Source organism: Acomys minous (genome assembly GCF_964271855.1).
Source record: "Acomys minous genome assembly, chromosome: 19".
Taxonomy (NCBI): Eukaryota; Metazoa; Chordata; class Mammalia; order Rodentia; family Muridae; genus Acomys; species Acomys minous.
In genome coordinates this window covers 66,493,005-66,600,015 of record NC_140499.1, presented here as the reverse complement: position 1 = coordinate 66,600,015, position 107,011 = coordinate 66,493,005, and the positions used below count along the sequence as shown (strand labels likewise).

The 107,011-nt window shown below is 49.8% G+C and overlaps 3 protein-coding genes and 1 pseudogene across 12 annotated transcripts; 1 reads left to right on the top strand and 3 right to left on the bottom strand.

Annotated features, from left to right (window-relative positions):
- Nucleotides 1-3,084: 3,084 nt before the first annotated feature.
- Nucleotides 3,085-7,843, bottom strand: SF3B4 (splicing factor 3b subunit 4). Its single transcript, XM_084769602.1, has 6 exons — nucleotides 7,693-7,843; nucleotides 7,226-7,354; nucleotides 6,310-6,852; nucleotides 5,970-6,176; nucleotides 3,998-4,171; nucleotides 3,085-3,500 (listed from the first exon to the last, which is right to left on the bottom strand). The coding sequence occupies exons 1-6, from the start codon at nucleotides 7,724-7,726 to the stop codon at nucleotides 3,313-3,315; spliced, it is 1,275 nt and encodes a 424-aa protein (XP_084625728.1). The 5' UTR covers nucleotides 7,727-7,843; the 3' UTR covers nucleotides 3,085-3,312.
- Nucleotides 7,844-9,104: 1,261 nt separating this feature from the next.
- MTMR11 (myotubularin related protein 11) lies at nucleotides 9,105-18,760 on the bottom strand. 3 transcript variants are annotated; one of them, XM_084769587.1, is made up of 17 exons: nucleotides 17,775-18,760; nucleotides 17,315-17,405; nucleotides 16,838-16,959; nucleotides 16,414-16,474; nucleotides 16,124-16,266; nucleotides 15,299-15,377; nucleotides 15,063-15,198; nucleotides 14,758-14,845; nucleotides 14,550-14,638; nucleotides 14,343-14,467; nucleotides 12,767-12,833; nucleotides 12,508-12,650; nucleotides 11,829-11,995; nucleotides 11,447-11,620; nucleotides 10,803-10,985; nucleotides 10,123-10,416; nucleotides 9,105-9,238 (listed from the first exon to the last, which is right to left on the bottom strand). In XM_084769587.1, exons 1-17 carry the CDS (start codon nucleotides 17,838-17,840, stop codon nucleotides 9,128-9,130), a joined length of 2,139 nt encoding a protein of 712 aa, XP_084625713.1. In that variant the 5' UTR covers nucleotides 17,841-18,760; the 3' UTR covers nucleotides 9,105-9,127. The 3 variants fall into 3 exon arrangements, with proteins under 3 accessions (XP_084625713.1, XP_084625712.1, XP_084625714.1); XM_084769586.1 differs by having other exon boundaries at nucleotides 9,127-9,274; nucleotides 17,775-18,678; XM_084769588.1 differs by having other exon boundaries at nucleotides 9,127-9,274; nucleotides 12,508-12,578; nucleotides 17,775-18,658.
- Nucleotides 18,761-18,908: 148 nt separating this feature from the next.
- On the bottom strand, nucleotides 18,909-82,729 carry OTUD7B (OTU deubiquitinase 7B). 7 transcript variants are annotated; one of them, XR_014776898.1, is made up of 14 exons: nucleotides 82,589-82,729; nucleotides 78,573-78,630; nucleotides 48,668-48,818; nucleotides 44,062-44,250; nucleotides 42,991-43,218; nucleotides 40,744-40,845; nucleotides 39,963-40,090; nucleotides 31,102-31,214; nucleotides 28,742-28,869; nucleotides 28,205-28,354; nucleotides 27,635-27,749; nucleotides 26,713-26,797; nucleotides 22,237-25,136; nucleotides 18,909-21,261 (listed from the first exon to the last, which is right to left on the bottom strand). XR_014776898.1 is itself a non-coding variant. In XM_084769582.1 (13 exons), the coding sequence occupies exons 3-13, from the start codon at nucleotides 48,750-48,752 to the stop codon at nucleotides 23,952-23,954; spliced, it is 2,508 nt and encodes an 835-aa protein (XP_084625708.1). In that variant the 5' UTR covers nucleotides 48,753-48,818; nucleotides 78,573-78,630; nucleotides 82,589-82,729; the 3' UTR covers nucleotides 18,909-23,951. The 7 variants fall into 7 exon arrangements, 4 of the variants coding, with proteins under 4 accessions (XP_084625708.1, XP_084625709.1, XP_084625710.1 ...); XR_014776899.1 differs by having other exon boundaries at nucleotides 18,909-19,052; XR_014776900.1 differs by having other exon boundaries at nucleotides 18,909-22,587; nucleotides 22,651-25,136.
- LOC311590283 (glutathione S-transferase P 2-like) lies at nucleotides 51,246-53,539 on the top strand (annotated as a pseudogene). Its single transcript has one exon. The product of its transcript is annotated as a glutathione S-transferase P 2-like (transcript).
- Nucleotides 82,730-107,011: the final 24,282 nt, after the last annotated feature.

The following is a 107,011-nucleotide window of genomic DNA, read 5'->3' as shown; positions in this document are numbered from 1 at the left end:
CCCACCTGGCTGTGTGAGAGGGTGCAGAGATAATCAGGTGTGGTTCCTGTACCCAACAGCCAGAGTCAGTGACTCCTGGGTGGCTGTCACCTGTCTCCAAACACAACCCAGGCTGGGTGTGTACAAGGCCGTCCTTCCTTCCCTCCCGCCGTTCAGCGGCTGGCAGCAGAGGCTAGCTGGCCAAGGGGGTTGTTTGTTTACAAGTCTGATTAGCTGGACATTTCCCTTTCCATCCACTAGCTCCAGTGACTCAAAAAACAAAGCCCCATCAATTAACGCCCCCCTCCCCCAGGGCAGGGAGTGAACTGGCTGGGCCCTTTTCTCACATCTTTCCCGTGTCTCTCTCAGATAACCTGGACTGACAGATGGAAGAGTGACGGTCTTTGAGGATGCACACCCTGAGCCCGTCCACTCCAGGGAAGACCTGGGGATTGTCTGGACAGAGCCCTGACCAAGGCTTATCCCCGATGTCCGCTTGGGATACACCGTCCTCTGCCTCTGTGGTGTGTTTGGAACTCGGAGTCTCTTTTAGACGCAATGCTGTGTAAGTCAGCTCGGTTAGGCGTGGGCCCAGGGTGCTGAGGGGTTTCCCAGGCGACATTTGACACGTTGAGTTTACTATGCTAGGGATCTGGGCCTAAGTTTTGTAGGACCCAAAGCTCAACTTTAGAAATGCTTGGGTCAATAATGATCACAGTTTCCTTAAAGACCTAACAGATAATAATTTACCTTAAAAACTAGCTGTCACCCAGACTGAAGACTTTTTGTGTCTAGGACATTCTCGACCATGTCAGTGTAGCTGCAGTGGTATGAGAGAGCGAGAGGATGTGTATCTTTAATGGCATCTGGCCATCCCCACTAGAGTGCCAATGAATCCAAAAACTCTCCTGGCAGGGATCTGGGCCCCACCTCTACAGTCTGGGAAGCCTTGCCAGTGCTCTTGAGGTACTCTAAGTCGGCTGGCTGAAGTGCTCTTTCCAGGATGGTGCAGGGAACAGCTCTGCCCACACGGGCCTCAGGGACTGGCCCTTTACCAGCCGTTCATTGATGAGCCTTCTTAAGGTTTTTACATCTTTTCATTTAAACACATTACTCCCCAGCAGGCTCCAGCCCTGCTGACAAGAAGCTGTTTCTTCTCTTCTGGGTGATTCTGTACTGACTGTCATACTTATTGCCCAGGGTGGCAGTGCCAAGCATGTCGTCCCAGCTAGTCAGGGAGCTGAGGCAGGAGGATCACAGGTTGTTCTATGGCTGCTTAGGGCCATCTAGTGAGAGACCCTATATTAGGAGGGCAGTGATGTAACTCGGCCCCCAGGACTGCGAGCACTCCAAAAATGGGGAAATATATAGTTTCTTTTTAAATTCCGAGTGAACTTTTGTTTTCTGAGACAGGGTTTCTCTGTGTAACTTTGGCTGTCCTGGAACTTTCTTTGTAGACCAGGCTGGCCTTGAACTCACAGAGATCCACCTGCCTCTGCCTCCCAAGTGCTGGGATTAAAGGCGTGCGCCACCACTGGCTCAAGTGAAGACTTAAATCACATGCTTCACCACCTACCCTCCCCAGTGCCCTGAACAGAGTTAGCACTTGGTTTCTTCAGCCCACGTTGGCTCTTCCAGTTCCTAGGTGCACATTTGCCTTGCTCACACCAGGCAGCCCCACAACTTTGCTGCTCTGTCTACATCTCCAGTCCAAGTCTGTCCCCACCTGCCTAGATGTCTGATGACCAACTAGGGCAGCTACAATTCCTGAGCTGACAGCCCACAGGTGAAGCAGATCCTCCCTTTTACCTTAGTGTTGTTCTGAATGGTTTCCATGGTCACCAGTGACCAAGCTGAAAAGCACTAAAGCCTCCAGTAGCCGCCCCCCACCTCAGCCGGCATTCACCACCACACAGCTTTCATGCAGTATCCACCCCTCTGACGGCAAACTCAACCTTTTAAGATAAGCTTCAGCCCGGAGCAGTGGCAACCCCTTAATTCCAGCGTTCTACTGGCTTGAGCCCAGCTTGTATTAGGGTTAGAGCTAGACCATCATCTTGAGACAGAATCTTTAAATAGCCCTGGTTGTCCCAGAAGTAGGCCAGAGCTGTCCTTGAACTCAGATCCTCCTGCCTCTGCCGGGATTAAAGGCGTGCGCCACCATGCCTGGCATTAAGACCATCTAAATGACCATAAGACTACATTCAGACATCATCCTTTTCCTAACAAAGTCTTCCTGAACTTTCTGACCAAGTTAGGTTATCTTTCATCCCAAAACATTGTTTCAGTAACTATCTTGTGTCAGTTCTGACAGTAACACTTGCTGTGCTCATCCTGACCACTAGCAGAGCCTTTGCAGGAACTAAAAAAGGTTCGAGTGGAAACCTTTGGAAGAACCGAGACTGTGAGCAAAAACTCGCAGTAAGAAATAAACTTCACGTACTGAAAACGAACATTTATTGTCTGAGACATTTACATGACTCCAAGTGAAAGGCATGTCAGCCGCAGCAGGGAAATGAAGCCTCGGCTGAGCACGGTGGTGCTGCACACCTCTAACCCCAGCAGAGGCAGGAGCATCTGAGCTCCAGGAGAGCCAGGGCTACAAAGCCCAGCTCAGAAAAACCAAGTAAAGCTTCCGTCTGAACGTTAGGGATAAGTTCCGGTGGTTGCTCTACTTTTTAAATATAAGCAAACACACACACACATATATATGTGCTAACACTTAAATAAGAGCTGTACTGTACTCTCTGCTCCTCCTTGGTTGTTGTTTCAAGGCTGCGTGGAGGCCCCGTGTGTGGACTGAGCAGTTCATCCCAGCAGCCCCACGACACTCCAGCTGAACTCCAGACAGCAGCACAAGGGAGTCCTCCGTGCATGGCACTCTTTGCTGACAGAACACCAGACACTTTATTTCCGTTGTCAGTGTCCCCAGGTTATAACCAGAAGACAGGCTCCATTCCAAGAAACCACCGCTCTAGTGCAGACACTGGGGGTAACCCACTGCAGCGCAGCGACTTTCAAAGCAAACCTTGACAATGTAAACACCCTCCCTCTTTTCTACCACCCTCCCAGAATACCTGGCTTCTCTTAAGTTAGTTCACAAAGTTTAATAAGCAGGTATACCTTTATTTTTTCTATACATGTGTAAAACAATTAGGACCAACATTTTAAAACAGATATGAAAAAAAATCCCCTGTGGAAAAAATGGCATTAAAATGGGGAAAGAGTTGCTGAGAGGGTCAGTATGTTAGCCCTGACGAGCTACACCAACTCTGATTGGTCCAAGAAATGAAGATGCTGGGAGGAAATAAGAGGGAAACAGAGGACAGCAATTCACTGAGGAAGTGGACCCCGAAGTGGACCCCGAGGTGGGACTGGGGGCCGTGGAGTAGGTCTGGGTGGAGGGAGGGGCCCCCGCTGGTAGCCATAGGGAGGGGGTCTTGGAGGACCAGTGTATCCATGGGGGGGCATCAACGGGGGAGGCCCACGCATACCGTGTGGCGGCATGGGACCTGGGTGACCTGCAGGAAGAAAAAGAAAAGTAATAAAAGTGAAAATAGGAAGGAGTTGATGTTGAGAGATGAAACAGACCAGAAAAAACCTGAGAAGTCAAATAAAGGGCATAGGACGGGCAATGACAAAGAAAGCCATAAAAACACACGGAGAGAGCTAGACACAGTGGCACACGCCTTTAATCCCAGCACTGCGGAGGCAGAGGCAGGTGGATCGCTGTGAGTTCAAGACCAGCCTGGTCTACAAAGTGAGTCCAGGACAGCCAAGGCTACACAGAGAAACCATCTTATAGAAAAAAAAAAGAAAGAAGAGAAGAGAAGAGAAGAGAAGAGAAGAGAAAATGCAGACAGAACCACTAGCTGGATGGTGCATGCCCCTATAGCCCTAGCACCCGGAAGTCGAGGCAGGAGCCAAGGCTTTCCTGGGGTACAGAGGATCTGCATGCCTGTTCCTCTCACACACACAAACATATGTAAGGACAAGAAAGGGGCTAGCCCCCACTCACCCATGGGAGATCCAAAAGGAGGCCCTCGGGGGGGCATGCCCATCGGAGGAGGTCCAGGATGGGGCATTCCAGGAGGTGGCCGAGGTGGCGGCTGCCCCCCAGAGCCTGGAGGCCCAGCATGAGGGTGCCCTAGGCCATGGGGGCCATGGTGGGCCAGCTGCATCTGAGACATCCCTGTGAACATAAAACAAAGGCAAAGAGAAAAGAGACAAAGGGAACCAGGGTAACGAAAACCGAGAAGAGAACAAAATGACAGAAAGCGATTAAAACAAGGCTGACGCTGTCCTCGCCCTGTCGACAGTGAGCCGACTCTGTACAGCCACCTCACTTGCGGCTGTGACCTCTTTTTTAAGAGTCTGAAGGTGACTGACAGCAGCGGCTGAGCAGTAGGGCTGCTAATTCACCTCCAAGTTTGTGTAGCACATCAGGAACATCTTTTCTCTTGATGTGAAGAAGAGACAGTGAGATGTGCACTGCTTCTCTTTCTATGGTTTGAGCACTGCGGTGGCAACAGCACAGCACAGACCACGCACAACTTCTGCTCCACGCTGGCCTTGTGAAGGCGGCAGCTACACGCCAGGGCAGAGGCTTAACTCTGAAGGCCAGTAAGAACTCCATGGAGGACCAGGCCTGGTAGCTCACACCTGTCTTCCCCAGCACACTGAAGGTTGAGCCCAGCCTGAGGCACATGAGACTCTGGCTCAAAACAAAACAAACAACAAACAAAACAGGCCCACAAACTAAAGTATAAAAAAATAAATAACATAGAATGTGAGCCAGCCTGGTGGTGCACGCCTTTAATCTCAGCACTCGGGAAGCAGCAGCAGGCGGGTCCGCGTGAGTTTAAGCTAGCCTGGTCTACAGAGTGTTCCAGGTCAGCCAGGGCTATACCGTCAACTTTACCCACCCACCCACAAAAGGAGTCCTTAAGCGAACAAGAGTGGATGCCAACTGCTCCAGACATAAAGTCTGGCATGTGCCAACACCTAACACTCAACATGTAACACCAATAACTCAGCCCCCGGGGTGGGGGTGGGGGTGGGGCCTCAACCCTGAGCACTAGGACAGCAAGTGCAGGTTTTATTAAGTGAAGGAACGAAAGAATTTTGAGGAAATGTGTATGAATACCCTAGGAAAGGAGATCAAAGACAGCGCACATGAGCCATGGTGACGGGGGTGCGACAGGGGTAACGCGGGGCAGTCTAGTGTAGGGTGCTGGCTGGTGGTGATGGCCCTGCTCTGCAAAGTGGGTGCCAGGGCAAACTCCTGAGCTGTGAACTCGGCTCCTACCACAAGCACTGCAGAAGGAGATGATGGAAGGAGAGAAATGTCAACTGTGCGTTGGGCCTGGTCTAGCCTGCCACAAACCACAGACCAGGGGGACCCAGGAGGAACCAGACGCTGCACGTTTAACACTACAGATAAACACAGAAAGGGGAACCAAACACAACATTTACACAAAGGAGTCGGCCCAGGCGCTAAGGTTAGCAAGTCACAGGAGAATCCAGGAAAACAAGAGACAACAATTTCAAATAAGGCACCGCTAGACTCGGGCACAGCTGTGGCTAAGCAGCATGGCTCTGTGGCGTGGTGGCACAAACCCTTTATCCCAGCACTTAAGAGGCCAAGGCCAGCCTGGTCTACAGAGTGAGCTCTGGGACAGCCAAGGCTACACAGAGAAAGCCTGTCTTGAAAAAACCCCAAAATGAAAAAAAATAGCACAAACATGTCCAAGGTTTGGCAACTGAGTTACTACCTTAGGGTCAGTGGAGAGGATGAGAATTTGCCAAGTACAGGCTATTCCTCAGAAAATGCAAAGAGACAGATAAAATGGGAGCGCCGGCGTGTACAAAGTACTGTTGTTTTCTGAAGGAGAGGAGGACTAGGGGCCATTTGCACCCAAGATAGTGACAGAGCCCCCCCTACCCCCCACTCCCAAGCTCAGCCCCTATTCCCAGCAGGCGGCACTTACCTGGATGGGGCATCCCCCCTGGTGGGAACGGGTGGGGATGTGAGTGGCCGTGCCCAGGATGGCCAGCCCCCGGAGTTCCTGCTGCTGGGGGGCCATGTCCTCCAGCCCCAGGTGGCATAGGTGGCGGGGGCATGGCTGGAGGGATCCCAGGAGGGAGGGCGCCAGGAGGCGGCACCGGGGGTGGGAAGGAGCCAGGAGGCGGCATGCCTGTGTAAGAAACGATAGAGAGCAGTGAGGAAGGCCTCACTCCTTCCTCCCCACGCACTGACTTAAAGCTTACTCTGTCAGGGTTTCTCCCTGCCAGGGACCTACCTGGAGTACTCTGACCTGAAAGCCTTACCTGGTGGAGGAAGGCCGGAACCCAGGGATGAAACCACAGGGTTGGGGGCAGACGGTGGAGGGGGTGCATCTGCAAACAGCTGATGGGGGCGGTCAGCCTGGGACAGCGGGTTCTGGGCCGCCAGGAGCCGCTCAGCCGCCGAGCCGTGGCGCTCGCCTTTAGAGTCCTTCTTGAAGGCGTAAGACACAGTGATGGGGCGGTTACACAGGTACTGCCCGTTCATGGCCTCAATGGCTGCATCCGAGGCATCAAACGAAGCAAAATTAATGAAGGCGTAGCCCTTGGAGTTGCCCGTGTCGGGGTCCCGCATGATCTTGGGGGTCTGTAAGATGACTCCGAAGGCGCTGAAAGTATCATAGAGCAGCTTCTCGTCAATTTCTGGGTCCAGGTTCCCGATGAAAATGTTGGCTCCCACATCCAGGTTCTTGTTGTGTGCCGAGGCCTTGTTCACACGTATGGGTTTCCCGTAGAGCTTGATCATATTCATAATCTTAATAGCGTAGTCAGCATCTTCCTCACTCAGGAATTCAACAAAGCCATAACCTGAGAAATCAAAGGGAAAGGAAAAAAAAAAAAGGCCACTCTGGTGAAGAGACGGAAACACAATGCTCGGGAGGGGTGTGGGGTGGGCGGGCAGCCCGGCCTACAGAGCGCGTTCCAGGGCAGCAAAGGCTACACGGAGAGACCGTGGTCTGCAAAACGACAGGATCACCACACTTCAACTGAGAAACGGCTCCGGTGGCTGACGCTGGGAGAGGAATATTCCAGAAACAAACCGAACTGATGCTTAAAGGAAAGAAATGTTTAGGCTGCTCATCCCTGACTGGTTGTGACTAGCGGTGAGGCTCTTGGCTGGGGGCTGGGGGGGGGGGGGGGGGCGTTTGCTATACACGGTCACGTCCCGCCACGTACTCACCCTGGTGCTGGCCGGTGACTCTGTCCTTGGGCATGTGGGTGTTGACCACGGGCCCTGCCTGGAGGAAGAGCTCCCACAGCAGAGGCTCGCTCACTTTCTCGTCTAGGCCTCCCACGTACACCGTGGCATCTAAACGACGGAGGCAAGCGGAGGGAAGACCGAGGTCAGGAGGGAAGAAGAGAAAGAAGAAGGGAAAAACAAAAACCAGAAACGTCAACTCAAGCCCGCTGAGGCCTGACTCCTGCCGACCCCGTGTTTCCGGGAGGACCCTGCTTGTCCGGCGGCGGCGGGAGCGCATTCAGGGGCCTGGACCCAGCAGCATCAGCTCCCACAGGCCGCGGCCGGCGCCCGGCACCCAGAGGTCGGCTCACACCGGGGGAACCTAGCGTCCCCTCCTGGCGGCCACGGCACTAAACCTGCCCTCCGGCCTCCCCTGCGCCCATCCTGGGCCCTTCGCTCCCGGTTACCCTGATTCCGTTCCGAGATCGGCCCGGCAGCCATGGCGAAAGGGCTCCCGCCGTCTCTAAGCAGCAGCGCCGCCCTCTGACCCCGGTACTACTTCCACTTCCGGGCCAAGGCTCGCAGCGGGCGGGGCCTGCATCAGGGGAGGAGCCGGAAGCGACCGCGGCCATCTTAGGGTCGAGTTCGCGCCTGGTTGATGGAGTGGTGGGGGAGGGGCGCGGGCGGGAAAGGCGGTGTGGAGCTGCCGCGGCGCCCGGTGCGGATCGGGAGCGCCTCAGCACCCGCTTGGTGCTGGTGTGGACGGTTAGAGGGTCACACTGCTCCCCAAGTGCACATCCAAGTGCTGCGCCGAGCCTCGTGTGGGCTGTGACGCCGAGGCGCGCGCCAAGGGGAGTGACGTCAGCCCCAGGGCCCGGGCTGCCCTGGGAGAAGCAGCCCGTGGTTAACCTGGCCCCCAACCCACGTCACATTCGCCCTCGGCCCTGGCGTGAGCTCGAGGTATTTTGTTTTCCCCCTGAGGGAGGAGACTGAGGTGTCAGCTCCGCTAGTGTTTTTGGGAATCTGAGACGCAAAAGCCGGGTTGTTCCCGGGCCTCGGCCTCAACCTGCAGAAACACACACGCTGGCCCCGACGGCGTCCTACGTTCTTGTCCCCAGCAAGAGACAAAAAGAGAAACTTTCTCCGTGGCGTGCTGGCTGTGCGGCCTCTGTGAGAGCGAGGCCAGCCTGGTCTTAAGAGAGTGAGCTCCGGGGCAGCCAGGGCTACACAGAGAGACTCTGTCTCGGAAAAGACTTTCAGGTCACCCTGGTCTACACAGAGACCGTATTTCAATAAAACAAAAGCAAGGGAACTAAAACAGCAAAAAACCACTTCTTGTTAAATCTGCCGATCCTGCCTGACTTGAATCCTTTATTTTCCTTTTCGATAACATGGAGCTTTTCTCTGAGTTCCCTCCCTCCCTCCCTCCCTCCCACACCGCTGTGCTGCGAACTTCATTCAACACAAGAAACAGCCCTGGCAAACGTGTAGAAATACTGCGCTTTAATGAATGCCTTAAATAGAAACACTGCTACAAAAATACACAGTGGGAGGAGTGTCTCCCGTGTTCACCCCGTTCCCTCGGAAGAAATGGGACTTGAGAGCAGCTGAGGGGTGGGAGGGAGGCCTTGTTGGGACTGGTGAAGAGGGGTCTGACAGCCACCGGAAGCCTGCCATGGGATTGCCTGGGGTGGAGGAGAGGACAGTCTGGATCGCTGTTGCTTCTTATCCCTCAGGAGCCAGACAAGACAGGGGAGCTGAGGTTGGTAGCACCGCCGTCGGCCACGGAAAGTCGCCCAGTGGGCAGCGAGCTTCTCCGTGGGCTGGAATGGGGAAGCGGAAAGTGCCAAGGTCGGACATGGAGCGCAGCAGAGCTCCCGGCGCAAGCCCCTCGGCCCGGCTTCAACGGGCCTGAGAGAGGATGGTATTTGGGTCTCTTTCCCTGCAGTGGTCCCCAGGAGGTATTCTTGGCGTCCACTTTCTTAACAGTTCCTGAAGACGAGACAGCTCATCCTGAAGGCCAGAGATTGTAAGAGCTGAGGAGTCCGTCTGGAGAGCGGCAGAGGGGGGCGCGGAGGGATATTGTTACAAGTCTAGCTTGCTTGTTTTTTTTTTTTTTTTTTAATTTGAGACAGGGTCTCTCTGGCCTGCAATTCTTGGTTGTTATTGTTGTTGTCGTCGTCGCCGTTTTGAGATAGGGTTTCTCTGTGTAGCCCTGCCTGTCCTAGAACTCATCTGTAGTCTGGCCTCGAATTCAGAGATCTGCTTGCCTCTGCCTCCCCGGGGGCTGGGATTAAAGGCATGCGCCACCACTCCCCAGCTAGTGCTCCACCACTCCCCAGCTAGTGCTCCACCACTCCCCAGCTAGTGTTCCACCACTCCCCAGCTAGTGCTCCACCACTCCCCAGCTAGTGCTCCACCACTCCCCAGCTAGTGCTCCACCACTCCCCAGCTAGTGTTCCACCACTCCCCAGCTAGTGCTCCACCACTCCCCAGCTAGTGCTCCACCACTCCCCAGCTAGTGTTCCACCACTCCCCAGCTAGTGCTCCACCACTCCCCAGCTAGTGTTCCACAACTCCCCAGCTAGTGCTCCACCACTCCCCAGCTAGTGTTCCACAACTCCCCAGCTAGTGCTCCACCACTCCCCAGCTAGTGTTCCACCACTCCCCAGCTAGTGCTCCACCACTCCCCAGCTAGTGTTCCGTTCTTAAGATCCTTGCTACTTCTAGCATCGTAAATGCTCCTTTCCTCCTCTAACTGCCCTCGCTTCTGCGTGGTCCACACTACCTTCCCTAGTGGCCCGGGTTTGGTAAACGGAGCGCTGCCGCCCAGTTCCTCAAGCCCTCTGCCTCTCCAGCTTTCCTCCCCCACCCAGCTTGTCTCCCCGTCTCCTCACCTGGGCCTCAGGCCTTCCCCTCAGATAACAGCGTCTCCAGAGCCTGACCTGAGGTCCCAGGTAGCCAGGCAGCAGCAGCCCGGGAGGTAAAGGGCAAGCTCCCCAATGTGAGGGGAGCCCCCATTCCTGGTCAGCTAGGCTTTCCGAGGATCTAGCAGGCCGAGGGAGCCAATGAGAAGAGACTGCCAGCAAGGAGGGGCTGTCCTGCCAAGGACAGAGCTGGCTCATGGGGGTCAGGGCCCCTCTAGAAAACAGCCACACAGAACTGGGGGGTCCAGGAGCCGGGAAGCTCGGCTAAAAGACAAAGGAGAAGTCAGCAGGCAACTAAGAAAACCACCGCTTTCTGAAGTGGGAAGGGGGACCCAGCTGCCACCCACACACTGTGCCAGGGACTCCAACTCCGAGGCCCTCCCTCTGGCCTCCCTTCCTCATCAGGCTTTAGGGCTGTGAGCTTATTAGGTTGGTTTTAGAGAAACTTGTAATATATGGGCGTGAAACAAGAACATAAAGAGAATGCTGCCTGCTGTTCTAGGACGTCTGTCTTGCTGAAGGCAGGCCACCAGCAGCGGCTGTAAAAGATAGTGGTGGCTTTCCCCGAGGGGCTCTTGTCAGGCTACATCTCACCTAGTCAGCCGTGTGAGCCCGGCCACGTCAAGGGAACCGGAGTGGAGGTGTCTTACCTGCTGCCTGGGGAGCCAGGCGCCCGGCCCATGCTCTGGATGGTAGCCAGGGTTCAGGAACTGTGATCTCTGTGCCTTGCTGTAGCGTAAATCCCAGTCCCAGACAGACAGGTGTGGCTGATCAGAGCTCCCCACTGGCGGCTGCGAGTGCTCGGGCGTGTAAACTCGAGTGTAGGAGTTGAACTGGACAGAAGCAGCAAGGAGAGGGATGGTTAGAGCTCAGGACATGGCTTGGATAAAAGCGCCTGCCATGTGAGCCGAGGACCTGTGTGTGACTTCACAGACCCCACACAGAGCCAGACACACAGCTCGGGATCTGTGGTCTCGGGGCTGCTTCAGGAGGATGGGAGGCAGCAGGGAGAGCCGTGGGAGCAACAGAGGCTCTGTCTCAAGAGGGGGAAGGGGAGGGCTGCTGCCTGAGGTGGCCCTCTGACCTCCCATGACATGCACATGCTCATGTTAACACACATGGATGTACACAAAATAACCTCTTACCTATTTCAGATGCCTCATACAGAACAAATTCTGATCCCAAGAGTGAGTTCCCCCAACCCCTCCCACAGACCTCAATTTTCACAAGTCTAGACCAAATTCAAAGTTTGAATACTCAACAGAAAAAAAACTGGAAAACAGAGGTGGCTGACCTGTCCACTCTTCTTCCCTCGCTCCCAGGGAGTATTCCTCAGAAAGGTCAGGGTGTCGGGAACCCTGATGCTGTCATGCAGAGCAAGAAGGAAAAACTCGGAGAATTCAAATTCAGCTGGAAACTGCTGGAGGAGCTGCCAGGCACAGTCGAGGAAGAGAGGAAACAGTGGGGCCTGAGAGGAGAAAAGAGTTTTGGGGAGTCTGCACGGATCTGAAGAAGGGGCTAACAAGCTGCAAGAACTGGGGGCCAGGGAGCAGGGCACTAGGAGGTCAGGGGTTAACACAGGGACAGAGAGGAGGAGGCGCCCCCCAGGCTAGACCATTTTCTCACCCTCATTTCTTCAGTAATGACCACCCCCCTCAAAAAAACCGTGTCCTCACCTCCTCGCTGGCCCCAGTTTCCCCAAGCCTCGCCGGGAAGGGGTGTCCAGCTGCCACCCACTCTCGTTGCACTAGTGATTGGAAACCAAACAATGTCCGGGCTTCGGGGGCCAAAAGCAGCTGGACCAGTGAAGAGAGGAGGCTGTTGAGATCACGGTCCCCTCGCTCTGGGTGACGAAGAAGGGACAAAGAAGGGGGCCCGAGAAACTGGGGCAGGAGGTGAGGGGACACGGGATGGGGAGGGGATGAGGTGAGGGGACACAGGACGGGGAGGGCATCAGGTGAGGGGACACAGGACGGGGAGGGCATCAGGTGAGGGGACACGGGACAGGGTCATGGAGAGTGGAGGAAGGCAGGATTGAGAGGGTGCAGAAGAGCAGAGAGAGAACAAAGCTCATGATTCACTTGATAGACTGCACTTCCCAAACCAGCGTCCCCAGTGCCCGGCACCCCATCCACTGGTGAAGGGTAAGAGGGACCAAAAGCATCTTAGCATCAGGGACGACTGTTACAGTAGCGGGCTGCGTAGCTCTGAAGGGTGAGTTGCCATTCGTGAGTGCCCCTACTAACAGGAAACCGCTAGTATTAAAGGGGCACAAGGAAGACCCCCCCCCTTCCACACGTGAATCACACGGAGGAAAAAGGTGAGGAACTAGAGGAGCTGAGCCAAAGAACTCACCTTGAAGTACGACAGAACGGACGCGGGATGTCACTAATACGGAGACGTCGCTGGCCTTCCGAAGACAAGACCTGGAAGGGCACGTGAGGAGGAGGGTGATGGATTGGCAGAGAACGGCTTCCAAACACCTGCTGCTCCTCCTCCTAAAACACAGCATGTCCCCTTGGGAACCAGAGGATGGCTTTATGGGAAGCTACTGGAAAGCCAAGTCTAGAGAGGAAGCTGGAATGGCTGGTCATGATTAGAAGGCCAGATGTACCTGACGTAGTCCAACCATCGTGTCCCCTCCAAGGCTGACAGCCACTTATCTTCAGCTACGGATGAGTCTGGCAGAGAGAGACCAAGAAGGGCAAAGAGATCAGAAGCCAGGACTCAGGATGCAGGTCTGCACCCAGATGGGCTAAGAAGTCTGGTCGAGTATCATGTGTGAGATGCACGCCTTTAAACTTAGCACTCAAGGGCTGGAGAGATGGCTCAATGGGTCAGAGTGCCGCCTGCTCTTCCAAAGGTCCTGAGTTCAATCCCCAGCAACCATATGGTGGCTCACAACCATCTGTGATGTGATGCCCTCTTCTGGCCTGCAGGTGTACATGCAGGCAGAGCACTGTATATATAATAATAAGGAAATAAATCTTTTAAGCTTAGCACTCAGAGGCAGACGGATCTCTCTGAGTTTGAGGCTACCCTGGTCTAAGAGTGAGTTCTAGGAGCAGCCAGGGTTACACAAAGAAACCCTGTCCCCCCTTAAAAAACAAACAGCCAGCCCTTGGTAGCGAGGACAGAGATGGTTGGTGATTAAGAGTACATATCTCTCTTCAAGATAACCTGTTTGGTTCACCGAACCCATGTCAGGTGGTTCACAGCTCCCAGCTCCAGATGGCCCAACGCCATTGGCCCCCACAGTCACCCCCAAGTGCAAGGCATATAGGCACATACACACACGATTAAATATTAAATATAAAATAAATGGTGCATGCTTTTAATTTCAGCACTCAGGAGGCACAGGAAGGTGGATCTCTTTGAATTCCAGCCAGCCTGGTCTACATAGTGAGTTCCAGGAAAGCCAGGACTACACAGAGAAACCCCATCTCAACAACAACAACAAAAAGGACAAACAAAACAAAACCACAACAAAAAACACAAACAAAACCCCACCCTACCTAATAACTTTTTAAAAGTCTAGTAGCAGTTCCCTAAGACTAGGTACAAGTTACGAATGAAGGCCTTGGGCCCTATCTTGAGCATTTAAAAATATTTTATGGGCATACAGTATTGTAAATAAAACTCATTGTACACTTTGTAGAGTTAAGATGGGTAGAGTGAATTTCATAAAGCTGTTTTTTGTTGTTGTTGGGTTTTTTTCATTTTTGATTTGAGGCACCTCATAGCCTAGTCTGGCCCTAAATTCATTGCAGGGCTCCTCTTGATTTTATGACCAAAATGCTGTGATTACAGGTATGTGCTACCACATCCCTATTCAGCCAACAAGGTTTTATTTTTAAGGTTGGGAAGAAGGGTGTGGCCGTGCATACCTTTAATCCCAACAGACCAGAGGAGACAGGTGGATCTGAGAGTTTGAGGCCAGCCTGGTCTACACAGTGAGCCCCAGGTCAGCCAGTGACCTGGAGTCACAGCTCCAGTCACAACGTAGTGAGACTCCGTCTCAAAGGATAAATAAAAACAAAATTTATTTAGGGGAAAACAGGCTATTGATAGGTCTGTAGGCAATGAGAATAGAAAAAATGAAAAAAAGTCACTGGGCTAAAGGCTTATTCATCTATAATATACAAAATAGTAAACCACGTTAGGGTTGAGGGTTCAAAGGTCATTCTCACCAGGCAGGCAAAGGGCCCTCAGCTTCAGGTGGGCAAGCTGGATGTCGGCAAGACCGGGCATGTCATCCGTGGTGTCTACCAAGACAACGTCGGCGTGCCCAGCCTGCAGCATCGACTCCACGGCTCTGCAGAAGAGAAAGGAGCCATGAATCAAGGCAGAGGTCTTCCCAGAACGCCTGGCCCTTGAGTCTCATCAAGGCCCCTCACCTGACATCTTCTCTGTTAGGGTCACTGGCTACGTAGAAGCCTCCACATCGGAGAAGGTCACTGCCTCCAGGGTGGTGCCAGGACAGGCGCTTCAGAGGCAGGAGAAGAAACGGTGAAGCAGCTGCACTCGAGCTACCCTTGCGCCCACGGTGACGCCACAGGAAACCCTCCCGTCTCTTGTCCCCCGACCCTCTCATTTCAGACTGACCGGTCCACGGCCCTGATGGAAGTGGGCAAATGCTCTTCTGACCTCACTGTCCAGAATCCAGTTAGGGACCCAGAAGTAACCCGAGAGGCTGCAAACAAAGAGCGATGTCAGCTTTCCAGAGACCTGTGCTAGGGAAGTCATAACGACAGACAAGGACATTCCTTTGGAAAGACCATTCCAAGGGATCTCGGGTTTTGAGAACAGAGGTAACAGAGACTGGTGCTTATGTGGAGTACAGGCTCAGGGGACCTAGGAATTCTGGGAAGTCTGGGAGGCCGCGGAGGCAGGGTAGACAGGGACATCACCTGGTAGCTAAGTCGAACCTCTCATTGACCGTGCTAACCCTCCAGCCTTTGGCCCCCTGCTTCTTCAGCTCAGTTTCCCAGTCCTCTAAAGTCTCCATGAGAGGAACAGGTGGCTTTCTGGAGCCAGAAACCTGACCTGGAGCAAGAGTGAGAAACAGAGGAAGAGATAGTTTGTCCAACTAGCCCCTTCTGCTTGAGGCTCTTCCCGTCCCCTGCCCCAATGCGTGCTCACTCACCAGCTCGGCTCAGGGTTACTCCTCTGTGCTGCTGGATTTGGCCACCCCGAGCCCTGGCTTGAGCAATGGCCATGGCTACCTGGGGAGGAGAGCGCACCGCACCCATCCTTTAGTCCCGGACGGGAGACAGCAAAGGGATGCAACAGAGCATGCGTTTCTCTACCATCTTTACCACCAGTAGAAAAGAGCAGCTAAAACCGGCCCTGGAGAGCCGGGCGTGGTGACGCAGGCCTTTAAATCCCAGAACTCTGAGTTCGAGGCCAGCCTGACCTACAAAGAGAGTTCCAGGACAGCCAGGGCTACACAGGGAAACCCTGTCTCGAAAACAGCAACAACAACAAAAAACAGAGACAGGGACGACCTCCTATGGCCAGAGGAACAAATCTAGAACCACAGACTCATAAAATATTAATATAGGAATTAATTAGCAATATTACCCAGCTCCACATTTTTCAGAAGTAAAAACTTACCCATAGTTACTACTGCTCATAACTGACAGAACCAGACTAGGGTTCAGGCCCCATCCTTCAAGACATTATCACTTACTTCAGCCTGTTAGCTTCCCCTGAGTGTAGTGGAACGGTGAGAGACTCTGGAGCATGAAGGGCCCTGGGGTTTTTAGATGAGAAGGCTTCTTTTTTTGTTTGTTTTTTTGTTTTGTTTTGTTTCTCTGTGTAAGAGCCCTGGCTGTCCTGGACTTGCTTTGTAGACCAGGCTGGCCTCGAACTCACAGCGATCCGCCTGCCTCTGCCTCCCGAGGGCTAGGATTAAAGGTGTGCACCGCCCGGCCATGAGAAAGGAGTCTTCCAAGTAAAGGGTTCGTACCTGGAAGGCCTGAGGTGCCAGCCCTCCAGCCTCAAAACCAACTCTAAGCAGCCGGAAGTCTCGGCCATGAATCAGAATCTCCTCTGGGATGAACTTCAGCTGAGACCCTGGACGGAGGAGCTGCACCTTTGACAAGCCACTCACTGAAGCGGAGAGTTAAAAGGCAGAATAAGCACCACGGGGTCACTCTGGGAGCATTTCTTCCGGTCCATCCTGCCCACCCCTTGCAATCTTCTGAAAACAGACCATGGGGGCTCTAATGCCCCCTTTTACCAAACCCTCAGACTTACCAGCCTCTAATCGGCCAATGTTGATCAGGGCAAAATCATACTCAGTGCTCAAGGGTGTGTCCTAAAGGAGGCACAAGACTGACGCTAAGGACACTGACAACCATCACTGCCCTCCCTTGGTGCCTCCTCTCCCCAGCAGAAGGCAGCGTCCCTGGAAACAACCCCTGCCACCATCATCAATACACTTCAAAGGCAAGCCTTAATCAGTGTTTGTCCAAACCCAGGCTCCCTTTCCCAGTTCACCCTAGCTTTTGGTTCTTTTGTGTGTTTGTTTGTTTGTTTCTTTGTTTGTTTGTTTTTGTCTTTGAAACAGAGCATCGCTACGTAGACTAGGCTAGCCCAGAACTCCCATGGTCTTCCCATCTCGACCTCCCAAGTGCTGGGATCCGGCCCGGGGTCCTGTCTCTTCTACTAACTGCCTTACCTGATCCCGCTGCCATCCACAGGGCTGGAAGGTGACCCTAAAGTTAGTGCAGATCAGAGTTCCGGGCAGCTCCAAGCCCTGCCCTTTCCTCTGCCCTGGCGCCCATGCTAGGATCTGCTCCCCTAAAAAGGAAAGGGGGAAAGCAAAGTTCTAACCAGCGCTGTCAGCACTGCTGCATGCCTACCCGTCTGTCCTTCTAGAATGTAAAACTGAAGGAAAAGAACCGGCATTTTATAAAACCTCTCTGCACTGAGCATGGCACATAGTAGACACTCGGCGATCTTTGAATAGTTAATAAGGGCTAAGGAAAGCAAGAAAGCACAAGGCACATGAATGCCTAGGCTTCCCAGCTCAGAGGAGGCAGGGAAGCAAGCCTCGGGCACAAACACTTTGAAAAGGACCTATCTTTGGGAGAACATTTAAAAAATGTTAGGGTAGGAGGACTTTTAATGGAGTTTACGGAGGTCAGATTGTTACCTGGGAGGCAACCAGAGGCCAGGCAGCTGCCAAGCTGAGGACTGCCGGGCTCCGGCATCCTGATCTCTGGGTCAGACTTGGGTCCCGAGAGCTGAGAAGGGGAGAGAGTTAACCTGGAACCTCCCAACCTCAGGATCTGGGATTTCTTCAACAGCCGCCTTTGAGAGCCCGCACTGAGTCTCAGTCTCTCCCCTCCCCTCCCCTCCCCTCCCCTCCTGCTCTCTCTCAGGGAAACTGAGACTAGAGCCTGCCAGGAGCCCAGGCCCGGAGGCTGGCAGGCAGGACAGGGAGGGGCTAGTTAATGGATAATGAGATGACTCCAGGCTGACCAGGCTCCGAGACAGGTTGATAAAACAGATACATACACCCTCTCCTCCCCTGGACCCTTTCCTTCCCGCTTAATTTCCACAGCATCCTCACTCACCCTCCAGCCAGCCGCCCTCCCGTCTCTTCTCCTTACCCCCATCTCTGGCTGCTCCTTCTGGGGGGCAATGTTGAAGCTCTGGCCCCGGCCCCCCCACCACATTTCCCTGGCTCCATCCGGGAGTGGAGCAGCTGAGGGTGGGAGTCCTCAAAGATGGTCACTCTCTCTGGGGAGAGGTTAAATCCTGGAGGTGGGAAGAAGAGGCTGGGAGCACACAGGGGTTTGGGATACCCAGGAGCTCAATCCCGGGGGTCTTATTTGAAAGGTGTGTCCAGCCCAGACAGGGGAGGCTCTTTGGAAACTTCGGTGACTCTAAAGAGGGCAGGCAAGATGCCCGGCCCCTTAAAGGAGAATACGCACTTTTTTTTTTTTTGAAAGTAGAAAGGAAATGGAGGAGCTTAAGAAGGATGGGAGAAATGGGGGGAACCGGGGAATACACAGATTCCATTAACTCAATCCCACATTCTAGTCTCTTTGCGTTTGTGAATATTAGAGGGTTAGGGGGAGGGGAGAGCAGCAATGCAGTTACTAAACAGAAACATTCTGGGCTAGCTCTCTAGCTCTCTGTACTGTGTCTATGAGAAATGAAACACTAGGAAACTCAGTCATTTGTGTTTCTTTTATTTATGGATTTTTGTTGGGTTTTTTTTTTTCAACCTCCCCTGACAACAGGGGTTGGGAAGAGGACCTAAGTGGGAACTGGACCTTGTGTCCTTTCCCAGGGAGCATCACATGCCGAGGGGCAGAGTGACGCAGGAGGGAGTCGGTATGTCTGGGGTGCACAAATAGGACAGGTATGATGGCGTGCAAAACTCGGCAGTAGGGCGGGAGCTAGAAAAATCTAAACCAGCCTTCGTACCCAACAAACTTACCTCCCCACTCCCGCCCCTACCTAGTCCCCGGGAAAGCCCGGCCCCAGGTACATGACTCCGCCCCTCCAACCCAGTCACCAGATCTCCTAATGAATGATTCATGCTCTGGACTTTGAAAGCTGAGGGCTAGACGCCTCTTTTCGGCTCCAGGATCACATCTGTCCTCTCCTTCCCTGCTGAATTCAAGAAGCAAAGACTTGGGGGGAGGGGGGGTTGCTAGGAGGCTGGGAACGCTGGGGAGGGCCACTTGAAAGCAGCGTTATTTCGACATGGAGAAGACAGGAAATGAAATACAAAATGGGTGTTAATGAGCTGTTTTATTGTTTTTCGGTCTGTACAGAGGTAGCAATCCTTAGGTGGGGGCTGTGACATTCAATACTCCCTTCCCCACAGCACACATCCTTCCAGCCTCAGCTTCCAAAGTTCCCTTTGTTGGCTGCAACTGTGGAAATAGTGGAGCTAGCATGAGCAGAGGCAGTCTGGAACAAACAGGTATGTACTTGCTAGCAAGGGGGCCCAGAAGCCTGTGTCAGTGCTGAGGGCTGCTGGCCACCACCACTCCACCACACTACCGCATGTGCACTGTAACAAGGAAGCAGCTTAGGACGAGGTGTCCCTGCAACTGTTTAAAATCCCACGGTCTACTTTTCTTCTCCCCACCACTTGTCTTTGAAGAGCCTTGTCTCGTTTGTATCTCGAGGTCTGGGGGCAGCAGGGTATAGAGGGGAATGGTGGAAGTGGGGGCGGGGGGTAAGCTAGGCGGACCTAACCAGAAGTGCAAAGGGGCAGCAGTTGAGGGTGAGGTAACAGAAGACTCTCACTGCCTGCAGCATAAACTCAGATGCCCACGGATGGAGAGGGAGTAGAGAGGCATGGAGCTACAGCCAACGTTTCCATTTTCAGAGCCCTGCTCCGGTTACAGGTTTGTGCCAGGAGCAAGGGCTGCTGGGAGGGGTAGCTGGAGGAGGAAGGTGGAGCTCGGTGACTCACAGGATGAATCACAGATCCAGTTATAAACACAGAACGAGGCCAAGGTCCGAAGACAGCTTCCATCTTTTCTGCTGCCCCCAGCCCACCTAGCCAATGGAGGGAGAGGGCGTAGGAAATTCCACAATACCATTTTATTAAGCAGCTTACGCACAGGAGGCAACATACCCTGACTAATGACTGGGTATCTGCAAAATATTAAGAGGCGGAGCACTTGTATGACTCACTGATGCTGCAGCTGAGGTGCAGGGAGAGGAGGAAATTTTAAGGACGTGGGGAATATGTGTTTCCTGGCTAGAAAACAGCTCTAACTCTGTCCTCACCTATGGGTATGTGGCTAGGTACTGTCTCCTCGGGAAAAAGAGGACACAGTCCAGTCAGAGGTGTCTGAGCAACTCATAAACATTTCCCAAATATTCCTTTATGGAAAGAAAAATAAAATGCCTGGAACCTGGAAAGGAAGAATGGCAAGAGCCAGGCCGTGGAGAGCCGGCTGCATTCTCTGGGCTCCCAAGTGTACAATATAAAGTCACGGGAGCTTTGCTTACTGGTCTGTGGACTTTGGAAGCCTATGAGGGAGGGAACTTCTATTTAAGGCACAGCATGGAGCTTAACACCATCCCTCTCTTAGAAATTGCATCGTAAAAACGAAATTAAAAGATATAATTTGTATCATTTATAAAATGCAGTATGAAGAAAATCTTTTTTCAGTTTTCAGCTAAGGGATTTAGGGGCCGGCCCTCTGGTGCGCCTGCTCTGAGCTGGGGACGTGTGGAGCGAGCGTGTGGGGAGGAGAAAAGCAGACCTGAAGATCCCTCTCTCCATTAACCCTCAGTAGGGTCCCAGATGCCCTGGATTAACAAGAGTAATTGCACTTAAATGTAAGCCTGAGAGATGAGGCCATACCTCACCTAGGGATACGGGGTCCACCCCTCCCCCCACGGGCTCACCTGGACAAGGAGCTTTCACTCACTTGACTGCTCCCAACACAACGCTCCCCTCCTTTCCTTTCCCCACCACAGTCACTGCATGGGCTCGCCTAGCCCAAACAACAAGCCAATCTTTGTCCGTTTTGTTTCCCAGACATTATTCCTTAACTCTATCCTACTCAACCCCTCCTTTGCCCCCAAAAATATAATGAAAGATTTCACCATCCCTTCTTTAAACAAACAAATCTGCTGTCTCGGAGTCCCTCATCCTTAGAATGGAGATTTTGGGGAGGGGGATGGGTGCCTTAATAGTTACCCTCCCAATTAAACGAATTTAACAAAAAGTATGGCCTACGGCCCATTTTCCCATGATCTTTAAGACCCCCTTCCCTAACCCTGGAACTTTTTTCTTTGGAAGGACAAACAGAATTAGGATTGTGTAGATATAAATAAAAACAAACATGATACAAGGTTTCTGTTTCTCTTCATTTGTCCTCAGTTTTTAAAAACAAGAGTGTTAAATACAATCTACTAACAGATCAAGTCCAAACACAGCAGTCCAATGCAGAGCAGCGTGCCTGGCTGTATTCTACAGGAAGGCCCCTGAGGGGCTGTTCCACTGCTATCCTCCTGGGCAGGCATCCCGTGTGTGCACACCAGGCGTCTGCAGTGTCAGGAAGGGAGGGGGGCCCACTGGGTGAAGATTTCATTCAAACTGCAGAAACTGGGCCGCGTCTAAGGTGAAGAGAACACAGCACAAGGCACCCACTCACCACTCACTGGGAGAAACACTGAAGGACTGCTTAAAACCCACAATCAAGATAAATATTATCTTGATACAATATTTTTTTAACAATCAAAAAATGTAAAAAAAAAAAAACTTTATTAACATATCACAATTTAAATAGACAGGATTTGTCCTCGTGTTTGTTCAATTAAGGGCTCACTTTCACTTTAATGTCATCCCTATTACATCCTAAGATTTTGGTGTTTTGTTCAATCTAGGTTTTTTTATATTATGTTTATATGCTGAGTTTTAAAAAGTATGGTATGGTTGGTGTGATGCCAGCACTTAGGAAAGCTTGAAGTAAGAGGGTCACACATTTGAGGCCAGCCTGGGCTACAGAATAGGATCCTACCTAAAAACAAAACAAAACAAAACCACTCTCAATTTCTGAGTAGACCTTTAAATTATGCACCTGCCACAAATGCTTCTCTCATACTAGGTTCTAGCCTGAAGAACGCTGGGTGTGGTGGCTCACACCTCGATTCCAGCACTCAGAAGACTGAGGCAGGAGGGTTGCTATAAGTTGGAAGCTAGCCTGGGCTATATAGCAAGTACCAGGCTGGACAGCCAAGGCTACATAGCAAAAACAAAACTCTAAAATGATGACAGGAAAGTATTAAATCAACAGATTGGCAGATTTGGAAGTAAGTGACTTTCAAACTTTTTGAGGGGGCGTGGGGGGTGGGGGTGGAGGGGGCGCAGAACCTTACTAAACCAAATAATTCCATAAAGAAGCCTGACTAGCTTCATTACCAGGGAGAAGTGTGTAGTCATTTTCCTGACTAGGCAGAAGAAACATGCAGACAGGAGGTTCCAACACACACACACACACACACACACACACACACACACACTCACACACACAGCCATTTTTTACTTAAACCACATGTGGGGGTTACATTCCATCAGTGGCGATGACATACCTCAGCAGAGAAATCAAAGCACAGGAACAGCCCCAGCTACCACTCTGGACGTCTAAGCTCACTCACGTCCCTTCTTCATATGCATCCACAAGTGTACAGAATTGCATAGATGATTTTTTCCCCAGGAAAAAAAAATAAGGAAAAAAGGAGAATTGGTGCAGGATAGTCTTCTAGTTTAAAGCTCTTAGAAATGGCTCTGGTCAGAACGTAAGCTGTCCAGACTTGTGCTTTGTGCAAACGGCAAGGGAGATCTCACCGCTGGGCCCACTCCCACCCGCCTGGACAACAGGGCTGGCTCAGGAGAAGGGAGAAAGCCAAAGGCAGATTAGCTCCCTGGAACTACTCTGTGGCCTGTGGCCGCAGCTCTGTGGCCTGTGGCTATGGCTCTGTGGCCCGTGGCTATAGCTCTGTGGCCCGTGGCCGCAGCTCTGTGGCCCGTGGCTGTAGTCCACTAAAATATATTCTCTAGCTTTCTTTACAAATGGCCCATCCCCACCCCACACTTCAACACCAGTCCTAGTATCAAAAATAATTCTTCTTACAAAGTATTTTTATTATTTTAACAAACTAACCACAGATTAAGGTCAGCTATGGCTTAACAAAAGAAGCCAGGATGTTAATTAAGTTCATTCTCCAGATATAAACAGGAAGGAGAAAAAAATCACCTAGAGGGGGCTGGGAAGTAAGTAATTTTAAAGGTGTTTTTGGTCAGGGTCCTGTCAATAAAATAAGTTGCACTCTACAGAAATGCAGCAGCTAAGGACAGAGTGCTCTAGATAGGTTTTGGTTTTGTTTCAAACAGTATGGCCGAACATCTGGCCTTCCTGCACCCTTCTCGCCCTCATGTAGTTATTGCTAAGTAGTTAAAAAGCAGATCACTCTGCAACCATTGACCTGAAGGAACTCCACACAAGGCTGCTCTCATCACTCTTCTCTTTCCCAAAGGAAACTTGCTTTTAAAATAAAAAATATTTTAAAAAAAAAATCACAACTTCTTAACTTAGCTGAGTTTAGTCCTCAAAAAGGATGAGAAGATGGGGCAAAGGGCAGTGCTCCCCGAAACCAGAGTGGGTGACAGATGACCACCGAGAAGAACATAAACTCACCAGGAAAGAATCTCCCTTTAAGTTCCTCCCTTGTCCTATTCCGCGCACTGGAATTTAAACTACCCCTTCTGTCTAACCAGGCCAAGCACACACACTACTGCCTTGATCCTTCGGGAAGAAGAATTTATCCAACACTAAAATCTACCTAATTCAAACCAAAATCAGTTTTGTTCAGTGTCTCAGGATCACTCTGTACTCCCAACTACACCACCATGTGCTTTTTTCTAAAGTCAATGAACTTTGGTCTGTTTTTTCCTTAACTGGCCGAGACCTTTCTTGGCCAGCTTCCTCCCCCGAAGAAGACGTCCGTCCACCCACCTCCCACCCGCACACACCAACCATTTCCCTGCTTTCCCTTGGGCCCTGGGACTGGGATGCAGGCGGTTAGGAGACAGAGCCTTTCCCTTCAGCCTTGCAGTCCATAGTCAGCTCCCCAGGCAGCTGTCCTGCCCCGAGGCAGCGCTAGCCCGTCCTGCTCAGCTGGCCAGCACTCCAGCTCCCACAACCACGTCTGCACTTGCCCCATCCACACAGGGCCGGGTCTTGAAGAGCCGGAGCTGAGCTTCCTTCACTTTCTTTGTTTAGCCCTCTCCCCGCAGGTTCTGCCCATCAGAACCGGTGCGCCAGCACTTCCCCGCCAGGCTCCCGTTCCCGCCTCCTCAGTTCTTCCCTGTAACAGCAGGAGCAGAAGTTGCTTGTCTCGGGGTGTCCATAGAAGCTGCAGTTCGGCTGTTTGCATTTGGTCTGGGTTGGGGGAAGTCCCCGGGGAGCGCCAGCCCATCCATCTGGCTCAGGTGGCTCTCTGTAGCCATTGCTATAGGAATCAGCCACACGGAACTGGGGTGGTAACAGGGTACCCCTGTGCACCCCATCTTTGCCTGGCTCCAGAGATGGGGTGCTGTCCTGGTGGGGGTAGGGTCGCGCAGGAGGGTACTGTCTGGGAAAGGTGGCATAGGGGGGAAGGCCCCCTACACACGGGCCCCCTGCCAACTGCCGCCTGGGTTCCTGGCAGTGGACCCCACCCCCAGAAGGCCGAGGGATAGTGAAGCCCCCAGGGTAGGCAGCAGAGAAGGCCGCAGCCTTGGATTCTGCGGGGGAGTCACTGGCTTGGTCCTCCCCACCGTCGGGCTCCGGCTTTTTGGCTGGAGGCGGCCCACTGACTAACCCTCCATTCAGGGTCTTCCTCTCGGCCTCCTGCTTGTGCTCTGCCAGGAACCTCTCCTCAGCATCTGCAAGGTAGCGCTGGATCATCTCCTCCTGGTACTGGTGCCGGTGGCCCATCTTCAGGGTTCCAACAAAAATAAACTTGCCCTCCCCTTGCATTGCAATCCTCATGATGCTCAGGCTTTGCATCACCTCCTGGCTATACTTGCTCCCTCCATTGCCAAGGGACTCGGGCGAGGGCTTCTCGGACACAGGCCCATCCCCGGCCGCCGCCTCCTCCTTGCCGCCCTTCCAGCTCTTCAGCGAGCTGCTCTTCTTCTTTTTCTCCAGTGTCTCGGGGCCGCCCCCCAGCGCTGCGGCCTTGGGGCCCCTGCTGTGCATCAGGCCCCCCATGTTCTTCTTAAGCTTGCTGCCCAACGTTTTGCCAAAGCTGCCTAGTTTGTTAGCCACAGAGTCTGCTCTCTTCTTGTCCTTCTCCCGGTCGCGCTCTGACTTGTCCTTCCGCCTGCCGCCCTCATTGCCGGTACAACTGCTGCCAACCGACTCCTTGTCCGACTCCCCGGACTCGGGAGTGGACCTGGGCTCGTCTCCAGCTGAGGCTGTGGGGGACTCAGGCTGGGCCAGAGGCGCCTGCAGGAGAGAACAGCACTGATGGTCACCTCACCGGGCCAGTGTGGGGATGCTCCCAGACACAGGACCTATCTAACGCCTTCCAGGGCTCACTACAGCCCTGTCACAGGGTCAGATGCGCACACACAAAAGGGTGCTGCTATCTTGGTTAGTCTTTGTCACCTTGACATAAGGAAGGGTCATCTGGGAAGAAGTAATGTCAGCTAGGAGCTGCCTCCATCACACTGGCTAGTGGGCAAGTCTGTGAAACGTTTTCTTGGTTAGGGGTTGAGTGGGAGGGCCCAGCGCTACCTCTTTGTAGGTGGTCCTGAGGTGGGCCCTCCCTTCTACAATAAACCTCTCCAGAGAAGAAAAAAAGAAAGGCATGTGTGGTGGCACACGCCTTTTAATTGGGAGGCAGAGGCAGGTGGATTGCTGTGAGTTCGAGGCCAGCCTGGTCTCCAAAGTAAGTCTAGGACAGCCAAGGCTATACAGAGAAACTCAGTCTTGAAAAACCAAAAAGAAGGAGGAGGAGGAGGAGGAAGAAGAAAGTGGGGAGATGCAAATGAGGGCAGGAGGCATGTGCGCCATGAACTCTATCTGTGGAGTGACCCAAAAGGCCACTCTGTCCCTGTCTGGCTTCAGCCAGCTGTCATGGGCCAAGGAAAGATACTTACCTGATATCTGACTTTCCCTCACTCACTGCAGTCCAACCTCCTTCTGTGGAAAGGAATTCTATCTATCATCCATCTATCTATCTACTATTTATCCATCTATCTTCCTATCATCTATCTATCTATCATCTATCTATCTATCATCTATCTATCTATCTATCTTCCTATCATCTATCTATCTATCTATCTATCTATCGATCTATCTATCTTCCTATCATCTATCTATCTATCTATCATCTATCTATCTATCATCTATCTATCTATCTATCTATCTATCTTCCTATCATCTATCTATCTATCGATCTATCATCTATCTACCTGAGACAGGGTCTTGGTATACAATCCAGAATAGCTTAAAACTTAAAATCCCCCTGCCTCAGTTTCCCAAAATACTGGGACTACAGGGGCTTGCCACTTTGCCTAGCTGGAAATATACTTTTGCAGAAACCAAATTGTTCTTTATTACAAGTCTATGTCAATTTTTGCTTAGAATTCTTCTCACGGAAGCCTTAACTGAGCACAAGCGCCCACGCCTGAGCACTGCTCTTATGCACTCCACACCCCGGAGGCCATGGCTTGTCCTTTGCTCCTGAACTCATGACCAGACACTCTGGTATCCTAAACAGATCTATGCAGAGAGCAAGGGGTAGAGACACAGAAACGACAACCTCAAGTTTAAAAGTTTCTTAAGGAATGTGGTTTGGTGCTAGACAGCAGAGCCTGGCCGAGGGGTGCCGCTCAGCAGTGGGGCACTTGACTAACATGGAGGGCCTGGGTTCACTCTCCAGTAGAGCCAACTAATAACTAACTAAAGTCGGCAGCAGAGAGTGCGTGGAGACCGGTGGAGGGAGGGGTACGCTCTGCTCCCCTTGCTCTCCCTGTCTCTGAGGATATCCAGGGCTGTGGGCGGGAGCGGCCTTCACCTGTGCGTCAGAGGACAGTGGGATCCACCTCACGCTCATGTAGCTGTGCAGCAGATGGAGCTTCCCCTCCAGGGACAGGGTCACACTGTGAGAAGGAGAAGAGCTGTTAAACAACCGTCACTCCAAAGGCAGGCTGTCCTTCCGCAAGACCTCAACAGTGTCCAGACCAGAGGACCAGAGGGTGGGACAGCTGCTGTCATCACTGCTGTGACATCACTTAGCAGATGCTGACGTCACTATATCTTTTGGTTTTCTTTTTGTCTTAAACTTGGGGACTCTGGCATGACCCTGAGCTGCAGCGATTCCCCTGAGCGCTGGCTGAAGTGCGGGCCACCATGCCCAGCTGTTAAAACTTTTTAAAAAAATTAAATGCTAGATTTTAAAATCAAACCCTCTCAGCCAGCTACCAAAGTTGCAAAGGCCCCCAAAGGAGGCACCGGGTAAGAGGTAAGGGCCAGGTGTTTACATCCGCATCTCTGTAGGCACGGAGGGAAGAGGGAGAAGTTACTGAACAGACCACAGGGAGGAAAGTTTGAATGGTAGGCGAGAAAAATGCACTCCTATCTAAATGCCAGAAAAATGATATTTAAAGGCAGGCTGTTTCGGTCACCTGCTTAAAACTCCTTTGCCTTTGACTTAGAACCAAGCAGGATTTGTCTGTCTTGCTTTTCCCATCACTGTTTCGGGGATTCCGGGATGTAATGGGCGGGACACTTGCCCTGCTCTAAGAAAAGAAGGCAAAGCAGCTGCAAGGCCCCGGCACCAGACGCCCAGGCTGCCTTCCATCTCTCCACTTCCCAATGAGCCTAGACCAAGGATGTGATGGTGAGCCACTGAGGTAAGAAAAAAGTGTGGGTACATGGCACTGCATGTGGAGGAGAGCTCAGCTACGATACATATGGAAAGGCTAGGCTGGCCTCACCTGGCCAATCGGACATTGTCGTTGTCATCTTTGCCCCACTCCCAGCCCTTTCCTGGGTCCACAGCGAAGTGCAGGGGCAGCAGCTTGTGCTCTGAATCTGTGAGCGGGATCACAGCTGGGGAGGAAAAACAAGCTGTCAGGAAGTCTTCTGGAGGAAGGAAGAAGGCAAGAGGACACACGGTGGCGTCACTGAACTCATATACAGGGTATGACTGACTGGTCCACCCAGCCCCACGCTGAGGAAGACATTACATCAAACACCAATGGGCTACATCTCCTTCCCAGCCAGTACACAAGTTCGTGTATTAATCTCCCAGACTCCCTGCCAGTGAACTAACCTACTCCCCACACAGACCAGCGCATTAATACAGAATTTTACTCTAGAACAGCAAGACACCTTTTTCACCAAACCACCCCCTTTTTAAAGTTAAAAGCTCTTGGGAATGGTGCATAGCTTGGTGTAAAACAAACAAGCAACACCGGCACTGTCTGGACTTTCGTAGCTATCCTTTCCACTTCTGAATGAACATGATGCAGAGCAGACGCAGACACAGACGCTGGGCCCGGCACCTTGCTCCTTGGCGCTGTCCTTCTGCTCCATTGACACGAGTGCAGAGAAGTGGGCCTGATCGTAGGCGAGCACCAGAGGGGACCGGTGGCACTGGCTGGCCGGGACCTCCAATGGGAGGTAGATCCCTCCAAACGGAATAGGGGCAAACGCTGTAGAAACCACAAAGGCTGTTATTACTAAGGCCAGGCCCTTGCCTAGTTCAGTCTTCAAGATTTATTTTTATTATCTTAAATCATGGGTGTCTGTGTGGGGACATGCACATGTGTGTCCACTCCAGGTCCCCTGGAAATGGAGTTACAGGCAGCCATGAGCTGCACAGTGGGGTGTGGAGCTAGGAACTAACCCTGAATCCCTGCAAGGGCAGCTCAGGCTCTTAGCTGTTGAGTCACTCTCCAGCCCCTTCATCAACTGTTTGATGGAGCATCCCAACCCAATTCATCCCCACAGCTGGCATTTAAATCTCTTGAGAGTTTCCTACTGTTTTAATGTAGAGCTCCAACCCCAAGGCACCTGTCACCTGGTGACAGCTGACTCACCTTCCCCTCCAGAGTCCCTCAGCATGGTGTCTGCCACGACCACTATGGGCCTCTTGAGCACATGAGCGAGGACAAAGACATGGAACTCCTCCAGACTCTCATACACCGGCTCCTCGGACCCCTCCACTCTACAGTTGCGGGAGAGAAGGGAGGAGGGGGAACGAAACAGGGGTCCTGAGGCCAGCTGCCAAGCGAGGGAAGACAGCCCTGCGCTGCTTTCCCAACCCCAGCACACTGCTTTGTGCTACATGCTCGCTTCTACTTCCAATTTGATAATAGGGAAATCCAAGGAAAAGCTGAAATCTGGAAGTCAGGAGCTGGAGACATGGGGAAAGGTGCTTGCCCCCATGCCCAGTGACCTAGTTTCAATCTCTGGGACTCACATGGCAGACAAGAGGAAAATACTGACTGTTTGTGAGTGTGCTCTGATCTCCACACTGCAACGCACAGCACTTGCCACTTCCCCATGCCCATGCACACAGACATACACTAAATAAAGACAGACAGACTAAAGCCTCTGGAAGTGATCTCCATCTCTTAATATCAATCACCTGCCAGACAACCATCCAACAGCCAAAACACGAAGCCACAGCCCCATCCTGCTCCCCTGACCCAGCACAACCCACACAACACTCACAGCAGAGGAGAGAAAACCCCGACCCCTCTTCTTGGTCTCTTACTTGAAACAGCCTCACTGGCTACACAGCAGCTTGACCAAAGCTCATAAAATATTTGTTCTTCTTTATTAATTAAATTTTGTTTTGTTTTCTTTTATGAGACAAGGTTTCTCTGTGTAGCCTTGGCTGTCCTGGACTCATGCTGTAGACCAGGCTGGCCTCGAACTCACAGTGATCCACCTGCCTCTGCCTCCTGAGGGCTGGGATTACAGGCTATGCCACCGCACCCAGCCCCTTTATTACTGAGCCTCAAGTACTCAGTGGCTGGACTGAGCCATCTCCTGCATATCTGTCCATCACTCTGCTTCTACCACACTCCCAGCCTCTAATCTAACTTCCCCTTCATTTCTCCACCTGCTCGGCTGTCAGTGTACTCGGATGCACAGCTTCACTCACAGATCTCACAGTCACACTCCAACAGTCTTACCCATCTCTAAGCAACGCCAGTCAACACTGGGGCTTGTTAGGAACTTAGATTTCTGAGCCTTACCTCAGTCCCACTCAACCACAACTTCCTGTAATAGAAAAGTTCAAAACTCTGCATAAATGATCAACCTGGAATATTCCTAACTGCGGTTATGCTTTTTAAATCTCCTACCATGAAACTCTATGAACTTTAACATATTCAATACCAAGAGAACACCAGGGGCTGGCAGTGTGGCTCAGTGGTAAAGGACGAGCTTAGCACACCCAAGGCCCTGTATCCAGTCCACAACAGTAGAAAGGGAAAGGCTACACTCCTTAGCTTCAGTTACAAACACATGGCCAATTTCATTTTACCCACACCTCAATCTAACTCCTTATCTCTTTCCACTCCCACTATATTGCTGGGTTTGGGGGGGGGGGGGTTTCGAGACAGGGTTTCTCTGTGTAGCCTTGGCTGTCCTGACTTACTTTGTAGACCAGGCTGGCCTCGAACTCACAGCAATCCGCTTGCCTCTGCCTCCCGAGTGCTGGGATTAAAGGCGCGCACGCACACACACACACACACACACACACACACACACACACACACACACACACACACACACCAGGCTTTGACTCCCAGCGTCCACTCTTCCCCAGGACCAGGGTTGGACTCCCAGCGTCCATACAGCAAATTGCAACCATGTGTAACGCTAGTTCTAGGGAACGTGACATCCTCTTCTGGGCTTTGCTGACACTGCACACATGTATTACATAGACAAAGGTGCAAGCACACATGCACACACACGTACACACACACACACACACACACAGACACACCCCTAAACAAATTTTTAAGGACTCCTTTAAAAACAACCAACCAACCGCAATACCATTAAAATTGCACTTAAGACATTGTTGGTTTTGCCCAGGCCTCTGTCCAACGCCTGCACATTCCAACCAGGAGTTCACGAGTGTCCTTGTCAGCTAAGTCTTCTGTCCCTTTTCATTCTCTTTGTAATTTATTTGCTCACGATGCTGCCCCACTAGTCCTGATGTTTTCCAAAGTCTATACAGGACACAAGCTTGACCCAGGAGAAGCCTTAGCATGGCACACAGGAGCTCTGTGCTGCTCCACACGCCTATGCCTCCTCGCATGGCTTCTCTCTCTTCCCAACACCTGCTCAGAACAGAGCTCAAGATCTGGGACTGAGATCTGAGAGTGCCCTCAGTGAGGACTCCACAGAGATGCCCTCAGCCCCTCTGAGCCACACTTACCCAGTCGCGCTGCTTCCGTTGGTACCCAGATGCATTCTGGGCTCACTTGAGGCCAGCTTCATCAGCTCCTTCCACTCCCTCTGCCACTCATCTTCGCTGTACACCAGCCCTGACTGTGGAAGGTGCAGTAATGAAGGCAGGTCCTGGAGACTGCCCGCGCAGACCCTCCCTGTGAAGGCAGGTCCTGAGAGACAGTGCCCGCGCAGACCCTCCCTGTGAAGGCAGGTCCTGAGAGACAGTGCCCGCGTAGACCCTCCCTGTGAAGGCAGGTCCTGAGAGACAGTGCCCGCGCAGACCCTCCCTGTGAAGGCAGGTCCTGAGAGACAGTGCCCGCGTAGACCCTCCCTGTGAAGGCAGGTCCTGAAGACAGTGCCCACGCAGACCCTCCCTGTGAAGGCAGGTCCTGAAGACAGTGCCCACTCAGACCCTCCCTGTGAAGGCAGGTCCTGAGAGACAGTGCCCGCGCAGCCCCTCCCTGTGAAGGCAGGTCCTGAGAGACAGTGCCCACACAGACCCTCCCTGTGAAGGCAGGTGCTGAAGACAGTGCCCGCGCAGACCCTCCCTGTGAAGGCAGGTCCTGAAGACAGTGCCCACACAGACCCTCCCTGTGAAGGCAGGTCCTGAAGACAGTGCCCACACAGACCCTCCCTGTGAAGGCAGGTCCTGAAGACAGTGCCCACACAGACCCTCCCTGTGAAGGCAGGTCCTGAGAGACAGTGCCCACACAGACCCTCCCTGTGAAGGCAGGTGCTGAAGACAGTGCCCACACAGACCCTCCCTGTGAAGGCAGGTCCTGAGAGACAGTGCCCACACAGACCCTCCCTGTGAAGGCAGGTCCTGAGAGACAGTGCCCGCGCAGACCCTCCCTGTGAAGGCAGGTCCTGAGAGACAGTGCCCACACAGACCCTCCCTGTGAAGGCAGGTCCTGGAGACAGTGCCCACACAGACCCTCCCTGTGAAGGCAGGTCCTGGAGACAGTGCCCACACAGACCCTCCCTGTGAAGGCAGGTCCTGGAGACAGTGCCCACACAGACCCTCCCTGTGAAGGCAGGTCCTGAGAGACAGTGCCCGCACAGACCCTCCCTGTGAAGGCAGGTCCTGAGAGACAGTGCCCGCGCAGACCCTCCCTGTGAAGGCAGGTCCTGAAGACAGTGCCCGCGCAGACCCTCCCTGTGAAGGCAGGTCCTGAAGACAGTGCCCACACAGACCCTCCCTGTGAAGGCAGGTCCTGGAGACAGTGCCCACACAGACCCTCCCTGTGAAGGCAGGTCCTGAGAGACAGTGCCCACACAGACCCTCCCTGTGAAGGCAGGTCCTGAGAGACAGTGCCCGCGCAGACCCTCCCTGTGAAGGCAGGTCCTGAAGACAGTGCCCACACAGACCCTCCCTGTGAAGGCAGGTCCTGAGAGACAGTGGCCACACAGACCCTCCCTGTGAAGGCAGGTCCTGAGAGACAGTACCCACACAGACCCTCCCTGTGAAGGCAGGTCCTGAAGACAGTGCCCACACAGACCCTCCCTGTGAAGGCAGGTCCTGGAGACAGTGCCCACACAGACCCTCCCTGTGAAGGCAGGTCCTGAAGACAGTGCCCACACAGACCCTCCCTGTGAAGGCAGGTCCTGGAGACAGTGCCCGCTCAGACCCTCCCTGTGAAGGCAGGTCCTGGAGACAGTGCCCACACAGACCCTCCCTGTGAAGGCAGGTCCTGGAGACAGTGCCCACACAGACCCTCCCTGTGAAGGCAGGTCCTGAGAGACAGTGCCCACACAGACCCTCCCTGTGAAGGCAGGTCCTGGAGACAGTGCCCGCTCAGACCCTCCCTGTGAAGGCAGGTCCTGGAGACAGTGCCCACACAGACCCTCCCTGTGAAGGCAGGTCCTGAGAGACAGTGCCCGCGCAGACCCTCCCTGTGAAGGCAGGTCCTGAGAGACAGTGCCCGCGCAGACCCTCCCTGTGAAGGCAGGTCCTGAAGACAGTGCCCACACAGACCCTCCCTGTGAAGGCAGGTCCTGAGAGACAGTGGCCACACAGACCCTCCCTGTGAAGGCAGGTCCTGAGAGACAGTGCCCGCGCAGACCCTCCCTGTGAAGGCAGGTGCTGGAGACAGTGCCCACACAGACCCTCCCTGTGAAGGCAGGTCCTGAGAGACAGTGCCCACACAGACCCTCCCTGTGAAGGCAGGTCCTGAGAGACAGTGCCCACACAGACCCTCCCTGTGAAGGCAGGTCCTGGAGACAGTGCCTGTGCGAACCCTCCCTGTGCTACACAACCTCTCCTCATTCTCTTAGCACTTGGTTTACACTTGTACTAAATCACATTTCTTTTCCTTTTCAGAGTTAAGATCCATGAACTAGGTTGGAGGGTGGCAGGCTCTCACTGTGTCCTGGAGCTCCCTATGTAGACCAGGCTGGCCTAGAACCCTTAGATATTGGCTGGCCCCTGCCTCTCAAGTGCTGGGATTAAAGGCTTGTGACAGCATGTCCCAGCTTGTTCCTCTTTGAGACAGAATCTGATGCACTGCAGACGGGCACTGCATGAGCGACGTACGGAGGCTGGCCTTGTAATTCTGATTCTTCTGCACCTGTCTCCCAAATGCTGCGATGAGAGGCACATGCCGGGTGTCCAGCAACCTCATTTCTTAGTCCTCTGTTCTCTTTTCGCTCACTGCCACCTGACTCCTGGTTCTGCTCCCTACGCTACTGACTGTACCCGACTAAACTGACCGAGCCGAGGGACACTGTTCTCATCTTTCATAGCCTTTGTATACCTATTTTCCTCTTTAAGCATTCTAACTGAGCTTCCACACCACTGCTCTCTCTCATTCTCTGAACTCTCCTCCCCATAAAACTGGGGTTTTGGCAGCTATGTGAGCCTTTACATGCTGCAATCCTATATCTTCTCCATCTGTGTGCTCAGGACTCCAGAACTGACCTCTCAAGCCCAAAATTCCTTGTATTTTCTATGCTCATATATCCAGCCGTCTACTGAAAACCACTACCTATCTACAGCGCCTCTAAATTCTGTGTTTTAGAATTTAAAACTGCCGGGCATCGTGGCGCACATCCCAGCACTCGGGAGGCAGAGGCAGGCGGTTTGCTGTGAGTTCGAGGCTAGCCTGGTCTACAGAGTGAGTCCAGGACAGCCAGGGCTACACAGAGAAATCCTGTCTCGAAAAGCCAAAATAAATAAACTCCTATCTCTTCACATGCTCCTTCTTCCTCCTAGGTCCCTACTTTAGTTAGTAAACAGCACCCACTACCACCCAAACACCCAAACTAAACACCAGGGAGTTTTCTGAGACATGTTTTCTCTCACTCACTCTGTGAGCAGTTACTGAGTATGAACTGCAATGCATCTCTCTCTGGTTTTACTGAACTCTCCAGATCCAATCCTGTTGGGCTACTGTATTCTCCCTACCCCCAGATCAAAAGCTAATGGTTTCCTAATAACAGTCATTTTAAGAACCTGCACTTCCCACAGTATACAAAGCCCGCCTCCTGCCCCACTCCCGTCCCCCACCAGCAGTTGTTCCTGACAGGCCCTGCCTCACAGGCTGCTCTTTCATCATAAATTACTCTTTGGTCAGCAATGACTACTCCGTATGCTCCTGGTAAACAATTCCTCAACTTTCATAGCAAAACCTTCTCCTGAAGACTCTTCATTACCCTACCTAGCATATCGGCCACCCTCTCCTTTGAAGCTGCTCCACAGAACTGTTTCAGGAACCATATCTGAGTCAGGTGGGGTGCCACACCCCTCAATATGCAGGAAGTAGACAGGCAGAGAGCCCTGTGAGTCCCAGGCCAACCAAGAAACCACACCTCGTCCACTCTGCTTTATGCCTTCAGAGGCTCATTTTATTCTATTGCTCTACAACAAAGAATTACATCCTAAGCAACATGGCCCAGTGCCTATTATGTGGTCAATAATCAATAAACCCACACTAAGTAACATTATAATTTTTATTAAGGGATAGTGTCTACCAATACAAATAATCTGCTTTGTCTTCTTGTTTTTTGAGATGAGGTCTTCTCACTAGGTAACTCAGTCTGGCCTTACACAAATAGTAATCCTCCTGAAAGACACCTTCAGGATGTACTGTCTCTGGGGGTTGGGGATGCAGCTGAGGTGGTGTTTGCCTCACATGCAGGAAACACTGATCTGGACTCTCTTTGTAGACCAGGATGGCTTCAAAAGAACAGAGATCCACCTGCCTCTGCCTGCCAAGTGCTAGGATTAAAGGTGTGCACCACCACTGCCCAGCACACACGCCCGCCCCCCCCTCTCAATAGAGGGTCTCAGCCCTGTCTGGCTCCCAACTTCCTACATAGCTGAGGGTGACCTTAAACTTATCATCTTCTTGCCTCCACCTGAGTGCCAGTATTATCTATGATTATTGGAGTGCACCACCATGCCCAGCTTATCTGATGCCACAGACCCACTCAAAGCTACAGTGAGAAACCCTGTCTAGAAAAAACCAAAAACAAGCCGGGCGTGGTGGTGCACGCCTTTAATCCCAGCACTCGGGAGGCAGAGGCAGGCGGATCGCTGTGAGTTCGAGGCCAGCCTGGTCTACAAAGCGAGTCTAGGATAGCCAAGGCTACACAGAGAAACCTTGTCTCAAAAAAACCAAAAAAAAAAAAAAAAAGAAAAAAAAGAAAAAACCAAAAACAAGCAAGCAAGCAAACAAACAAAGGGGGGTGGGAGGGGGTGGGGGAAGGACATGTATTAATAATGTGAGAGAAGTTTATCTTATCAGTTTTTTGTTTTGTTTTGTTTTGTTGCTTAGCATTAAAACTGAGTTACATTGCTCAAGTGCATCCCGGCAGAAGACACGCAATCACCGCGGCACAGGAGCAGCACCAGAACAGATGAGGACTGCTGCCACTGTAAGCATAGCTCACTTTAGTAAAAAGATACGGACATTTGCAATTTGTAAAATGCTATCACAGGTTTCAAGTAAAAGTAAAAAGCAGAATGCACAGGTTAGATATGAAATGCTCCTTGATGCACATATCCGGGAGGGCCTCTCCTTCCTCCTCTCTCGTCACCTGGTCCTGGTGATTGTTGTTGCTGTTTTTTTTATTTTGGTTTAGTTTTTCAAGCAGTGTTTCTCTGTGTTTCCCTGGCTGTCTTAGAACTTACTCTGTAGACCTGGCTGGCCTCCATCTCAGAGATCCATCTGCTGGGATAAAAGTGTGTGTCACCACCACCCAGCTTTTTTTTTTTTAATTAATTTCATTGTATGCATATGAGTATTTGGCCTGCGTGTGTGTATGTGTACCACCTGCCTGCTAGTGCCCAGTGAGGTCAGCAGAGGGAGCTGGTTCTCCTGGGCCAGCGTGAGCCGGCAGAGCCCCTCTGCTTCCTGTTTAACTACACAGCCACCAGGTGGCAGACACGCCTAACAAAACAAGGAGGCCCAGAAAATAAAGACTGCTTTAATTTGGGTTTTGGTATCAAAAAGCTAAAAGCAGCCCCTCAGGTCATCATCTTCTTCGGATGATGTCATCAAATTCAAGCAAGACAATCACGCATGACGCATTTCCACTGTGAGGTTTTCATTATGCCGATCAAAATGCTCCTGCACTAGTCACTATCCTTGGTGCACATGTGCTCCCAGAAGGCAGAGCAGAAAACAGAAGAGCTTGGGTGTCTCTGGCTCCCCTGGGTTACTACTTTGACAGTCACTTTTGCTGTCTTTCCCACTGACAGCTGCCGTGCATGATCAGGTCCTTTCTGTCCCTGCTGTGGTCAGAGCTGAGGTTCAGCTATGACCTACACTCAGCAAGAAGGCAAAGCTGGTTATTGATTTGGTTTGAGTTCCAAACTCTAGAGCAGCTTGGGTCTAGCTCAGGAAAAAGCAGCTTTCTACAGGGACCACCCAGCTGTGGGGGTTTGTGAGGCACCTGATGTGAGCACTGGGAGCCAAACTCTTAACCTGTCTAAGAGCAGTGAGTGTTCACAACCACTGAGCATCTCTCCAGCCCTCGGGCAGATTATTCCATCATCCTACTTGAAACAACTCATAACAAATGGGTTTCTCTGTGTAGCCTTGGCTGTTCTGGACTCGCTTTGTAGACTAGGCTGGTCTCAAACTCACAAAGATCCACCTGCCTCAACCTCCTGAGTGCTGGGATTAAAGGAGTGTGCCACTACGTACTCCTGTTTTTTAAAGAAACACAATACAGTGTGTGTGTGTGTGTGTGTGTGTGTGTGTGTGTGTGTGTGTGTATGTGTGTGTGCGTGTGTGTGTGTGTGTGTGTGTAAGCAGAAGGCTGATGACAAGTGTCTTCCTTGACTGACCTCTTCACTGTGGAGACAGCATCTCCTATGGAACCTGCACCTTGCCAGTCTAGCCCCTTGCCCTGGCCCATCTCTGACCTCCTATGTGCAGCAGCAGCAGCCTGTGCCACTTTCGCCCTGGTTCTGGGAGCCTGCCCTCTGGTCCTCACGCTCATGTGGCATGAGCTACAGCAGGGAACACTGAGCTCCAAAATGACATAAAACTTTGTTACATCTTTGGATGTAAAATTCCAAGTGACTAAAAAGAAAAAAGACTTTAGTTCTGTTTTATTGCCAGTTATAATGAAACAACGCAAGTTGCAGCCAGGGGAAGACATGGGAAAACTAGAAAGCCTCTCCAAAGACAGCCAGGGAAGACATGGGAAAACTAGAAAGCCTCTCAAAGACATACCCATCCCCGTTCCTAATGCCAGAAGCAACTAGCTGAAGCTTGGCAAAACGCAAACAACCTGTAAGCTGGGGCTACACAGACGGCCCAACAGTTAGGAGCACCTGCTGTTGCTGGAGAGGAAGGGGTTCAGAGACGCTCATACCTGCCTGCAACCCTAGCTCCAGGGGGTCTCACACCTGCTTCTGTCATCCCAAGGCACTTTTGTGCACATGTGCAAACTCATATATACATTAAAAAAAAAACAGTTATACAAGCAAACAAGGCATACTGACACAGAAGGGGGGTCGGGGAAGGCTGTGGGCCATATGTCACTCTATCCTCTGTGCTTGAACAAAGAAAGCAGCTACGTCCACACACTCCAGGTAAGACTGCCTTTTCAGTGAAACTTTTAAAACCAAACTAAGAAAACAGTTGCGAGCAGGGTGTGGTAGCTTCACGCCTGTAATCCCAGCATTCTGAGAGGCAGAGGCAGGCTTATTGATGTTAGTTCAAGGCCAGCCTGGTCTACAAAGCGAGTCCAGGACAGCCAAGGCAAGGAAACCGTTGCAGTTTCCCCAGACCCTGGTGGAGACATAGAACATAAGACTCTACCACTACTTTGTCATGTAAGTGACCACAAAGACCTGCCAAATCCCTCAACAGTAATATTTAAATTCAATTTGACCAGTATCCTTCTATATTTTTAAAAAAATCAAATTAGCTAAGTATATGAAAAGCAAAGTTGGGTGTGGTGGCACAGTCCTATAATCTCAGCACTCAGGGAGGCAGAGGCAGGTGGATCACTGCGAGCTCGAGACCAGCCTGGTCCACAAAGTGAGTCCAGGACAGCCAAGGCTACACAGAGAAACCCTGTCCTGAAATACCAGACACACACACACACACACACACACACACACACACACACACACAGAGAGAGAGAGAGAGAAAGAGAGAGAGAGAGAGAGAGAGAGAGAGAGAAGCCAAGTTGTAGAATATAAAAAACATTCCAGCATTTACCTAAGAATTAAAAACATGCGTAGCAAGTAGTTAAGGGTGGTGGCCACCATGCCTGAAAACCTGTTCCATCTCCAGATCCCACAGTAAAAACAAACTGATTCCTACAAGTTGTCTTCTGACCTCCACATGTGTGGCATGGCGTGTGTATATGCACATGTACACACACATGTAATACATTAAATACATGATTAAATTATGGAATTTTTTAGAGAATTTAAAAAAAGCTGGAGGGGCTGGAGAGATGGCTCAGTGGTTAAGAGCACTGCCTGTTCTTCCAAAGGTCCTGAGTTCAATTCCCAGCAACCACATGGTGGCTCACAACTATCTGTGATGTAACCTGGTTTCCTCTTCTGGCATGCAGGTAAACAAGCAGACAACATTGTATACATAATAATAAAATAAATCTTAAAAAAAAAAAAAAGCTGGAAATAGTGATTTACCCATATAATCCCAGTAAATGGGAAACTGAGGCAGAACTGTTGCAAATTTGATGCTAGCCTGGACTATGTAGTGTGTCTGAGGCTAGCCTGGACTATGTAGTATGTCTGAGGCTAGCCTGGGTAACAATAAGAACCTGTCTAGAGAGAAGGGGCAAGGAGGAGGAGGAGGAGGAGGAGGGTGAGGAGAAGAGACGGGAGGGGACGGGAGGGAGGGAAGAGGGGGACTCAAAATTCATCCAGGGTAGGCCAGATAGCTCAGCAGATAGAGGTACCTGCCAGCCAGCTTGACAACCTGAGTGTTGATGCCTGGAACACACACAGCAGGAGGAAAGAGAACTCACTCCACGAGCTGCTGTGGCCGTCACACAGACACACACCGCAGTACCGCATGCCCCTGCCCTAACACGTGAATGACTAATCCAGCCTCAGAATAAAAACAAGCTACAGACATCCTATGAAGCTATCCTAGCTCATTAAAGAACAAAAACAAACAACCGTCCACTCGGAACTAGTGAGTATCTGGAGGGCTTCATGCTGCAGTCACTGGGCAGAGGCCCCCACCTGCTGGTTTAGCGCAGTGACCAGGAGGCGCTTGTCCTATGGCACCATCTGCATTTCCTGAGAGTGTCAGGGTTTCACAGGAGACTCAGTCTCCAGCACCAGGCGACACTTCTCTCTGGCTGGTGGTGGGCACTCTGGAGACAAGGTGCCCACCCACGCTCACCCACCTCTTTATTCTGCTGTGTCTGCTGCCACCTCCAGCGCCTTCTCAGTGCTTCCTTCTCAGCGCCCTTCTCCATCAGCGCGTACAGAGCTTTCCTCAGCACCAGGTCTCTATCGTGGAAACCCCACATCCCTGTGGGGAGAAAGCAAAGCATGAGGCACTCTGTCCTGACCCAGCTCCACTGACCAGTCCAGCTTTTGTTTAGTGGAGATAGGGATCAAGCCCAGGGTCTCCAGAAAGCACGGAGACAGAATGTTCCCCAAGCTCCTGAAAGGAAGCCCTCCCTCCGCAGCAAGCCTAACAAACCAAAATACAACAGGAAATGGCGCTGGTTTCTTAGCACACAGCCCTCGGCATCAGAGCTTTTGAAAGGGCTAGAAAGTGGGGACCCTTTCCAAGCTAAGAACAGGCAGGTGCAGCTGCAAGTAGGCACAAGGACTCAAAGTGCCACAAAGACCCACTGAAAACATGTACTTTGTACACCGAGAATAACTAAGTCTAGTTTACACACACACACACACACACACACACACACACACACACACAGAGCTTGCTTACTGTGCTCACTACATCCAGAGCTCAGCTCACAGAGTGCAGTGTGAACTAAGCCTGTGTCCTCCAGTCTCTAGAGACAGGAAGCTAAGGCGAAGCTCTCCCCTTCTCCCTGAGCCTTGCTGTGAACCACCGCATCTGCCTGACAGGAAGTGTAGTAAGACGGAATCCTACACATGATACTTGTCTCCGGTGCTTTCTCTACAGGGAGGGAGGCCATTTTCAAGACTCACCAAGAGAGGCTGCATGCAGGAGGCAGTTCCCATCCCCAGTGGTTGCTAAAGGCAGCAGCCGCTGGCAGGTGGAGTCCACACTGACCCACCAGTTCAGCCGCCCTGCAGACATGACGGTGGGAGAGGAAAGACGCACATTAGGAAGGCTGCCCAGAAGCCAACTACTACTTGTTACTGCTGAGACAGGGTCTGGGTTCACAGCCCAGGCTGGCTTTACCCTCAGCCCCCAGCACAGACCCTGCATGGCCGTTGTTGTTGTTGTTGCTGCTGCTGTTACCATTATTTTGAAACATGTTTCACGTAGCTGCAGCTGACCTTTGAACTCACTATGTAGCCGAGGCTAGGCTTAAACTCCTGATCCAGATCCCTCTCCCCACCCGCCGAACTCACAGAGATCCACCTGCCTCTGCTTCCCTGAGAGCCGGATTACAGGTGTGCGCCACTACGCCCAGCGCGGCCTGCACAGTCTAAGTGCTAAGGTTATAGGAACAGAGCATTAAGCCCAGGCGCTATGACTCCTTACAGCTTCCTTACTTACAGTTAGACTCTATTGAACATGAGTAGTTAGGTCAGTGGCTCTTAAGTAAAGACAATTCTGTCCCATGGGATCATTAGGCAGTGTATGAACGTGTGTGTTTCCCAGTGACGGGGAGGTGTGTTCTTCTGGCATCTAGTACATAGAGACCAGCAATGCTTCTAAATATAGTATAATGGCCAAGGTGGCACCAAATGTCAACAGTGCCCAGGCTGAAACTGTTAGTTACTTGGTTTGGCTCATTCCTTCACACTAGCCTGGAGTCCAGTAAATACAATCGCAGCAAAGTTCAGCTTAACTCAATTATCAACAAAAGAAAAGCTACACAAGGTATATATCCTCATCATATATATATATGAATGAGACAGCACTCAGGTGTGTGGTGCTACTTTAACATTATAAGCAAAAAGACTAAGTTCATAAACACCCAAGTAAATTACACTCAATTGTGAATAGCAATCTCACAAGTCCATTATTTATAGGAGGAAACTATTTTATCAAGACACTTGAAAGTTTTCTTGAGCAATTAAAAATTCTACAAAAGGAAAACGTGGCTTATGACTTCCTTAGCCCAGATAACTTGCTAACTAAGAGTTACAGATAACAGCTATGGATACAAAATGGAAAAGCTCACTATCAGTGTCCCCACCTCCAACCTTTAAACTTTCTTCCACGGGAACTTAAAAAGATCTGTACATTTACTTATGCTCTCTGTCTGTGTGCGTGTGGACGTCCCACATGTATGCGTGTTCTGTCTGTGTGCGTGTGGGCATCCCTCGGAGGTCAGAGGGAACCGATCTCCTGAACTGGAGTTGCAGGCAGTCGTGAGCTGCCCTGTGGAACACAACCTGAGCCCTCTGAGGAGCAAGTGCTCTTCTCTCCCAAGCCGTGGCTCTCGCCACGTGCTGTTTTATTTTGTCTGAGACAGGGCGGCACTGTGTGGCCACAGCCTGAAGCTTCATTTGGACCAAGTAGAGTTTGAGGCCTGGAACTCACAGCGATCCTCCTGCCTCTGCCTCCCTGCAGGCTGAGAGTACAGGATGCACCACCACCATCCAGTGGTTAACTTTGCTTATATATTTAACTAGTGTGTGTGCGTGTGTAAGCATGGTACAAGTGTGTGTCACAGCACATACACGTGTCACAGCACATGCACACGGGTCAGAGGACAACTTGTGGACTCAGTTCTCTCCTTCCACAGTGTGGGTCCCAAGGATCAAACTCACGTTGCCTTGATGGCAAACGCCTTTACCCACTGAGCTATTTTGCTGACCGAAATTAATTTAATGCTAACTTAAAATGGACTCAATTGAGAAGGTAAATAAAGCTAAGAGGAAGATTCCTATGAACAGATGTGACTTTCAGTGCACCCATCACCCAGCCTCAGCCCTCTGTCAGTAAAGGTGCTCCACAGCCAACTAGTATCAGCCATATTTGTTCACAGTTTGACTTTTGAGTATCAATTACTAAGCCCTTTACAGACACATCTGGTTTCCCTTCTGTTAAGCAGGAACTTTCCAAAGCGTCTAATTTTTATTCCTGTTCCTTCCCCCAACGCCTGGCTAATTTTTATTCTTTATCTCAGTACACATACCTGACTGATCCCTCTCTGACAGCAGTCAGATCACAACACTTAAAACAGAGGCTGCTGCTGAAGGCCGGCCCCCTATGTGGAGACTACAGACATCCCTGAGGAGGAGCCGCCCACTGACCTGCCTGCTCCAAGGCAACCAGCATGGACTGCTCAATGAGGTCTCTCTCTATGAAGCTGCGGAAGTCTTCTTTGTACACAGTGAGATCTGGAAGCTGGAAGGCACAGATGGGCATTTCCAGGGGGTGCTCACTGCTCCCCCCACCCCCACCATTGGAGGAGACATGGGATCGGGCCAGGGAAACAATGCTGGAACTGGCGTGGGAGATGCCCCTAGACAGGCGTTTTTCTGCAATGAGAAATGGAGTCACCTTAGAACATATGTAACTCACTCTGAGAACTCTACAGATGTAGGGTGGTTATCGCTTGACAGTTTCCAGTCAAGGAAACATCGTATCTGGCCAGCTGCCTCTAAACCTCACGGCATGTTTTCTTAAGCCAAATACAAATGGGAGATATAAAAAAATGTCGTATCTGTAGACACTTCCAGTATGTATTCCCCTTTTCAGCCATGCCTGGGGTCTCCCTACCTTTCCTTTTCCTAGGACTTTATGAGTGACTCCCATTTTTCAACATGAGTGTGAGCCATTCACTTAGGGACTTGGTCACTTTTTTAGTGGGAAAAAGAGCAAGTAAGAGAAATGTGCTGTCATTCAGCTGGATTAGACAAATAACCACTCTGGTAATTCTTAGGGTCTTTGAACAGGAAATGACATGAGGGTCCTAACAACATCTATACTATTTACTGTAACTTTTATCAATATTCATATTTATAAGAAATTTAGAGACAATCAAAATTTAATATTCCAGAGAACAAATCACTAATGCAAACCATGCCACCCTGATCACGACACTTGTTTCAGGTATATGGCACCTGCAATGCCCAGCCCATGTAACATCATGAGCAAAGCCTGTCAGTGCACTACGTGTCTGCACAGCCTCAAGTACTTAGGTGATTATCACAAGGGGCTAGGAGCTCTAGTGCCAGGCAAGCAGGCACTGCCCCGGGTCCCTGCACAGAAACACAAAGCACCAGCTGGGCTCGGCTGGGAAGACAGCGAGGAATGAAAGCATCCCTAGAGAGCCAGACTCTCAGACCCCACATACAAAGCCTCAGTCCTCAGAGCAATACCTTGAATGACGTCATCCTGTCTCTGCAGGATGGGTCGAGAAGGGCGAGTGGGCTCTCTATCCAAACCCCCTTTTTCAGGGGTCTTAGGGCAACTGCTCCCTCCACTAAAGGGTGGGGACAGGCTCCCAGCATGGACTTGGCGCAGCTGTTCAAAATCACTAAGAGCAGCACTCACATCCCAGTTCTTTCCTAACAGGAGAAAAAGACAAAAAACAAATTATTACCCAGAGTGTTAAGACACTGTGGAAGACACAGAAGACCACTCTAACCACCGCAGCACAGTTAAGCAAGCCAGGTATGGCAGCACAAGCTTATGCTAGAACTCAGAGGCTGAGGCAGGAGGATCAGTTTGCAGCCAGTCAGGACACACTGACCACACCACAACTGTATTTGCTTCCGTCTCCTGCTGCTTCGGCTTTCTTCAGTCTGAAATGCCGATTCCTTTCACAGTCTGTTTCCTAGGAAAGCTACACAATAGTACCGACGCTGTCTCTAAACTCAAAGAGCCCTTCAGAGGTCTAGTCACACAAATGAAACTCCTTTTACAGACAACGGAAACGACGCTTACAGAAGTGCCAGGGCTTGTTCAAAGTCACAGTCAGTTTGTGGCAGGTCTCAGTAGGCTCAGGGTGCATATACGCAGTGCATGTCTCCAGGGAAGAGCTGCTCTGCTCCCCTTATGTGAAATGCGTCTGCGTGATGCATTTGCATGGAGTGTTTTCTGCCGCTTTCTCTACTTAAATGATTTAATACATTTTGAGTAGCTGTTTGCACTTCCATTGCTCTAGTTGCTACAGCCTTGGTTAGTGGGTCACTCAGTACTCTACACCTCCAATCTACTCAAGGAATCCCATGAAATTCATTTTTCTAATGCACAGTCCTTATCATGTAGTTGTGTGTTCACCCAGTATGTAAGGCTTTCTATGGTCTCTATTTTCTATCTTTTTCTCCGTGCTGCAACCACCTGTGACAAATGTCACTGGTGTGCTGTGACTGTGTCCTCCAGGCCCAGTGTGACCACTGCCACCAGACGCCCTCTTCTGGCCACCTTGGAGGCTCGGCATGCACACCGTATACATACATACATTCACTCATGTTAGGTATTCACATAAAATAAAAAGAACTTTTTAGCCGGGCGTGGTGGCGCACGCCTTTAATCCCAGCACTCGGGAGGCAGAGGCAGGCAGATCGCTGTGAGTTCGAGGCCAGCCTGGTCTACAGAGCGAGTCCAGGACAGTCAAGGCTACACAGAGAAACCCTGTCTCGAAAAACCAAAAAAAATAAAAAATAAAAAAATAAAAAGAACTTTTTAAAACTCCCCTCTTGGTAGGGGAGATGGTACCGAGGCTAATGAAGTTCCTAAGGTCCCTCCCCTGCCCAAGGGTACAAGCATTTAACAACTGCTGAGCAAACAGACTTTTTGGTGTTATCCACATGCCGGGCATGCTACACAAGCTCCTAGGGTAACCTCAATGAGCTCTGCTTCCCAGGCTAGACGTGGGGGGTGGGGAGGTGGGGGGGGGGTGGCTCCTGTGGCCTGCCCCTCTATCAGGGATGGACAGCAATAGACTTCCCCAGAAAAAGTGCAATGCTGTGCCTGCACCACAGTGCTGCTCTGAGGGGAGCCGAGCCAAGAGCACATAGAGCCATGCTGTGTGTGCATCATCTCTGTGGAAGCATCCAGAACAATGCCCAGCATCTAGCAGAAACTCAATTAACATCTGCTGAAAAAAAAAAATGAAGACTATTTTCCCTAAATCAACTCATTTACTAATAAACTGCTTGTCTTGAGACCTGGATATGTATTTCCAACTGTCAGGAAAGCACCTTAAAGTCACCAGGCGCTCTTAACAGTGAGATGTCCATCCAGGTGCTCTTAACAGGGAGATGTCCATCCAGGTGTTCTTAACAGGGAGATGTCCATCCAGGTGCTCTTAACAGTGAGATGTCCATCCAGGTGCTCTTAACAGTGAGATGTCCATCCAGGTGCTCTTAACAGGGAGATGTCCATCCAGGTGCTCTTAACAGGGAGATGTCCATCCAGCACCTTTGTTAATCGTCTTCTCTCCAAAATGTGTCCCCTCTCTTCCTCATGTGGTGTCAGCATCTCTCCAGGTCCCGAGCCTTCAGCTTCAGCGCTCACTGCTGCTCAGACCCGCTCTTCTCCCTCATTGGCCAGTCGCTCATAAGTTGTCTAAGAGTCTATCTCTCCGCTCTATCTGTTGTCCTAATTCAAGTCTTCATAATGCTTACCTGGTCTTTGTTCTTCTAAGAGGGAAACTCTCTGATAAGACTTCCTTTTTCTTTTCTTTTCTTTTCTTTTTTTTTTAATTTTTATTTTCTCAAAATTTTAAAAAATTTTTATTTATATATTTTATGTATACGGGTACTTTGTCTGCATGTACATCTACACACCAGAAGATGGCATCAGTCAGGTGTGAGCTGCCATGTGGTTGCTGGGAACTGAACTCAGGACCTTCAGAAAAGCAATGAGTGCTCTTAACCACTGAGCTGTCTCTCTAGCCCTTGATAAGACTTTCTAATGTGTCTCTGTTGCTAATCTCTCTTCCTTCTAATTTATTCTTTGTACTACAACCAAAGTCAGCTTCTTACTGTTTTGTTTTTGTGACAGGGTTTCATTCTGTAGACCAGGCTGGTCTTGAACTCACAGAGACTTGCCTGTCTCTGCTTCCTGGGTGCTGGGATTATGCGACACCATGCCCAGGGAAGAGTTAACTTACAAAGAAAAACAACGTGGTAAAGAGACAACAACAAAAAAGCTCTTTGGAAAAAAAAAAACTCTTCAATCCCCTTTCTAAATTGCACTTTTTAAAAAATGTATTTGTCATTTATGTGTAAGAATGTTCTGCCTGCATGTACATATGTGCATCACATGCCTGTCTGGAGGCCAACTAGAACTGCACACATGTGAGCCACCATGTGTGCACCAGGAACTGAACTCAAGTTCTCTGTATGTGAGCAAATGCTCTGAACTGCTGAGCCATCTCTGCAGCTACTAATTAACATCTAACCATCAACTCTGCTGCTACTGTGAGCCCCATTATCTAGTCTCCACCATCTCTCTCCTGGGTTAGGAAAGGCCGCACTATCTAGTCTCCAGCATCTCTCTCCTGGGTTAGGAAAGGCCGCACTATCTAGTCTCCAGCATCTCTCTCCTGGGTTAGGAAAGGCCGCACTATCTAAGTCTCCACCATCTCTCTCCTGGGTTAGGAAAGGCCGCACTATCTAAGTCTCCACCATCTCTCTCCTGGGTTAGGAAAGGCCGCACTATCCAGTGTCCACCATCTCTCTCCTGGGTTAGGAAAGGCCGCACTATCCAGTCTCCACCATCTCTCTCCTGGGTTAGGAAAGGCCGCACTATCCAGTGTCCACCATCTCTCTCCTGGGTTAGGAAAGGCCGCACTATCCAGTGTCCATCATCTCTCTCCTGGGTTAGGAAAGGCCGCACTATCTAAGTCTCCAGCATCTCTCTCCTGGGTTAGGAAAGGCCGCACTATCTAAGTCCCCAGCATCTCTCTCCTGGGTTAGGAAAGGCCGCACTATCTAGTGTCCATCATCTCTCTCCTGGGTTAGGAAAGGCCGCACTATCTAGTGTCCACCATCTCTCTCCTGGGTTAGGAAAGGCCGCACTATCTAAGTCTCCAGCATCTCTCTCCTGGGTTAGGAAAGGCCTCCTTCCATTATAATCTTACTGGTCTGGATGAAGCACGGAAACTCTGAAGACTGTTCTCCCACTATTAAACATGCCTCACTGTGGCTCACAATAACACTCTGCTTCTCGCCCACCTAACCAGCTTGGACTTCTCTTCCCATCTCCCTCACTACTGGTTTCTCCATTACATGAATCTCTCTCTCTCTTCTTATGGTCACCTTGTAAACTGTTTCTCCTGGGTGTTCTTTCCTGAAAGGTCTTCCTATACTCTAGAGATAATTCACTCTCATAGCGTTCTTAGCATTTAAAAAAAAATAACACTAAGTGTTTGTAGCGTACAAGAAGTAATTTGTAAAATAACCACTAAGAGTCACACTCTAAAAACAGGTCAAGGCTCAAACCCTATGTAACCTCACTGCCAGCTGTAACACGGCAGTTTAAAGAATAATACATCTCGAGTACTTTGCATAAGTGTACTGGGCCCAATGCACACACACTGAAACACATAATAAGAGGATGGTTTTATTTTTTTCTTAATTTTGAGTGTGTTATTGGGCATATGTGTGGCATAAGTGTGGTGTGTGCCTATAAGTACATACAGAGGCGTGGGCACGTGTGTGGTGCATATGTATAGTGTGTATAGACAGTGTGTGTAAAGGCTACAGGTCAAGATCAGGTGTTTTTCCTTATGATTATCATTTTAGAGAGCTAACCTAAACTTTCCCTGAGTTACCTGAACATAAACTCAAATGAAAAAAGCTCTGCAGTACCCACAAGGTGAAGGGTAACTCAGGACACAAAGCACATCATCACAACCCACTTCAGTGGACGGCCTACAGTACAAAACACATTTTTATGATCACTTTAAATGTTCCAAGTTGCCGTAATAATAAATATGACATTTTGATCTCCCCTTTCTCAGCCTCTCCTTACCTTCTAAAAGATCTCGAGCCAGCCCTGGCTCTGCACCTGTGGAACGAACAAAATCCGACAGGACAGCATCCATGTCCAGGGTCATGGGAGCTTCAAGTGCTCTCGGGCAGCAGCGTGTGAGCAGAACATAGAGCGGGATCCAGGCTCCGACCTGAACAGGAGAAGGTGAGCAAGGCTCCAGTGACGACAACAGCATCACCACAGACCAATTTCAACACTCTCTTAACCAAATGGTAAATAAACTATTCTGCTTTCTTCATTCTAATTGACTCTTGAAACAAAGGAGTTTAAATTTTTTCCATGAAAAAAATCATATTTCAGGGGCAGGAGAGATGGCTCAGAGGTTAAGAGCACTGACTGCTCTTCCAAAGGTTCTGAGTTCAATTCCCTGTATTTCAAAACGCTGTATACATAATAAATAAATTTAAAAAAAAAGAAAAATCATATTTCATTTCCCCATTAACAATAATACCTTAATGCCTACAATAACCACAAACCACCCTAAACAAAACTTTCCTTCTTTTCTTAAAAGATTTGCTGAGGCTGGGCAGTGGTGGCACAAGCTTTTAATCCCAACACTCGGGAGGCAGAGACAGGTGGATCACTGTGAGTTCAAAGCCAGCCTGGACTACAAAGTGAGTCCAGGACAGCCAGGCTACACAGAGACAGGGTTTTTCAAGACAGGGTCTTGCTGTGTAGCCTTGGCTGTCCTAGACTCACTTTGTAGACCAGGCTGGCCTCGAACTCACAGAGATCCACCTGCCTCTGCTTCCCAAGTGCTGGGATTAAAGGCGTGGGCCACCACACCCGGCTTTGAGGAAGGCACTGGGGATTAAGCTCAGGGCTTAATACCCGAGGCAAGTGCTCTACACCCACCCTAGTGCCAAGTCGGCTTCTCCAGTCTAAAGGAAGAAGGCAGCACACCGACACCCTGAGGAGCTCTCCAGCCTGCAACTGCTCCCTCAGCATGGCACCACGCTCACTTCCTTCCCGAAACGTAGTTATTATTAAAGTTGTGTTGTTGTTGTTGTTGTTGTTGTTGTTGTTGTTGTTGTTGTTGTTGTTTTGTAGACAGTGCCTCCTTATGTAGCTCAGGATAACCTGACTGAAACTTGTAGCAACCCTCCTGCTTCAGACTCTCGAATGCTGATATAGGCATCTGCCACCATGCCATGGCTTTGCTCTGAAGTTATTTTAATCACTCTCTAGCCTTTGATTTTCATGTCAAGTTTTTGGGAGCAGGAAGTTTTGTATCTTCTTTACTGATATATCCCCAGAAAGAATGACTTTACACAGTACACTGTAAAAGGCAAGGTTTGTCTAGGCCCGCCCTCGCTCTCAACAGCAACATGGAGACCTTTGTATCTATTAAAAGCTTCAGGCACTATCGCTAGGCAGACACTCAGCTGTTCTAACCCGACAGCTCTGGCCTGGCTACTTCCCAGCCTCATGGCTGCCGTCTTAGTCTCACCCTGGCTTCTCCTTCTTTACCCGTGTTCAGAGGGTGACTCGGCCCATCTCTCTGATCCCCACCTGGGACCCGCCCTCACTGGGATGGGAAGTCCCGCCTTAACTCTCCAGCCCAGCTATTGGCCAGTTAGCTCATTATTTGTCTAATCAGGAAGTGATGGAGAATAATGTTTACAAAACTTGAGATGCTTCATAAGAATGACAATGCCAAAGTCTGGCTTGTCATCAGATCTCCGCAGGACACAGTGCACAAAGACATGATTCCAACAGTACATGGCACATTGGCCTGAGCAGGTATTATTAACGAAATGAGTACTATACAGCGTGACTTCAGGTCTGACTAATATTCTCGTGCTAGTTGAGAAAACACAAAGAGTAAACTGAATGCTGAAACTACTCAAAATAAAATAAGCTACTCTGCACTCTGAGTAGAGGGCCCAGAAGCTCATTAACAAAAGTCACTACCTTCAGGAACTCAGGAAACAGAATCACAAAACATTTTTTCTCCTCCCAGGATTAAGTGAGTGCCAGGTAAGTTTACCTGGGAAAAGATCCCTTCTTTCAGACTTGACCTTAGAAGAAACTATGTTCCTGGCCTGACTGCCTGGCACCAAGCCAACATTCCTCTGCGGTTAGTAGTCCCAGCTGAGAAAGCAAAAGCAGGGTGGAGGACGGCTCTGACCACACTGCCCACCTCACCGCGCTGTGCGGAGGGGCACGCTCACAAGGAGCCCTGCCACACCCACCAATCTCACCTTTTTGGAAAAGCCCCAACCAGAGTTGAACCCTCCTAAAGCCTAAAGCCTAGAAGCAACTCCCCGGCACTTCCCTCCACTGCTCTCCTCTCCCTGGATACAACCTGCTCAGTGGTACGATCTGATCTCAATTTTCTACATTCCTTGCATATAGTGAGGCAAATAACACATATTTGTGGGTTATAAAGATTCTAAATCGCTAACCTGATAACTGGGTCATTTTGTTGGTGGTAGTTCTTTGGATTTTGTTATTGTTTTTTAAAAAAGAAAAATCACTATTTTTTAAATAATACAAGAGGTCAGTGGGTACAGGGCGTGACTTACTTATACCCTATAGCCCAACATGAAGCAAGGAATCTACAATACAGCAGGCAGTCAATAAACAGCTGGTGAGTAAATTCATTAAAAATAAATTGTCTAATTTTCATCTGCTTCAATATCCTAAGCCAGCGTTCTTCTGAGGCTGACAGACTCAGCTGCTAACCTCAATACTAACCAGGAACTACAGGAAGACCTGTGGCCAAGGTTCCTACAGTGACCCAGCCCCTTGCAGCCTGTGCTTCAACATTAATCTTCAAGGCAGACAAGTGGTACATGTGTGTAATATCAGCCCCAAGAGGCAGAGGCAGGAGGATTGAGAACTGAAGACCTCCTAATGCAGGTGAGAACTCTCTCCGAAGCTCACTGTATTCACCATTTTGATCACAAGACATGGGCACTACCCAAGTAACAAACACATAAAGAGTCTGAAACTAAGAGCCTAATTCCAAAATGAACTTCAATCTTTGCTCTTAAAAAATAAAACAAAGAGCCAGGCGTGGTGGCGCACACCTTTAATCCCAGCCCTCAGGGGGGCAGATGCAGGCAGATCGCTGGGAGTTCAAGGCCAGCCTGGTCTACAAAGCCAAGTTCAGGACAGCCAAGGCTACACAGAGAAACCGTTTCTGGAAAAAATTAAAATAAAACAAGGCTCACTTCCACACCAAAATCCCTCATCGCTTAGGCAGCACTGAGTCCACGCCTCCATCTGCATAGCAGCCATGCCACGGAACACCACTGTCCACCCCCCAGTTTGAGGCCATGAGCATGCTGCTGGCTGACCAGGGCCAGAGCTGGAGGGAAGAGGTGGCTACAGAGAGACCTGGATGCAAGGCTTGCTCAAGCCCACCTGCCTGTATGGTCAGCTCCCCAAGTCTGAGGAGGGAGAGCTCACCCTGTCCCAATCTAACGGCATGGGGGCCGCCCTGGTGGAGGTGCTGAGCGATGGGATGGAGGATTGTGGGTGCAGATACAGCACCATCAGATATTAGGGAGTAAGGATGACAATGTGATGGCCGTGCCTGAGACCCTGCTGCCCCTGAACAAGGGAGGCAAAGCCTTCATCCTGGGTGAGCAGATCTCCTCTGCCGATTACAACGCTGGGCCTGCTGCTGATCCACCGGTCCTGGCCCCCAGCTGCCTGGACAGCGTCCCCCGCTCTCTACCTATGTGGCACATCTCAGCGCCTGGCCCAAGATCAAGGCCTTCCTGTCCTCCCTGGACCGTGTGAACCGTCCCATCAACGGCAATGGCAACAGCAAACAGTAGCGGATGGAAGACACAGAAGCTGCTTGTCCCCCTTTTCCCAGGAAAATAAGTTTATAAGACAGGAAAACAACAACAACAACAAAAACCCAAAAACTAAAAATAAAACCAAGTTGACCAGTGTGGTAGTTCAAGCCTTAATCCTAACAGTCCAAAAGCAGAGGCAGGCAACTCTCTGTGAGTTCGAGGCCAGCCTGGTCTATGTGGTGAGTTCTATATGTATATATAACCAGAGCTACAAGACCCTGCCTCAAACACACCAACAGAGCATGGTAAGCACTTGACCAGCTTTCAGAAAGGATGTGTGAAATATGCAACAAGCACACAAACAGCACTCAGTGGAAAGCAGGAGGCCCGACTAAGCCACAGGCATGCAGACAATTTCCAGCCAGATAAAGGCTCTTGAGAGAGAAGCCAAATTAAAACCAATGGTGTCATGGCGTCTGGGATCTTACATGGAAACAGAAGATAGGTCACTCAATTCCAAACATCTAAAATAAACAAATAACTCATATCTGGAAAGACTGGCTCCTCAGCAAAAATGTGAAGCACTAAAGCACCCTCCCTGGCAGCACCCTCTTGCACTGGATTCTGCAGCACATGGCGTGGACTGTGCCCTTCACCCACCAGGTAAGGACGGCAGCTCTTGTTACATCACCACGACACCTGCCTGGCGCATCTCAAATTCCAAATGAAGATATCAAGGCCGAAGGCCAAGACTCAGTCGGGCTCTGTCTCAGCACAATGGAAGGAAAAACCTACACAAAAAACCAAAACACTAACCTTTGCTTTTCAAATCAAAGGAAAGCAGCACTCAAATATTTGTTGACTGTGCAGTTTATAGACAGATTCCAAGTCAAAATCAGCCAGCTTTCCTGGTAAAAGGGCTGCCGCCAAATACTCACCCACAAAAGCTCTCTAGCAGATCACTCCAAGGGAGACACAAGCTCTGACAGGGAGCTCATTACTTTCAGGTCCAACTGTTACAAATCCTTTTTTTCTAAATGAAAGCCAAGCCGTCACCAGACCCCGCCCCCCCAGTGTTTACCTAATGGTCCTTATGTTCTACAGAGCAACAAAGCCGACTCCTGAGAATGACAGGCTTTTCAATGGAAAATATGACATCATTACTTTACAGAAATACATCATGATGTTACCACGAGCCAGTCAGTGGCATTTGTTTTATAAACTCTTTGTCTGGATCTGTGTTTACTTGCACCTGTATTCATTTATAAATGCTGGTATTGGCCACAACTGTAAACTCAACATGCTGCATAAACAGAGTATCTTGATCAAAATTCACTTCTGCCTCTTGTCCCTCCCTCCGCACTTCCAACGCTCTCCTGAAGAGAGAGAGAGACCGAGAACTACTGGAATAAGCTGATGTTCCTCAGGCTCCACAGCAGCGCTCTTACCAGCTCCTAGCGGCGATGGGTTGGTCCCTCGCGGCACCTCCCTACCAACTACCACGTACTGTCCTATTGGCTGGACAATGGAAAGGAAAAGCCAGGGGGACAGCTGTCCACACCCACAAGGTCTGAGCCGTCCTTCTTGCTAGGCCGCACGACTTGCCGCTTCACTTCATCACTGCTGGGAAGGGAGCAGCAGCCACATTGGCTAGAGGCTGCCTTTTCCTCACTTCAAGTCCTACCACTTTCCTAAGAAACCTCAATGCTCTCCTGCAATCCATCTGACTTAATTTCATAATGTCTAGAAACTTCTATCTCTATCGTAACAACTCAAACATAGACCCTGCTATTTCCTAAAACCATTTTCCCTAGTAGTCTTAAAATCCACTATCTTACTCTACAATTTTATTTTTACTCAGCCTTTTTTTGCTTTTTTTTTTCTTTTAATTAAGATAGCACCTCTCTTCCTACCTTTGCCTCCTGGGTGTTGGGGTTACGTGTGCAACCCCCACACCCAGCTTCCAGCTTGTATCCATTCTAAACCTACTTTCTTAGTCACGAAGACATCTACTCCTGTAACCACGTTATGCACGGGACAATAACATGAACACTGGGCATTTTGCTCAAGATTAGACACGAACAATGAGCCAGACACAATTCCCATGCTTATGTCTACAGTGAGAAGGGAAAAATGATAAAAATCTCATAATAATAAATACTGGAGACGGGGATGTTATTTCTGTAAGGAGGGAGGAAAAGTTCGAGGGAATTAAACAGCGAGCAGCTGGAGTGCAGAGCGGGATGAAGAGTGCTCCAAGCCGATGCAGCGCAGCATCACAGCTCTGACCAGCGGTGCGGGCAGCAGAAAACACAGACAGGGCCCAGCAGACCCTGGTAAAGCTTGAGGTTTTACCATAAAAGTCATGATAAACACTGGCAGGTTGAGAGCAGAGGTGGGAAAGGGTCTCGCTGCTGCTGCTGCTGCTGCTGCTGCTGCTGCTGCTGCTGCTGCTGCTGCTGCAATCAGACTGGTACAGCAGGAAGAATGTGAAGGAGCACAGTGAACACAGGGCATTACTGCTGAAGAGACAGGACCACAGCCGAGGGTCAGAAGACGGAACGGATCCCGTTTGTCCTGCAGAACCCAGAGTGAAAGCAAGGACTACTACTCATTTAAGTGATGTACCTCACTGCAAAACCTAGTTTATTCTTTAAAGATTTATTTATTCTTATTGTATGCATGTGTTTTGTTCCTGTGTATGCGTGTGTACTACATGCATGTCTGGTGCTCACAGAGGCCAGAAAAGGATGCTGGATCCCTGGAAACCAGAGCTAATAGATTGTGAGCCACCATGTGGGTGCTGGGACAGGTCTTCTGCAGGAACACTAGTGCTCTTAGCTGCTAAGCCATCTCTCCTGCTCAAAATCTAGTTTCTTTATCCTTCTGTTTTTATCTACCCAACATGGATGGCTCCTTCACTCAATTTTTCTACAACTAGAGGGAGTTACTGAGCAAAATAAGATCAAATCGCTCAGTAGACAGTATGAGGGCAAATAAGTGCATCAGCCACCGAGCAGTTGTCTCAGGACCACCTCACATCTTCCATGCTTCCTGAGCCTCTCAGCCAACAAGCTATGTCACTTACTCTTAGCAAGTGAGCTTGTTCTCACCGCACACACAGAAACAAACAAACCTACAGACAAGGCAAAGGCGCCTCCTTCCTGCACAGTTGTGGTGGCTTGAATAACAATGACCCTCAACAGGCTCGTATGTTTGAGTGCTTACTCAACAGGGAGTGTACTGTTTGAAAGGATTAAAAAGATTAGGAGGTGCTGTCTGATGGAGGAACGGTGTCAGTGAAGAGCCTGTCCCTGCCTGTGGAGCAGCATGGAGCTCTTCAGCTGCTGCTGGAGCACCTGCGGGCATGCGCCTTGCTCCCTGCCGTGATAACAGTTAACCCCCTGAAACTGTAAGCCAGCCCCACTTAAATGCTTTCTTTTACAAGCGCTGCCTTGGCTGTGGTGCCTCTTCACAGCAATAGAACAGTGAACGAGATGTTCGTATCCTCTTCCTGCAAAACTCCTTCAACACACTAATTCCCTGATGCTCCTTTCTTCACTTGTGCTGGTCATCCTGGCATCACAGGTGCCGCTCACAGGCACATGCCAATCCTCATGGCCGCTCTCCAAGGGCACCGTGTGGACTCTAAGGCTAAGCACACAGCTCTGGCCGTAGGCCCTCCATCTCTTACTCTGTAGCATCTCCTTGAGAAACTTCACATTCCTGCACACCCAAACGCTGATGACGCTAAGGGTATCCAGAGTCTCTAAGTCTTTCTGCCTCACTCAAGACGCCCCAGACACATCCAAACAAACAAACAAACAAACAAGCACCTCTCAACTCTGTCCTCCACCCTTTCCCACTATGGCAAATGGAGCATCACTCCAAGCAGGGGACTGACCCACAGCCAGGAAGGCGACTGGACTCTCCTCTCTCGCCTCACACTCATTACCTTACACAGCTTCCCAATTTTACCTTTACAGTCTCTCAAACCCACCCAACGCCTTTAACCAGCTTTTATTGCATCTCTTTTCATAACTGGGACCCAGAAAAGAACTTCCTCTTTCTTTTCACAAACACTATTCAATCTCTATAAGCACCTATTGTAAAGAATTATTTAATATAAATATGACAATATCACATCCCAGTATTCAAAGCTCAATGGCTTCACTGAGCATTAAATTCTGTGCATCACACAAAAGCCTCCGTGACTGGGCTGCGCCCCCCATTACTTCCATCAAGCGTGCTATCTGCTTCAGAGCTCAGCCCCATTGCAGCCCTGCCCGGCCGGGGAGGCCTGCGGCCCAGCAGGGGAGCTCCTTCCTCTCCTCAAAGACCCACCTGAGTGCTTCCTCATTTGCAAAGGGTTCTCTCCCCCCCTCCCCCACGCTGCTCCAACAGAACCTCGCCCTCCACATCTATCCATCCATCAGCATTATGTCATAGTGCACAGATTTTGTTTATTTACATGTTTGTGTCCTCTTCTCCTGTGTCCCACTCATTACTAGGTACTTAATTTTCATTCCAATAAACTAAAACATTTTTTGTACATTTGTGTAGTACTCAACTATAGACATACAAACGGACACCACAGACAGACAGACAGAACACACACACACACACACACACACACACACACACACACACACACAAACACAGAGTATTGCATGTAGGCAAATTTACAGTGACTTATCTCAAAGGTATTTGTTGAAGACTGTTACATGATTTTATTTGGAATAATTTCTCTTCCCTAAAGATTGCTTTACTCAGACTAATACTGTCTTAAAGCCCATCTGCATATACTGAGCCCCCAACTTAGTGAGACACCCAAAGTTAAATACTGGTGGATGATAACAGATCTCTGCTCAAGTGCTTAAGAAACGACTGACCCTCACTCTCTCCGGGACACCATCCACCAAGCGTCCACTCTCCCTGCACGCAGTCTCCTGACACGCCTGGCTCCACCCATGCACTGGCGTTGCCTCTGCATCCTCTCCAATTCCTCCCAAAACTCAATGAAAAAAACATTTAAGACTCAAAATTGTCAAAGGTCAGAGACTCCCCCGTGCTTATGACGCCAATTCCAAGGACCAGACAGGGAGAGAGAGGAGGGCACAGGCCCTGGAGAGTGGAGGGCACAGGCCCTAGAGAGAGAGGAGGGCACAGGCCCTGGAGAGAGAGAGGAGGGCACAGGCCCTAGAGAGAGAGGAGGACACAGGCCCTAGAGAAAGAGGAGGACACAGGCCCTAGAGAGAGAGGAGGACACAGGCCCTAGAGAAAGAGGAGGACACAGGCCCTAGAGAGAGAGGAGGGCACAGGCCCTAGAGAAAGAGGAGGACACAGGCCCTAGAGAGAGAGGAGGGCACAGGCCCTAGAGAGAGAGGAGGACACAGGCCCTAGAGAAAGAGGAGGACACAGGCCCTAGAGAGAGAGGAGGACACAGGTCCTAGAGAGAGAGGAGGACACAGGCCCTAGAGAGAGAGGAGGACACAGGCCCTAGAGAGAGAGGAGGACACAGGCCCTAGAGAGAGAGGAGGACACAGGCCCTAGAGAGAGAGGAGGACACAGGCCCTAGAGAGAGAGGAGGGCACAGGCCCTAGAGAGAGAGGAGGACACAGGCCCTAGAGAGAGAGGAGGGCACAGGCCCTAGAGAGAGAGGAGGGCATAGGCCCTGGAGAGAGAGGAGGGCACAGGCCCTGGAGAGAGAGGAGGGCACAGGCCCTAGAGAGAGGAGGGCACAGGCCCTAGAGAGAGAGGAGGGCACAGGCCCTAGAGAGAGAGGAGGGCACAGGCCCTGGAGAGAGAGGAGGACACAGGCCCTAGAAAGAGAGGAGGACACAGGCCCTAGAGAGAGAGGAGGACACAGGCCCTAGAGAGAGAGGAGGGCACAGGCCCTAGAGAGAGAGGAGGGCACAGGCCCTAGAGAGAGAGGAGGGCACAGGCCCTAGAGAGAGAGGAGGACACAGGCCCTGGAGAGAGAGAGGAGGACACAGGCCCTAGAGAGAGAGGAGGGCACAGGCCCTAGAGAGAGAGGAGGGCATAGGCCCTGGAGAGAGAGGAGGGCACAGGCCCTGGAGAGAGAGGAGGGCACAGGCCCTAGAGAGAGGAGGGCACAGGCCCTAGAGAGAGAGGAGGGCACAGGCCCTAGAGAGAGAGGAGGGCACAGGCCCTAGAGAGAGAGGAGGGCACAGGCCCTAGAGAGAGAGGAGGGCACAGGCCCTAGAGAGAGAGGAGGGCACAGGCCCTAGAGAGAAAGGAGGGCACAGGCCCTGGAGAGAGAGAGGAGGGCACAGGCCCTGGAGAGAGAGAGGAGGGCACAGGCCCTAGAGAGAGAGGAGGGCACAGGCCCTAGAGAGAGAGGAGGGCACAGGCCCTAGAGAGAGAGGAGGACACAGGCCCTGGAGAGAGAGAGGAGGACACAGGCCCTAGAGAGAGAGGAGGACACAGGCCCTGGAGAGAGAGAGGAGGACACAGGCCCTAGAGAGAGAGGAGGGCACAGGCCCTAGAGAGAGAGGAGGGCACGGGCCCTAGAGAGAGAGGAGGGCACAGGCCCTAGAGAGAGAGGAGGGCACAGGCCCTAGAGAGAGAGGAGGACACAGGCCCTAGAGAGAGAGGAGGGCACAGGCCCTAGAGAGAGAGGAGGGCACAGGCCCTAGAGAGAGAGGAGGGCACGGGCCCTAGAGAGAGAGGAGGACACAGGCCCTAGAGAGAGAGGAGGGCACAGGCCCTAGAGAGAGAGGAGGGCACAGGCCCTAGAGAGAGAGGAGGACACAGGCCCTAGAGAGAGAGGAGGACACAGGCCCTAGAGAGAGAGGAGGACACGGGCCCTAGAGAGAGAGGAGGGCACAGGCCCTAGAGAGAGAGGAGGGCACGGGCCCTAGAGAGAGAGGAGGACACAGGCGCACCATTCCTGTAAGCTGGGAGGGAGAGATGCTAACTGGGCTAATACAGGTCCTCCCAACACACAAAATATAACCTTCTTAGAAAGAGAATACGGCCAACTCCTACTATCAAGGGACCCATGGAACATCAAGTGGAACAAAGTGAAAGAAAATCATGTGTTAAGGCTTTAGTCGTTATTTTAAACTTCCAAACAACTCCAAACGAAGTGTGTACCGCTAACCGCGTGTTACACATGAAAGGACATATAAGCTCATAGAGGCTAGGTGACCTTACACATCACACAAGCACTAAGTAGCGAAACCAACTCCATACAGGCCCTCAGACCAGGGCTCACCCTACTCCACACTTCCTCTGCAGAGAGCAGGAGGACACGGGCAACCCGTTCTTAAACAACCTCTCAACTCCACACCCAGAGAGTCTCGGTTCAGATGCTTCTTGTTACAAATCCCTGACCTCACACTTCAAGCCTGTGTGGTCCTGGAATACAACCATTTTGTGCCACTTTCTTAACACACAAAATAGGAAAAACATACAGCTCAGCTCTCGTCTGAGGTAACACCCAATACGTACTGTATCCTCGAGAACTGCCAGCTGCCTACCCTGCCTTACTCCACCTGCACCCAACACAGCTACCAACACCACTTCTTCCAGAGTTCACTCCTCCCAAACCAGCCCCTCCAGGCCTACAAATCTTTTTCTTGTTTTTTCAAGGGTTTTGTTTGTTTGTGGGGGTTGTTTTGTGTTTTGAGAAAAGGTTGCATGTAGCCCAGGCTGGCCTTGAACTCTCAGTGCAGCCAATGTCCTTGAACTACTGGCCTTCCTGGAATCCAACACACGTCTTCATGGGCCTCCACGCATGCTAAGCAAGCACTCTATCAAGTAAGACACATATCCAGCCAAGGTCATTTTTGTTTTGTCTTGTTTTGACATTTATTTATTTAATGTTATGAGTGTTCTATCTGCATGTACACCTGCACACCAGAAGAAAGCATCAGATCCCAGGATAGATGACTGTTGGGAATCAAATTCAAGACCTCTGGAAGAGCAGACAGTGCTCTTAATGGCTGCGTCATCTCTCCAGCCCCACTGTTTGTTTGTTTGTTTGTTTGTTTAAGGCAGGTCTCACTGTGTAGCTCAGGCTAATAGCCAACTCATTTTGTAACCCAAATAGGTACTGAACTTACAATCCTCCTGTCTCATAGGCCTACACCACTAAGCCTAAAGCAATGATTTTTGTTGTTGTTTGTTTGTTTGTTTTAAATATGTCTACTTTACATACAATATTTATATTTTACACCTTTTTTTTCCTTTTTTCCTTTCAGGTAGGGCTAGAAATAACCCAAGGTTGGGTTTTCCTTTCTTGGGTTTTTGTTGTCCTCATGTTTTCTTTTATCTGTTGAGTCAAGATCTCTCTATGTAGCCCTGGCTGTGGGAGAACTAGGCAGACAAGGCTGGCTTCAGGGTATGCATGCACTGGGCATTACTTCAAACACTGCCTGCCTCTGCCTTCTGAGAGCCGGAATCAAAGGCATGCGCCACCACGCCCAGTCTAATAAAGTCAACTTTTTAAAAATAGCCTACAAGGGGCTGGAGAGATGGGTCAGCGGTTAAGAGCTCTTCCAAGGAACCTGAGTTCAATTCCTAGCATCCATGTGACAGTTCCAGCTTCCAGGGCTCCGACACCCTCATATAGACACACATGCAGGAAAAACACCAGTGCACATGAAGAATAACTAAAATTTAAAAAGTCTTAAAAAAAATGCCTACAGAAACAAAAGTTCTACTTGAGCCCTTTAAAAACTGATTGCTGGATTTTTTTTTATACATACCATTACTAACAACAGCAATAAGAAACCAACAGTCTACACTACAGCAAACACACCATCTCTCGAAAGCCAGTTCTCTAACCCTGAGTAACCACCAGTCCTCTGCCAAGTACTTGACTCCTCATTATTGGTCATTTGTTTGTCAATTATAAAATATCTAGTCAACAAAGGAATCAGAAAGACTCCTGTATTATCTGTGTTAGCTACTCATACAAAATTAATCTATTTCACAAATCTCTTTTGATGAATTAATTTTCTTCCACATATAGTTAATAATGTTTAGCCTCCATTAAACAAAGAAGTTTTCCTTTTATAAAATTAAATACTTAAAAACCAAGCACAGTAGTGTGTACCTATAATCTCAGCACTCAAAAGGCTAAGGCAGGAGGATTCTCTTGACCTCAAGGCCACCCTATGTTAAAGAGAGAGTACCAGGTTAGTCAAGGCGACAAAGAGACCCTATTTCAAACAAACAAAACAATAAATTAGATACTTCAGCTCAAAGGTTTTCATCACTTTCTTTCTTTTTAGCTCTCATTTCTTTTCTGGCCATCTTTAACCTCACTTAACTCCTACAGCTCTATGTAAAGCATCTGCCACTGCTGTCAGTTGGACTAGAAATTTCCATCCTAACTCCTACTTGACTATCAGTCATTTGGTCTATCATCTTTTACACACAAAGGAGAGACGCCACAGTCCTGCCTGAAGGGGCGTGAGGCTGTTCGTGCCAAGGCACAGGGATGTAAACGAGAGCAGAGGCCTCCCCAACAAGTCAGGGATGGGACCCTAAGGACAGCAGGGAGCTGGGGGACAGGGTGACATTCAGGGAGAGCCTAGGTGTTGGCGCTCTTATTTCATACTTTCAAAGTTTAGGAACAGACCTCCCACGCACGCACACATGCATGTAAGCACACACGCATGCACACACACATGCATACACACACGTGCAGACCACACACACAAGGTGTAGTTCTAAACTAGTCATGCTCATCTATGTATCCATACTTAAAATAGGCTTACAAATTATTTATTGGTTTCAAATGTTTACCATTTTCTGATCCGTCCTATTGATATGATAAAGGTGTATATGAACAAATATAATTTATATGTGTATAAGCTGTGAGTCCACTAAATAGTTTTTGTAGTTTTGTTTGTGAAACACTGGGACAGATCATAAAAAAAGAAACTTCAGCCGGGCGTGGTGGCGCACGCCTTTAATCCCAGCACTCGGGAGGCAGAGGCAGGAGGATCGCTGTGAGTTCGAGGCCAGCCTGGTCTACAAAGTGAGTCCATGATGGCCAAGGCTACACAGAGAAACCCTGTCTCGAAAAACCAAAAAAAAAAAAAAACCAAAAAAAAAAAAACTTCAAATTACAGCAGTGCACACTTGTGATCTCAATATTCAAAAGACCAACACAGGAAAACTCCCAAGTTCAAGACCAGGCTCAGCTACCTAGTGAACTCCAGGCCAGCCTGGGCTACATAGCATGACTCTATCCCGCAAATATTTTTAATTAAAATCTGTGTTTTCTGATAGCTGACACATATGTACTGAGGCATTTGTCACACCTAAATGACACCCGAACGACAAGGCAGTTGGACCTAGGAATTCTGCTTCAGGGTTCATACCAGTTCTCCAGAGATTTACGGCAAGACTTTATCTGCTCAGTCACAAGACCTCCACATGCGCATTGATGCTAAGACCTACGCCCATCCCACCAACGCACACCTACCCTGGCTGGAGTACATGCGGCACACTCTCTGACCCAGTCGTCCCCAGCACTGCCTGGGCTTCTTTCCCTTGTGCACGTTGCTCCGTCTCTAGTGTTTTGTTTCTTTTGGAAACAACTTGGGGCTGGAGGGATGGCTCAGGGGTTAAGAGCACCGGTTGCTCTTCTGGAGGTGTAGGCATAGGGTTATTGTGTAGTTTAGATGCTAATTTCTGTACCCACCATGTTTACAAGCTTTGTTCTGAGAATTTACTGTCTAATCATTGTGTAAACTCTGCTCTCCAACTGTCCCCCTGATATGTCAATAAAGCAGCTGACAGCCAATTGATGAACAAGGGAAAGAATAGGGCTGGACTTCCTGCCAGCCAGGGGAAAAGGAGTTAAGATTTAGCCAGGAGACTCACCCTCAGGGGCCAAGGAGGAGCTAGAGGAAGGAACCAGAGCCAACGAAAGCTATAAAGTGCAAGTATTCCTGACATATTTGCTGGGAGTAAGACAAAATAGCATAGAGGGTTTAAAACAGACAAACTGCTCGTATTATCATAAAAGTCTCAATCACTTGTGTGATGGCTGAGTTTGAGTTAAGAAATAAGCTGAGAGAAACAAACACAATTTTATAAAATAACTTCAACACGGAGGACCTGGATTTGACTGCCAGTACCCCACTGGACCTGTAACCCTTGGTTACTACAGTTCTGGGGAATCCAGCACCCTTTTCTGGCCTCTGCTGGTACCAGGAAGGTCTGCAGTACAGTCATACATGTAGACAAGCAACTATAAACATAAAGTAAACACAATAATGGAGCTGGAGAGATGGCTCAGCAGTTAAGGAGTCCTCGCTGCTCTTGCACAGCAGCTCAGTTCTGTCCTTGGCATGCACAATCATCTGTTACTTCCATCCCAGGGGATCTGATGCCTTCTTCTGACCTCTACAAGGTATCTACCATGTACATGGTCTACATACATACATGCACTAATAAATATTAAAAAATAAACAAGTCTCAGGCACACATGCTGACATACATTTTTAATACCAGCACTCGGGAGGCAGAGGCAGGCGGATCGCTGTGAGTTCGAGGCCAGCCTGGTCCACAAAGTGAGTTGAGGACAGCCAAGGCTACACAGAGAGACCCTGTCCAAAACAACCAACCAAACAAAACAAAATCAAATAAGCAAGTCTCTTCTGCTTATGTTCACAGAACTCGGTGTGAGTACAACCACAATCTGACGGCTCTAGACGACCTGGGACAGGGAACCACATGCTTCCATCAGCTCAGAGAGTCAGCGTTTTCCTGTGTCACACTGTAGAAGCATGAACTTTTAAAAATACCTTATCAGAGACACGTTTACTCCATATATCAAGTTACAAATGACAAGGGCTCAGAGCCAAGTGAGTGAGGTTTAATCACTTTTCCAAAGCCACAGAGTAATAAAAACAGTTCCAAAACCACAAATCAAGTGATCTCAGTAACTGTTATCTGATGTCACATATCACCAGCTTCCAATTTCCCCCTGTGGTACCCAGAAAAATCTCTGACTTCTACAGATGTGTACCAAAGAAAAGGATGTGCACTTAAAAAGTCAATCCCTTAAGCCAAGGCTACATAGCGAAACCCTTTCCTGTAAAACAAAAAACAAAGTCAATCGCTTAAGCAACCCATATTCAGAAATGAAACCACCTGTACAGAGCATGAGAGAGGCAGAGAAAAGCAAAGCATTTTTGTGTGCCAACCAACACCAAGTAAGATAGAGACTCTACTTGGAAGTACACTACGACCTCACACCCCTGAGGTCTAAAGCAAAAGAGCAGGATAAATTATGCATCACTAAGACATCATTTTATTTTTATTTTTATATTGATAGTTTGAAGCTAGAATACATTTTCAGAATAAAATTATTTTTACTGAACATACTTCTCTTATACTAATCAAAAATTTACTAGCCGGGCGTGGTGGCGCACACCTTTAATCCCAGCACTACGGAGGCAGAGGCCGGAAGATCTCTGTGAGCTCGAGGCCAGCCTGGTGTACAGAGTGAGTCCAGGACAGCCAGGGCTACACAGAGAAACCCTGTCTCAAAAACAAAACAAACTTACTGCTGAGTTTTGAAGAGTACAAAACTTAACCTAAAACCAAGAGAAAAACTAAACACCAACTTTTAACACAGCTCTGTTTGCCTAGGGCATCAAAGCAGCCTCTCTACGTCCATTCAAGCTAGCGTACCTTGTGTTTGCAGACACACAAAGGGGCATCTAAAGGAAAGAGGATGAGAGAGCAGTCTGCACACGTGCAAGGGCCAGGCACAGCTGTAAGGTTCTTATGGTATTATGGTCTGGTAAGATGCATTTAACACCTGCAATGTTACTGACAAAATCCTGCAACAGCCTGTGCCTGTAAGTGTAAAGAGCTACAGACGCTTCGGGGACTCTCAGAATACTGGCAGATGTTCATGCTCCATCTTGCCTAAGCTGTCTGTCCTCTGTATAACTTGATACAGAGTATTAGATGGGCCTGGGGCGGAGAGGTTCAGAGGCTTTTGAGCAGGCTAGGACCCTTGTAGGACAGGCGAAGCAGCTGTGCGCCCAGCACCCCAGTGTCCGTCCCTTCCTATTAGAAATCACCAGGTATTGCAGAAGGCAGGGGCTATGACAAAAGCAACCTGGGCAAACAGTTGCAATCGCACCAAATTGCAATTTGGTCTCAGTCGCAGAACGGAGCAAAAGCTACGTACACAACACCTGGTACGAAACTGACTGCATCCTCAATACCAAATAGTTCCAATACTTTCAACTTTGATCCTGTCTAAACTCTAGCACACAAATGAAATCAAGATCCTAAGCACTTGTAATGCTTTCTAGTAACTTCTACAAGAAACCCTTGTGCCTCTTTTGAAACTGCTGAATATCACTTACCCCAGGTATCATCACATCTTAACAAGGACTGTAATTTAAGAGGAGTACTCTCAAGCTGAATGTAGCAGCCCACGCCTTTAATCCCAGCACTCGGGAGGCAGAGGCAGGCCCGTCCTACAGTGAGCTCAAGGGCAGCCAGTACTACACAGAGAAACCTTGTCTTGAAAAACCAAAATAAATGGATAAATTAAATTAAATGAGTACTCTCCTTAATAACATAAATTAAGGACTCAACTTAGAACACAAACAAAACTGATCTGGGCAGAAGACAACCAATTTTTTATGTTCTTCCCATTCAAAACTCTTTCTGAGAACTGTGATAAAGTGTTCTCTAACTGAATAAACTGCAGAAGGAAAGTCTAACCAAAGTACTCCTGGTCACATAGTCTTCAGGAAGAAGCAGGGAAAAGGAAAAAAGATTCCAACGGGAATGACTACCCGACACTGTCAACAATGCATTACTCAACTGAGCGACAAGAAAGAACATGGAATAGGAAAGAAACTTTCAGGAAACAAAACCTTCCCGGTCTTCAAAGCACACAGTGTAAAGCAGGCCACACTGACCAGTCCATGCCCAGGGAGGAGTGAGTGGTGAGGGAAAGAGAAAAGGCGATACTGGGCAGGTGGGCTGAGCACAGACACGAAGTCTTTCTTGTATTGATAAAGAGCCTTCCGAACAAAGAGATCCAGGAGTCCCCACCTGTTATAGGCCGACGTGCCATACTACAGTACTTAAAGGCCGACGTGCCTTACTACAGTACTTAAAGGCTGACGTGCCTTACTACAGTACTTAAAGGCTGACGTGCCTTACTACTGTACTTAAAGGCTGACGTGCCTTACTACAGTACTCAAAGACTGACGTGCCGTACTACAGTACTTAAAGGCTGACGTGCCTTACTACAGTACTTAAAGGCTGACGTGCCTTACTACAGTACTTATAGACTGACGTGCCTTACTACTGTACTTATAGACTGACGTGCCTTACTACAGTACTTAAAGGCTGACGTGCCTTACTACTGTACTTAAAGGCTGACGTGCCTTACTACAGTACTTAAAGGCTGACGTGCCTTACTACAGTACTTATAGACTGACGTGCCTTACTACAGTACTTAAAGGCTGACGTGCCTTACTACAGTACTTAAAGACTGATGTGTCTTACTACAGTACTTATAGACTGACGTGCCTTACTACAGTACTTAAAGGCTGACGTGCCTTACTACTGTACTTAAAGGCTGACGTGCCTTACTACAGTACTTAAAGGCTGACGTGCCTTACTACAGTACTTAAAGGCTGACGTGCCTTACTACAGTACTTAAAGGCTGACGTGCCTTACTACTGTACTTAAAGGCTGACGTGCCTTACTACAGTACTCAAAGACTGACGTGCCGTACTACAGTACTTATAGACTGACGTGCCTTACTACAGTACTTAAAGGCTGACGTGCCTTACTACTGTACTTAAAGGCTGACGTGCCTTACTACAGTACTTAAAGGCTGACGTGCCTTACTACAGTACTTAAAGGCTGACGTGCCTTACTACAGTACTTAAAGGCTGACGTGCCTTACTACTGTACTTAAAGACTGACGTGCCTTACTACAGTACTTAAAGGCTGACGTGCCTTACTACAGTACTTAAAGGCTGACGTGCCTTACTACAGTACTCAAAGGCTGACGTGCCTTACTACAGTACTTAAAGGCTGACGTGCCTTACTACTGTACTTAAAGGCTGACGTGCCTTACTACTGTACTTAAAGGCTGACGTGCCTTACTACAGTACTTAAAGGCTGACGTGCCGTACTACAGTACTTATAGACTGACGTGCCTTGCTACAGTACTTATAGACTGACGAGCCTTACTACAGTACTTATAGACTGACGTGCCTTGCTACAGTACTCAAAGACTGACGTGCCTTACTACTGTACTTATAGACTGACGTGCCTTGCTACAGTACTCAAAGGCTGATGTGCCTTACTACTGTACTTATAGACTGACGTGCCTTACTACAGTACTCATAACTGACGTGCCTTACTACAGTACTTAAAGGCTGACGTGCCTTACTACTGTACTTAAAGGCTGACGTGCCTTACTACAGTACTTAAAGGCTGACGTGCCTTACTACTGTACTTAAAGGCTGACGTGCCTTACTACTGTACTTATAGACTGACGTGCCTTACTACTGTACTTATAGACTGACGTGCCTTACTACTGTACTTATAGACTGACGTGCCTTACTACTGTACTTATAGACTGACGTGCCTTACTACTGTACTTATAGACTGACGTGCCTTACTACAGTACTTATAGACTGACGTGCCTTACTACTGTACTTATAGACTGACGTGCCTTACTACTGTACTTATAGACTGACGTGCCTTACTACTGTACTTATAGACTGATGTGCCTTACAACCGTACTTAGAGACTGACGCGCCTTACTACTGTACTTAAAGACTGTGCTATGTATATAAATGACAGCCCAGTGTAATAATGGTTGCAGACATTACCTGGAATCCATCAAAACTCCTAAATGCCAGCTCTGTCACTCTTCTGCTTGTAGCCCTGGGTAAGCTCTTTAGCTTCTTTGTCACTCTGGCAGGGACCTCATGTGACATTCACTGCAGCATTCTTAGAACCTTGCACAGTGCCTCAACAACGTCAGTGACTAGGTTGAATGGGTCCATCCCTAAGCGTGTGTAAGGCTATCTACCTTCGGGGACTGCTGTCCTATCGAACAGGAGCACGGCCTTCCTTCTACTCTCCAGCCAGGTCGGAAGTTATGACAGAGACTCCGGCAGAAAAAACAACAGAGCGGAGGCCCTGAAGCCGAGAACCGGAAGGGAAGAGACCCGGTCACGAAGTTCGGCAAATGCAGTCTTGTTAGATGAACTTAGGAACAGTGTCAGGACCTTACAGGAGAATTATAAAAATGACAATTAAGAAAATGGTTTTGTTTTGTTTGGTGTTTGTTTGGTTTGGTTTCGTTTTTTCGAGACAGGGTTTCTCTGTGTAGCCCTGGACTCACTTTGAAGACCAGGTTGGCCTTGAACTCAACAGAGGTCACCTGTCTCTGCCTCCCGTGAGTAGTGGGATTACAGGCGTGCGTCACCAGCTCAGAAAATGTTATTCTGAATCCTTGAGCATCTGTCAACATGTAGATAAAACCATGGCTAAAAAGAAATGGGGGTGAGAAAAAGCACTATCTTAATGTGTCTGGTTATTTATTTTAAAACCAAGTACAAGCATCTAATCTGTTAGTAAAATATTAAACCACATCACAGTACTCACTTCTCTTCCTAGGTAAGAGCACATATGTAATTTATTCTTAACTGCTGACATGAAAGCCAGAAAGAGTTGAATTTAAGACTTACCTCCTCCCTTTAGCCCCAAAACACATTACAAACAGCTTGCTAACCCCAGCAGCCATCCCACTTGCAAGGGAAAAACTATTTCAATTTTAAAACTGAGTCAGAAAGACTATGCATTTAAATTCAAACTCCAAAGGAATCCTTCCCTTTGAATACAAAGAACGGAATCTCAAAAGAAGACAGCACTAATTACTTGTTGTACTGCACTCTGAGCACGACAGCTGTAAGTGCACAGCTAGTGTTTAAGCGCACAGAAAGCCTATCTAGAACTGAAACAGCTTGTGGTTAGACCTCATCATAATGTGGTCTTTAACTTCCCATTCCATTTCCCAGGCATCTGACCTGCATTTTTAACCACGACCTACCTCCTCCTAAGCAATACGATGTGGTGGAAGAGGACACGGAGACGGGCCGAGCTCTGTATTGCTCACTCGGGGCAGACAGACCAGTGACAAGTTCAGCTCTCGGTTCAGCACTGGCTGAGACCCGCTGGCTGCAGTCTGTTGCCCAGAGGCTCCCACTAGGGCAACCTTCCCAAGCTAGCTCAGAGCAAGCCAGCCGAGGTTCCCACCCCTCTAATCCATTTGAAAACCCGCACATCACTCTCTCTCCCTTCACACAACAGTAACTGCTACATTGTATTTCTCCTCAAGTCCCTCATGAGTCACTAGGGGAAGTCTCCACCTCACCTTCCATAGCTGCGTGGAGCGTCCCTCGAACTGACTCCTCACTTGGTATTGAGTAGTCATGATTTTGCATTAATAGTTACCTCTTCTGCAAATATCTAATACTCACAACTAATTATTAACTTCTTTGTTCATGTGTATGCAAGTGCACACTGTGTGCAGGGACAGACACGCATGTGGGCACACATGTACTTACGGATGTAGAGGCCCCAGGACTACATTACCTGCCCTCTCACCTTTACTTCTTTACTGTTTGTCCACTTACTGTTTGCTTACTTACTTGAGGGTCTCATGGGCTGGAACTCGCCTGTGTGTTGGTCTGGCTAGCCAGTGAGACCCAGGGGTCTGCTTGTCCCCTCCCCGGTTCAGGGACTTGCAGTCCTTGCATTCCCCCCCCCCCCCGCCCCCAGCAGCACCTGAGGATCAAACGCAGCCCCTCACACTAGTGACTGACAAGCACCGAGCTGGCTCCCAAACCACAATTACTTACTTCTTGGTGTGTATAACTCTATACCAGAGGCCTAACTTTTCAGACAGCAAATACAAAAGTAGTGTTTGTTGTTAACTACCAGCATGGACAAGTAATTCCAACTTTCTAGTCTTTGTGTTCCTCAACTAGAAAATGATTGTAAGGTGTAAAACTCCTTCAGGCCTAAAGCAAACTACGATGCTATGTATGCTATACAGTCTGCATTTGCTTCTCATATTTCACAAGTGTGCGTGTGTGTGTGTGTGTGTGTGTGTGTGTGTGTGTGTGTAACCAAGTCCTATTTAACCCAGAATGTTGATTCCCGTGAGACCTGGCCTCCCACTCTTCTTAGCATCACTGTGGCTTCACCTGCCCAGAGCCCAGTAGACAGCGTGCTCAGGAGACAGGAAGGTATCACCTTCACCAGTTAGCAAACACGAGGAAATTTACACAATACTAATTTTCATGAACAAGCATATTATTAAAAAATTATAAAGATGATATAAAAAGAAGAAATCATAAGTTGTTAAAATGAGAGGCTACTTTATCCCAAACAAATACAAATCTGTCTAATTTTCAACTTCTACTTTCAGAATTCTGAGAGTAGTTCAGGGAAGACTCTGTGGCCAGTAACCAGCAGTAACCAAGGGTTACGGACATCAGAGTCTTGTTCTCTAGGTAGGTGATGGGATTCAAAGGAAATGACGGGCTTAAAAGACAAGTGAGCTACTCTCAGTGCAAAGGAGATGGAAGCCAGTGCTCAGAGAGGCCTTTAACAGCAAACAAACCTTGCTGCCTGAGCTACACAGCTGTCAGTGTCCGGCACTCCCACCGTGTGTACCGCAGTTCCTGCAAGCAGACCAGCTCCACATAGCATCAAGCTTTACCAGCAGCATGGACATGTGAACTAAACTGAACACATCAATCACATGTGCAGTCACGTCAAAAGGTTTCATCAAAGGCTTCTTGGCCAGAGCCAAGCACGTTACCAATTGAGCTAATTTTTAGTGTCTTGCTTCTGAAGATCTTAAAGCCACCCTACATAATCCCTTACAGCCTTCTCAATACCCGATACATGTAATCCAAAACAGACATTCCATCAAAGTCTGACCAATGATAACTGTAAAGAAAAAAACTCACAAGTACATTTCAGAGATATAACTGGATTTCTGTTTGTATCTACTTCAAAAACTTCATGATATTGTGCTTCAAAACCAAGAGGAAATTAAACTTCATGTTAAATATATAAATTTAAATAAATAAAATTACTAAACTGGGCGTGGTGGCACACACCTTTAATCCCAGCACTCGAGAGGCAGAGACAGGCGGATCACTGTGAGTACGAGGCCAGCCAGGTCTACAAAGTGAGTCCAGGACAGCCAAGGCTACACAGAGAAACCCTGTCTCAAAAAACCAAAAAAAAAAAATAAAAATAAAAATAAAAATCACTAATATTGGACTTTTAAAAATCTACATATTAACAATTTATACAGTTTACCTTAATATTTAACTCTTACATGAGGGTGAAGCAAATCACTGAGGCTCAAACAATATTATATATTAGAACTCCAAACTGCAGAACTTATATGCTTTTGAAGCTTTTAAAAAACGATCATCTGTAGCTTTTGAAATATCCTACCCTCCTGGGGGGAAAAAAGGGCAGGCAATGGTGGTGCACTCTTTTAATCGCACCTCTCAAAGGCAGAGGCAGTGTGATCCCTGAGTCTGAGAGCAGCCTTGTCTACAGGATAGGCAGGGCTACACAGAGGAACCCTGACTCAGACACTAAAAAGAGAAGGACGTGTGGACACGGGTGGTGACCCCACAGTGGACAGGCTGGGCCAGGAAGACGGCGAGTTCTAGGCCGGTGTGAGCTAGTGCGACCCTAACTGCGTGCACCAATCTCTTCTTTAAAAGAGGCCAAAGCTTTCTGGTTCTTAACATTTACTAAGTAATCAGAAAGGCTGGGGGTTTTTTTGTTTTGTTTTGGGGGGGTGCGTGCGCATGAGGGGGGGAAGGAGAAGGGGAAAAGGGGAGAGGAGAAGGAGAAGGAGGGAAGGGAGAGAGAAAGGGAGAGGGAAAGATGGGGGAAGGAAGAAGGGAGAGAGGGAAGGAGGGAGGGAGGGAGGGGGAGGAAAAGGGAGAGAGAATTTTAACATCCATCTCTAGTGTGGATGTTGAGACCTGATGACCAAAGCAGAATTTGATAGCCAGTGAAGTGAGTCTGGCCACAGGAGCACAGAGGATCAGAAGCCACCAGGATCAATTCCCAGGAGTTTCCCCCCTGGGATGATGTCACCTATCGATTCCTGCTTCAACTTCCAAGGAATGTGCGCTTCCACTCCCTATAGGAAGTTAGCCCCAGGTGTACTTTACAAACATTGTAATAAACTGCTTCTTCGTAAGCTTTACTTTCATAGGGCCATCTCAAAACTTAAAAGTAAAGTAAAGTTCACTAACACAACGGCCACTCATACTTTTTTGGTATCTGGCCACTGACTCACTAGTAATACCTAGCAGTTACTAAATGTTAGCCTCATGTTAATTCCTGCGGAAGACCCACAAGGATAACAAAAATAAAGGAGACTATGTATCTGCTCTTAAGGAAGACCCACAAGGATAACAAAAATAAAGGAGACTATGTATCTGCTCTTAAGGAAGACCCACAAGGATAACAAAAATAAAGGAGACTATGTATCTGCTCTTAAGGAAGACCCACAAGGATAACAAAAATAAAGGAGACTATGTATCTGCTCTTAAGGAAGACCCACAAGGATAACAAAAATAAAGGAGACTATGTATCTGCTCTTAAGGCACTTACGGTGCTTGAAGAGGTACACCAACGGCACAAATCAGCCAAAACAGGACACAAACGCCTGACAAGCACTAACAAGACGGAACACATCAGCAGTGGGGTGGGCAGCCATACCCACTGGGGGACAAAATAACAAGACGGAACACATCAGCAGTGGGGTGGGCAGCCGTACCCACTGGGGGACAAAATAACAAGATTTCTTTGAAAGACTAAACACCAAAGTTCAAAGGTTAGGTAGGCACTCTTCCACAGTAGAAAGGGGAAATAAGCCTAAAGAGTAAGTGACAGCTATATTTGTAAATTATTTTAAAGAGTGTGAGACATCTAAAACAACTATGATAAAATATTAATATTCTTTAAATTTGAGTTGTGAGCTTAAATTACCTGTTGGAGCTTCTTCCCTAAAATTTTTAATGTTTAAAATACCTCATCAGGTAAAGTTGAAAACCTGAAAGGCAGTGGTGGTACACACCTTTAGTCTCAGCCTCGGGAGGTGGAGCTAGGTGGATCTGTGTGAGTTCAAGGCTAGGCTGGTCAACAGAGCAAATTCCAGGACAGCCAGGTCTACACAGAGAAATCCTGTCTCAAAAAGCAAAACAAAACAACAACAAAGTGAAAAGGAAGGGCTAGATAGTTGAGAAACTGACGGCCCTTGCCTCCCACGCAAACGGGCCTGGGGTTGGTGCCCAGCACCAGTGGAAAACCAGGAGTAAGAGCAACACCAGAAGCTGGACAGCTCCCCAACCTTCCAAGGCCACAGCTCTTAGAGCCTCCTAATGCTGCCGCCCTTTAACACAGCTCCTCATATTGTGGTGACCCCCACCCATAAAATTATTTTGTCGCTACTTCAGAACTGTAAGTTTGTTACTGTTAAGAACTGTAATTAAATATCTGATATGCCACCCCTGCGAAGGTCTGTTCAACAACCGCCCCCCCCAGAAAAAAAAAGGTTGTGAAAAATAAAAAATAATCTAAAAAAAATTAAAAAAATAAAAAAAGGTTGTGACCCACAAGTTGAGAGCCACTGTTTTAAGGGAACATGTGACTGGCTCCATTTTAGGCGGCAGAGCCTCATATACTTCACACAGAAGTGTCTAGAACAGGGTGAAGGAGGGGCTGACAACCCCGAGGAAGAATGAAGTTTCTATTGCCATCCCATATCAGAGAGCTGAGGGGAGTGAGAACCACCTTCCTAAATAACTTAAATGCCAGCGCAGCCAAGTCATCTTCCCCAAAACAAAGCAAAGGAAACTTCCAGCTCCAGCGGAGTCCAGACAAGGACCGGCTGTGAGCAGCTCTGCTGTGCCTCCTCCCCCTCCTCCAACACTCACAAACAAAAACAAAATGTACCCTTGCCCACTTGAGAAAGAATCAAGAATTGGCAGCTCTTCTCAAGTGGACAGCTTCCAAACCAAAGTACTTCTCTGAGGAAGACGTTGACACAGCTCAGAAAACAAAAAGAAATCGCTAGTCGGTCAGAAGGTACCCATCCTTCCCCACTCCCCCGGTGTCTTAACTTCCCCACGGGAACCAAGAAATTGAAAACGTTCCCTGGCTGGTCCTGCTCTTCGGACAAGCACACAAACTCTCACATTAGAGCCAACTGCCTCCCATAACCGAAAGGAAGAGTTCGAATCTCAATACAGTGTCTGCTTGCCTGTTTGCTTTGGTTTGAGTTGCTTTTTGAGGCCAAGTCTCATCCTGTGAGCCAGACAGTCCTGAAACTCACTGCATAACCCAGGCTGGGCTCAAACCCACGGCAGGGCCTCTACTTCAGCCTTTGAAAGACGGCGCTTACAGGCATGAGCCACCAGGCTGGCTGGCAGCAGAGGGAGGGCGATGACACGGCCTCACTACTGTAGCCCAGGCTAGCCTCAAACTCACTACTATAGCACAGGCTAGCCTCAAACTCACTCTCCTCCTGCATCAGAGCCCTAAGTGCTGTTATTACAGTAGGAGGCCATAACAAAAAGTTTTGCTGGCCCAACTTAAAACTAAGTTTAATAGAAAACAACTGAAGGGAATTTAGTGGGAAAGAACAAATAGATGTACACTCTCAGTAAACCCTTGACTTCTCCGTTCAACCCTGACCGCTGAGGATGCGGCACTCGGGAGGCTGCAGAACAGCCTGTCGGAGACCAGCGTGAGCTGCACAGTTAAACTCCAGGCCTGCCTGGGTTACAGGGTAAAACTCCAGACCTGCCTGGGTTACAAAGTAAAACTCCATCTCAATAAATAAATGGATAGATGGATGGGCGGGTGGACAGACAGACTGACAGGGGATAAAACTCCACATGGTGTAGCCTCGCCCAATCTTGTTTGACATCCATAATTTCTTAGATACCACATGAAACAATCTATTAAGTTTTTTTATTCAACCTATATTCTTAGCCTAGAGTGTGCTACTATCAGTGTCCTGTCGGGTATCTGTTTAACTCATTCTCCTGGGCCGGCATCTCTCCTCTGGGAGGCTCTGTCCTACCACTCACTGCATGCTCAAGGCAGAGCTGACCTGTGGCCTGCACCCTCTCCCTACCCCGTAACTTCCCCTACAGCGTCCACCACCCTTCCCTCCATCTGTAACGTACTGCCTTTCAACCAGACAACTGTCCTCAGCTCTGCTGACACTGCGACCCTTTAATACAATCCCTCATGTTGTGATGACCCCCAACCACAAAATTATTTTGTTGCTACTTCACACTGTAGTTTTGCTGCTGTTATGGATGGTAATGTTTGGGGATGCAACCCACAGGTTGAGAACTGCTGAATTAGACCCCGTTTCCATCTCTTCAGTGGCTAGGACAGCAGTTGTAAGATGGGAGATAGCCAACAGACACTGCATGGGTGGAACAGAAAACAGAACCAAACACACAGGAAAGGAGGAGAAGAGCTGACTGGGATGGCCTGCAGGAGAGACGCTGCTAACCCTCGGCTTCAGTGCCAGTCTTTACCGCATCCTCTGCACCGCCCTCACACGAGAGCTACCGCATCCTGGCTGGCAATCGTCACCACTGACTCTTGGTCTCCCCAACCTTAGGCTCTGACAACCAAACCCACTTTCATCTGGACAGGGGCCACTGGAAATCTAATATATCCCAAACTGAACTCATAGCATTTTCCTTAAAAATACGGAAATCTGAGGCTACAGAGATGGCTAAGCATTTAAGAGCACTTGCTGCTCTTTCAGAGAAGCAGGGTTCAGGACCCAGCACCCGCATCATATGGCTCAAAACCACCTTTAATTAGTTTTCTGGGAATCTAGTACCCTAACCTGGCCAAGAGGCATGCACATGGTGCACACACATACGTGCAGCCTCCCAAATACATATAAAATGCTTAAAAATTAAAAAATAAGGAACTCTTCATGTCCTATCTCAGCCAATGTCTCCCACAGCCCAGGCCTGCCTGGCCCTGTCTGACTCACGCCCTGTGTCCGCCATGCCCGGCCCTCACAGGTTCAACTCCTCCTCACTACCTCATTTCCACTCTGTACTCCACCCTCAAAACCCTTCCCAGGCCGCACCACTTCACTGACTCCAGACCTCTCTCTTCCCTTCAAAGCAAGCCAATTTTCTCATACTGTCGTGTTATATTTTAATAAAACATCTCCATGGGCTTCCTGACCCTATTTTCCATCTTTTTGTTTTGTTTTGGTTTGGTTTTTGGTTTTTCAAGACAGGGTTTCTCTGTGTAGCCCTGGCTGTCCTGGACTCACTTTGTAGACCAGGCTGGCCTCGAACTCACAGAGATCCACCTGCCTCTACCTCCCGAGTGCTGGGATTACAGGCGTGCGCCACCAGGCCCGGCTGCTTTGCTTTTGTTTTTGATGACATTGTGCAGTGCTGCTAAAGCTGATCTGGAACCCACAGGCTTTGATGGTCAGCCTCTCAGGCACTAGGATTTGGGATTACAGGTGTGTGTGTTACTATACCGGGCTTTCCTAAAGCACTTTTTAAAAAACACCTGAAGCTGGGCATGGTGGCGCACGCCTTTAATCCCAGCACTCAGGAGGCAGAGGCAGGCGGATCACTGTGAGTTCGAGGCCAGCCTGGTCTACAAAGTGAGTCCAGGACAGCCAAGGCTACACAGAGAAACCCTGTCTCGAAAAACCAAAAACTAAATAAAAAATAAAAATAAATTAAAAAATTAAAAAAATTAAAAACACCTGAAATGCTACAATTCCTCTCCTAAAGTGTCCATGGAATAAGGCCTGGACTATGCAATTAATAATATACTTTCAATTTAAAAATCGTGCCTGGCAGGCATGTAAACAGAGGCTCACCAGGAAACCATTCCATTCTTATTACGTGCAAGTGAACCCAGAATTCTTAAAAGACACAAAACTGTCATTTCCACCCCTGGATCCTCAAGCACTTAGCATAGAACTGAACTCATAGCAGGTCCCTAAAAACAACAAGTTTAATTAATTGCTCTCACCCCAAACTATTTATTAGAAGAAATTAAAGGATAAGACATAACTAAACAGGTGGTGCACACCTTTTATCCCAGCACTCGGGAGGCAGAGGCAGACAGATCGCTGTGAGCTCGAGGCCAGCCTGGTCTACAAAGTGAGTCCAGGACAGCCAAGATAACACAGAGAAACCCTGCCTCAGAAAAAAAGAAAAAGAAAAAAAGAAAAAAACCATGTAACTAAACAATGCAGTTGAAAATAATCTCAGTCTGGCTACATATGATAAAATTCCTATCTTTTGTCTCTGGTTTCCAACTCAAATATAACCACCTGTCTTGAGGTAGATAATAACAGGCGCTCACGACATCACAGTTACAATTCTGTAATGACTACAGGAAGGTGAGGGATGCCAGGGACCAGGGTGGCCAGTCCACTACAGAACAGCTGTATGCTTTTGTCGACTGTTTACATGTGGAGACTTCTCCCCTCTCCCCCCTTTAATTAGTCATAGTGTCAAAGAATTTCCCTTTAGGATATCTGCAGAAGATTTTTCAGTACCCAAGCCCTTTAAGAAAGCCACCTTGGTCTCTAACAATGCAGTATAACGCAGTGAGATTCCCCTAAATACTGTGAGTGAAGGAAGAGGCATTCCAGCTAAAACGCCGACATGATCTACCAACTGTTCTATGCTGAGGGAAGCAGCCTGAGAGGCCACATTCGACCTACACAAATTTTCAAAATAGCCTACGTTAAGATTCTTAATATAGTTTAATTTTAATTACCCATAAATGAACTATTAATTTTATGGATTTCTAAAGGCAAATATTAAAGCCAAAATTATAGGCGTAGAAATATAAATTCAACATCAGTATAACCCCCAAAATACTAAGTCTGGCTTTAAAGATAATACATTTTAAAACTAATAACTTTCTTCCTAAAGCATTGAATTCTGAGGCCAGTACTCTGTACATTAGCAGAGCTAAATGCCCTGGAAACAGAATGTCATCCTTACCACAAGCCGTTGAGCAGAAGCCCGCCATAGTCTTGAGATTTCTCCACAGGCTGGTGCACTATGAGACAGGGACAAGCAGAGCTCAGACAGCAAGGTATGCAAACACAGAAGCTTCTGGACCAAGTCGTATGTCTACCAGCTGTATCTCTTTGGGCCAGGATGGTACAGAAAAGAAGCAGAAGCGTCACAATGTACCGGTTCCTGCCTAACTCCTAGTCCCTGAGCCCTGGACCAAAGGGCTCAACACTCCTCATTAAACCCGTCCTTTGTTTGAGGCCTACAATGGCTCTATTGACCCCTCTACCCGCATCCAACAGTCTGGCCCTGAGTCCCTTCCGCCCCCTTCCTCCCCATGACCTGACCAGCCCGCACTGTCTCCAGTCACTCTCACACATAACTTAGTCACTCATACATACCCCGTCGCACACGGTACATTCTATACTTTATTAGGAAAAGGCTTTTGTTCCGGTTTTCAAGACCGAGTTTCACCTTATCTCAGGCTGGCTCTGGATTGACTACACGGCCAAGGAAGGGTGCCCTTAACGTCTGCTCCTCCTGCCTCTTCCTCCCAAGCGCAGGGATGACCTGCATCGCCACAGCCAACCTGTGACGTGCTGGGAACCGAATCTGGGCATTCTTGCACACTAAGCAAGCAACTCCAGCCCCTCAGAAAGTCTTTTTCTTTTATTCCTAACACAGAGAACATTTTTCACTGACTTCAATGTACAGACTGATAGGTAATGACAGAGAAGTGACCCGGGCAAGTCAGTGTAGAAGGAAGCACCGAAGTCCCTCTAACCTCACAGCCCATACTTTATGAGTAGTCCACCCCATCCCAGTGCATGTCAAAGCATACAAATCAGCAGCCTCCTCCTGCTTACTCTCAGGGGTTGCTTCTTCTCCTTGCCCTGTCCCCATCATCCCTTGCCCTGCTCTGTGTCCCGCGTGTTCCTCCCTACTCCTCATCCCCTACTCCAAGGGAAAAGACACTTGTTTTACATCTATCTGCCTGTCTTCAGCCTGCCACCTGGGACTGAGGGGCTGCTTTAACCACAGGGGTGCTCTTGCTGAGTCACTACTCAGCAAGAACGTTTTAAGGCCCTCTCTTCTATTATCTTAAGAAATCAACCAAATTCAGAAATTCATGATAAAACTGCCCTGCACAAAATTTGAATTGTCTAGATTTATCAGGTGCCAAGATTCCAGTCTGTTATTCCATGGCCCTCAGGGTCCATAGGAGACACACTGCTAGGATCACATTTCCAAGGACTGCCTTTTCCCTTTGGGAGGTACGTGTTTGAGGTAAAAAGGACCCCACCTCCCTGTCCCTCTCCCCCCAGTCTCAGCCAGCACCATTACAATACTTGAGGCATCTGGGTGCTCAGAAACCTTAACACGCAGTATAATGCTCCCATAACAAAGTAAAGATTTATTTTTGATATTGACTTGTTCCATCATAACTCACCTGGTTGCATACAATGTACCTCAAATTTCTAAAAAGCTTTCTAAGAACAGAGGTATTGGGCTGCCTGTTCTATACTCGTTCCTAGCTCTGTTCAAACTCTTCATTCCCCATGCAGTGGAGTAACACACACAGTCAACAAAGGGAAGCTAGAGACAAGTGAAATCACCCATGTCATAACTACTATTGGCACCAGCCAGCTCACAAAGATTAAAACAACTATTGACAGTCAAGACTCCAAGAGGGTATGTGTGATTTTAAATCCAATTTTGACTACAACTGAGACATTTTCCCCACTAATAGGTAGAAGAAGATGGGGGAAGGAAAAGAGAGATAAAACAATTATTACTTCAAGAACACTTCTAAGTTAGTGACACAACTCCACCACAGCACACCTGGACTGGCCTAACACAGCATCAGAGTCCACTGCTGGTCTCCTGCCTTACACAACCCACCAGCCTTTTGCTTTGGCACGTTTTGCTTACCTCTCCTCTCCCTCGGCCCACAGAGGAAGTCCCTGATAATTAATGAAAGGGATAAGAGAAATCTGACCACCAAAAATAAATTAATTAATAGTAGCTTGGAAACTACCTTCCATCTTTACTTGTGGCTTAAATGTGTATGTCCAAAGCAGGCACGTATTCAATTCTAAATTATTCACGTTAATGGATAATGGTTGGCAGAAAGGTGCTGATAATCCAAAATGAGATGGAAAAATCGAAAAAAAAATCTATTTTGGTTTTGGAATATATGTCTTCAGCGTATTTACCTTCTCAATTATTCCTAGCGTGAGCTAATATTTGTGTTCATGTACAATCTCTGAGTACACAGCAGCCAGCCTGAGTCAGGGAGGAGCTCTAAAGATGCCAGTTCACTAGTGAAGTCAGGACAGGCTGCTCTTCAGCTCTGTCCGGGAGGAACAGCGATTTCTTATTTTATTTCACATTCAGCCTTCAAAATATCAACAGACTAGCACAGCAGGTTAGTAAACATAAAAGACCCGGTTGAAAAGCAATGAGGGCAAAGCACATAATTAATTCCTCAGCGTTTACCTAGAATGTGTTCATCTTTAATCTATGCACGGCTAGCATGTAACTACGGCTGATCCTCCCTGGCAGAGTGCTCCATCCCTTCAGGGACAGAAGCTCATTTACTAAGAAACACATTTTCCAAGTGTCATTTTAGTTATGCAATATAGAGGGGGGAAAAAACTAAAATAAAAATTAGCTACTCTTTTGGATTTGTCTTACCACCACTACTTTTCCTTCGCTTTTCTACCTGAGACACGTATTGAGAGACGAAGGGGTCCAGCCTCCTGAAAGAGCTCCTAAGTGTACAGCTGGGAAAGCCAAAGAGCGGCAAACTACCAGCTTCTAGTTTCCTAAGTAAACATCTTATGTGGTACACACACACACACACACACACACACACACACACACAAGGTAAGGACACTTACGTGGTACACACACACACACACACACACACACACACACACACACACACACGGTAAGGACAGCAAATGCTAAGTCGAGTTAGCTCTTGGCTTTGCAGACATGAAAATTTCCTACTAAGTTTTTTTTCTTTTTTCTTTTTTCTTTTTTCTTTGGGAGGGGTGGACTCGTTAGATCAAATTTCACCAGCCCACTTCTTTCAACTTCCCCAGTTTTACTTGTGTCTTGTGTTCAGAAAAGACACCTGGGTTAGATAGACACTCTATCGCCAGAGAGGAGAGACAGACTCTGAGGGCTGGTCCTTGTGAGCCGACAGGCTAAAAATACGCCGGCCCAGTAAACAAATCCCATTCCATCTCGACAGGAGCCACACCGTTAACCTAGTAATTATGAGAAGAGTGAGATCACGCAGCCCCCGGCTTACTCATCATCAGCTTCTAAAGTTTCCATCGCCTCGGAGCAACTTTTCTTTTTTTCTAAAGTCCATAAGCCTGCCCTAGAATTTCTACACCTACACTCTCACACAGCCTGCCTCCCCCCCCTCCCTCTCTCTTTTTCTCTCTCCCTCCTCCCTCCCTCTCTTCCCCGCCCCTCCCCCGTTCCTCCTCCATTACTGGACGCACCTCGGTTTGGCTATCGATAAGAACAAACTTGTCTTTTCATTTTACTTTTACAGTGACTTTAAAAGAACTTTATCCTACTGGGGGGAGGGGGCGGGAAAAGGGCCGGCGGCCGCACTAGACCACCCTAAAACTCTGCCATCCCTCCTCCCCCGCCCCCCAAAGTCTAGCTGACAAGAGGGGACCAAGCCAAACTGCCCAGCACAGCTCGGGACAGGAGAGGAACCGCTGGGCAGCGCTGGGAGCGCGGGGACGCAGGTGAGAGATTGGCGTGAAGGGGGTTGGGGGGCGGGGGGGGGGGCTTGGGGGGAGAAGGTGGAGACCAAGCAGGGAGCTGCGAGGCGAGCAGCGGGTGCTCGGGGAGGCGGCTTCAGGTGAGGTCTGGTCAGAAAGATGGGGCAGTGGAGCTCGGAGAGGCAGAGTTTGGGGCGCTAGAGAGGCGGGGAGAGCTGGGGAGGGTGTCGGGGCTGGGGGCTCCGTTACCCTCACGACTCTCGGGGCAAGGCTCTAGGCCGGGGCGGAGCGCGGGGCCCGGCCGCCTCGGCTCATTCCTCGGCAGTGACCCCGGGGTCCGAGCGAGCGGCCCCTCCCCCGACGACGACGACGACGACGACGGGAGGTGGAGGCGGGACACTGCGACCGCGGCTGTTGCTGCTGCTCTCGCCACAGGATCTGGATCTGGAGCCACGCCGGGGACTGACCGGAGCTGGCCTCTTCCCCCCGTGGCTCTCCGCCGGCTCCGCACCGGGTCCGCCGCTCCGACTCCCGGCGGCTGGCTGGCTCAAGCTCGGCGGTGGCTTTCGGCCGTCCGGCCGGAAACAAGCGCCCGTTTCCGGCCGGAGCGGGTTGGCGGTGACACCCTTAGCCGCCCCCGGGGCCTCCTCCTCCTCCTCCTCCCGCCTGCCCGCTCGCCGCGGCCGGCCCCGCCCCGGCCCGGCCCCGCCCCGGCCCCGCCCACCAAGGCCCCGCCCACCGGGCCGCTCTCGGGCTGCGGCCAGCTCGGCGCTTGCCCGGCGCGTGACCCCGCGCGTTCTTGGCTCGCGTCCCCCGAACCCCCGGGGCTGGAGCACTTTGGAGCTGCTGAGACTTTGGGGTCGCATCCGTTGGCGCCAGCCCTTCGGGAAGAGACGCAGACGGGCGGAGTGGCTGGATCTCGAAAGGGGAGGAGGATGAAAAACACTTGAGAAGGTTGAAATCCTAGTTACCTCCGCGCAACCCCGGGCCGACCGGAGGAAACCGAGCGTGGCTTCTTACACACCAGCCCCGCCCGGTTTACGCGTTCCCCTTGTTCCTTCACTCTCGTCGCGAACGCACCCTTTTCTGTACAGCGTTTACTTGCGTAACAATGACTCCCTAGTGACACCTCCGTCCCAGTCAAAGTTTTTCAGTACTTTTTGATGATGTGGTTGGTGTGTGTTTGTTTGTTTGTTTAACAACATTACGGCATGATTCAATGTCCCGTACTTATTGAAGCCCTACTGTGTAAAGGCACCGCACTCCGTAATCCTGGAAATACAAACATCAACAAGACAAAAATCCCAAGCACCAGCGATCTTACAACTTAGTGTTAATAAAATGCATTAAAGTACTTTATATGACGCAAAACAAATGTCCGTGCCACGGTGGGTTACAATGAACTGTGCCTGGGAGAGCACGGACAAGCCATCTCAACCTGCCATGTCTGTGAAGGACTAAGGACTGCTTGCAGAAGAACTGCTTTCACTGCAAACACAAAATGGGGCTAGCCTCTGCTATGCTCTAACCAAAGGAATCCTAAATTGTAATTCAGACTCCTAACGTCGCGATGTCCGGTCTACATATTCAAGGCAATGTTCCCTGGGTTTAGGTTAAAAATAAAAATAAAAACGTAAAAGCAGTCAGCCTTTCACATTCTTCACTTGTCTCTGAGGCAGTTAGAATACCCAGACTAGGAAGCTGACACCTGAAACAGGAAACCGACTGGACAGCTCCATCTCTTAAGTTCAGGGTTAACAGTTTACAGCAGAACCCAGGGCTGTGTCCTCTGCCAAGCAGAGCATCGGACCGTGCATGGAACATACCAGAACTTACAATGCAACTTAACAAGCAGAGCTATTCATCCAGAGCTTTTTTAAAAAAAATAATTCAGGGACTATAGCCTGTGGCCACTGTTAGGTGGACACATTTGAGGAGGACAAGAGGGTGGGATACGGTCACCTCGGTGAATTCTAGTTCAATTCCACAGATGGTGCCAGACCCTGCCAGCTGCGTCTGAGGTGGGCAAGGGAGGGCCGTGCAAAACTGAAGGCCGTTTCCACCAAGGCCTCCAGGAGCACAGCGTGCCCATCAGTCAACTACGTCTGTTGTGCGTGCCACATTCTCACAGACTCTTTCGGACCAAGTGGGAGCTGAAAGGCCCCTCCCCACCTTGAGTACAAGGCAGACCTTTTTCTTTTGGCAGTGACCACAGAGAGCGGTCCAGATTCAAAAGCTGAGCCGAGGTGCTGGTCAAAGCCGTTTCGGTGACCACACAGTGTAGGCCTGCCTGGAAACTTAGGGGTCAGGAAACGATGGGGTTGCAGTTGTTTTGTGCCTGCACCTCACTCTGACCATCCACCCGTCCGTCAGTCATTGTTGTTTGTGTCGTCGCTCAATGGGCTGCTTGTCTGTGGCCAGCTCTGTCTGTGTGGGTAGCAGTGTGGTCAGCTGGGCTGGAGGCCAGGCCACCTGGGTTCTGGTCCCAGCTCAGCCAGTCCCTAATCCATTAAACGGCTCCCTTCCCATCCCCATGTAAACTAGGAGCCTATAAACTAGGAGCCTCTTTCTCTTCTGGCGCTCGTTCGTTCGTTCAGGCTGTCACTGTGTCCGATGCTCAGAAAGGGACCGTCGAACAGAGAACAGTCACAGCAGCCTGAGTACAGCTGAGTCTTTCTTTCTTTCTCCCCTCCCCCCCCTTTACTAGGTGGAATAGTAAGGAAAGGCATCAAAGCAAACCTCACCAGTGTAGCCAAGGCCACGCCCTCACCTGCAACCCCCACCAGTGTAGCCAAGGCCACGCCCTCACCTGCAACCCCCACCAGTGTAGCCAAGGCCACGCCCTCACCTGCAACCCCCACCAGTGTAGCCAAGGCCACGCCCTCACCTGCAACCCCCACCAGTGTAGCCAAGGCCACGCCCTCACCTGCAAACCCCACCAGTGTAGCCAAGGCCACGCCCTCACCTGCCCCTCACTTCAATGTCCTTTTCCACCCTAACAACTGTTTTTTTGTTTGTTTGTTTGTTTGTTTGTTTCCTCATCTTAGTGATGCCGAGCTTCAAAAAAAAACAAAACACAAAAACGCTTGAGCTTTAACTTGCACTGTACCAAAGTCCCTCCCCAGGAGACTCGACCTGAGCTTGATGGATACCATGCAGGAGAAATATTCAGAGAAAGCTGTTTTTGCAGCTAACCAGGAAGGAGGGAAAAAAAAAAGGAGAAATTATTTGCATTTATATGTTTTTGTGGTAGAAGAGAAAAGCAAACCAAAATAACTTCCTTTCTACCACTATGACTATAATTTAGACCAGTCGCTCTAGGGCGCTTAGGGATGTCAGGCTAACTCAGCATTCTTGGGGCTGAAGACCATAAATCCATACAGATTTTTTTTTTTTTAATCCATGGCTTTTTCTAAGTTACATCCATTCCTGGCCAGAAATTCTACTCCTAGGTATTTACCCACTAGAAAAGAAAATATGTCTACAAAAAAAAGCTTATATATGGATGTAATAACAACTTCGTTTGTATTACCCACCCAATGACCACAATAAAAAGTGAACATATATGTTGTCTACACCACAGAATTTTTATTTAAAAAATGTAGATAAGGTACCTTTAAGTACAACAACATTGGTTAATCTCAAAATCATTTTTTTAATGTGTATATCATGCATTTGAGTATTTTGACTGCATATGTGTGCTCCGTGTTTGTGCAGGATGTCAGATGGCCGGGAACTGGAGTGACGGGTGACTGTGAGTCACCTAGTGCGGGGAACCGAACCTGGCTGTCCTGGAAGAACAGCAGGTGCCATGAGGCACTGACCCATCTCCGTACCCTTCAAAGACTGTTGACGTTTGCTCGAGTGTAGAAGCCTTGTCTAGGATGCATAAGGCCCTGGGTTTGGTACCCAGCACACACACACACACACACACACACACACACACACACACACACACAATTTGTTGAAAGGGGAAAAAGGCATTTTTATGTAGTGGAAGTTTTGGTTTCTTTAAAAACTCATTTATGTTATGTAAATAGGTTTTTGCTTTAATCCCAAGTGTGGGATATGGAGGTGTTTTTAGTTTATCCACAGCTGATAATTGCCTTGTGTCGCTCGGAGAGGGAGAGTGATCTTTGCCAGCTGCCGTTAGTTTAATTCTGAGGACTCTGAGAGCGTATAAATATCAGAGTCCAGGGAGAGAAGGAGGTTTGGAGGAGGGGGGGAGAGAGAGAGAGAGAGGATGCTCTGAGGTAGCTTCAAGAGTCACAGTTGACTACTCAATTGATTTTTTTTTTTTAATGAGGAGTAATAAAAATACCAGAAGAATTTTCTAGTGAGCAGCACTAGATCACCTTTGTTCACTTCTAAAGACTTCCTGGGATTAGGCATTAGGGAAATCCCTCAGAAGAACACCTCTGTCCCATGAGGGCCAGAGAGCGGCCGGAGATGCTTTATTGCAAATAAGACGTATCAGCTGCCAATTACTGCACGAACAACCCCTGGGTGAGGTGGGATAGGACATCACCTGAAGGGCCCTTGGCGGATTTGGGTCCTGGCAAATCCCCGGAGGATATTAGAATGACTTCTTAAGGCCAGAAGAGGCCAACAGGTTGGTAGAGATGAGAAGCCACTTCCTGAAGCTGTGGGGAGAGTAAGTGCTACCTTCCCTGGCTGGAATGCCAACCAGGTGGGTCCGCTGCATCTCCACCTTGCAGCTGACACACCCCGGGGCTTGGAGGAAACAAATAATTAAGCCTGCTAACACATTAGCCAAGACACTGAGGAGAGGCCCAGAAACGGAGTGACTAAGCCGCTCTGCCCCCTGACTAGGTCAGCACTGGGCAGCAAGCCAGGTTCAAGCACAGTCAGGGGTACAGAAGACAGGTGACCGGGTCAAGCTCCGATCACTACCCACTTATTAAATGGTCCTCTTTTTAAAAAAATGTGAGTAATGGCTGATGTTAAACACTAGAATGCTTTCCTACATTATAGATGCATGCTTATTTCTGCAAGGGGACCACATCTAGTTAGCATTTACTAGACTTTCTCAGGGACATGTTGTTGATGGTTGTCTTCTGGATCGACGTACTGAAGCATCATGGGTATTCCCGATGCTGCTGCTGGTCTGTGGAGAAGCCTGTAGTTCATTATCAAAAACTCAGAGAGAATGAATGAATGGAAGTTGCTTCTTAAGCTGGAAAAAGAAAAAAAAAAGGATCTGAACATTAAAAAATATTATTATTTAGGCAACATATGTAATAATATATAATTGTTTAGTTTAAGTAGAAATAAAATCCTGAAATGAGAAGAAACTAATTGAAAAAAACAAAAGCTAGAAAATGGCCCAAAGATGTTGGTGAGGATGCAGGGAGTGTATAGACCGGAGGGCAGGTGGGTGAGGATGCAGGGAGTGTATAGTCCTGAGGGCAGGTGGGTGAGGATGCAGGTACTGTATAGACCTGAGGGCAGGTGGGTGAGGATGCAGGGAGTGTATAGTCCTGAGGGCAGGTGGGTGAGGATGCAGGGGGTGTATAGACCTGAGGGCAGGTGGGTGAGGATGCAGGGGGTGTATAGACCTGAGGACAGGTGGGTGAGGATGCAGGGGGTGTATAGACCTGAGGACAGGTGGGTGAGGATGCAGGTACTGTATAGACCTGAGGGCAGGTTGGTGAGGATGCAGGGGGTGTATAGACCTGAGGACAGGTGGGTGAGGATGCAGGGGGTGTATAGACCTGAGGGCAGGTTGGTGAGGATGCAGGGGGTGTATAGACCTGAGGGCAGGTGGGTGAGGATGCAGGGAGTGTATAGACCTGAGTGCAGGTGGGTGAGGATGCAGGGAGTGTATAGACCTGAGGGCAGGTGGGTGAGGATGCAGGGAGTGTATAGACCTGAGGGCAGGTGGGTGAGGATGCAGGGAGTGTATAGACCTGAGGGCAGGTGGGTGAGGATGCAGGGGGTGTATAGACCTGAGGACAGGTGGGTGAGGATGCAGGGGGTGTATAGACCTGAGGGCAGGTGGGTGAGGATGCAGGGGGTGTATAGTCCTGAGGGCAGGTGGGTGAGGATGCAGGGGGTGTATAGACCTGAGGACAGGTGGGTGAGGATGCAGGGGGTGTATAGTCCTGAGGGCAGGTGGGTGAGGATGCAGGGGGTGTATAGACCTGAGGACAGGTGGGTGAGGATGCAGGGGGTGTATAGACCTGAGGACAGGTGGGTGAGGATGCAGGGGGTGTATAGACCTGAGGACAGGTGGGTGAGGATGCAGGGGGTGTATAGACCTGAGGACAGGTGGGTGAGGATGCAGGGAGTGTATAGACCTGAGGGCAGGTGGGTGAGGATGCAGGGGGTGTATAGACCTGAGGGCAGGTGGGTGAGGATGCAGGGGGTGTATAGACCTGAGGACAGGTGGGTGAGGATGCAGGGGGTGTATAGTCCTGAGGGCAGGTGGGTGAGGATGCAGGGGGTGTATAGACCTGAGGACAGGTGGGTGAGGATGCAGGTAGTGTATAGACCTGAGGACAGGTGGGTGAGGATGCAGGGGGTGTATAGACCTGAGGACAGGTGGGTGAGGATGCAGGGGGTGTATAGACCTGAGGACAGGTGGGTGAGGATGCAGGGGGTGTATAGACCTGAGGACAGGTGGGTGAGGATGCAGGGGGTGTATAGACCTGAGGACAGGTGGGTGAGGATGCAGGGGGTGTATAGTCCTGAGGACAGGTGGGTGAGGATGCAGGGAGTGTATAGACCTGAGGGCAGGTGGGTGAGGATGCAGGGAGTGTATAGACCTGAGGGCAGGTGGGTGAGGATGCAGGGGGTGTATAGACCTGAGGGCAGGTGGGTGAGGATGCAGGGGGTGTATAGTCCTGAGGGCAGGTGGGTGAGGATGCAGGGGGTGTATAGTCCTGAGGGCAGGTGGGTGAGGATGCAGGGGGTGTATAGACCTGAGGGCAGGTGGGTGAGGATGCAGGGGGTGTATAGACCTGAGGACAGGTGGGTGAGGATGCAGGGGGTGTATAGTCCTGAGGGCAGGTGGGTGAGGATGCAGGGAGTGTATAGACCTGAGGGCAGGTGGGTGAGGATGCAGGGAGTGTATAGACCTGAGGGCAGGTGGGTGAGGATGCAGGGAGTGTATAGACCTGAGGGCAGGTGGGTGAGGATGCAGGGAGTGTATAGACCTGAGGACAGGTGGGTGAGGATGCAGGGGGTGTATAGACCTGAGGACAGGTGGGTGAGGATGCAGGGAGTGTATAGACCTGAGGGCAGGTGGGTGAGGATGCAGGGGGTGTATAGACCTGAGGACAGGTGGGTGAGGATGCAGGGGGTGTATAGACCTGAGGACAGGTGGGTGAGGATGCAGGGGGTGTATAGTCCTGAGGGCAGGTGGGTGAGGATGCAGGGGGTGTATAGACCTGAGGACAGGTGGGTGAGGATGCAGGGGGTGTATAGACCTGAGGGCAGGTGGGTGAGGATGCAGGGGGTGTATAGACCTGAGGGCAGGTGGGTGAGGATGCAGGGGATGTATAGACCTGAGGACAGGTGGGTGAGGATGCAGGGGGTGTATAGACCTGAGGACAGGTGGGTGAGGATGCAGGGGGTGTATAGACCTGAGGACAGGTGGGTGAGGATGCAGGGGGTGTATAGACCTGAGGACAGGTGGGTGAGGATGCAGGGGGTGTATAGACCTGAGGACAGGTGGGTGAGGATGCAGGGGGTGTATAGACCTGAGGACAGGTGGGTGAGGATGCAGGGGGTGTATAGACCTGAGGACAGGTGGGTGAGGATGCAGGGGGTGTATAGACCTGAGGACAGGTGGGTGAGGATGCAGGGGGTGTATAGACCTGAGGACAGGTGGGTGAGGATGCAGGGGGTGTATAGACCTGAGGGCAGGTGGGTGAGGATGCAGGGGGTGTATAGTCCTGAGGACAGGTGGGTGAGGATGCAGGGGGTGTATAGACCTGAGGACAGGTGGGTGAGGATGCAGGGGGTGTATAGACCTGAGGACAGGTGGGTGAGGATGCAGGGGGTGTATAGACCTGAGTGCAGGTGGGTGAGGATGCAGGGAGTGTATAGTCCTGAGGACAGGTGGGTGAGGATGCAGGGGGTGTATAGACCTGAGGGCAGGTGGGTGAGGATGCAGGGAGTGTATAGTCCTGAGGACAGGTGGGTGAGGATGCAGGGGGTGTATAGACCTGAGGGCAGGTGGGTGAGGATGCAGGGGGTGTATAGACCTGAGGGCAGGTGGGTGAGGATGCAGGGGGTGTATAGTCCTGAGGGCAGGTGGGTGAGGATGCAGGGGGTGTATAGACCTGAGGACAGGTGGGTGAGGATGCAGGGGGTGTATAGACCTGAGGGCAGGTGGGTGAGGATGCAGGGGGTGTATAGACCTGAGGGCAGGTGGGTGAGGATGCAGGGGGTGTATAGACCTGAGGGCAGGTGGGTGAGGATGCAGGTACTGTATAGTCCTGAGGACAGGTGGGTGAGGATGCAGGGGGTGTATAGACCTGAGGGCAGGTGGGTGAGGATGCAGGGGGTGTATAGACCTGAGGACAGGTGGGTGAGGATGCAGGGAGTGTATAGACCTGAGGGCAGGTGGGTGAGGATGCAGGGGGTGTATAGACCTGAGGACAGGTGGGTGAGGATGCAGGGGGTGTATAGTCCTGAGGGCAGGTGGGTGAGGATGCAGGGAGTGTATAGTCCTGAGGGCAGGTGGGTGAGGATGCAGGGGGTGTATAGTCCTGAGGGCAGGTGGGTGAGGATGCAGGGGGTGTATAGCCCTGAGTGCAGGTGGGTGAGGATGCAGGGAGTGTATAGACCTGAGGGCAGGTGGGTGAGGATGCAGGGAGTGTATAGACCTGAGGGCAGGTGGGTGAGGATGCAGGTACTGTATAGACCTGAGGGCAGGTGGGTGAGGATGCAGGTACTGTATAGACCTGAGGGCAGGTGGGTGAGGATGCAGGTACTGTATAGTCCTGAGGGCAGGTGGGTGAGGATGCAGGTACTGTATAGACCTGAGGGCAGGTGGGTGAGGATGCAGGGGGTGTATAGTCCTGAGGGCAGGTTGTTGAGGATGCAGGGAGTGTATAGACCTGAGGGCAGGTGGGTGAGGATGCAGGGGGTGTATAGACCTGAGGACAGGTGGGTGAGGATGCAGGGGGTGTATAGACCTGAGGACAGGTGGGTGAGGATGCAGGGAGTGTATAGTCCTGAGGGCAGGTGGGTGAGGATGCAGGGAGTGTATAGTCCTGAGGGCAGGTGGGTGAGGATGCAGGGAGTGTATAGACCTGAGGGCAGGTGGGTGAGGATGCAGGGAGTGTATAGACCTGAGGGCAGGTGGGTGAGGATGCAGGGGGTGTATAGTCCTGAGGACAGGTGGGTGAGGATGCAGGGGGTGTATAGACCTGAGGACAGGTGGGTGAGGATGCAGGGAGTGTATAGACCTGAGGACAGGTGGGTGAGGATGCAGGGGGTGTATAGACCTGAGGACAGGTGGGTGAGGATGCAGGGAGTGTATAGTCCTGAGGGCAGGTGGGTGAGGATGCAGGGAGTGTATAGTCCTGAGGGCAGGTGGGTGAGGATGCAGGGAGTGTATAGACCTGAGGGCAGGTGGGTGAGGATGCAGGGAGTGTATAGACCTGAGGGCAGGTGGGTGAGGATGCAGGGGGTGTATAGTCCTGAGGACAGGTGGGTGAGGATGCAGGGGGTGTATAGACCTGAGGACAGGTGGGTGAGGATGCAGGGAGTGTATAGACCTGAGGACAGGTGGGTGAGGATGCAGGGGGTGTATAGACCTGAGGACAGGTGGGTGAGGATGCAGGGGGTGTATAGACCTGAGGACAGGTGGGTGAGGATGCAGGGAGTGTATAGACCTGAGGGCAGGTGGGTGAGGATGCAGGGGGTGTATAGTCCTGAGGGCAGGTGGGTGAGGATGCAGGGAGTGTATAGACCTGAGGACAGGTGGGTGAGGATGCAGGGGGTGTATAGTCCTGAGGGCAGGTGGGTGAGGATGCAGGGAGTGTATAGACCTGAGGACAGGTGGGTGAGGATGCAGGGAGTGTATAGTCCTGAGGGCAGGTGGGTGAGGATGCAGGGGGTGTATAGACCTGAGGACAGGTGGGTGAGGATGCAGGGAGTGTATAGTCCTGAGGGCAGGTGGGTGAGGATGCAGGGGGTGTATAGACCTGAGGGCAGGTGGTTGAGGATGCAGGGGGTGTATAGACCTGAGGGCAGGTGGGTGAGGATGCAGGGGGTGTATAGTCCTGAGGACAGGTGGGTGAGGATGCAGGGGGTGTATAGTCCTGAGGGCAGGTTGGTGAGGATGCAGGGAGTGTATAGACCTGAGGGCAGGTGGGTGAGGATGCAGGGAGTGTATAGACCTGAGGACAGGTTGGTGAGGATGCAGGGAGTGTATAGACCTGAGGACAGGTTGGTGAGGATGCAGGGAGTGTATAGACGGGAGGGCAGGTTGGCGAGAAAGCACTGACTCTCATAAGCGTCAGGAAAGAGAACTTGGTCGAATAACGAGAACGGTTGGGAGAAGGTCCAAGTGCAACCAGGAATGTCACCCCTACACCTGTGAGCTCGCTGTCCCCAAGAAGTGGCCTTCCTCCTCTTCCCTGGGCCACGGGTCACACAAGAGTGGCATTGTCACTTTCACTGCTAATAACTGATGCTGAGCCAAGCAGCAGCCCGTTTACCCCTAGGCCCTACTCAACAAAATGCAAATTAGTTCAGTATATTTGAGTCTTGCTGCCGTGTCCCGTGTCTGCTGTGTGTGGGACAGGCTGAGATGCTATCACTGTCCTGAGCTCTCATGGCTGAACCAGAAGTGGGAAGTCCAAATTATTTTTCTGCTTGACATATGTCCTTCATCGCGCACCTGTGTGCAGGGGAGTGACGTGTCAGATGCTGTAGATTGTAGGATGCAGCCCCAGACTGTAGATGCTTATTCATGAAAGAAACAGAAGGGGCTGCCTTTGCTGCCCACCTGGCCCCCTTGTCCTTGACTTTGAGCTGCCCATGAGTAGCCCTAGTCTCTTCCTCCTCTGCTTAGACAACAGGTACCTGCTGTCTGCCATCACGCCATCAACAGCGTCTAATACTTAGTAAGAGAACATGGTGGTGAGTTTTGAGTGACAAACAGGCCAGCAGATTGGCTCTGCTCTGGCCTACGACTCCTGCAGGGTCCCCAGCACTACACATGCGCACAGCTACAATTATGTAGCCCAGTTGGCACCCGTGTCCCTGCTATGGACAGCACTCTGTTGTCAGTGTCTGGGTCTGTTCTCAACACCCCTGCACCGAGCCCTCGCATCAGCACCCCGCACCGAGCCCTCGCATCAGCACCCCGCACCGAGCCCTCGCATCAGCACCCCTGCACCGAGCCCTCGCATCAGCACCCTGCACCGAGCCCTCGCATCAGCACCCCGCACTGAGCCCTCGCAGCAGCACCCCGCACCGAGCCCTCGCAGCAGCACCCCGCACCGAGCCCTCGCATCAGCACCCCGCACCGAGCCCTCTCATCAGCACCCCGCACCGAGCCCTCGCATCAGCACCCCGCACCGAGCCCTCGCATCAGCACCCCGCACCGAGCCCTCGCATCAGCACCCCGCACCGAGCCCTCGCATCAGCACCCCGCACCGAGCCCTTGCATCAGCACCCCTGCACCGAGCCCTCGCATCAGCACCCCTGCACCGAGCCCTCGCATCAGCACCCCGCACCGAGCCCTCGCATCAGCGCCCCTGCACCGAGCCCTCGCATCAGCACCCCGCACCGAGCCCTCGCATCAGCACCCCGCACCAAGCCCTCGCATCAGCACCCCGCACCGAGCCCTCTCATCAGCACCCCTGCACCGAGCCCTTGCATTAAGCACCCCGCACCGAGCCCTCGCATCAGCGCCCCTGCACCGAGCCCTTGCATCAGCGCCTCTCTCCCCTGGTTCTCCTCCGTCACAGTCCCAGCTCACCAGCCCTGACCTTCCTATTCCACAATGTGTCTCTTGCCCTGATAATGGTCTTTTCTCATCTACTCAGATAGGAACTCTGATCTGGTCACCTCACTTCCTCTGCTCAAAGGCCTTCAATTGTCCTTGAAGGGACGTTTATCTACGGCCAGCAGAGACAATGATACCGTCATCTCTGTGATGGTTATTGTTGTGATTGGCGTTATCCATCTCAGGGGATGAAAATAACTCAAGGATTGATAGGCTGTTTTTTTGGAATCTCTGTGTAACTCGGAAAGAAGATATTGTTATTCAAAACCAAAGTCGGCAGATATGGCATCTTAGCCTGTTATCTAAGCCGCCAGGAGGATGAGACAGAGGGATTCCAGTTGGCGACCAGCCTTGGCTACAATGTGGTGGGACAAACAAAGAAAAGCAACATCGATACTGACCCACAAGGCTGCGGACATGACGCACATAGACAGTAAGATGACTCTTCCCACTATCCCCGTTAACTTAACAGAACTGGAAGAAAATGGTGGCCACTGGCAAGCCTCTGCTGGCTCGTCTCATCACCTAGCGAGACACATTAAAGAATCCCTGACTATCGCGGGCGGTGGTGGCGCAAGCCTTTAGTCCCAGCGCTCAAGAGGCAGAGGCAGGCGGATCGCTGTGAGTTCGAGGCCAGCCTGGCCTGCACAGCGAGTTTCAGGACAGCCAAGGCTACACAGAGAAACCCTGTCTTGAAAAACCAAAAACAAATTTAAAATAAAATAAAAAGGAAGCCACACGGAAAGACAAGGAGCCTTTAAAGGAAGAGACTGGGCCCACCAAAATGGTAATACAAGGCGTCACCATTGCCCTCCAAACCTTGAGCAGAGCTAGCACGTACACACAAAGATATTCTGCAAGGTGCCTTCACATCTCACTGCAATGGGGGTGCAAATCCGAGTCACGGTGGCACATTAGCCACCGGAGAATAGGCAGAGCTAATCCCGAGTTCCTTGGGACCTAGGGACACTGGGACAGTCCTACCACAAGCAAGGCTTAAGGTAACTTTCTTTTTTCTTGTTTCTTTTTCTTTTTTTGGTTTGGTTTTTTGTTTGTTTGTTTGTTTTTGTTGGTTTTTTTTTTTTCGAGACAGGGTTTCTCTGTGTGACCCTGGCTGTCCTGGACTCATTTTGTAGACCAGGTTGGCCTCGAACTCACAGTGATCCGCCTGCCTCTGCCTCCCAAGTGCTGGGATTAAACGCGTGGGCCACCACACCCGGCAACTTCCTTTGAACCTTCTCAGGAATGGGTTCCAGTGAGGTGAGGCGTGGAGGTGTCTTTATTTTACCCACTTGTCCAGGGGACGCCATGGGAGCCCTGTGTGGTACCCACTTCCCCAGAAAGCAAACGTGTAGCTAGGGGGTAGACCGGTTCCCTTTCCACTCCCCACGGTCCCGCTGTTCCCAGACTCGCCGCCTCCCACTCCTCACCGACGGGCCTCCCGCGAGTAAACTTTGCTAATAAGACTGCACATATAATTAGTAGAAGTAATTGGATCCAACGAGAGAAATGATGGTGTCCTACTTATTAAAGCCACTATCCGTGCAGAACAGTGGGTGGCGGGCCTTCCCGAGGTCTGAGGGAGAACGGAAAAAGGCGGAGGATAAGAGCAGGTTAGTGGTAGACTAACTAAAGGGACAAAATGGTGCTCACCTGAGGCCCAAGGTACACGTCCTCCCTGCCCCAGCCCTAAATTTGGAAAGGCCTTACTCTAGCATTTCGGGGCTACATGCTTTTCTGTTGATGATGAAACCCAACACGACCCCGTAAGTGCCCAGGAGTGTGGAGACCCCAACCTAAAAGGCCTAAGTCTACCTGAGAGCCTACTCCATTCTGGTCCTCAAGCCCAAATGTCCTGGGATGAGCACACCACTGCTTTTCTCTACTTAGCCTCTCTCTCCCTCTCAACAATTTACATTAACCAGAACAAAACAAAACAAAATGCATGTATGAAGCTAGGCGTAGTGACCCACGCCTTTAATCCCAGCACTTGGGAGGCAGAGGCAGGTGGATCGCTGTGAGTTCAAGGCCAGCCAGGACAGCCAAGACTACACAGAGAAACCCTGTCTCGAAAAACCAAAAAAATAAAACAGAACAAAAAGTGTGTGTGTGTGTGTGTGTGTGTGTTTGTGTACACACTTGTATGTGTGTCTATATGTTCACATGTGTGTGCATGTACGCGGACACCAGAGGTGTGTTTGGTATCTTTCTCTCCACATTATTTATTTTACAATTATTTGTAGTATACGTGTGCATGTACCACAACATGAGTGTGGAAATCAGAGACGATCTCCTTCCACTACGTAGGATTCAGGGCTCAAGCCTGAGTCATCAGACTTGACAGCAAGCATCTTTCCCTGCTGAGCCGCCTCACCGGCCTGCTTGCCTTAGTTTTTGGAAGAAGGTCTCTCGTTGAGTTGGGAAAGCACGCACTTGGCAAGACTACCTGGCCAGCAAGCATCTTCCGGTTTCTGCCCAACTTTTATAAGAGCGCAGGGGACCTGAAATCATGCCTACTCGACAAATACTTTCCGACCAAAGTATCTCCCCAGTCCCCAAAAGCAATGTGGTTAATTTGGCTTGGTTTGGTTTTATGTACATTGGTGTTTTGCCTGCATGTGTGAGGGAGTTGGGTCCCCTGGAACGAGAGTTACAGACAGCTGTGGGCTGCCACGTGGGTGCTGGGAACTGAACCCCGGGTCCTCTGGAAGAGCAGCCAGCGCTCTTAAGCGCTGAGCCATCTCTCCGGCCCCAGCAATGAGTTTTTTAAAGTACATCATAGTTTTAAAAGAGTTTTCTGTCATTGAGTATTAAGTTTAATAGCAAATTTCCCCCACCCTCCCCCTCTCTCAAAATAAATAAAACCCCCCCAAAAATTTTTTTTCAAGACAGGGCTTCTCTGTGTAGCCTTGGCTGTCCTGGATTCACTTTGTAGACCAGGCTGGCCTTGAACTCACAGTGATCCACCTGCCTCTGCCTCCCAAGTGCTGAGATTAAAGGTGTGCTCCACCACCACCCGGCTTTTTTATTTTTTATTTTTAAACAAATTTTTTAATGCCTCAGCTCTCCCTTGTGGAGGTCATAGCCTCTCCACAGGAACATAATCTGTTTGCTGTATCAAATACTACATTGTTGTAGATGTTGGGGTGGGGGAAAGGGGGTGTTTCCTAGTGGGGTGAAGAGGAAGACAAGGCTGAGTTGGGGAGAATGTAGCCAGTGAGCGCAAAGCCCTGTCTGCGGAGGCATAGCAAGGGTTAAGTATCAATGTAGAAAAACAAGTTCCTGTCATCTCATCAAGTCTAAGGGTCAAGTCCAGGGCCCAAAATAGAAGATGACGTCACAGATCAGGTGAAGGAGATCTGTGCTTCGATGTGCAGCGGGCGGGGGTCTCTCGGCTCCTGTTGTGGGTGAGCAACGGTGGTAAACCCAGCTCAGAGTTATAGAGAAAATACGGAGCATGTGCTCCATGATGTGTTTAATTCTTTAATCGGCAGTATTTACAGAGACCATCGAAAGTTTATTAAAATGTGACCGGCCACTTCAGCAGCTTTCCTAAAGAGAGGAAGGGAAAGGTGTGAAGGTGGGCATTTAAAGTTCACTAAAATTACAGTCACAGTGGTTAGGTTACTTTAGATTTTTTTTCTTGCCACCAAATACTATATCCAACCCAGTCATTTAGAAACACAAATTGTCTTTCATTCAAAGGAAAAATCTAGGCTGTCGGCTTATTCACTCTTTCTGTCTCCATGGGTGTCTGTGTCTCTCTCTGTCTCTCTTTCTTCCTCTCTCTGTGTCTCTCTGCCTCTGTCTCTCTTTGTTTCTATTTCTGTCTGTCTCTGTCTGTCTGTCTCTCTCTCCTCCTTCCCTCCCTCCCCCGCTACCCCACTCCTGTCTGAATCTGAAACTCATAATGGAATAATGAGTCATTAGTTCCTCCGTCTCCACCTGTGACAAATACTATAGCGCCCCTTGCCTGGGGCGGGAGCTTCTGTTGTGGTCTAGGACATGCAGAAGTAACCACATACTCAACACACACAATTCATGGACTTCAGAGTGCGGTGTCCAGCCACACACACGGCACCCGGAAACCCCTGGGGACAACACACAGGAGCTGCGTGGACTCAGATACCAGGCCCTAGAAAGGCGTCTCAGTATTCTGCAAACTGATGGCGGAGGGCAGGAGTTTACCTGTCCTCCCAGAGGCTAGCAGTGGCAGTGCACGCCTTTAATCCCAGCACTAGGGAGGCAGAGGCAGGCGGATCGCCGTGAGTTCGAGGCCAGCCTGGTCTACAAAGGGAGTCCAGGACAGCCAAGGCTACACAGAGAAGCCCTGTTTCGAAAAACAAACAAACAAAGGAAAGAAAAAAAAAGAAACCCCAGAGGCTGGCAGTGGTAGCACAGACCTTTTATTCTGGCACACAAGAGGTAGAGGCAGGTGGTCCAAGTTCGAGGCCACCCACCGTGGTCTACAGAGTTCCAGGACAGCCAGGACTAGACAGAGAAAACCTATATAGAAACAAACAAACTAATAACAATAACAACAACAACAACAACAATAAATAGTAATAAAAACAACTTGTCAACTTCCATCGTATTTCCTGTCCAACGGTATATATGTTTGAGAAATGGAGAGAGGAAAAAAGAGAGAAAAGTCTCAAAGCATGGTGTTGATGAAGAAGTTCAAGGGACTCCAGCCTCTGCTCTTTTTTGAGATGGGAGTCTCACTATGTTACCCAGACTGGACTTGAACTCCTGACCTCAGCCATCTTCCAGAATCCAAAGAGCCTCTGACCAGCGGCTCCAATCAGGATTGGCACCCGCCATGACTTCATTGCTTGCCAACATGGCAAAAAAGTTTATTACAACGAAATGATGGCTGGTAGTGGAGAGCAGGGTACTAGAAAATACTTCCATTTGGGAAGGTTTCTGAATAACAGATCCAAGAAGTCCTCATTGCAAGTGCACAGAGGCGAAAGTGCGGAAACTTGGTTCCTTACACCAAGCCAAACAGCTGCTGCGGGAAGGATGGAAGACAGCGCTGGTAGAGATGTGCGTGCTGCCGGCAGGGTGTGGACCAGCGTGGCCAGGCTGCAAAACAAGGCGGAGCTTTCTCAAAGACCTAACATTAGAACCACCACAGAATCAGCAATCCTGTTATGCGTATATCCAAAAAAAAAAAAAAATCAGTACGTCAAATAGACGCTAATTTTCACACTGTTCCCAAAGCCGTGATTTAGAAACAACTTAAATGTCCATCAGTGTATGAAAGGATTTGAAAAGTATGGGTTATAGACATAATGAAATGCTATGTAACCTTTCTCTATTTTTAGTTCTTGGGATGAGACCAGGGCCTGCGATGCTAAGCAAGCATTCCACCGCTGAGCTGCATACACCTCCACCCTCTGCAGCCTTTTGTTTTGGGTTAGAGATTTTTTGGTTTGGTTGGTTTGGTAGATGGGTTTGGGGGAATATTTTTTATTTATTTATTTATATTCATTATTTATTTATTTGTTTGTTTTCGAGACAGGGTTTCTCTGTGTAGCCTTGGCTGTCCTGGACTCGCTTTGTAGACCAGGCTGGCCTCGAATTCACAGCGATCCACCTGCCTCTGCCTCCCGAGTGCTGGGATTAAAAGCGTGCGCCACCACGCCCGGCTGTTTATTTTGGCTTTTTGTTTTTTTTGTTGTTTTTTTTTAAAGACAGGGTTTTTCTGTGCAGTCTGCTGTCCTGAAATGTACCTGTTAGACCAGGCTGGCCTCGAACTAAGAGCTCTGCCTTCTGCCTCTTCAGGGCTGGGATTAAAGGCGTCTGCTACCACTGCCTAGCGGGTTTTGCTTGTTTTAATTTAAAGGCTATTTGTTTGTTTTAAAGACGTATCCTTTTTTGTTGTATGTGTTTGGGTGGTTTTGCCTACACATATGTCTGTGCACAGTGTGCATACAGTGCCGCTGGAGGCTGGAAAGGGGGCGTCAAATCCTCTGAAACTGGAGTTACACTGTTACCACAATGTTGGTCCTGGGAAACAAACTCAGGTCCTCTACAAGGGCAGCAAGTGCCCCTAGCCACTGAGCCGGCTGTCCAGACCCTTTGTTGTTGTTTGTTTGTTTAGAGGCAGAATCTCAGGGTGTCAGTCCTGCTGACCTCTAACTCACAACTCTCCCACCTCAGATTCCTGCAAGCCGGGATTGCTGCCATATGCTGCCATGCTGGGCTCTAAACAACACTGAAAATTCTTTAATTATTTTTGACAACACAGACCCTGCCCTTTATATAAAACCATATATAACCTTTCAAAGGAGAGAATCCTTTCCCTTGGAACAGCACAGGCAAAGCTGCATCACGTTACGCTAAGTGACATAAGTCAGGTACAGAGAGACAGGCAACGTGTGACCTCACTCGATACAGCCGGAAAGGCTGAGTTTACAGACACTGTGAGCAAAGACTGGCAACTCTTGGCGAAAGGCAGGAAGTTCCTATTACACGGGAGGGACATGTTCCAGGGAACGGTATAGCACGGCCCCCACGCTTGCTATTCCTATACTGTGACAGATGTTCATGTTCGACATTCTTGCCATAGTTTGATTCAATCTGGGTTTTTGTTTTTGTTTTTGTTTTTCAAGTCAGGGCTTCTCTGTGTAGCCCTGGCTGTCCTGAGCTCACCCTGTAGACCCAGCTGGCCTCGAACTCAGAGATCCCTGTGCCTCTGCCTCCGGGGTGCTGGGATCACAGGCGTCCGCCACCGCTCCTGGCTGGTTCACTCTTTCTACAGTGCACACACATAATATCAAAATATCACATGGTCCCCCGTGCATATGTAGCATTTTTATCCGTCAGCTAAAAATGTTCAAAGGTGTAGCAATGTAATAGTGACAGTGACATGTCTGGTTTCCTCTCCTACGTGTTAATGAGCGATAACAGAATTTAACTACCTCAGCGTAGCACAGTTTTCTTTCCTCCCTCCCTGCCTGCGATGCACCAGCTCGCAGTGATGCTAAGATGGACGGGCAGTATTTCTCGCTGGATTGCAGGTGCTTGCCTGCACAGAGCAGTGGGCCGAGCACTCTATCCTGTGAGTTAAACCTAGTCCCCGCTTCACTTTCCTGCGCTTCATCACGCATTACAAACCCCAGGTCTTCTCCAATAGAGCCATTTGACTCTGCCCCCCCCCCCCCCCGCCCTGAGGCCAGAACAAAACAGCAAGCAAGCAAACAAAAGCCACGGCAGCCACTCATTCCTGGCAGGAGCGTGACCCTGTTTACTGCCTCTGCACTCTGAGGCTTAGAGGGGACAACAGTAAAGAGGATAAAGGGTTTAGGTGGTAAGGGCTGGGGGACAGATGGCTTGAAGAAGAACGCTAAGCAAGGGTGAACACTGTTGCTCTGGCCTCGGCCCTCAGTGTTCACAAAGACTACAGAAATTATTCCTGATCTTCTCAGGTGAGCTTAAGATATGTGACAAGAATAATACACGTAAATATGGAAGTTAGAGAGCAAAGCTCTCACAGAAACAATCACATAGGAATAGAGGTCAGAGAGAGGGCTCGGTGGCTAAGAGCACAGAGTACTGGACTTCAATTCCTTGTTCCCACAGGACAACTTAAAATGGTCTGTGGTGCCAGGTTCAGCGCCCTCTTCTGGCCTCGGTAAACACTGCATGCTTGTGGTTGGTGCATTTACATACGTGCAGACACTCACACATACATGTAAAACTAAAAATTAAATAACAATTTAAACGGAAATAACTATCATCGACAGCTCCCGGTTGTGCTACGATGGAGTACGTTCCAGGCCGTACGAGAAGAAGGGTAGATGGACTTTCTTTCACTTGACTCCATCGCCGACCTTTTAAACCCAAGTCTTTGGTGAAGTTGTATAAATCCCACAACCTGGTCTTAGGTGAATCAAAGAAGGCAAAACACAGGACCAGATCTCAGCAAGACTGCAACCAAAGACTCAAGCATTCCCAGCATCCTCTGCGGCTCCCACCACCTTTTCCTACAGTTTCTTTTTGTCTTTGTGGTCTTTACTACTTGAGTTCCTCACCTGAATAAAGCTATACAATATTTGCCTTTTCTTGTGACTCTACTATTATTCCACTTAGCATAATGCTCAGGGGTTCAACCAGTAGTATATATCCTCCTCACTCTGTTTTTTGTTTTGTTTTGTTTTGTTTGTTTGTTTGTTTGTTTGTTCCAGACAGGGTCTCTCAGGCCTTGGCTGTCCTGGACTCACTTTGTAGACCAGGCTGGCCTGGAACTCACAGCGATCCACCTGCCTCCGCCTTGAGTGCTGGGATTAAAGGCATGCGTCACCACGCCCGGCCCATATCCTCCCTCCTTAAGGCTGATTAACAACACGACAGTCATAACAGGTGGCATGCAGACACAGTCTTTGTTTATCCATTCACCTGCCAATGCACACTCAGGGGACTACACTGTTCTATGACTTAAAGTTACATATTATACCCCCCAGCGTCAGCTTATTTCTGTAATAACACTAGGTAAACCTTTGCATGGATGGTAAGTTGGGAAGCTCAGCTTCCTTCTAAGGCTCATGAAGACGCCGCAGAAAGATGACTAGGGAGGAAGTTCAGCCTGTAAAGTGCTTGCTGCACAAACATGAAGGACCCAGGTTTGCTTCCATGTAAAACAGGCTTGACGTGGTGGCACTGACTTAAAATCCTAAGGCTGGAGGGGTGGGGGGCAGAGAGATGGAATGACCTCGTGCTCATGCTCCAAACCAACGAGATCCTGTCTCAAAACCATGGCCGGATCCATGCATGGCTCAACGCTGAAGAGCATTTGCTGCTCCTGCAGAGGACCCAGGATTGAGTCCTAGCACCCACACAGCAGTTCACAGCTCTCTGTAAGTCCAGTTCCAGAAGGTCTGACGCCTCTTCTGACTGTCACAGACACCAGGCAGGCTCGTGGTGCACATATGTACATTCAGGCAGAGCACCCAGAACAATAAATAAAATTAAAAGTTAAGAAAGACTTTTTAAAAATAAGACCAACCCCCCCAACACACACACACACCACAAATCACATAACAAGGCAGACAGCCGTTCCCAGGAACACTCTGAGCTGGACCTCTGTCCTACATACACGTACACAAAGATACCAGAAGGAATACATTTGCTCACGCAGATTAGATCATTATTGTGAGTTTAACACGAAGCTTTACTGGCCAAGCCTGCATCGCAGGGGCCAAGCACTTGCCCCACATGCACACGGCTCTGGACTTCCATGCTCAGCCACCAGCAGCACCAGAGAGAAGATGAGGAAGAGGAGGAGGGTGGGATGTGCAGATGGAAGAAGGGGAGGAAGAAGGGGAGGAGGAGGAAGAAGGGGAGGAGGAAGAAGGGGAGGAGGAAGGGGAGGAGGAAGAAGGGGAGGAGGAGGAGAGGTGGAATTTTCATTGATAAACCACAGCTTCCACTTTGGCACATTGAGAACAGAGTGATCCATGAAAAAAAAAGGCCTACTTAGCCCACAGCATGGAGTCTGACACCGGCACACCACTGTGTGCAAGATTCTATCTATATTTGGACTGCGTTTCAAGTCCCGTAGACCTTGGTATTTGAAAGGTCTAGGTTCAGCTGGTAAGTAACTCTGGTAAGGGACTGTAATTACGACCCTGCGACTTCAGCGTGCTTTAGATGTCAGCTACCAAAGGAACAAGAGTGAACTTACCCCAGAGTCAGGAGACGTCCAGAACCCACCTGGGGGCTCTAGGGAGATGTCTACCCACAGCAACCTCTATTAGATGCCGTTCATTTCCTCAGGTTCTGTAGGCCCCGGGACAGCTTGTGGCAGCCTTCTCCTGGCCTCCCCACCTTCCATACAAAGAAGCCTCCAATCAGAGAGACTTGGGTAACTCACCCTGACTCATGTTGCTGGGAAACTGTTGCTGGGGGTCTCTAAAGTCGACGTTTTGTCTCAGCTCATCATCATCTCTGAGATCTTTGTTTTGTTTTTTTCAAGACAGGGTTTCTCTGTGTAGCCCTGGCTGTCCTGGACTCGCTTTGTAGACCAGGCTGGCCTCGAACTCACAGCGATCCACCTGCCTCTGCCTCCCAAGTGCTGGGATTGAAGGCGTGCATCACCACTGCCTGGCCACTTCTGAGATCTTAAAACCCCAGATATCATAATCATTGACATTCTCCTGCCCCTGCTGCCATCTTGACTGTCACATTCTCTGTGTCTTTTAGTATCAGATCCCATTAATCAAAGGCCTCATTTTTGAGTGACAGCAGTGTCTGCTCACTGACCGGCGTCCTTAATTTATCCAGGTTAAGTGGTAAAGCCTCATACCACCTTTCCCAAAATAACCTGGGTAGCATTTGTTGCAGCTGACCCTGTGGTGGGGACCCAGCGTGGCGAGCGGCCTCCCAGGAGCATGCGACATTCGCCAAGGCTACCCTGGCTGTGGCTTATGTGGCTCTGAAGTTTCCAGATATTCTTCAGGCTGGTTGACAGGGAGTGACTTCGTGCTCCTGGTAGCTGCCATACAGCAAAACATTTTGTGGCAAGCAAGATGGCGCAGGGAGGGGGGAGAACATGGAAGTGGGAGGGGAAATGGTGGCAGACAAGGGAGGGATGGACAGAAACAGAACGGGGAGTAGATTCGACCCAAACATATTGTATACATGTATGAATAGGAAGGAAGGATATTTTTAAATTTTTGGTATGCCTACTCTGATTGGCTTCAGTGATTTACTCACCTGTGCTCCTTTCTACAGATCATTATGTCGTTTTCCAAACAGACATCTTCGTTTCCAGTGTGTGCACTGTTCGTGTTGTCCCATTGTGTTGTCGTTGTGCTTGTTTTTTTGAGGCGGGGTCGTAGGTGGCCCAGGCTGACCTTCAAGCCGCTGCTTACGGGATACTGACCTGAGTGCCCCGCTTTCACCTGTAGAGGGCGCCAGTGCTCACAGATGAACCCTGGAGAAGCCAGGCCCTTGCCGCAGCAGGGTTGTCTCCGCAGTGGACCGCGTGTACACGAACTTTCCAGCCGGAAGGCTGGGAGGGGAGGTTGTCGATGACCCGGGGACCTTTGCTATGTGTAGGGGTCAGGCCTCACCGAAATTCCTCAGAAAGTTTATCCCAGACTCTATCTCCCTAGAGCCCATCCTGAGGGAGCTGCCACAGGTGCTTTACAGCCTGCTGACCTCCACACTGTCCCGGTCAGAGACCACACCAAACCCTAGGCCCTGAAGCCACAGAGCCCAGCCTCAGGGTAGAGGTCACATGCACTTTGCAAAAGAATTTTGATGCAGTCACGCAGAAGCTTAGTCGCCCACGTGGGATGGAGAGAATTGTTAGCAGGAAACTTTTCCCCAAAATTGTGATGGACTTAACTATGTCTATGATAATCGGCCTGGTGTCAGACTCTAGGAGTTTGAATCGATGCCAACTACGTCGTGCAGAGCCGAGTTTCCTTCTTGCCAGCGGTGATGCTTGCTTGCATGGACCCCGCCCCCTCCACACTCACCTCCTCAGAGTCAAGCCACGCCTCCAAACGCTCCTGTAGCCTATCCCTTCCACTATCTAAAGGATCTAGTGAGTTTTATTTATAGACTTCCTAAGATTAATATTAAACCATTTCTACAGACCTATAATAAATCCGACTTGGTCACAATGGGTCATTCTTCCGCCAATTGCTGGGAAAGAATCCACGCTAGTAATATTTAAGACGTGGTTGCATTCATTAAAAAAAAAAAAAAAAAAAAAAAAAGAGGAGCCTGAAAGGTGGGCATGGTGGCGCACGCCTTTAATCCTAGCTCTCAGGAGGCAGAGGCAGGCAGAGCACTGTAAGTTCTAGGCCAGCCTGGTCTACAAAGTGAGTCCAGGACAGCCAGGGCTACATAGAGAAATTCTGTCTCAAAAAAAACAAAAAAAGAAAGAAAGAAAGAAAGAAAGAAAGAAAGAAAGAAAGAAAGAAAGAGTGGCCAATATCTTTCTTTCGGGCTGCTATTTTGTGTAGTCTGAGTATCCTGGCTTCCGTGGGTTATAAACTGACCTGGACAGTTTTCTTTTTTGGGCTAAGCCATAATTATTTTCCCTTCTCTGGGCTAAGTTATAATCATTTCTCTGCCTCAATTTTAGAGTACAAACTGTAGGAGCTGTGCCTGTCGCAGCGTCTGATCGCCTCAGGATCTGTAAGATTTGGCATAAAGCAAAAAACATGGGATAAAGCTGGGGGCAGTGGCCACGCCTGGAGCTCCAGACACCAGGGCATCATCACAGGTGGATGCCGTGTTGGGATACACTGAGAGTTTCCAGGAAGCCTGGACCAAGGAGACTCCACCTCACCACGCCACCCCCCCCCCCAAATCATAAATCAGCAGAGTTCTCTCTACTTCAACCCTTCAAAGCCTTTTATTGGAAATTAGCATACATCTCTGTTGTCTCCCTTACTAAATTACCGTGTGTATGCGTCCCTGGGCCTTACCAGGAGAAATCGAAAGGGCAGTTATTAAAGAAAAAATTCAAATGACTTGAAAGAGCAAAGTGCCACCATCCTTTCGGTGAACAGGGGCCAGGCCCGCACCACACTTTTCTCAGTGACAGCCTCCACCATGTGCACGTTACCTCACACTTGCTGGTTCCAGCACGGCTGAACGCTGCGGCGGGCCTGCAGGCCTGGTTGCTCCCATCTGTCTCCCTCACCTGTCCTATT

What these genes read in the sequence shown, in the direction of transcription:
- SF3B4 (XM_084769602.1), bottom strand. Translation starts at nt 7,726, where the DNA reads ATGGCTGCCGGGCCGATCTCGGAACGGAATCAGG. An exon ending in GATCTCGGAACGGAATCAGG is followed by an intron (nt 7,355 to 7,692) that starts GTAACCGGGAGC and finishes TCCGTCGTTTAG; the next exon opens with ATGCCACGGTGTACGTGGGA. An exon ending in AGTCACCGGCCAGCACCAGG is followed by an intron (nt 6,853 to 7,225) that starts GTGAGTACGTGG and finishes TTGATTTCTCAG; the next exon opens with GTTATGGCTTTGTTGAATTC.
- MTMR11 (XM_084769586.1), bottom strand. Translation starts at nt 17,840, where the DNA reads ATGTGGTGGGGGGGCCGGGGCCAGAGCTTCAACATTGCCCCCCAGAAG. An exon ending in TGGCACCTCAGGCCTTCCAG is followed by an intron (nt 15,378 to 16,123) that starts GTACGAACCCTT and finishes TCTCCTCCCCAG; the next exon opens with GTAGCCATGGCCATTGCTCA. An exon ending in AAACTGGGGCCAGCGAGGAG is followed by an intron (nt 11,621 to 11,828) that starts GTGAGGACACGG and finishes TTCTCCTCTCAG; the next exon opens with GCCCCACTGTTTCCTCTCTT.
- OTUD7B (XM_084769582.1), bottom strand. Translation starts at nt 48,752, where the DNA reads ATGACCCTGGACATGGATGCTGTCCTGTCGGATTTTGTTCGTTCCACA. An exon ending in CCTGCATGCAGCCTCTCTTG is followed by an intron (nt 40,091 to 40,743) that starts GTGAGTCTTGAA and finishes TTCTCCCCACAG; the next exon opens with GGATGTGGGGTTTCCACGAT. An exon ending in CACTGTCCTCTGACGCACAG is followed by an intron (nt 25,137 to 26,712) that starts GTGAAGGCCGCT and finishes TCTCTCCTGCAG; the next exon opens with GCGCCTCTGGCCCAGCCTGA.